Source organism: Diabrotica virgifera, chromosome 2 (assembly GCF_917563875.1).
Source record: "Diabrotica virgifera virgifera chromosome 2, PGI_DIABVI_V3a".
NCBI lineage: Eukaryota > Metazoa > Arthropoda > Insecta > Coleoptera > Chrysomelidae > Diabrotica > Diabrotica virgifera.
Genome location: NC_065444.1, coordinates 84,446,954 through 84,566,047, shown reverse-complemented (window position 1 = coordinate 84,566,047; position 119,094 = coordinate 84,446,954). Strand labels below are relative to the sequence as shown.

Below are 119,094 nucleotides of genomic sequence, written 5' to 3'. Positions count from 1 at the left end.
TAAAAAAGTTTATTTGAAGAAAGTGTATTTTTTGTTCTTCTTAATGGCGGTACAGGCTCGTTTTTATAATATTGTATTTAATTACAGAGTAATTTCCACATATTAATATATTTTTCAAATTGGGCTCTGTACCGCCATTCTTTATTATATTACGAATACATGTGCCAAATATTTTGAAAAAATATTCAAAATTACAGCCGCAATCTTGGAATGCGTTTTCGCTACCTGTTGATCGCTACTGTTTCCTCTTAAGAGAAAAACATTCCTAATATTAGGGAAAAGGTTAATAAATCCTGAATTTGCAAAGATACACTGATACACTCTGTTATAAACCACACATCATCTCAAAATACTGCATATTAGTGACATCCGACGATAATAAATAATGAAAACCTTTTTAAGAAGAATAAGCAAGATTATAAGAAACGTCCTTAAAATCTTCCACGATCTATCATTTTCTAATTACATACTTGGGACAACGTGTATACGTGTATAATAATCCGTAATCTGTGTTGCCTCGATAAAGGTATTATTTAAATGTGTTATTTGTTATTCCCAGACAAGAAAAGAGAAAGAGCGGTTGTTATTGTTATTTCTTTCTTGATTATGGGACTGTCGAACTCCAACTGTAGAAATTAGAACATGAACATTGTTTAGTTTATGTTTTTGCTGATTAAGTTCAAATAAGGTAGGATTGTTTGTATAAGGATAACTGAACTGATCGTGTTTTTGTATCAAAAAAATATCAATTTAGAACAATCTTAAAAGAAGTTTGGTTTTAGTAATTTAACTGTTGGCTAATTAAAGATGTCTCTTACTACAAACGTGCCTGAGTTAACAGAAAAAATAGGATTTATAGGAGGAGGAAAGATGGCCAAAGCAATTTGTGAAGGAATTGTCAATAAAGGTAATGACTTTAAATAAATTGTATATAAAACTTGTGTAATTTTAAAAACATAATAAATTATCACTTAAAATATTGAACTTCTATGTGTATAAAGATTCCAGTTATAAGATTATGATGTGTGCAAAGAAATGTATAGTAGGTGTTTACAATGATGTTCTGTCTTTCGATTTTTGGGTAGATCTAGCAATCTAGCCGGTAGCGTATTTGATACCTGTCCTACCGATTTAACGAAATGCCCCTTGGATCTACCGATTTATAAAAATATATATCAAAGTGCTCTTAGAAATAAGTAGTTTACTAAATAAATTCGATAAAGCAATTTATCTTTTATTTATATTACTCTATTAACATTAAAAAAAAATTCAGTAGTACCTATTGTTAATACGTTTGTATAATACATTTTAATTCCTTTAATACATAATACGTATCTACATAATATTATACTTTATTATACTTCCTAATTTTGTATTGTTTAAAAATGACTTTTGACAAGATAGGGAACTCCCCGGATCGTGGGTTCTCATTACGTATTCATTATTCATATTCATAACAACATCATCGCCATCATCGGGTAATCACAGGCCACTGCGCATGTGCGCATGTTGACGTCACAATGAGAATACCCGTGTTGAGCTGCCCCCCCCCCACTTGCAAAAATTAAAAAACAAATAGCCCTGATTTATGAGCTATTTATGAGCTCTCATATTCCGCAAACTAAAAATTTTGAGCTCGTTCCACTGAGCAGGAATTTAATACCCTAGTGGGGGGGGCTGAGTCAGCCCCCCCCACTACTTAAAAATAGGAATATTGAATCGGTTTTTGCGGCAGAATTACGAGCTATTTATGAGCTCTTGAAATTATATAGTTTCGATTTTTGAGCTCATCCCCTTCACCCCCAAACAACCCTTTAATTGATTTAACTTAAGAGAAAGATGCTGAGAAAACTTAAAATATATCGTATTGCGGATATAATTCATATAGCTTATATACTCTAAGAATAAACTATTAAATCAAGAGCATTTCGATTATTGAGCTACAACCCCTTCGCAAGAAAACCACCCTATCTTCCCGGCTTAAGAGAAAGTTGTACTTAAAATGCATTAAACTAATTATTTGGCGACTACTTATCATTTAATAATTTATAAGCTTCCAAATTACGCGCATTTAGATCAGTAGATTGCAATTTATTTTGTATAGTGCAGTCACTGAAGGTAAAAATCAACGATTACCTTCAATTTCGGTGAACCTTCATCGATTTTCACGAAAATTGGTCAGTAGTTAGAGGATACGTCAAGAAACAAAGGTGACATGGTACCACCTTGCGCCTTTACCCTAAGGGTGGATACCGCCCCTTCTCGGGGGTGAAAATTATTTTATAAAAAATAAATGCACAAATCAATAAAAGAACAAATTAAAAGCAAAATTTATTATATAAAGTTAATAAAATAAGTCAATACTTTTTAAGTTATTAAAGATCAAAGATTTTAATTATTTGTGAAAAAAATGCATGTTTTGAAAAGGTTTTTTGTAAATCACTGAAAAACTTTAAGTTTTTACAAAAAAGTTAATAGTAGTTTAACTCGTATAGCTTATATTCTAAGAATAAACTCTTAAATCACGCGTCTTTCGATTATAGAGCTACAACCCCTTCGCAAGAAAACGACCCCATATTCCCGGCTTAAGAGAGAGTTGTTCTTAAAATAATTTAAATTAATTATTTGGCGACTACATATCGTTTAATAATTTATGAACTTGCAAAATATACGCATCTCAATTATTGAATTGCCATTTTCTTTCTATAGTGCAGTCACTGAAGGTAAAAATCAACTAGTACCTTCGATTTCGGTAAATCTCCATTTATTTTCACGAATTGACAATAACAACTTGGGGTTTTAGCCTGGGGTATATGTCACCCCTTCTCGGGAGTGAAAATTACTTTATTAAAAATAACCCCACAAATCGAGAGAGGGACAAATTGTAAGCAAAATTTGTTATATAATGTGATTAAAATAAATCAATACTTTTTGAGTTATTAAAGATCAAATATTTTAATTTTTGGAAAGAAAATGCATGCTTTAGAGCGATATTTCATAAATGACTCAAAAACTGTAAGTTTTTACAAAAAAGTTTTCATTACTAAAATTGAAGCTAATAAAAAATATAATAAATTACTTACTTGAAAAACCCTTTAATGTTAATTTAAAGTAAGTTATTGGTAATTAAATGTATATTTTTTTCCGCGACTGTTAAAATCTAAGGGTTCAAGCTTAAATAACGGGAAAGAGATGCATTTTATAACACTTAGGTACTAAATACTTGTCAAAGTACTTAGAAATACCTATGAAAAATAAGATGCAGAAAAAGTTGATAGTATCAAAATCCGCTCACCAATTTTCGTGAAAATGAATGGAGATTTACCGAAATCGAAGGTACTAGTTGATTTTTACCTTCAGTGACTGCACTATAGAAAGAAAATGGCAATTCAATAATTGAGATGCGTATATTTTGCAAGCTCATAAATTATTAAACGATATGTAGTCGCCAAATAATTAATTTAAATTATTTTAAGAACAACTCTCTCTTAAGCCGGGAATATGGGGTCGTTTTCTTGCGAAGGGGTTGTAGCTCTATAATCGAAAGACGCGTGATTTAAGAGTTTATTCTTAGAATATAAGCTATACGAATTAAACTACTATTAACTTTTTTGTAAAAACTTAAAGTTTTTCAGTGATTTACAAAAAACCTTTTTAAAACACGCAATTTTTTCACAAATAATTAAAATCTTTGATCTTTAATAACTTAAAAAGTATTGACTTATTTTATTAACTTTATATAATAAATTTTGCTTTTAATTTGTTCTTTTATTGATTTGTGCATTTATTTTTTATAAAATAATTTTCACCCCCGAGAAGGGGCGGTATACACCCTCAGGGTAAAGGCGCAAGTTGGTACCATGTCCCCTTTGTTTCTTGACGTATCCTCTAACCACTGACCAATTTTCGTGAAAATTGATGAAGGTTCACCGAAATTGAAGGTAATCGTTGATTTTTACCTTCAGTGACTGCACTATACAAAATAAATTTCAATTTACTGATCTAAATGCGCGTAATTTGGAAGCTTATAAATTATTAAATGATATGTAGTTGCCGAATAATTAGTTTAACGCATTTTAAATACAACTTTCTCTTAAGCCGGGAAGATAGGGTGGTTTTCTGGCGAAGGGGTTGTAGGTCAATAATCGAAATGCTCTTGATTTAATAGTTTATTCTTAGAGTATATAAGCTATAGGAATTATATTCGCAATTCGATATATTTTAAGTTTTCTCAGCATCTTTCTCTTAAGTTAAATCAATTAAAGGGTTGTTTGGGGGTGAAGGGGATGAGCTCAAAAATCGAAGCTATATAATTTCAAGAGCTCATAAATAGCTCGTAATTCTGCCGCAAAAACCGATTCAATATTCCTATTTTTAAGTAGTGGGGGGGGGGCTGACTCAGCGGGTATTAAATTCCTGCTCAGTGGAACGAGCTCAAAATTTTTAGTTTGCGGAATATGAGAGCTCATAAATAGCTCATAAATCAGGGCTATTTGTTTTTTAATTTTTGCAAGTGGGGGGGCCAGCTCAACACGGGTAATGAGAATGGCCTCCTTTGAAATAAATCTGTTTATACAGGGTGTCCAGAAACTGTCCTAATAAACGAAGACCTGATATTCCTCAGATAATTTTAATAGGTCTGGATCCCGCGTTTGAAAAAAAAAGTTGATTAATAGCAAGCTGAAAATTTGTTAATATCTGAAGGATGTCTAGTCGGACAAACTTTGATTCACTGGAACAGGGGAAGTTTTAATTGTGGAACAGGTTAAAAATTTGAAACGGTCAGACCACGAAAACGGCACCTGTATTTTGTCCGACAGAACAGACCTAAACTCTCCGAACAGAGATAAACTCTCATGCAAAAATCAGCCTACTATTTATCACCAAATGGACGTTTTAATGAGTGGAACATGTAGAATATGTCAAATGACAGGAATTATGACAGGTGATAAATAGCAGTCTGGTTTTTGCATGAGAGTTTAATCTCTGTTGGGAGAGTTTAAGTCTGTTCTGTCGGACAAAATAGATGTGCCGTTTTCGTGGTCTGACCGTTCCAAATTTTTAACCTGTTCCACAATTAAAACTGCCCCTGTTACAGTGTTCCCATATATCAAAGTTTATCCCACTAGACACCCTTAAGCTATTAACACATTTTCAGTTTGCTATTAATCAACTTTTTTTTCATACGCGGGATCCAGACCTATAAGACAATTTAACTCAATTCACCTAATCCGAAAATGCTTTCCAATGGAGTTAACGCTCTTAGAAGACGGAGTCTTGTAATTATTTTTTTTAGTACCTTCAGAACGCTTCTATTTATAAGCTTCTATATTTTGTGTAGGGCAACGGTTATTTTATCATATAACTTTTTTAAGCATTTTTGACACTGGATTATTAAATTGTAAAGTATTCTAGCACTAAAAGGTACTCTAGATTTAAGTCGGGAGGATACACCGTTTTCTAGAAAAATCGATTTGAAAATTTTTCGTTTTTTGTATTTGCAAAAATATTTTAAAAAACTGTCTAGAGAATCGGAAACTGGTACGTTTATTTATCTTACAGAGATAAATCGATTTCTTCAATTTTGAATTTCTAGTACTGGTATATCATCTACCTAATATGAAAAATGCATGAGTCCAAAATATTCAATTTTAGACTTTTGATGGCATTATCCAAAAGCTATGTACGACTCTATTTTCTTCTAATATTAATAGTTGGCCACATTTTGTTACAATTGTAAAAATGAAATTTGCAAAGTCCATTCATATTAAAAACCATATGAAATCTGCACAACTCCTACAAACCCGCTCTTATTAGTGGCGAAACCGTTCGAACATCTTATTGCATTCTTCCGAGGAAATTGCAACACAATTGGTTTTATTTAAGATAATTAGAGTCGCTTGTTTGATTTTTCTCTTTTTACGAGCTGATTCTTTCAGGACCATATTTGAATCTTTCCACTTTTATCTGGGCTTCCATGTTGTTGTATATATTCTGAATAGCCTTTATGAGTGTATGATTGATTGAAGTTTCCTGGAGTACCTGCCATAGTTTCGAGATAGGTATGTTATCATATGCTTTTTCTAAATCTATTAATGTAAGATGTGTTGATCTATTCCGTGCTAGTTTCTTCTCTATAATTTGTGTCAAGCAGAACACGTTGTCTGTAAAAGATCTACCAGCTCTAAACCCACTCTGCTCCTCTTCCTCTTGGTTTTTGTATTCGTCTTCGAGCATATCTCTGATTATTCTTGCATAGATCCTACTTACCGTACTCATCACTGATCCTCGTTAGTTATTGCAGTCTAATTTGTTACCTTTTTTATATATCGATGTTATGAAAGCTGTTTTCCATTCTTCTGGGATGCTTTCTCCATTGACGTACTTTGTGAATATATATGCAAGAGATCTAAACAATTTCTGCGTTCCGTTTTTTATCAATTCTGCTGATATTCCGCCGGGGCCGGGGGATTTTCCATTTTTAAGCTGTTTTACTGTTTTTGTCACTACTGCTACATCAATTAGTACTTGTTCGCCTTCTATATTTATTACATTTTGAGCTTGATCTTTGTATTCTGTTCTTTCTTCGGTAAGTAGATTCTTATAATGACCTATCCATTTTTTGTTGGTATTAGCTGTATTGGGTTGTAGGATTTTTTATCGACTTTTACATTGTTAATGAATTTCCATGCTTCACTGCATTGTCTACCTCCGATATAAGTATCTATTTATAAGATATGAGAATCTATGTAATTTACTTAATTTAAAATACATTTTACTGCTGTTAGGAAACAGAAAAGAATGTTAATTTTACAAATAAATATTGCTTTAATCTTAAAAAACTGCCAAGATGCAAGTCGGCGAAATTTAAGCGAAAAACACAGCAGTAAAATATATTTTGAATTAAATAAATTGCATTCTTATTTTGTTTCCATTAATTTAATTTAAAAAAAATTGGACACCCTGTATAAATAATTATGTTAATATTTCTAATACTGAGTAAAGAATTGAATAACCTTTCAAATGAGCTGGCACACGACCCCTATTCTCATTTAAAAACTCATCGACTAGGTTTGATAGGTTTGATAGGTAGATATGCCAAAAAATCACAATTTAAAAATAAAAATGGACCTGCTTTATTTCCAAAACTGACCATTCACGAAAAAATTAATTTATTCTAACCCTTACGTGCTCACTGTATATTTACAATAATTATGATAACCTTAACGCCCAGTGTCCTATTTATAGATTGAATCACAATTCAAAAATGCAAAGATGTAAATTAATTTCATAAATATTTTCTTATTAATAACAAGACCATTGAGAACACTAGTCAACAAATAAACAAAAAAAGTTGCGACTGATGTTAAAATGGCTGTACCGGAGAGTTTAAAGCGTCCTGAATGCGAATTCAAACACCAAAATGTTCCACCACGTACACCACGTATATATTTTGAGTTATCTTCTTAAAGTGCCACGCATTTCTGCGTAGGCGTCCACCGTACATTTTCTGGTCAGGTGAAATGTTAGATTTAGAGTTATATTGCTGTTTATTATAAAAATTCTTATATACAACATATGTTACAGTTCAAGTTGATTCTCAGTTAGAGTTGACTCCAACTAGTTGGAGTCAACTCCAACTGAAACGAGCAGTAAAAGTTGATTTTAAAAATTTAAATCAACTTTTACTAGTTGGAGTTGACTCTTCCTGGATCGATTCAGTAAATGTTGATTATACGAGAATCTCACGTGCATTTTTGATGAGTGTGCGTTTCTTTGTTTTGACCGTTTCAACTACTTATTAGTATAGTCTGTAACGTCGCCCCCGTTAGGTAAATTATTCTGATTCTATTTTTTGCACAAACTTACTCAAAGAAATACATCCGTATAACAATCCTTATAACAAATACACAGGGTGTCACGCGGTACCACGGTCGAAAAATTGTTTAACTAATTTCATTAAAGTCAGTCAGTAAAGTGACTCTTTATTGAACGAGTCTGATATTACGGGCAGAGAGATATTATTCGCAAAATTGTATCGTCAATCATAAAAAACATTAAGGTGATACAGTAGCAATCAACAGGTAGTAAAAACGCGTTCCAAGATTGCGGCTGTAATTTTGAATATTTTTTCGAGATATTTGGCACACGTATTCGTAATATAATAAAGAATGGCGGTACAGAGCCCAATTTGAAAAATATATTAATATGTGGAAATTACCCTGTAATTAAATCAATATTAAAAAAACGAGCCTGTACCGCCATTAAGAAGAACAAAAAATACACTTTCTTCAAATAAACTTTTTTATCCGATGCCTTGATTCGGTGTCATTTTGGAACTACTAAAATTTTTTATTTCATTAGTAGTTCCAAAATGACACAAAATCTAGGCATCGAATAAAAAAGTTTATTTGAAGAAAGTGTATTTTTTTGTTCTTCTTAATGGCGGTTCAGGTTGGTTTTTTTAATATTGTATTTAATTACAGAGTAATTTCCACATATTAATATATTTTTCAAATTGGGCTCTGTACCGCAATTCTTTATTATATTACGAATACGTGTGCAAAATATCTCGAAAAAATATTCATAATTACAGCCGGAATCTTGGAACGCGTTTTCGCTACCTGTTGATCGCTACTGTTTCCTCGTAACACTTACTTACAACTTTGAGGAAATCTTTTTAAATTTAGACGAAATAAAAAATTCGTATGACAGTAATGACAGATGACTTTTGCATGATGGCCGGTATTGATGTTTAATCGATAGTTATCAATATTGTATACCTACCTAATTACTAAATCTGTAAAATTTTGATTTATTTTGTATGAATATAATTGCGAAACACTACAGAATTTTACTTTTTGGCATAAATTTTATTAATAATAAGATAAATTGTGTACAATATTTTTAATAATTAAAGTAAATAAATTTTAATTTCACTCAAAAAGATAATCGATTGCTGCCATTGACTACTTACATTCAATCTCGGTTAATTTGATTAATTATCGCGGCAGGTAAAGTAACATTCTTCTTTCAATACAACAAAGTGATTTTAGTGACGTTTGGCGATAAACAATGATTTTAAACAAATTCGCAAAAATACACACACCGGCAAAATTAGCTGAACACCTTAAAAATGGGACCTTTTTGATGTCTCGAGTTTCCTAGACCACTGATCCGATTTGAGTGATTCTTTTAGTATGTTATAGCCTTATTATTTAAGAATATCGTTGTAATAATATTGTTGCTAGACAGGTAAATATCATTTTATACCGGGTGTACAAATCAAGCTGTGTTTTTTTCTTAAAGTTTGGAACACCCTGTGGAATATTCTAGCACATGTAAAATATTAAAATTAATACTCGATTGTAGATTTAGGCTTTCTTAACATTTTTCTTGTTGACTCATTTACTTATGTGAGATAATAAAAAAGTTATGTGCGTTAACAACTATCCATGTTTTTCATCAATAAATCCTCATAGTAGGGGAGGAAAGTATACTAAATTTGCAGTTACTCGAGCTTTATGGGAACCTATTGGATTGTGAAGAGTATATGCTAAAATCAGAAAAAGGTTAAGTTAAATTTTCCATAATGTGGGGAACTTTTCATTTTTTAATTTAATTTTCCATTTGAAACAATCATTTTTCTCCGATTATAGCGCTATCTATCCATAATTAGAAAAAATGTGTCGAATAAAAGTTGCTTATTTTTACGTAAAGAATCCAAATCTGCAATAAAAATTGGAGGCTCCTATTTAGGATTTTAAATTAAATCCCCCTCCCCACCTCCGTGGAGGTTCGTGACACCCCACGGAGAGGGGAGGGGGGTAAATTAAAAATTTTAAATACGAACCCTCCGATATTTCGCGAAATGAACATCAGATCGTAAAACTGCAAAATACACCTATTCAATATTTTTCAAAAATCTACCGAATGGCACCAAACACGATCCCGACGGAGGTGGGCTGGGGGGTTACTTTAAAATCTTAAATAGGAGACATCTTTACAAACTGCAAATTTAGCATACTTTCCTCCCCTACTATGAGGATTTATTGATAAAAAACATGGCTAGTTATTAAAGCACATAACTTTTTTATCTTCCAACATAAGCAAATGAGTCAAAAAAGAGAATGTTAAGAAAGCCTAAGTCTACAATCGAGTTTTAATTTTAAAATATTATATATACTAGAATATTCCACAGGGTGTTCCGAACTTTAAGAAAAAAACACAGTATGATTGTAACACCTGGTATAAAATGACATGTACCTGTCTAGCAACAATATTATTACACCGATATTCTTAACTAATAAGGGTATAACTTACTAAAAGAATCACTCAAATCGGACAACAGGTTTAGGAAATTCGAGACATCAAACATGTTCCATTTTTAAGGTGTTCGGCTAATTTTGCCGGTGTGGTTGTCGAGTTATTAGCGACTTAAAATTTGAAAAACGCCAAAATAACCATTTTCAAGGTTTAATAACTCTTCTTCTTCTTCATGTACCATCTCCTCTAAGAAGGTTGGCAACCATCACGGCAATTCGCACTTTCGATACCGCTGCTCTAAAGAGATCAGCAGAAGTGCAATTAAACCAAGCTCTCAAATTGTTTAACCAGGAGATGCGTCTTCTTCCGCGACTCCTTCTACCCTGTATTCTTCCTTGCATTATTAATTGTAACAAGTTATAACGCTCGCCCCTTATAACATGTCCCAGATATTGTAGTTTTCTGACTTTAACTGTATTTAAAACCTCTTTATCTTTTTCCATTCTTCTCAACACCTCGATGTTCGTGACTCTATCCACCCAACTTATTCTTAATATTCTTCTGTAGGCCCATAACTCGAAGGCTTCTAATCTGTCCGAAACATCCTTCTTTAATATCCAAGCCTCCAACCCATAGAATAATACGGAGAACACGTAGCATCTCAGAAGTCTTATCTTTAAAGAAATTGTAATGTCCCTGCTACAGAGTACTTTTTTCAGTTTGTTGAAAGCATTTCTTGCCTGTCCTATTCTTGCTTTAATCTCTTCTGTGTACTCATTAGTTTCATTAATTATTGTACCCAAATATTTATATTTTTCAACCTTTTTAATTTGTTCTCCATGTATTGTTATGCTTTCTTGGCGCTGTTGAGCATTTGTGATTACCATAAATTGTGTCTTTTTTGTGTTTAGGGACAATCCGTTTTCTGGGCTGACTTCTACCACTCTGTCAACCATTTGTTGTAAATCTTCAAGACATTCGGCTAATAAAATAGTGTCGTCGGCAAACCGTATATTATTGATTGGTCGGCCATTTACTTTTATTCCCGTGGTTAGGTCTTCTAGTGCTTCCTGGATTATTTCCTCTGAATACAAATTGAACAAAGTAGGAGACAGGACACAGCCCTGTCTGACGCCCCTCTTAATCTGTATTTCATTTGAAAAGGCGTTGTTCTCTTTTACCACAGCGATCTGATTATAATAGATAGCACTAATGATCCTGATGTCCCTCATATCTAAGTTTTTCTTTTCAAGTAATTCGATAAGGCGGTTATGTCTGACCTTATCGAAGGCTTTGTTGTAATCCAAGAAACACATATATACTGGCTGATTAACATCCATGCACCTTTGCACAAGTACATTTACAGCGAACAGGGTAAATGAACCTCGTTCCCATTGTATTTCTAAATCCAAATTGCGTGTCGCTTATGTCCTGCTCAAGTTTGTTATGTATTCTCCGGTGTATAATTTTTAAAAATATTTTGAGTGTATGACTCATTAAACTTATTATCCGGTGGTCTTGGCTTTCTTTTGCGTTTGGTTTTTTTGGCAGTGTTATGAACGTTGACAGCAGCCAATCTCTGGGAATGATTCCTGTACTGTATATTGTATTAAATAAGTCGACCAATATTCCAATTTGCTGTTCTTCTATTAACCGTATTATGTCTACAGGTATTTGGTCAGGACCTGTTGCCTTGTTGTCCTTTGTTCGCTTTATCACCTCTAATACCTCATCTTCTGTTATGTCTAAGCCGTTGTCGAACTTTTCCTGCTCTAGTACTATCTCAGTCCGTTCGTCTTTATATAGCTCTTGAATATATTCCTGCCATCTTTTAAGCCTTTCACCGACGTCTATAATTATTTTGCCGTTTTTATCCAGCAGTATGTTTGATTTTTTCTTAATATTTGTGCCTGTTATTTCTCTAATTTTCTTATGAAGGTTTAAGTTATCATGTTTCTCTACCAACTGTTCAATCTCTGCGCATCTGTCACTATACCATCTTTCCTTTGCCTCTCTGATCTTTCTCCTTATTTCTGTGTGTATAATATTCTACATGTTTTTGTCTTTGGTTTTATAAGATCGCCTTGCTTCCATGAGATCTAGAATCTCCTCGGTCATCCATTCATTTTTATTCTTAATTAGTTTAGGTGTTAGTGTTTAGGTGTCTCACATGTGCGGATAAGAGCATCTTTTAACATGTGCCATTTCCTGTTCGCATCTTCAGTAGGAATAATTTCTATTTTGGTGAGCTCTTCTTTAATGTTTAGTGTGGCTTGCTCTTTTGTTGATGGATCTCTCAAACGAGATACTTGTATCGTCTCTACTTTAGTTTTAACCACAGGCTTCTTTAGATTAATTCTAAACCTTCCTACAACTGGGTTGTGATCTGATCTCACATCAGCTCCAGGGTATGATTTTACTAATTTTATGGAATTTCGGTATCGTTTGCAGATGAGAAGGTAGTCAATTTGGTTTCTGATGACGTTATGTTGGTTGTCTGCTGGTGATTTCCATGTATAGAGTCTCCTGGTCGGCAGATCATAATAAGTATTCGTGACAATAAAATCGGTCTCTTGGCAGAATTGAGCCAATCTTTCTCCTCTCTCGTTACGAGTGTCCAGTCCAAAGTTTCCAATAAAATCACCTTGACTTCCTCTACCGATTTTTGCATTTAGATCTCCCATTACTATTGTAACGTCTCTAGACTTGGTTACTTCTAAAGCTTGTTGTAATTCGTTATAAAACTGTTCGAGTTCTTCATCCGATTTATCTGCTGTGGGAGCATATACTTGAATTATATTGACTCTAGACTGGGCTGTTTTGAGTGTTACCATCATAACTCTATCCATTTTAATAACTCGGTTAAAGATAATTATTGTGAAAGTCAAACGAGCGGGCGTGGAGTAACGGCATAATCGCTGGCCTCATACGCCAGTGCATGTGGGTTCGAGCCCTGCTAAAGACAAACCATTTTCATTTCCAATAATGACACGAGCCGTCTCACCGTGCCTCGGAGAGCACGTTAAGCCGTCGGTCTCCCTGGGCTAGTGTACATCGACACTAGTTACTTGAAACAGGGTTAAAGATGTAATTGATGCCGGAACTGTCCGAAAGGCAAAAATGCCATACGATATTATATATTATGAAAGTCAGAAACTAAAAAAATCAAAGATTAATGCTACCTCTATAAGATCCTGAAGAAATTTTTGTCATTATTTCATTAATAAGATATTATTTTTAATTATCAACAATGAGCGCTAACCGTGTATTGAGGCGGCCGTCAATGTGAGTGCCAGTGAGATTCACCATTGGACGGCTGGAATGGTGCATCCCTTTAGCACTCACCATTGACGGCCGCCTAATACGCACTTATCGCTCATTGTTAATAATTAAAGAAAAAGCTCAGTAATAAAATAGTGACAAAAATTTCTGCTGGATCTTGTAGAGGGGGCTATAAACTTTGATTTGGTCATTTTCTGACTTTCATAATAATGGATTTTAACCGAGTTATTAAGCCTTGAAAATTCGCATTTTTCAAATTTTAAATCGCGTATAACTCGGCAACAATCAATTTTAGAGAAAAATCACAAAATACCTTTTTTCTACGAGCGTGCAAACATGTCTACTTTCGCGAACGCGTTTTAGTTTAGAAAGTTTTACTTTTCCGCACGCGTGTTACTTTTCCGCACGCGTTTTACTTTTCCGCACGCGTTTTACTTTTCCGCACGCGTGTTAATTTAGATATGTTAATATGGCCTTAAAGTAATTATAATATATACAATAAACTAATATTTAGATATTATTTACTAATTTATTTCAAATATATCTTATTGTGTTCATGTTTTAATGAAATTAACGCGAGAATTTGAAATAAAATAATTTTGACATAATATTCGAAAGTCAAATCAGTAGACAATAACAGTGGTTTTGAATCGTCGTCATGGAAACCAAGATCGTCGTCATGCTAACCAATTATGCTTAAAGTTTGGTTTTGACAACCTTGTCAAAGAATTAATTGGTGTATGTATTTTCATATTAATTAAATTAATTGATTAAGATTTGTTCATTTTTTAAAGACTCGTAGAAAAAATATTGTTCCTAACGCTTGCAGAAAGTCTCTTTTCCGCACTCGACTGCTTGCCGAACTCCCGCTTCTGCTTGCCGAACTCCCGCTTCGCGTCGTTCGGCAAACCGCAGACGCGTGCGGAAAAGTATGACTTTCTGCACTTGTTAGGAAAATAGCTACTTTTGCTCAGAATAACCCAAATGATCTAAAAAAAATTGAAAAAATTATTTTTGTGAATTTGTCTAAAAAAATTGTTTAAACAATTTATCGATCTACTGCCTGGCACCCAGTAGATTTGTTATAAGGACCTCTTTTTGAGTAAGTTTGTGCAAAAAATTCGAATCGGAGTAATTTACCTAACGGGGGCGACGATACAGCCTAGACTAATTTGAACATATTCAGTAACATTTAATTTCTAGAATCGGCTGTTTGTGTGAATCAGAATCAACTTTTACTAAATGGCATTGGGAAGAGTATACTTTTCCTAGTTGGAGTCTACTTTTACTAGTAAATGTTGAATATAAATCTTCATTTTATATTTATAATCAACTTTTACTGAAACCAGCCGTTAGAGTTGACTCCAACTAGTTGGAGTCAACTCCAACTGGATAATCAACTTGAACTGTAACATATACACATAAGTTCAGAACTAGAAACAAAAACTATAGTAAGTCTTTTGTAGACATCTTTGTGCATATCCCAATTTTGGCATAGTAAAAACGAGGATAGCTCCTGGTTACGGTTCCTAAATAAGTTGTACTGTATTCCAGAGAAATAATATTTTTCTCGTGACACATCCCCCTCCAGGCCGAAACCAAATTTTTTGAGTAGAATGGACATCTATATTAATAACCTATATGTTTCCTGTAGCCGATTTTGATGATATACATAAGTAGGTAGTTATAAACAAATGAAGATCAAAAAACGGTAAATTTTCGCTTTTTTATCTATTACTAAAAATAAAAGCATTTTAGACAAATTTAAGAGTAAGAAACTCATAAACCATATAAAAAACTTCAATAAGGCGTTCGTTGTATATGTCTATCCTTATTTATTGCTTAGAAAATTGCAAAATAAGTGATACATTTTAAGATTTTATAATTGTTCATAACTTATGTAAAAATTAAGTTAAAACCTTCTTATTACACGGAATGCTGAGACTTCTGGTGCTTAAATTATATTATAAATTTTAAAGCAATTGGTCAAATAGTTTAAAAGTTATTTAATTTGTTTATCCCAAATTAATTTATTTTGCAACACTATAAGTCAGATAATGATAAAGTTATAGTCATACTTTTGACAGTTTTAAAAGAAGAAAATTTATACTATTAACCTAATTTAAAAAAAAAATGACAAAAAATAATTGTAAATAGTGTGAAATTATTTTGCAAGAACATGTCGATTTTTTGTTTATAAACAATTAGAATAACTTTTAACTGTTACCCGTAGAACAATTATTTTTTCATATTGAGAAAGACTGAATTTTTATACACATTCAGAAAGAAAAACAATTGTCCTAAGACAATTAGGGACGAAGTTGGCCCCCTTTTTTTTAATTCATAGCAGCTTTGTTTATAACAATTATGAAATAAAATTAGCCGCATTTGAAAGAACATATTTCAAAGTTTTAATGTACCAAATATAAAAAAGATTTCCTTTCAAGGAAATCGTTCACAAAGCTTAAAAATGTGGCCCTTAAAATCAGCCGGCCTTGAATCTTGGGATAGCGATGATTAGAGGAAAGGAGCTGTTAACTGTATCTCTGGTTCTCGATTATTTATTTCGACGTTTCTTTTTTTAATTTGTATGTACTTTTTACGTACATTACGAATATGCATTATTTGAATAATAGTTCAGAGAAATAAGGAAAAAAATATCCTGTTGGTGACACAACCCCCTCCAGGCCGAAACCAAATTTTTTGAGTAGTATCTACATCTATATTAATAACCTATATGTTTCCTGCAGCCGGTTTTGATGATATACATAGTTATAAACAAATGAAGATCAAAAAACGGTAAATTTTCGCTTTTTTCGTCTATAACCAAAAAGTTAAGTATTTGAAACAAATTTGAGAGTGAGAAACTCATAAATCGTATAAAAAACTTCAATATGGCGTTCGCTGAATATGTCTATCCTTATTGGTTGCTTAGAAAATTGCAAAATAAATCATAAATTTTGAGTTTTTATAAATATTCATAACTTATGTAAAAATTAACTTAGAACGTTCTTATTATACGGAATGCTGAAACTTCTGGTACTTAAATCATACCCTAAATTTCAAAGAAATTGGTCAAATAGTTTAAAAGGTATTTAATTTGTTTATCCCAAATTAATTTTTTTGCAACGCTATAAGTCAGAAAATGATGAAGTTACACTAATACTTTATGAAAGAAGAAGATTTATACTATTAATGTAATTTAAAAAAAAATGACAAATAATTCTAAATACTGCAAAATTATTTTGCAAAAACATGTGAATTAAAAACAGGGGGGCTAACTTCGTCCCTAATTGTCCTAGGACAATTGTTTTTCTTTCTAAATGTGTATAAAAATTCAGTCTTTCCAAATATGAAAAAATAATTTTTCTACGGGTAACGGTTAAAAAGTTATTCTAATTGTTTATAAGTAAGCAAAATATCGACGTGTTTTTGCAAAATAATTTGACACTGTTTAAAATTACTTTTTGTCATTTTCTTTTTAATCAAGTCAATAGTATAAATTTTCTTCCATAAACTGTCAGAAGTCTTACTTCTGACAGTGTCATAAATGAAATGTAACATAAATGAAAAATGAAATGTAACAAAATTAGAGAGAGGACAAAAAGAACAAAATTATTTGCAGACATTTTCTACAATATTGTAATAATTGTATTTTACAACATTGAAAGTTATAATTTTAATCAGAAATGTATAACCATTTTCAATTTCGTTGCAAAACGAAAATACAGCCGCATCATATTCTAGTCCAATCACAGAGTGCAGCAAGCACCTCTACCTGTTTCGAAACTTATTAGTCTCTCATCAGGAGGCACATATGCTGCTCTCTCTGATCCAACCAAAACAAACCCCGGCGTGCAGTCACGGATTGCAACGAACGAAATGGCATAGATGCCCTAGCGGCAACTGCTATCAAAAGACTAAGTTTTCAATCTAATGGCATATAAAACAACATAATGTTGCTCAACATCCCACCAGACTGAAAATAATGGGAACCTTCTCTGGTTACACCTCCGAGGCTTCTACAATTTGCAAGCCATAACGGATGCTGAGACTAAGGAAGATGAGGGAATTTTACAATTTATAATTCACGTCCCATCTGCTCAGCGTGGTAAAGTTCCAACGAGAATGGTTCCCTTCATATTCCAATCAGAGTAAACATGTAAATCAAAAATAAATAACCATTTCCAATTTCGTTGCAAAACGAAAATACAGCCGCATCATATTCTAGTCCAATCAGAGAGTGCAGCAAGCACCTCTACCGGTTTCGAAACTTATTAGTCTCTCATCAGAAGGCACATATGCTGCTCTCTCTGATCCAACCAAAACAAACCCCGGCGTGCAGTCAAGGATTGCAACGAACGAAATGGCATAGATGCCCTAGCGGCAACTGCTATCAAAAGACTAAGTTTTCAAGGTGCGATGTAGAGTAACATTATGTTATTTTATATGCCACTAGATTGAAAACTTAGTCTTATAATTTTAAGATTGCAAAAAAAACAAAAATTAAGATATTTCATACATTTTGGTATGATAACAAGACTATTAAAATAAAATAAAAGGAGATTTATCTAGGATTACTTGTATTTTTATGAAGAACGTAACAATTATCAGTTACCTATTTATTATAAGTTATTGTAAATTCAAGTGCATATGATCCACTCCTATGATTGCCAACAAGTCATCCTAAAAATATCGTAAAAGAATTTCCAAAAATTGTTTACACAATTTACATAGTTAAATAAATAACCACTTTATTAACAAAAAACCTATCCGTAACGTACGCAAGTAGTACATACAGATTAAAAAAAGAAACTTCAAAATAGATAATAGAGAAAGATAGAGGATTTGGTTATCGAAGTCCATAAAATATTTATATCTGTATACTAACAGGTACTCGGTGCAACCAGCTTTTCAAGAGCAGGTAGTTTATTTTAATAAAATGTCTGGTATAAAGATATGTTGATCGGATCGGTACTAACTATTCTTAGCTGAATTTCCAACCCCAATCAATTACGTTTATCTCTTGTTTGGTGGTTCTGTAACTTCAGTTTTTCATTCACCTAATAGCATGGTTAGCAAAAAAAAAATAAAACCTAGTTCATTTGAGATTTTTTGATTTCCATAGACCAATACTATTTTTAAAAACAGTTGAATTTGATAATTTGTTTTTCATACTTTACATTATTACTAAGTTTAATGAAAAACTATGTATTATTATATTATTCATAAATATTTATGTTTTATGATTAAAATTACTTCAAATATTATTTAAAAAAATGTTTCATCAAATTTGATGGTGTATATAACAATGAATTTATTTAAATAATGCATATTAGTACTGTACGCAAAAAGTACATACAAATTAAAAAAAGAAACGTTGAAATCCATAGGCGAGAACCAGAGATACAGCTAACAGTTCCTTCCCCCTTCTCATCGATCACCCGAGTTTCAAGGCCGGCCGATTTTACGGGTCACATTTTGAAGCTTTGTGGACGATTTGTTTGAAAGTACATATAAATTTTTTATATTTGGTACATTAAAACTTTGAAGTCTGTTCTTTCAAATGTGACTGATTTGATTTCGTAATTATTATAAAGAAAGCTGCTGGGAATTAAAGAATAGGGGGGGGGCAACTTCGTCCCTAATTGGCCTAGGACAACTTTTTCTTTTTTTAAATTTGTATAAAAATTGAGTCTTTCTAAATATGAAAAAATAATTTTTCCACCTACTTCTACCGAAAGTATACTTTTCCGGACCTGATTGTAGGGAGCAAAATTGTACTTTTCCTCCCTAGGGAGGAAAAGTAAAAGTGACGTCATGGTATTTCATTCATCAAATATAGTTTATTGACGCCCTGTACAATATCTATTTTATATTACGTAAGTATCTATACATTTTAACGTTTATTTATAAAACACCCCGTATTTGCAGAATTGTAAAAAACAGTAAATTGTTATTTTGATTTAACAATGTTTACATTAATAATTTGACATATTTGACAGTTGACAGTTATATTGTAACTACTTGTTAGTTTTAATTCTAATAAATTTTGTTTGTTAGTTTCATAAATAAATTAAGTATAAATGAAAAAATGACTTGTTATTTAACGAAGGTGGAAAAACCATATGTATAACATGGGAGTAAAGTGCCTTTTCCTCCCTTGAATGATTAAAAAGTTATTAAAGTAATGGTTAAAAAGTTATTCTGATTGTTTACAAGCAAAAAAGCGACATGTTCTTGCAAAATAATTGTGCAATATTTACAATTATTTTTTGGCATTTTTTAAATTAAATTAATAGTATAAATCTTCTTCTTTCATAAACTATCCAAAGTATTACTGTAACTTTATTATTTTCTGACTTATAGTGTTGCAAGGAAAATAAATTTGGGATAAACAAATTTAATTAACTTTTAAACTCCTTATTTGACCAATTGCTTTGAAATTTAGGTTATAATTTTTTTTTTCTTTAAACAATATAAATACACCTAATCTACAAGATTAATCAGTATTTTTTCTTTAACCTAATTTCCCTAAAAATGTTTGTAAACTAGATATCACCTGGTTCATCCTATCCCCTTTTTACATGAAATGCCCAGTTATTTGTTGTGGCTACACAGCACAGCACTGACTCTGCTTTTCACTAATTGCTCACGTCTTTGTTGTGGCTACAATACAATGCAAAACACTAACTAAGCCCGGCACAACTTCACACATTACACGAGCTCGAACGGTTTAGTCCTCTTGAGCCTTCGCATCTGGGGTTCGTTGACAAGAAGCTGAAGTGCTTCATGGTTGGGATGCTTATGGAGCCTCTCTTCATGTCTCCTGGCGACTTTCTTAATTTCATTTGAAATAGATTCGATTTTACACAAATCGTCATTCCGAACATACCAAGGAGCACATACAATATTCCTTAATATTCGGTTCTGGAGCGTTTCTAAATTTCGGTAATTGCTTTTTTTGGTACAGTCCCATAATTGTAGGCAATAGATCCACACCGGTTTCAATATCTGTTGGTCAATTAGTACTTTGTTCTGGATGGAAAGTTGAGAGTACCTACCTATTAGAAAATACATATTTTTGTACTTTATCTTCAACTGTTCAGTTTTCTTTTTAACGTGCTCCTTCCATTTTAGTTTGACGTCGACATTTAAACCCAGGTATTTCGCTGTTTTTTATTAGGAACAACGTTGTTGTTTAGGATAATTAAAAGATTATTGATTTTCTTGTTAGTGAAGTTAATATGAACTGACTTATGTTCATTAAACTTTATACGCCATTTTTTGGACCAGCCTTCTATGCCATTAATTGCATTTTGTAAGTTAATCGTAGATTCCTCTATAGTTGCTCCTATTGTCAGGACTGCTGTATCATCAGCAAATGTGGCCAGTTGGATGTTTTCCCTCTCCGGAATGTCAGATGTGTACAAAAGGTATAGTATTGGTCCAAGAACGCTACCTTGCGGAACCCCTGCATTTATTTGCTTTAACTCAGAGTACTCGTTTTCCATTTTAACTCTAAATGTTCGCTGGTGTTGGTATGACTGCAATATTCCAACAAGTTGCATAGGAAATATTTTTTTAGCTTCATTAACAGACCGTCGTGCCACACTTTGTCAAATGCTTTTCCGATATCCAGGAATACTGCTGAACAAATTTTGTCCCCTTCCAATGCTTTCTCTATTTCAGTTACTATTCGATGGATCTGGTCAATTGTGGAGTGTTTATCACGAAATCCAAACTGGTGTGTTGAAATAATATTATTTTGTTCAATTATATGGTTCATTATTCGTAGTAGTAATTTTTCAAACACCTTTGAGATTATGGATAGTAAGGAGATTGGCCTGTATGATGTTAATTCATGGTTATCTTGTCCTACTTTGGGTATCATTATAACCTCTGCAGTTTTCCAAAGGATGGGAACATATCTAAGCCTAAAGGATGCATTTATTAGTGTAGTAAGCTTTACTATGGCTTTTCTAGGTAATTTTTTTAGTATCTCACCATTGATCAGGTCAAACCCAGGTGCTTTTTTTGTATTGATGTTCTTGATTAATTGTTGAACTTCTTTTGTAGTAGTCAGTTGTATGTTAACAGAATCAGTAGCTATTCGTTGATTGTCTACATGAGTTTCCCCAGGGTTTGGTTGAAATATGTTTTCTAAATAATTAGCGAACGCATCCACTTTCTCTTTGGGATTTCTTGCCCATGTTCTGTTTTCTTTTCGTAAAGGAAGTATATGCTGAACTGGCTTATTTGTCTTTTTGGCTGCCTTCCAGAGGGAGTAATCGGTGCATTCATCATCAGTTAGTTCTCTTAGGTACTTATTGATTGATTCGTTTTTAATTTTCGAGATTTCTCTTTGCAGCTGTTGTGTGAGCCTATTTAGCTTATTTTTATTTTCTGTAATTCGAGTTATTTGCCACACCTTCCGAACCTTTCTTCTTTCCTGTATCAAGTCTCTAATTTCTTTGGGGTAATTGTTTCCTACTGTTTTTCTTAGGATTATAGGTGTGTTGTTCCACGCTGCATGCTGGATGTTTATCATAAATAGCTCGGTTTCTTGTTCCAATTCTTCTATCGTTTGAATAAATCCACTGAACTCAATTTTCTCATTCATTTCTGATTGGAAGTTTACCCAGTCCGTCAACTTATTCGTCAACGCGGGTTTCATTTCAGTGGTAACAATTTGCTCACTAATTGTTAGTAGAATTGGAGAGTGGTCAGGTATAAGCTCCTCTACATCCTCTACTTTTATATAATTTGTTGCTACACCTCTGGGTATGAAAAAATCTAGAAGGTCCGGGATTCTGTTTGAAACAGAAAACAGAAAAAAATATTTATTTGAAAAATAATCATCGCTTTTCGCTTAAATTAAATGTTCAAACTTTCAAGAGGTTTGCATCACTTGGCCAGTAAGTGGGTTTACCAGTAGAGTGCCTTCTACAATTGTCTCCGGTCACAACATGCTGCAATTCTTTACCTTTAGGTGTTGAGAGTCTGGAGCCCCAACAGGTATTTTTTGCATTAAAGTCTGCGCCAATTATGTATTTTTCACTCAAGGTTAACAAGAAGTTAGCATAGTCTTCTCTTTTGAGGTTATGTCTAGGAGGGAAATATGCACCTGCAATGTTAAGTGTGTATTTCTTAGTTTTAACACTGATAGAGGCACATTGTATTACTTCAGTTTCAATTTTTTCACGTTCCCAGTGGAGAATACTATTTTTAACAGCGACAGCAGCTCCGCCTCTGGCTGAATTTTGTGGATGTATGGCATGATAGATTTGATAACCTTGCAGCTTAATAAATGATTGTCTAGTTAGATGTGTTTCTGCACTTAGGCATATGCCTATTTTTGTGTTTGTAGGGTTACTAATAACTCTTGCTGGTGTTGTAAGAGTCCATTTGTATTCCATTGGAGTATCCTAAGGTCCGGGGATTATAGTCTGATTATGATCTGCTTCTGATATTTTCAAGTCTGTCCAGGCTTTCAAGTACTTTTTTGTTAAATTCTTCTTATTTGCTCATTTTCTCCATTATTTTTTGCAGCATTTCAGTTACTGTGTATGTATTATTTTCTGTTTCTGGTTGTGCTACTTGAGCATAAGATACTCCAGCTCTTCTTAAAGTTCGGTGTCTATCTTCCATATTTTCTATATTTAATCTGCTCTCGGGAGCCTTGTTATTTATATTTCTTAGTGTTTGCAGAGCTTTTGCAGTGCTACATCCTCTATAATTAACTGGATGGTCATTGCCACAGTGAACACATTTTGGAGCTATATTTTTGGGTTTTTTACAGTTTTTGGTTAGATGTTTTCCAATGCATTTGACACATCTTGGTTCCCTTTTGTTTTGCAGTAATTCTGTGTGTGTGCCCATATTCCTGGCAGCGCTTGCATTGGGGCAGCAATTTTGGTTTTCTGAAAGCCTCTATTTGTACTCTCATATTTAATATTTCATTAATGGCATAGATTTTTTTATATCTTCATCTTTATCAAAGGATAAAGTAAAAAGCGGAAGGGGCGTTTAGCTTTCCCGGTTAGTATTTGATTTATTTCCAGTATATTGAAGCCTTTGTTCTTTAGGTCTTTTAAAATTTGTTCAACTTTGCATGACTGGTGTAAGTTTCTTGCAACTAACTTGACAGGTCTTGACTGTTTGTTTTCAAATGAAAACCATTCCATTTTTGTATTGTTTAAGACTTCAGTTAGACTCCTGTATGCATCTGAGTCAGTGACATTGATTTTCATATTCCCTCCAGCCAACATGGTTGCCTGGAATTGTATCTTGTTTTTATGTAGATAACTGATAATTCGTCATATTTTTGTACTTTGTTAATTATAATTGGTGGAGGTTTTATATTAACCGGTTGCAGTTTGTTACTTCTGGTATTCGTTACCCAAAATAATTAATTTGGGATAAACAAATTAAATAATTTTTAAACTATTTGACCAATTGCTTTGAAATTTAAAATATAATTTAAGCACCAGAAGTCTCAGTATTTCTTGTAATAAGAAGGTTCTAAGTTAATTTTTACATAAGTTATTAGTATGTATTTGTAAAAACTCAAAATGTATGACTTATTTAATTTTCTAATCAACCAATGAGGATAGACATATTCAGCGAACGCCATATTGAAGTTTTTCATACGATTTATGAGTTTTTTACTCCCAAATTTGTTTAAAATGCTTAACTTTGTGGTAATAGATGAAAAAAGCGAAAATTTAGCATTTTTTGATCTTCATTTGTTTATAACTATGTATATCATCAAAATAAGCTACAGGAAACATATACGTTATTACTATAGATGTCCGTACTACTCAAAAAATTTGGTTTCGGCCTGGAGGGGGTGGTGTCACTAACAGGATATTTTTTTCCTTATTTCTCTGAACTACTAGCTAGTAAATTCCATTTAAAAAAAATCATTATTGTAATCTAGAACCTAAGAGTTAAGCATGTCCTTTGGACAAGTGAAGGTCTCAAACTAAATCATGTAATTCGGCTTGTTGGATGCAATATGGTGCTTTTTCGTCGCTTTCGGGAAAATAAGAATCATTCTTTTCTGATACATCATTAGGTTTACTTTTATCGCCATACATTTTCAAATCTTTCTCCCAATTTGCCGAGGTCCTGAAACTGTTAAATCTTCTCCATGAAAAACCGGTTTCATTGTTGAGGTAATATCTGGATATTCAATTTTATGCTTGGTCTTCCTTGAAAACCCAGACACTTTTGTCATGCATGAGTAACAATCATTAAAATGGTTTGTTTAGGACTATATAAGTTTAAATAGGTAGGTTTACTGATTAACCCTTAAACGCCCAACCTTTTTTAGGTTCCATGTACGCCCAAGGGTGGGTAAAAAATGTCCACCTCGAAAATAGCTAATATAAATATATTGAGAGTTGTTGAAAATGGATTAAACTTAAGAATCTTATGCTTAATAAACACAGCATCTTCTAAAATATTAATATAAACAATTTACAAACCTTACAACAAAATTACAATGTACATCAAAATTAACATACCAGTAATTCAGATTTGTCGATTTTCTCCATATTCTTTCTTTCAGCCTCCTCATTGGCAGATAATTATGTAGATTATGTAATTATACATCGATAATTGTATGGATTATCTTCCTACCAACGAGAAATTATGTAGAAACCTTTAGTAACAAGTTTTGCCAAGGGTGTACCTACTTTTTATGCCCATCCATATTTAACTCAAGAAGCTGCTTTTATTTTCAAAAATATTGGTAGAACCAAATTAACATTCGATAATGGGCTGTCTTTTTAACAATAAATAATTTAAAAAAAAAAATTTAAACACGTAATAAATATGTTACAAGGGAATACGCATTAGATGGACATTTTTTATCCACCCTTGGGCGTTTAAGGGTTTACCTTTGGTTTATTCTTTATGTAAGTTAATATTCGTAGACATAAGATATCCCAGTGTTGCCAAAGTATGCACAATTTTTAGAAAAAACGTTAAGTTGATAAGATTACGTCCCGATTACAAATGACTGTTTTAAAAAAAATTTAGTAAAATACTCATAACTTAAAAATCATAACTCGCTGTTTTTGAAAAAATCTTAACTCAAAAATCTTACGTGTTAGGAACTTTTACGGTCATAGTGATATTAGAGAGCAAAAATTAACAAAAGACAGCATTTTGCATTCGAGTCACAAATTGGTTGTAAACTAGTATAGTGTAATAATTATGACTAACTAAAATTTTGAAATTAAAAAAAAAATAATTTGGCGATAATGGCGATTAAAGGTTTACCCAAAAATCTTTCATATGTACCAAAAATTTTGTTTGATAACTTTTTGATTCTTTTAGGACTAGTTTCATATCAGCAAGTGTATGTATCTAGTACCGTTCTTGAAAACTTATCTTGGTGGAAAGAAAAAGGTTGCTACGTATTTCAAGAAATTCGTTTTGTGACGCCGAATGTAGATGTAATTTTCATTTGTGTGAAACCAGAGTTTGAATTTGTTTTGAACCAAATATACAATATACCTGCTTGTCGTGAACTATTTGCACCGAAGTTATATCTTTCATTTATGGCTGGTATCTCTTTAAACTGGTTGGATAACAAGCTTAATACGTCAAAACGTGAGAGAATTGTTAGAATTATGACAAATACACCCATGACAGTGGGGGAAGGTTTGTATTTTAATTAACAAAGGTATATTATTTTTGAATAACAAAATAAAAGTAGTTATTAAATCCCTACTACCTTATTTTTTCATGCTCTAAACTGTTTTTTGGAACTCTGTCTAAAATAAATTTTTGAACAATTTCAATTCCCACATAACAATTTCATGTTCTTAGTAGATTCATAGAACATACTTTTCAGAAAAAGTATATGCTGAGAATATGCGTAATTACCATTGCGAATGTGCAGAGCAGATACTGAGTATACACTCAAACGTTCTATTTATATACTTAGAATGTACTACCGCACTTCTTTTCAGTATATACCAAAGAATATACTTTTGTAAGGGGAAAATTTGTTCCCTGGGTTCGAATTTACCAAAACTGTGAAAATCAAACAACATTTAAACTATTTATTCGAGAAATCGTAAAAGCGTTACAACGTGTACAAAAGTAGGTTAAGAATCATATATTCATATTTCAACTGTCTAAAGTCAACGGTCACTCTTCTCTCAGGCTGGCCTATGGTAGTCAGAGCTATGCAGCCCAATATGGTGATAGCCTTGTTCGTGCTGCATGTCCCGAGTATGCCCAGAGGGAGAACGCCTGCGCATTACGTTTTCGGAGGGCAATATTCGACCTTATTGAACGTCCAATTTTGTAATGCGCAGGCGTTCTCCCTCTGGGCATACTCGGGGCATGCAGCGCGAACACGGCTGATATTAGGTGGGTGTTACATCCTCCCCCTTTGCACCGCACTGGCGTCTCGCGTGTGGGGCAAGAGTGGTGATGGAATCTGAACAACAAGAACACGACTTCTTGGTTCGTATTCGTTGACGTCTGCTAGCAGCATCTGGAGACGGTAGGTCTGCTAGGTCAGCAGCTAAGCTAACAGATGGAGGTTCCTCTTCGGGACACTCATCGACGGTGATTTCCACAGGAGCGGGAGTAAGATCTACAGGAGCCATCTTTGGTAAACGACCTCTCTTACGGATCGCATGCACTGGTTGTGGTGTGGGGTCACTGACCTCCGAACGGTAAGGAGTCAGGGCTGACACGTGATATTTTCCAACAAAAGTCTCTAAGTTGTCAGCAGGTGAAACTTGGTAAGTAGTAGGAGAGATAACCTTCGTAATCACATAAGGCTCGTCGCGTCGGGGCGCGAACTTTGAAGTAACCGACTTGGCCGAATCACTAAGGGTGTGACTGTCTATTAGCACTTTATCTCCGACAACGAAAGTTGCACAGCGGCGATGAGAGTCTTTATAGATATTTCGCCTATCCTGGCATAGTTCATGTCTTTCGCGCGCGGCACTTAAAACGTCACTCATAGTGTGTAAGTAAGGCGTGATTTGAGTTACGAAATTTTCATTTGTTATTATTGCTCGAAAGTCTCTGTTAACATCGTCTGGAGTTCGCAGTTCTCTTCCGAACGTAAGATATGCGGGGGTAAAACTAGTCGAATCGCACATCGCGGTGTTCATCGCGAAACGCACACTAGGTAATTTGTCCGCCCACGACGTATGATCAGACTTCGTGAGAATAGCTAACTGAGTCTTAATGTCTCTGTTTTCCTTTCGACCGGGTTGGATTCCGGGTGATACACAGGTATCAGGTTTTGTTGAAAACCCAGGCAATGTGCTACCTGTTGCATAACCGCACTTACGAATTGGGTTCCGTTATCGCTAACAACTCGACAAGGAACTCCATAGCGTAAAATTACTTCATCAATTAAATGCTTTGCGCAGGCAAGAGCAGTGGCAGACTGTAAGGGAAACAGCTCTACCCAACGAGTGGCTGTGTCTTCTATGACAAAAATCCAGGTATAACCCTGAGGAGTGGGGAGCAAAGGCCCAAACAAATCAATGGAGAGGACTTCAAATCTTTGAGAGTATGCTGGGGTTTGAAGACAACCTGCGGGCTTAAGATTTGAGACTTTGTACCTTTGACATTCAATACAATTGCGTGTATGATCGGTGATGGTTCGTCTCATACCAACCCAAAAATAGCGTCGGGCTATTCGTTGGTAGGTCTTCTCAATACCATAATGTCCTGCCGTTTCCGAGTCATGGTATTCATGCAAGATGTGTGGTATCCGAGATTTGGCTACAACTAACTGAGGTTCGTCCTCATCGATTTCAGGAGCGTACCTATATAAAATTCCATTTACCATTAGAAAACCTCTTTCAGTCCATTTCTTAAAATCTACACTTGCTTCTGAGGGATTTTCTAAACTGTTTATGATCTTGGCAAGATCGGGTTCTTCTAATTGTTCAGCTCGTACTTCAGCTATGCTAAGTGTCGGAAAATCTATAGTGACATAGTTTCTGAGGCCATTAGTGAATCGTCACGAGATGGTCTCGATAATGTGTCAGCAATGACATTCTTCTTGCCTTTAATGTATTCGATCTTTAAATCAAATGGCATTAACTCTAGGGCCCATCTGGCCAATCTACCTGTAGGTGACTTCAAAGACATTAACTTCAAAGACATTAACCATTTTAATGCTTGATGGTCACTTTGTACTGTGCATGTAGCACCTTCTAGATAACCTCTAAATCGTTTGACAGCCCAAACAACTGCAAGAGCCTCACGCTCGGTGGTGCTGTAATTTTGTTCGGCGGGTGTCAGTAGTCTAGAAGCGTACTCGACAGGTCTCTCGTCTTCACTCTCCCCCTGTAGTAAACATGCCCCCAGAGCATAACAGCTCGAATCAGTTCGAAGGACATAGGGAAGGCTACTATCAGCCTGTCTTAGAATGGGAGCGGAACAGAGCAAGGATTTTAGGAGATCGAAAGCCTCAGTTTGCTCTTGTCCCCAATTCCATTTTGTTTTCTTTTTAGTCAGATTTGATAATGGTTTGGCAACATGGGAAAAGTTTTCAATGAAGCGGCGAAACCATGAGCAAGTTTGGAGAAATCTAAGAAGTTGGATCACATTGGTAGGAGGAGGCATCTGTAGTATGGCTGAAACTTTATCGTCATTTGGGCGAATACCTTGAGATGAAATTATGTGACCTAAGTAATGCACTTCTTGACATGCGAATGAGCATTTCTCACGATTTAAAAATAACTTGAAGAGCCTTAATCTATCGAATACTTGAAGTAAGTCTTTTAGATGGTCTTCAAAAGCAGAGGAAAGGATGATTATGTCATCCAGATAAGCATAAATATTTAGGTTCTGCAAGCCAGGACGGAACTTGTCTATGAGCCTTTGGAAAGTAGAGGGGCTATTACAGAGACCAAATGGCATTTTGGTATATCGGAAAGTGCCAAAAGGACAGACAAAAGCAGTTTTGTCACGATCAGAAGGGCGCACCGATACTTGATGGTAACCAGATTTTAGATCCAAGGTACTCATGAATTTGGTTTCTTTGGATGCATGTAAAATATCTTCGATTCGGGGAAGAGGGTACTTATCAGCTCGGGTCACAGCGTTTAAACGTCGATAATCTACTGTCAGTCTAACACCGCCGTTCTTTTTGGGCACCAAAACAACAGGGGCCGCGTATGGGGACTCGCATTCCTCTATTGTACCATCTTCTAATAGCTGGTCTAATTCATGACGTAGTTGTTCCTTTTTAATATCCGACATTCTGTATGGTGGAACAGCTATGGGATTATCATCTGTGAGGGTGATCGTATGTTCAGCAAATGGGGTAGATTCAAGACTTCGTTCGAATACATCCGCATTTTCTTTGAGGAACATATTAAGTGTATTCTTTTCGGAAGGAGAAAGAGAAATTCCTACATCATCTCTAATTTCTAAGTGAGCCATAGTAATAGTGTTAAGTGTACAAGTATCACCTTGAAGGGGGTCACATGAGAAAAGATAACGAGACTCTGATATATCACCATAATACCAAGAGTCACGTGGTATCAGGAGCGTCATTTGAAATTTTGATAGGGGGGGGCAAGCATTATATATACAATACATTTATATGCAAACATAATACAAAATTGATCTATTTTTTGTAAATTTCAGTAATTTTCAGGGCCAGGGGGGGGCAAACGCCCCCCCTGCCTCCTATCAAATGACGCCACTGCGTGGTATGTCTAAAATTATGTTTGCTTTCTTTAGAAAGTCGGCACCTAGCAATGTTCTACTTTGAATGTGTTCAGGTACAGAAATCAATGTGATCGCATGTGATCTATTTTGTAATAAAATGGAAACGTTAAATAAAAGAACATTAACTGAATTTGTTCGACCATCCGCAAGAGTTATTTGCATTGTTCTCGTGGTAAAAGGCGTTTTATCTTCCAAAAGAATGTCTCTTAGCATCGAACCTGCAATACTACCTTGAGCTCCAGAATCTAAATAACAATGACCATGGTGGCCTTCAACATTAATCTGAACTATAGGTTTGAATTGTGAAGGTTGAACATTCAAGACATGATTGTCATTGTCAATTTCAGCTAATAGAAACTCAGATGTGTTAGAAGAAGAAAAGGAGGTTGATTGAGCCTTTTTAGAACACTTAGGACAGTTGCTTACAACGTATCCTGGGGTTTTACATCGATAGCATGCAATAGAGTTCTGCGTCGACGCATTAGCAGACTGAGATTTTGTAAAATTTGAATTTTGTGACGTTTTTGGCAAGTTAGCTTTGTCGGAATCGGTTTCTTTTGCTTTTACCGCAGCTAATTTTCTACAATCGTCTTTTACGTGACCAATGTTTTTACAAAAAGCACAGCGTACTTTCTTAGTATCTTTAATTTGTTTAGACTCGGTGTCATAATCAAAAGTTTCTTCGAGTAACCGTGTTTGAGTTAGAAGTTCGTTAAAAGTTTTTACTTTGTCACGAGGGACTTTTTCACGAATTCTTTTATGAAGTAGACCGTAAACCATGTCTAGTTGCACAGGTTCTGTTAGCGTATTTTCAGGTAGTTGTGCTAGTATAGCGCGAGCTTTACAAATAAATATATCGCTAGCAGTACGTGTCTAGTTGCACAGGTTCTGTTAGCGTATTTTCAGGTAGTTGTGCTAGTATAGCGCGAGCTTTACAAATAAATATATCGCTAGCAGTACGTGAGTCTTGCTCATTCTCAAAAAGTTCTTTATACACGCGATATGCGGGCTTTTGTGGACCGAATGTAGTACGTAGAAGTTGCACGATTTCATCCCACGACTTAACCGTAGTTTTAACGCCTTGGTACCAGTTTGCAGCAAAACCGTCTAACAGCATTGGGATTCCTTTCAACGCATTTTCATCCGATACCTGCGAACAGTCTTTAAAGATAGTGACCGCGTCTAGAAAAGCATTTACGTCCGAATTTTTAGATCCATCGAATCGCGAACAACATTTTGATAAGTTGCCGGCTTGATGCACGGGCGGTGGTTGAGTAGTCACTGCCAATTTTCGCAATAATTCTTGGAATTGATCGTTTGTAAGTGTAACTGATGCCATCTCCGCTGTAGAATTGTCTTCTGTAGGGCTAGTAGCTGCTTTTGAGTACTTTGACCGAAGGGGATATGTATGCATAAAAGTGTACTTACAGTTTTTTGATTAACCTATACTTAATTCCGTCTTGACTGCAATATCCGGAAGACACACTGTTTCCACGATGTAAGATTGCACAAAAGACACGATTTGCACAAAAGACACGATCTTGACTGCAATATGTGGAAGACACGACGTTCCCACGACGTAATATTGCACAAGAGTCCTGCACGAATTGTCGAATTAGTCCTATTTTGAAGTCATTTCACACGTTAAGGTTCCACAGTGGGCGCCAATGTAAGGGGAATATTTGTTCCCTGGGTTCGAATTTACCAAAACTGTGAAAATCAAACAACATTTAAACTATTTATTCGAGAAATCGTAAAAGCGTTACAACGTGTACAAAAGTAGGTTAAGAATCATATATTCATATTTCAACGTTTCAACTGTCTAAAGTCAACGGTCACTCTTCTCTCAGGCTGGCCTCTGGTAGTCAGAGCTATGCAGCCCAATATGGTGATATTAGGTGGGTGTTACACTTTTTAGAATATTCCAAGGAAGTACTATAAACCTTCTATTTATATACTTAAAACGTACTACCGCACTTTTTTTAGTATATTGAATATAAAGAATATAAATATCTTTATTTTTAACAAAATAAAGATATTTATATTCTTTAATCCTAGTACTTTATTGTTCGTCTTCGTCCTTAACACTGCACAAATACGAATAATACCTGTTTTCGTTTTCACATTTTACCTTTGTTTCCATATCCTATCGCTAATCCCTATTCAGGTCAGGTAGGAAGTGGACAAAAGAATGAGACTGGCCTCAGTTTGTTCACCGAACAACATACGGTGTTGCCAACCGGAGGGAAATTTCCATTTTTGCGGGAATTTTCAACATAAGAGGTGATAAAAGGGAAAACGTTAACTCAAAAGGGAATTTTTGCTCCAGTCCAAATTGTAAAATACCTATTTTGAAAAAATCAAAATATTTGAAAATAATTAAACATATCTTTTCAGATTTTGTAAACAATGGGGAATTTTTTCATAAAAGTGTGAATTTTTAAGATAAGTTGAGGGAAAAGGCTTACTCGGCGGTTGGTAACACCAAAGCCTTTGGTTGTGGGTTTTGGCACGTTTTGATGTTGGAATGGCCCATATTGAATTGAATGTGCTATTAAGCCTATTCGCGCTGTGTACCCCGAACGTACCCAGAGGGAGAACGCCTGCGTATTACAAAATTGGACGTTCAATAAGGTTGATATTTCCATCCGAAAACGTAATGCGCAGGCGATCTCCCTCTGGGTAAGTTCAGGGCATGCTCCACGAATAAGTCTATTAGTGTACCTAAATTCCAAGGATGTAAAAATACTCATGGTAAACTCGAGATGGTACATTCATTTCAATTATGAAAACGAATTTTTAATAATAATAATAAACGTTAATACAATTAATGTTTAAACTTTTTTACCATACAATTAAAACAATTTTAAGAAATGAATTCGTCCAATACTACCTACATACATAAATTTTATTAATAATTCTAAAAATAACGAGGTTGATAATCTCTTAGGCTAATATTGTTCTTCCTATACATACAAATTATTTTTAAGATATTTTAAAATTACTTATAAGTATGTGATACGAATATGCTTTTACAGAACATTCGATAAAGGTATATTCTAAGAATAAACTTTTACGAATATTCCGAGATACTACGTACACGAATGTGCTCAGTATATTCGGTACGAGAATATTCTTTGAAGTATTTGCAAAGAACATGAAATTTAGAATTTTTTAAGGTACATGTTATGCTTGTACTACGCATATACTAAAAAGAATATACTCCGACGAATGTTGGTGGTACTTTATATTATATGCTTTGAACATAATGCGAACATCATAGTTATGTGGGTTGAGGGGGTTAGAGCTAAGGGGTGATAAAACAGGTTAGTTGAGGAAAATGAAGTAAAAGATACTTTTACGTAACAAATTCTTAGAGCGAATTAATCAGTTATGGACTTAGGGTCAATATGTGTTGGCGCTTCCACTCCCGACATAAAGAGATCTATTGTGGCTAAAATCTTATGGACTTAAAATGGATTAATTTTGTATATTTTAGTTATCCCGTTGTAAAAGCTTTTTTAAAGTTGGTAACTATTTTCGTTAAAAATATTTTAATTTTGAAAAAAATGTGCCTTTCTGCGCCAAAGTTTGCACTTGACTTTCTCTGCCACTTAAGTGCTTTGTGGATTTCTTAAAGTAAAATAAGCGTGTTATTTTTATAAGGGATTGCATTTCTTAAATACTATTATTTGACGTTTCGATTCCCACTCGGAAAATCGTCCTCAGTAAATTAAAAGAAAATTAGGTTTGAAAATTCTGGGAAATTCTCATAACCTATAGTGTGCTATAGTCATATTATAATACCTAGCTGCGCGCTGCCATCTAAAACTAAGTGACGATTGCGACAGAGAAAACTGAGGCTATTAGGTGGGAAGTTCGTTCTCACCGATGGGGTTTATCCAATGACGTTGGGTTTATCGACTACGTCATTTTGCCACCGTCGCCGATTTGATGAACTGCTCCGATTAGAAAGAGCAGCGTTGCCACATTTTATTCAGGAAATCTACTGCATGTTTAGCTAAAATCTACTAAATCAAAAACTAAAATATACTATAAAACTTTATTAACGTATTTGTATATAATTTGGAATTTTTTTATAATAAAAACAACAGCTAACTTAACTAGCAATTAATATGATATGAATATTTGTAAAAAAACTTATTTACTTTTTAACAGGGAAACAAAATGACCTACTTATTAGTCCTGTCGCCAGGGGGGGTACAACCGCCTTCTTAATTCAGATGGACTTACCCAAGTTTTTTTTATGTATTTTGGCCCGTAGAACACGATTTTTTTGGGTAACAGTTGATCCGGATGTCGATAAGATTGTTATAAACAAAGAAGTTGAGGAATTCCATAACAGCGTTTTCTCGCAAAACAAAACATTTTTTTGTATTTTTTGGGTCATTCTAACCCAAAAATGTTCCTACAAGTTTTTTCGTAGGATGCATAGTTTTCGAGATAAACGCGGTTGAACTTTCAAAAAATCGAAAAATTGCAATTTTTGAACCCGAATAACTTTTGATTAAAAAATAAAATAGCAATTCTGCTTACCGCCTTTAAAAGTTCGAGTCAAATTATATCTGTTTTGAATATTTGCATTGCTAAAAATTTATTTTTTGATTGTTAAAAAAAGCTATAAACACATAGTGTTTCTCGTGCCTAATACATGCGTTTTAATACATGCTACGTAGAAATAGCCCCGCTTGCACTTTTAACTCTTCTACCTACTCGTTCGATTTTAAATGAGAAATCATTAAAAACATCACTCAAGCACTAGGTGTTTATAGCTTTTTTTTAACAATAAAATAATAAATTTTTAGCAATACAAATAATTATAACCGATATAATTTGACTTGAACTTTCAAATGTGGTAAGCAGAATTGCTATTTTATTTTTTAATCAAAAGTTATTCGGGTTCAAAAATTGCAATTTTTCGATTTTTTGAAAGTTTAACCGCGTTTATCTCGAAAACTATGCATCCTACGAAAAAATTTGTAGGAACATTTTTTGGTTAGAATGGCCCAAAAAATACAAAAAAATGTTTTGTTTTGCGAGAAATCGCTGTTATGTGATTCCTCAACTTCTTGGTTTATAACAATCTTATCGACATCCGGATCAACTGTTACCCAAAAAATTCGTGTTCTACAGGTCAAAATACATAACAAAAACTTGAGTAAGTCCATCTGAATACAGGAGGCCGTTGTACCCCCCCTGGCGACAGGACTATTATTAAGTTTTATTAGTTTCATATTTAATATTTCTATACAATATTTTGTCATGTGTTGATCTTAACATCTGCATGTCTGGATCAAATTTGGTACAATTCCCAATAATTCTTTCGCATTTTACATTAGAAACAGGTAAACACAACATATGTTTAGATATTTTAGATTACATATATTTAGATATTTTAGTTTTCCATCGTTAGCTTGTAATAGGCTCACCGAATGCCTGAACTCTTCAATATCACCCGAAATACTACTTGCATTGCTGCTTGAAACAAGTAAGTTTGTTACACCAAAATCCAGTCTCATTTATCTGTATTCATTATCTACGTCCTGAATCTTATTTTCGGTAATGACATGAGGAAATTGTAACAAAATGTATGAAAATTAATTGAAAAATGGGGTAAATAGTATTAAAAAATAAATTTTATTTTAGTCATAGCAAAATGTTGAAATATACCAATAATCTACTAAAAAATATTACCCATTAGAATTTTTTTAAAAATAAAAAAGTCTACCAAAATAGTAGAAATCTACTAAATGTGGCAACGCTGAGAAAGAGACTTTTTTCCTAATACCTCAGTTTTCTCTGTCGCAATCGTCACTTAGTTTTAGATGGCAGCGCGCAATCTAGGATCTATTTATTAACCCATAGCCACCTTTACTTTACAAGCCATGAAGAGAAAAAGGCAACGTCGCAATTGATGACGTCGGTAGTCTGACTTTCGGACTACCGCTTTCGAAACTACGATTTTAAAGTACAAATTCTGGTAAAATTTATTAGTCCAGAAAGCCACTGCGCATCCGCTAGGAAAAATATTCTAATTCAGATTTTTTGCACAATCTTACTCAAAAAGGACTCCTTTTAACAAATTTGCATGTTGCCAGGACCAAAAGGTGGTCAAAAATTTTTTAAACGTTTTTTTTTTGTTTTTTTCCTAAAATTATTTTTTTTTGCATGGAAAAAAGTTTTTTTAGGTTTTTTGGATCATTCCAAACAGAAAAGGTCTTTAGTAACTTTTCTCTAAAAATGATAGTTTTTGACATATAAGCGATTAAAAATTGAAAAATTGCGAAATCGGCCATTTTTAACCCTCAAAAACTATGTGAAAAACTGAAAATTTGAATGTTGCCAAGCTAGGTAGATATTCTTTAAACATCGATTGATGAAATCCCGAAGAGTTTTTTGCAATACAATATTCAAAACTTCTATTTTTTTTTTAATTGCTAATCAAGCGTGCTCGACACTATTTTCCACCGACAGTATGGTGCAAATGAAAGGAATAAATTCGTTATTTCGTAAACCGGCGACTTTAAGGAAAAATCCCGAAACAGGTCGATTTTTATTTTTAAGTTATGATATTGTGGCATATATGGTATACTAGTGACGTCATCCGTCTGGGCGTGATGACGTAATCGATGATTTTTTTAAATGAGAATAGGGATCGTGTGGTAGCTCATTTGAAAGGTTCTTCAATTCTCTATTCAGTAATGTAAACATTTACATAATTATTTATACAGGGCGTCCTTCTACTTCTTTTTTTGTCAAATAATTTAAATTAATAAAAATTTTTTGGACACCCTGTATAAATAATTTTGTAAATGTTTATATTAGTGAATAGAGAATTGAAGAACCTTTCAAATGAGCTAGCACACGACCCCTATTTTCATTTAAAAAAATAATCGATTACGTCATCACGTCCAGATGGATAACGTCACTATTATATCATATATGCCACAACATCATAACTTAAAAATAAAAATCGACCTGTTTCGGGATTTTTCCTTAAAGTAGCCGGTTTACGAAATAACGAATTTATTCCTTTCATTTGCACCATACTGTCGGTGGAAAATTGTGTCGCGCACGCTTGATTAGCAATTAAAAAACAAAGAAGTTTTGAATATTGTATTGCAAAAAACTCTTAGGGATTTCATCAATCGATGTTTAAAGAATATCTACCTACCTTGGCAACATTCAAATTTTCAGGTTTTCACATAGTTTTTGAGGACTAAAAATGGCCGATTTCGCAATTTTTCAATTTTTATTCGCTTATATGTCAAAAACTATCATTTTTAGAGAAAAGTTACTAAAGACCTTTTCTGTTTGGAATGATCCAAAAAACCTAAAAAAACTTTTTTCCATGCAAAAAAAATAATTTTAGGGAAAAAACAAAAAAAAAACGTTTAAAAAATTTTTGACCACCTTTTGGTCCTGGCAACATGCAAATTTGTTAAAAGGAGTCCTTTTTGAGTAAGATTGTGCAAAAAATACGAATTAGAATATTTTCCCTAGCGGATGCGCAGTGGCTTTCTGGACTATATAGTATTTTTTGAGTCGAACAAGAAAATATTATTAATTAGAAGTTTGTACAAAATAATATTAAAAGTAATTCCTTGTAAGTAACGTTTATTATACAAAAAAAAACCAACAACAAGAATATAAACGGGATTCATTTTTTTCGAATCCTGAGAAAACTAATAAGTATTTTTCAAAAATTTAAACACAGAGTGAAAGATTACGTTAGGACTGAGGGCCCAAAGTCCCTGAAAACTTCTATGTTTATTTTAATAACTTACAGGGGTGAAAAACTAAGAAAATTTAGTGTGAGTTTTAGTTTCAAATATGTCATTAAAAAAAACTTTTTATTCATTCTAAGGGACTTTCAGCCCTCGGTAATAAAGTAATCTTTTATTCTGCGTTTAAATTTTTCAAAAATACTTATTAGTTTTGTAAATGTTGCATTTTGTTCCTTTCCCCTTAAAGTTTGTCGGACTTATTTAGAAACGCACTGAATTGATAAATAACAAATCTAGTTGTTAAATATAAACGAATTAATCAAAAAAACAGAATGTTAAGAAAACCGGAGTCTATAGTTGGGTTTTAATTTCAGTATTTTATAAACGCCCTGTACACCATAAAAATTTAACTGGTTAGCAACAATATTATTACAGGGGTATTGTTAAAGAATTAGGCTATAACATATTAAAAAATCACTTAAATCTGCCAACAGGTTTAGGAAATATGAGACATTCAAAATGACAAATTTTTTAAGTTGACGGATTTCTATATGCACGCAAGTTTATATAAAAATATATTATATTGAACTAAAATCATCTTAATAACATACCTTTTAATGTTCTTTATAATTTGGAGTACGAAATATTGTAAAATATTTCAGTTTCTCTGTAAATACAGTGAAAATTATTTAAAAACAAATGAGAACTGTCAGAATTAATCGGTCTACCAATAGATGATGCCAATTTTCAACTTCATGGCTTGTTAAGTAAAGGTGGCTATGCTTAACCACCTGATCTTTTTAGGTTATGTGTACTATCCTCCTCCCACATCACTGTATCCTTCAAATTCCAAATGAAATTTTGGACTCGATCTTTAAGGGTCCTAGCTATCTGTGGTTGAAAAAACATTGTTTGAAATTATGTTACTTTCACCAGGGTATCAAATTCTGACTGTTTTTGTGTGTTATTTTGCGTTAGTTTTGTTTGTGTAATATGTATCGTATATGTGATTGTTGCAAAAAATCAAATTAAAAATTAAAATTAAATTCCAATTACACTAAGCGCCAAAATTAACGCACCACCTTAAAAATGGGACATTTTTAATGTCTGATATTTCCTAAACCTGTTGTCCGATTTTAGTGATTTTTTAAATATTTTATAGCTTTATTCTTCAGGAATATCGATGTAATAATATTGTTGCTAAACAGATAAGTATCATTGTATACCGGGTGTAACAATGAGAGTGTGTTTTTTCCTCAAAGTTTGGAACACCCTGTGGAATATTCTAGCGTATATAAAATATTCAAATTAAAACTCAACTGGAACCTTAGGTTATCTTAACATTTAGCTTTTTGATTCATTCGCTTATGTTGGATAATAAGAAAGTTAGGTAATTTAACAACTAGCAACGTTTTTCATCAATACAGGGTGTTTCTAAATAAGTGCGACAAACTTTGAGGGGTAATTCTGCATGCAAAAATAATGACCGTTTACTTTATAAACATGTTTCCGCAAATGCTTCGTTTCCTAGATACGGGATGTTAAATTTTTTCTTACAAACTGACGATTTATTTATTGCTCTAAAACCGGTTGTGATATGCAAATGAAATTTAGTGGGTTTTAAGAGGTAGTTATTGCGCATTTTTTGACGTACAACTAAGAATTTTATATTCACCATTGGCGTGCATACGGGTCATATTACCCGGTCATATTACCCGTATGCACGCCAATGGTGAATATAAAATTCTTAATTGTATGCCAAAAAATGCCCAATGACTACCTCTTAAAACCTACCAAATTTCATTTGCATATCTCAACCGGTTTTAGAGCAATAAATAAATCGTCAGTTTGTACGAAAAAATTCAACATCCCGTATCTCGGAAACGAAGCATTTGCGGACATATGTTTATAAAGCAAACGGTCATTATTTTTCATGGAAAATTACCCCTTAAAGTTTGTCGCACTTATTTAGAAGCACCCTGTATTGATGAAAAACGTTGCTAGTTGTTAAGGTACCTAACTTTTTTATTATCCAACACAAGCGAATGAATCAAAAAGCAAAATGTTAAGATAACCTAAGGTTCCAGCTGAGTTTTAATTGCAATATTTTATATACGCTAGAATATTCCACAGGGTGTTCCAAACTTTGAGGAAAAAACGCACTATCATTGTTACACCCGGTATACAATGATACTTATCTGTTTAGCAACAATATTATTACATCGATATTTTTGAAGAATAAAGCTATAACATATTAAAAAATTACTAAAATCGGACAACAGGTTTAGGAAATATGAGACATTAAAAATGTCTCATTTTTAAGGTGGTGCGTTAATTTTGGCGCTTAGTGTATTAGGGGGTCAATGGGATTTCGGAAAAAATCAAACAAGCTTATATTTTTCTACACCTTTTTTTGTTAGTTTATAAATATGTATGTTAAAGTAAAAAATTATACTCACAGATTTCGACGCTAATTGTTTATTACCTAATTGTTTAAACAATAACGATTGTTTTGTATAAATAATGTTAATAATATCGGTGAATTCAACATTTTACTTTGATCAAAAATGTTTTTATTTTGTTTTTGATTATGTTGAATCCTAATATGATATTACAATTTGAAAAAAATTTGAGCTCTTATACAGTGTGTCTGCGTAACTAGAAACCATATGGGAATCTTTTTTATTATCAATTTTACGAAAAAAGGTTATACTTTATAAAATGCTCTTCATGATCTAACATCTAAAACTCAACCAACAGATATTAACTTTTATCAATTTTATACGAGGTATGTCAAAAATATGAATTTCGTTCCAAAAAAACCTTTATATATCAGAATGTCAAAAATTGTTGTTATGAAAAGTTGTTTAAAATTAAAAACTATGTTTATCTACTCTATCTAATAATATGAGTAAGTTTTTAGTTTGTGAAAACTGTCATTATAGAGAGCAGTGCGTAAAGGGTTTTTTAAAGTGTGCGTGAAGTAACAATGTATTTTAAATGGCGTTGTCCCAATCCTGAATTTGGCGTTGTCATGGTGATGACTTGTGCGCAATAATTACAACAAAAGTTTTGACAGTTTTATTGTTTGAAAGAAGTTTGAATTTTTAAATCTCAAAATTCTAAAAATTGTAGAATAGAAATGTACTCCAGTGACGAAGAGTTGCAGTTTTTTTATTTGTTTATCGTAGATAAAATATTGTATGAAACTGTGCGTGAAGTACTTTTCACGAAAAAAAATTATTGGTCCACCTAGTCTAAAATCCAAGGCGCAACCATCAGATATCAATTTTTTTCAATTCTATACTAGGTATGTCAAAAAATATGGATTTCGCTTAACCCGGGAACAGTTGCGCTCACTTCTGTCACGTCAGCAGTTGCGCGTTAGATTTTATCTAACAATACGAATATAAATTCGAATTTACAACAAATTTTTATTTTATAGTATTTTTGTTTACTTGTTATGTTAGAAAGATTATTTTTAATAATAATTATTAATGCTAATTGATTCTGACCAAAGCCATAAATTCCACAAAAAGAAGAAGAAGAAAAGGAAAAAAAAAATTTTTTCAATAAACCTACGCATTACTACACCCTTCCTCGAGGCACTTACGAGTGGAAAATTATGTTGCAAAATTGTTCATCGAGTTATTACGAAAAAGGGTAAAATGTTAGATTTTTCTCGGCGCGACTGTTCCCGGGTTAAGAGTTAAGTACTTTTATAGTTCACAGTATTTTCAATTAGAAGGAAGTAATTGAATATTAAAACATAGTTTGAATTCTAAACAGCTTTTCTTAATAGCAATTTTCTATAGTGTGAAATATAAAGGTACTTTAATACCATTTGATATCTGATGGTTGCACCTTAGATTCTATACAACGCAGAGCATTTTATGAAGAATAACTTCTTTTCGTAAAACCGATAATAAAAAAGTTATCAAATAGGTTCCAAGTTACGCAAAAATACTGTATAAGAGCGCAAAAAATGTTTTTTAACCTTTATTATTTTTAAGCTTGTTATTAAGTGTATTTTAGGTAAGTTTTACAGAAAAAAAAGTTTTGATAACTTTGTACAAAGATTTTTTATAACTTTTTTGGTTATTGTATTACATTTTTTGTCTTTCTTAATTGTCTTAAGAAAAAGTTATTTATTTCATCTCTAAAGTAAAATAATTTAGTGCATCTTAAAGATTACATCTTAGGCTTTAAAAAGACATCTATAAAATTGTAATATATCTGTTAAAACTTAGTAGTAGGGGAGCAAAGTATGCTAAATGTGCAGTCACTCGAGCGTTATGGGGACCTACTGGGTTGTGAAGAGTAGGTCCTAAAACCAAAAAAAGTTAAGTAAAGTTTTCCATTTTAGTGGGCGCTTGCCATTTTTTAATTTAATTTTCCATTTCCAATAATCGTTTTTTCCGATTATAACGCCTCTTTTCATAATTCGAAAAAATGTTTCGAATAAATGTTACTTATTTTTACGTAAGCAATCCAAATATGCAATAAAAATGGGACTAATGTTTAAGATTTTAAAGTAACCCCCCACCCCACCCCACGTCCTTGGGGGGTCGTGTTTGGTGCCATTCGATAGATTTTTCAAAATTATTGAATAAGTGTATTTTACAGTTTTTCGATCTGATGTTCATTTCGCGAAATATCGCGGGATTCGTATTTAAAATATTAAATTTACCCCCCACCCCTCTCCGTGAGAAGTCGTGTTTCATATCATTCGTTAGATTTTTAAAAAATATTGAGCACATATTTTTTAGTTTTTCGATCTGTCATTCATTTCGCGAAATATTCGCTTTTTTCTTGTGAAATTTTGGGACTCCACATTTCCTTACGCCCGACTCAAATCGTCAGATTTTTGAAATATACACTCTTTTGCATGTATGTACTTAACCCTGTGTTAAGAGCCAATATATGGTAGAGGTACATCTGCAGGGTACCAGGTTTCTCCACATATGCTAATCTGACGCGCTCGAGTAACTGCAAAAATCCCCGCTTGAGCTCCCCTACCATAGGTAATACCCTCTTAAATTAATAGTAATTCTGCAAAACTACGAAGTTTTCAAAAATTACATTTTTTAAGACGTCGACGTCGCGTCGTATCAGTCGAATTAAATTTTTGAGATTTTTTTAATGAAACGTCATTTAGTAAGATGTTTGAAAGGTAAGTTGTACAAATTTGAGAGTTTTATAGATAAAATTGTATTAGTTACACATTTTTAAATCATTTTTAAACAATATTCATGTAAGTCTCACTTTCCGCCCACACCGTACTTAACCCCATACATTTTATTTCTTTTCATTATAACTGTACAATAGCTTTATTGTTCTTTTTTCATTTCCAATTTGAAAAATTTAATTTGATTATTTAGTTAAAGAATTATATTAAAATAACTCTACCATGCGCTTCACCAAACCTTACTATACTATACAGAGGTGGGCAAATACATTCAAGCGCGGGCCAAAATGAAATTTTCAAAATGTCCGGCGGGCCGAAATACACCGTTTTTTCCTTGATTAAGATTTTTTTTGACATCAATACTATAAGTATCATTTTAAAGCATTTGGACTGTTAATAAGAGATAATGGTATTATACTTGGGTGTACCTACATGCGAACAATTTGTGCCCAGTAAAATATGTCATGTATTTTTTAAAGAAATATGATCCATTAATGGTCATTAAATAAATCATTTAATGAAAGATTTTATTTTGTGATTTGTTTATATCTTAGCGATACAAATTAATTTATATTGATACATATATAGATTAGGGCTTTCTTCCGTGCTGTAGGCCTTCCTTCCTCTAAGTCGAGGATGCCCATTCCTGTCTTCTGTTTCCTATTGAACCAGATTTTTGTGTCAGTGATAACTCTTGCTAGTTGTAGTTTACAGTTTGTTCCTTTTCTGAATTCAAATTGGCCCTTCTGTATGATTCTTCTTCTTTCCGTATGCTACATCAATCTTCTGTAGATGAACTCTAATATTTTTCCTATGGATAATGGCCTGTAGCTTTCTGGTTTTCTTCCGTCCTTCCTTGGTTTTAGTAGAGAAATAATCTTTGCGTGTTTCGAGTTGTTCGGAAAATAGGCATTTTCTAGACAAAATCTAGAAATGTAGTACAATTCTACTATCGTTGTCTTCGGTAGTTCCTTGAGTACTATGTTATGGATGCCTTCCATTCCTGGAGCTCTGGTTCCTTTAATCTTCTTTTGATTTTAGCAACTTCTGTTGGATTTAGGAAGTCTTCTTCCTCTACTAAAAATTGGTTTCTTCTTGTTATCCTGTCGTATTCGTTGTTGACTTCTTCGATGGTTTGTTGATCTGACATATTCTGATTTTGCCTATGTGTTTCTGCCATTCTTCTTGCACCCACTTTTCCTTGTGTTTTGAAGGGTATTCCTTCTTCGTTGATTATTTGGGGCATCTTTTGTTTTATTCTTTTCTTGGCTCTCAGCATTTTCCAAACATTTCCATGGTTTTCTTCTGATTTCCTGATTTTGTTGTGCCATTTGCCCTCGGTGAGGCTGCTGAGTCTTGAATTCGTCTCTACTTGTTCTTTGGAATTTTCTTCTGGTGCTGTTTTTTTCCTTAATTAGTTCTTTCAGTTCGTTCGGGATGATTAGTCCTAGGTTATTCTTCATTTCTGTCGGAGAGAAGTGCCCCTTACATGATCAATTCTATGTAGTCTGCCGACCCCCGCTTTGTGAAAGTATGTTGCATACTTTAAAGTAGGGTTACGGCTGTTAGAAATTACAGTACTGTCTATTATTTATAATATATTTCATTATGTATATGAACACTACGCACACTAATATTGTTGATTCAACAAAATCGCATAAAAGAGATTAAAAAAAGTTGCTTGTGGGATTTTTCAGCGGGCCAGATAAAATAAGCAAAGGGGCCGGATCCGGCACGCGGGCCGGCTTTTGCCCACCCCTGCACAGTGTGTCAATGTTTGTGAGAAGGGTGACTTTAGCGTTATAAATAAAAAATTATAGAAGCTGTAGGTTTAATTTTAAAAAATATTTATTTAGGGTTTTTTGTGTAAAATTTTCTGAATATATTTCAATGGTCAAGTCAGTTTTTTTCTAAGATTTATATTTTCGTAGGTATTTAAAAAAACAGCTACAATAATTTCGCAGTTCATTTGTTTAATAAAAAATGAAGCACCCACTTCTGGAGTAGAACTTTTTGATATGTTGTTTATTAAACATTTCTTATAGTCCAGAGAAATAAGATTTTTTCTCGTGACACATCCCCCTCCAGGCCGAAACCAAATTTTTTTAGTAGTATGGACATCTATATTATTAACCTATATATTTCCTGTAGCCGATTTTGATGATATACATAGTTATAAACAAATGAAGATCAAAAAACGCTAAATTTTCGCTTTTTTCGTCTATTACCAAAAAGTTAAGCACTTTAAACAAATTTGAGAGTAAGAAACTCATAAATCGTACAAAAAACTTCAATATGGCGTTCGCTGAATATGTCCATCCTTATTGGTTGCTTAGAAAATTGCAAAATAAATCATAAATTTTGAGTTTTTATAAATATTCATAACTTATGTAAAAACTTCACTTAAATTATATTTTAAATTTCAAAACAATTGGTCAAATAGTTTAAAAGTTATTTAATTTGTTTATCCCAAATTCATTTTTTTTGCAACACTATAAGTCAGAAAATTATGAGGTTAAAATAATACTTCGGACAGTTTATGAAAGAAGAACATTTATACTATTACTTTAATTAAAAATAAATGACAAAAAATAATTTTAAACAGTTGAAAATTATTTTGCAAAAACATGTCGATTTTTTGCTTACTTATAAACAATTAGAATAACTTTTTAACCGTTACCCGTAGAAAATTTATTTTTTCATCTTTGGACAGACTGAATTTTTATACACATTTAGAAAGAAAAACAACTGTCCTAGGACAATTAGGGACAAAGTTAGCCCCCCCCCCCATTTTTTTAATTCACATGTTTTTGCAAAATTATTTTGAAATATTTATAATTATTTTTTGTAATTTTTTTAATTAAATTAATACTGTAAATTTTCTTCTTTCATAAACTATCCAAAGTATTAGTGTAGCTTCATCATTTTCTGACTTACAGTGTTGCAAAAAAAATTAATTTGGTATAAACAAATTAAATAACTTTTAAACGATTTGACCAATTGCTTTGAAATTTAGGATACGAATTAAGCACCATAAGTCTCAGCATTCTGTGTAATAAGAAGGTTCTAAGTTAATTTTTACATAAGTTATGAATATTTATAAAAACTCAAAATTTATGATTTATTTTGCAATTTTCTAAGCAACCAATATGGATAGACATATTAAACGAACGCCATGTTGAAGTTTTTTATACGGTTTATGAATTTCTTACTCTCAAATTTGTGTAAATTGCCTATTTTTTTAGTAATAGACGAAAAAAGCGAAAATTTACCGTTTTTTGATCTTCATTTGTTTATAACTATGTATATCATCAAAATCGGCTGCAGGAAACATATAGGTTATTATTATAGATGTCCATACTACTCAAAAAATTTGGTTTCGGCCTGGAGGGGGTTGTGTCACCAACAGGATTTTTTTTTCCTTATTTCTCTGAACTATGAATGAAATTACAAAATGTTCTATCTTGTTTGATTTTTTCGTAAAAGTCGTGATTTATTTCTTAGCTTAGTCTCTTTTTAACTCGATACACTTGACCCAGCGATGCTTTAACTTCTTTAACCGGTCTGAAAAATACATTTTCTTGAGGTCTTTAAAGTAGACTTCCGTGGCGGAGATGAACTCCTCAATGACTTATATTTATGCTTAGCGAGTGACTTATTCAGGTTTGTAAACAAAACAAATCGTACAGGGTCCAATCTGGATAATAAGTTGGATGGGATAGCAGTTCGTAGATCAATTCGACCAATTTGGCCATGGCGATGGTGGAGGTGTGAGTCAGTATGTTGTCATGGTAGAAAATAACTTTTTTTCTTTAATTCGGCATCAAATCGGCCCAATAATACGGTATAGTAAAGCCCAGTGACCGTTTTGCTCTTCTCCTGGAAGTTGATATAGATCACACCTTGTGAATCCCAGAAAACTTTGGCTGTCACCTTTCCGGCAGGTAAGACAGTCTTCGCCATCTCCGAAACATGTTTTCGGGGTGACGACTACACTGTATCGACTGTTTCTTGGTCTCTGGTATGTATCAGTGAATTCATGTTTCGTGTCGTGAGCGGTTAACACTCCTTAATATTACGATTAAACAGCGTCAAACATTGCTCTGAAGTGATCTCATGGTTGTGTCCAAAATTTCATGCAGGATATGACCCACGTGATCTTTTGAGATGCCTAAATTTAGCGCAAAAACAAACGAACCACTCTGCAACGCTACTCTGTGGATCCACAACGTGGCTTAAACAGGCGATTTTGTAGCGCCAATGATTTTGTAATGGACCCACAGTGGCGAGGATCGGCGACAGTGGCTGGCCACTGTGGCGTGCATTACAAAATCATTGCGCTTAGTCGAATGGTTAATGGTTCGCTTAGTACCCTAAGTAGTAGCCGTTTTCGGGGTACCAGGTCGTGACTTGCGATCCGACATGCGACCATGTTGAAACTCGTTAAACCAATTTTTGAGGATCCAACAGCATCCAATCGTTTTTTAATTTCGCTCATGATTTCCATTCCAAAAACAAGAATTCAATCACCAACCGATATTGCTCTTTTTTCATTTTTCTAACATTCCCCGAAACTCACGCCTCCACATGGGGTCAACGACTCCTATTCGGATGAAGTTTTCACATTAAGGGCGAAGTCCCATGTATGCGATCTCCCATATCCGACATACGAAAATCGTCTCTTTTCGTAGTAGCGTAGCTAGTTTAGCAGCTGTCACATGGTCGCGATTATCGGATAAGAAAATGCGTATAAACTGTCAACTGTTCATGGTCAAATGTCAATTTTTTTTATTGTTTGACCTTTGTTATTTGTTTGGTTTGGTTAGTAATGGCAATATTGTTGTAATTTGTAATTGTTATTATGCTTGATACTATAAATATTATTTATTATATTATGTATTTATAGTATCATGTTATTATGGATAACGTTGAAGAAACAATGGAGGAGATACAAGAAACTATGGAAGAGCATCCATTTATCAACATCATTTAGCTCCATTTCCTGCAATAAATTATTAAAAGCCCTTGTGACTTTCTTTGTTTAAATATTTCACGAACCCAATATCTTCTTGGCCGCATTGTACGTTTTGGTTTGGTTTGGTTTGTTTTCACGAATTAAAAGAAGCAGACATAATAATATACTGTTTTATTAACTTTACGAACATAACTTCTTCGATTCAAATTCATGTTTCAATAAATTGAATGCACAGAAATAAAATGAGGTTACGTTACAATTACAAAACGTCCGTTTTATCGGAAAAAGTTAAAATAATTTCAACTTTATCCGATGTCGGAAGCGTAGTTAAAACTTTCGGATGAAATTCGGCGCGAAAATATTCTGATTCGATTCTGACCAATGAGAATACATTCGTATCAACGTATCGTCGGAAATCGGATACACGGACGTCGCCCTAAGTCGTCTAAGAGAATGTACCTATTTTTTTATTTAGCTCAAAAGAACAATTTTAAATTAAACTTAAATCGATAACTAAGGTCATTGGCATGGTGCGGTTAATTTCGGCAATTAGATTATAGTGTAGTGTGTGTTTTAAGTAAATGTCTTATATACTTAGTAAAGTCGACTTCATTGTCTTTACAAAGAGGCGCTAATTATATCCGAACGTCTGCGGTCTCTCCGGTGAGTACCGATCCCACAGGAGAATTTATTTCACGCTATAGAGCGTTTCACATTAAGAACGGAAATGTGCGTAGATATGGCTACGTATTTCTTGTGGACAATAGAAGCAAGCCGATGTCGCTTCTATCGTATTGAGAAGATAGTAGCAACACGTGCCTGATAGTTTTGGCAACACTGACCACTTAGGGCGCGCCCCAAATTAATGACAACTCTACCTTATCGATAATAGTCTACGAGAAGTGCAGGGTAAATTGAAGATGGAATTACAAAACAAAAATTTTGTACTCACTTTATAATGCTCAAAAAATTACGGGATTTGGATTTCAATGCATATTTTTCTATAATTCTTGTATCAAAGTAGAGCGTGAAGTTAGGCCTGTATAGATTTTGGAGGCGACCCATCTGCTTAAGCCAATCGTTCCGTTCTTAACGTAAAATAAAGGGGTCGCCTGCAGTTTTTCAACTGTCGTCAATACGCCTAACTTCACGCGTAACTTTGATACGAGAATTATAAAAAAAATATGCATTGAAATCCAGATTGCGTAAATTTTTGAGCATTATAAAGTGAGTACAAAGACATACATATTTTTTTTTGTAAGTACACCTTCAATTCCTTCAAAACCTTCAAAAACTGCAGCGTGCCCAAAATAAAGTACCTATAGTAGATTTCTCTTGCGATAGTGGCGCCATAGGGCGGAGAGGCTAAGTACTTATCGGACCACCTAAGTACATATGTATAACATTTAACTTAGACATGCCACAAGAAAACAGTTTCACGACATTAATAAGTATTTAAATAGATATTAAAACCAAAACTAATAAATTTTGGTATTATTCATCCGTTAACCCTCTCATGCATTGAGTCCACTCTAGTGGACAGTTTTTTTTAACTCCAGAAAATATATTTTTTCTATGGATGCTAGAATGTGCAACTTCTCTCACTACTTACATACATTCAAAACGAACAATTTATCACGCAGTGAGAAAAGTCGGCCATTGCAGTGAGAAATATTTTTTCTCACGGGTTCTCTTTTCTCCCACAGTTTTCCAGATATGATCACCGTTTCTATGGTAACATGCACAATACCCACACAATTAATATTGTCAACCAAAATGTGTTGAATCAAAACATACCAGGAATTACCTTTCAAAACTGTTCAAAAATAACTGTTAATTAGAATTTTAAATAAATGTATATAAATTTTAAGAATATTAAATACCTACATGTAAGTATGTATATGTATTTGATTTCAATTTATGCATATAATATACCTAAAGCACCTAAATTATTTAATTTTGAAGTTTGAACTCTTGAAAAAACCGCATCCATAGAAAAAGTACACTGTACAATTGTACAACACATGAGAAAATGACATATTTCTCACTTGTTGTGCAATATGCTATTAATTCTATGAAACTTGTGCAAAATGCATGAAATCCCTTTCAGTGGACTCTAATCAAGTAACTACTAGCGTCATCTACAATATTAATTTTGAAAGTCAACTTTTGTTTATGTTAGTATGTATAATGTGAATTGCCTGAAATAAGTGCCCGTAGTTTCTATGGAAAAGCAAAAAAAGGTAAGAAAATATTTTTCTTGTAGAATTATATATTTTACACAATTAGCCTTTGTTATAATTTCAAAATACTTAATTGAAAACTCAGTGAAAATATCATCTTGAAGTCATGTCCACTAGAGTGGACATCATGCAATATGTAACTTATAATTCCACTCTTGTGGTATGTTTTATGAGTATAATTTTTAGAGGGGTAGAAGGTTTCTTGTCCACATATTTTTTGTTATTTTCTTATCAAAGATTTATTATTTATTTAAGGATTTTCGAAAGCATTTTTTTATGTATTTACCTATAGTATTTTAGTGGAAATAAATAAATTTTATTTATTGACATAATATTATTTCTTCAATCGGAAATTTTATTCTATTTCAGAAAGTACTTTTTGCCGATGAAGACGACAATAGGGATGAAACACCTTTATGTTTACCAGAAAATGAAGAATTTATAAGTATTGACAATGATGACATTATTTATGATTTACTAGAAGGTTCAGATTTGGAATCTGATTACAATGACGAAGAGACGTATTAAAGGCTGTACTTTTGCTGTAACTTTGCCACAGTTTAGATAAACAGAAAATATTTATGTTCAAGGAAACAATTCCATGAATTATTTTTTACCACTGTTCACCGCAGACATAATGGATGATATCGTCTTTCAGAACAATTTATATGCTGGCCAAAACAATAAATTAAAGTTTGGTTTTACAAAATATGAGTTATACGACATCTGCAAAAGGTGACACGAGCCGCTTTATCCATCGTGCTTTGAACATTTCCATACCAGTAACTGACGCTTCCGCGATTCCGCAAATGCATAGTGACCACTAGAGTGGACGGACTATTTTTTAGGTTTTAAGAAAAAAAATTCATGTTTTTACACATGCTATACTATTTTCTAATGTTAATTTTTAATATTTCGCAATAAAATAATTTTACTAAGAAAAAAAATTTCCTTAAAATTATGCATGAGAGGGTTAATACACAAGAAGAAAGTCAATTCATAATCTATTCCAGATGAACATTTATGAGATATTTCGTTTATATATATATATATATATATATATATATATATATATATATATATATATATATATATATATAAAGCAGTTAGGTAATATTGACTGACACTATGTAAAATCTTGTTAATTTTGAGGTTGCAGTCATAAATTTCAGGGTATTAATATAATTTATAATTAATTATAATTTTATTAATTATAATTTTTTTATGCTTTTATGTACAATATTTTTTATCGTCTTAATTTCATTGTATTTACTAAAACTTTTTTAGCATATCTTGAAGAAGCAAATAAATTTCAGGGGGCAGGATAAGTAAAACTCTTAGTTATTATCAAGCTTTCGCAAAATTTATTTGCTTCTTCAAGATATGCTAAAAAAGTTTTAGTAAATACAATGAAATTAAGATGATAAAAAATATTGTACATAAAAAGCATAAAAAACTTACAACGTGAGGTTAATCCATTAAATTTTTGGCATACATAACAAAAAAATATATAAAATTCTTAATCTAATTCCTAATCTTCTACAATGCCTTAATTTTAGTTAATTTAAAAAGAGAAAAATAATTTGACAATTTAATTTGAAATTTAGTATGTCAGAAAGACATTTGTATATATTTTTTTGTTATGTATGCCAAAAATTTAATGGATTAACCTCACGTTGTAAGTTTTTTATGCTTTTTATGTACAATATTTTTTATCATCTTAATTTCATTGTATTTACTAAAACTTTTTTAGCATATCTTGAAGAAGCAAATAAATTTTGCGAAAGCTTGATAATAACTAAGAGTTTTACTTATCCTGCCCCCTGAAATTTATGACTGCAACCTCAAAATTAACAAGATTTTACATAGTGTCAGTCAATATTACCTAACTGCTTTATATATATATATATATATATATATATATATATATATATATATATATATATGTATATATATATATATCAATTTACAAATTATTGGGTTAACAGCTGAAATGGAAGACTCAGTGTACTATTTTCTACGATTCCAATATTTCGTTAACAGTCGTTAACATATATATAATATATATATATATATATATATATATATATATATATATATATATATATATATATATATATCGAGAAAAGGAGTACGACCGTTAATCCAATATAAATTAAGGATCACTCGAAGAGTGGTGGGTTTTTCGGTCAATAGGTGGAGAAATAAGACAAAGAAGGTGGCTACTTCATCTATTTATTCGAAGACGTTTCGCTCTCTGATCAAAGAGCATCATCAGTTCATCTAAAAAGAACAATATGAAAAACCAAACATCCATAGAGAAGTTAATATAACAGTGTTACATCAAAAAGACATGTAGCAGTCAAAGGTATAAAATGTAAAACTTTAAACTTTTACAATCATTTCAATAATGTTACCCAAAGTCAAAATCAAACTAAATTAATACGCTTTTGTTGGAAGGTTGATCTTGGTGATCTTACTAGTTCTCGGCGAATACAAGTTTTTTACATAATTTTTTTTATACATGTATGATAACCACATGCTTCTTTTGCTGTTCTAAGTCTTTGTTAAATTGTAAACTGTACTTAGTTTTATTGATTGTTTCTACACCTGACGATTCAGTGGTTCATTGTTTCAAGCTTTTTTTACATTTTATACCTTTGACTGCTACATGTCTTTTTGAGGTAACACTGTTATATTAACTTCTCTATGGATGTTTGGTTTTTCATATTGTTCTTTTTAGATGAACTGATAATGCTCTTTGATCAGAGAGCAAAACGTCTTCGAATAAATAGATGAAGTAGCCACCTTCTTTGTCTTATTTCTCCACCTATTGACCGAAAAACCCACCACTCTTCGAGTGATCCTTAATATATATATATATATATATATATATATATATATATATATATATATATATATATATATATATATTGATGTGATCTTGATTATTGATATGAGATAATATTCTTATATGTCACTTAATTTAATCAATGTATTAATACTAATCTAATTAATTAACCAGATCACATATCAATATGTTTTCAATCTCAGGGCGAATTATAAATTAATTACTTACTTTCGTGGATTCTAAATATTTCTTAATGGTTCCTAATCGGGATAGAAAAGAAAAGAGTAAAAAAATACACATATGGGTTACAATTATAATCAAAATATTTTTTATTTTATTTAAAAAGCAATCACTGCTTAATATTTGCTATTTCTTATTATTCTTAAACATAACATTTACAAATGGGAATCTTATTTCCTTTTGGTTTTCAATTGAAAGTTTTTATTAACATTTAACTATTAGGAGTTATTAGGAACAACTCTATTTAACTTTGATGAAGCTTTTCTGATATTATTGATTATGTTATTCAATTTTTTATGTGGAATTTAATACGAAAAACCCATACATTCATGTCCAAACAAATGAGACTGACCTTTTCCTGGTGAACTGAAAATGTCCTCACACAAGACCCGTTTCCTGCTATCCTTGGCTGCGATCAAACCTCGTCCTGGCTTCCAGTAATGTTCTCCTTTGAAAAACTAGCTCGAATAGCTCTCGTTCCTGCTTTTGTTGTGATGCTGTGTTCTACCTTTTTCGAAACTGCTATCAGCTACCGGGACACTCTTGGCTCAAGGAGGTTCTTTTACTCTCGACCTGGCCTACTTCTCGTTCCACGATAGATACTCCACACTCACGGAACTACCGGCTTTCTCACTCTCCGTACACTACCGTCTACTACTCCTTCACTTCTCGACAGCTCAAAACATTCTGATCTCACTTTCTCATCCATTCCCCTACTTTCTAAATATCCCTTCCAGATTCACAAATCAATCTTCCACCACCAACTCTCATTCGTAATATTCCTCAAAACCAATTTTTAATCTTTCTAAATATGCTTAATGGATTTCAAAAGAAAATATTTAATTCCCATTCTAAAATACTTTCTAACTATTTACAAATTTTAATGACCTATTCTCTCTTTCAAATGAGTCTTATTTAGCATAGGCTAATGATCGAAACCTTCCGCGAAAAATGATAATGAACTATCATCTATTTCACTGAGTTTTATTTAGCATAGGCTAATGATCGACCTTCCGAGAAGAACGATAATGGTACGCGTCATTCACTTTGTTTATCTAAGCACATTGTTCCGAGTTTCGTACGCTTATTCTAATCACTTCTTAAAATTAAATATAACAATTTGTTGTATACAGGTTGTTCTAAATTTATATGCCCGAGGTTAAGAAAATTAAAAATATTTTATATTAAAGTGAATTTTGTTTATAATTATCAAATTTTAATTTTTATATCAAATAGAAATATAACAATATATATATACATACAGGGTGTCTGCGTAACTTGGGACCATATGGGAAACTTCTTTAATATCAATTTTACGAAAAAAAAGTCATTCTTTATAAAGTGCTCTGCATAGTCTAAAACCTAGGATGCAATCATCAGATATCAAATTTTGTCAACAGTATACGAGGTATGTCAAAAAATATGAATTTCGCTCAAGAGCAAACCACTTTTATATTTCAAAATATCAAAAAATTTTATAATGAAAAGTTATTTGTAATTAAAAACCATATTCAAATATGCAATAACAGCCTTCTACTTGAAAAAAAAAATTCTGAAATTTTCCTAAATTACCGATTCCGAACATCATTTTTATTTATTAGACATGTAATAACTCTTTTATTAATAATTTTAGGAAAAAAAGTTATTCTTCATAAAAATCTGTGAATGGTCTAAACCTCAAGATGCAATTATCAGTTATCCAAGTTTGTTAATTTTATACGAGGTGTGTCACGAGGTTTGTGAATTTCTAAATTCTTTCTAAATTCATATTATTTGACACACCTCGTATAAAATTAACAAACTTGGATAACTGATGGTAGCATCTTGAGGTTTAGACCATGTACAGATTTTTATGAAGAATAACTTTTTTTCCTAAAATTATTAATAAAAGAGTTATTACATGTCTAATAAATAAAAATGATGTTCGGAATCGGTAATTTAGGAAAATTTCAGAAAAATTGTTTTTCAAGTAGAAGGCTGTTATTGCATATTTGAATATGGTTTTTAATTACAAATAACTTTTCATAATAAAATTTTTTGATATTTTGAAATATAAAGGTAGTTTGCTCTTGAGCGAAATTCATATTTTTTGACATACCTCGTATACTGTTGACAAAATTTGATATCTGATGATTGCATCTTAGGTTTTAGACTATGCAGAGCACTTTATAAAGAATGACTTTTTTTTCGTAAAATTGATATTAAAGAAGTTTCCCATATGGTCCCAAGTTACGCAGACACCCTGTATATATATATATATATATATATATATATATACAGGGTGTTATTGATATATATATATATATATATATATATATATATATATATATATATATATATATATATATAGGGTGTTATTGATATATATATATATATATATATATATATATATATATATATATATATATATATATATATATATATATATATATATATATATATATATATATATATATATATATATATATATATATATATATATATATATATATATGTCTTCATATCAAGGCGAGATCCGTTTGTATCATAAGCTATACAAGATGAGATCCGTTTTGCAAGGCGAGATCCGATTTTGGATCTCACCTTGTATTCACGTGTATATAGTGACATCTCGATGTAACAATGGTTAGGGTACAAGGAAATCGATTTTTGTCTGGACCTCATTTTGCACCCCTTTTGGTGAATTTTATATTGCAGTGGTTCCACTAAATCCGCTGTAGAGGGCAGCGCGCGCGATCCGTTGTGTATATGGTAAATATATATTTTGCAGACAACCCGAGATCCGGTAAATTTGGAAACATCGCAAATGAATTTCACGGTCAGCTCTCTCACTCGGCTTATGTCTATCTTGAATAAGAATGTTTACATTATTTAAGGGCTCTGTCCAGAAAGGCGATTGTCAAATATCTCGAGAACTAGACGGCATATCGAAAAAACTTTGGAATGCTTTTTGAATGGTTTTTCAAAATCTATATACTTATGCAATAGCAGGGTTCTTATTCTGCCTGCGAAAGCGGTGGGTGTAGCAACTTTGAATTTTCAACTGAAACACTTTATTTTTAATTAAATAGTTGAAATTTAGAATTAAAAATACACAACTTTTGTTTGAATCGATAATAGCTTCTTTAATCCAGTCGGAAGAGCTTCAAAATCGTCGTTTTGATGACATTTTTAGGGTTTAGGGGTACCTCAGGTAGTTAGCTTAAAACGTAAGAAATAAATTTGAATAGTTAATGTTTATTGATAAACAAAGCTCCAATTCTATTTTACTTCAACTCATTTTAAGGCTATTTCAATAAACTAATCGGTTCTTTTTTCAGTTTTTTGGTAAAACATTGTAACTTATAGACGAAAATTCTTAAAATCGGCTATTTTTCATTTAAATTGTCAATAAATAATTAAATTGAGAAAAAATTGGTCAGATTTACATAAATTTTGTTATTCCGTCCATATAGAAACTAAAACAATTGTTACGTAGTTACACTGAGTGTCATAAAAACCGTGTATTTTTACTCATTTCTTTGAGCTATTTCACGTAATATCGAGATATAAGTTGTATTTTTTACATAAGTTATATTAACGTTAAACTGACTTAATTGATAGTTTTATAAGCAACAATTAAGTATAGCGAAATTTATAAAACCTTGTTTAAATGGTTTTACATGCTCAATAATGCGGTTATCTTAAATTTTGTTTTGAATGTTTTTCTTCTTACTGGTAGACAAAAAATGGCAAAATGTGCATTTTTGACATCAAATTGTTGATAACCAACATAGTTACTACTCAAAATATTAAAAAAACTAACCGTCGGTATAACAGGTTGCCTGGACCTGGAAACCAGATGCAGAACAGTACCATAAATGTTTTAGACTTTTTAGCACTTTCTTTAAGCGAAATTTAAAATCATTTACCACCCATGTACACTCATTACGGAATCTGTTACAAGAATTTCAGCGATTTCAGCCATCTTCCTGATCAGTTCTTCTACCCCTCTTCTTTGTGTGTGCCCAAACCATCTGAGGCTTTGTGCTTTAATGAATTTTACTATATCTTCTCCTTTATTTATATTTATTATTTCATGGTTCATCAGCTTTCAATATTCCCCTGTTTCTGTCTTTACTGGGCCATGTATCCTTATAATTTTTCTCTTAATTATTTTTAACTTTTCTTCGTCTTTTTTCGTAAGGCACATTACTTCTGCTCCATAGGCTATCACTGATCTGATTGCTGCTGTGTATATTTTTGATTTTGTTTTTTTTGCTCAGGTTTTTGTCCTTGAGTAGTTGGTGATATTTCCAATATACTCTATTACCTGCTTTAATTCTGTCGTTTATCTCTATACTCCTTCCGTTTTTGCCGTCCACCATCACCCCCAGGTATTTGAAGCAATCTACTCTCTGGAATGTATTTTCACCTATCTTTATTTCTGCTATTCTGTTTACATTGTCTCGTGTGCTTATAAGATATTTTGTTTTATTCTGATTGATTATTATAGTCCTCTCGTCTTTGCTTCTCTTACCAGGGTTAAAAGTGCCTCTTCTAGTCTTTTTTTATCTCGTGCTACCAGTCCCAGTTCATCTGCATATCCTATGATCTGTGTTGAGCTTTGAATAATTGTCTTTTTCGGCCCTGTGTTCCTAATTACTCCTTCTAGAGCGATATTAAATAGTGTCGTTTGTCGTTGACAGACTGTCTCCTTGTCTTACTTCAAGTTCTATTTTGATGTCATTTGTATCGCCCTCATTTGTTTTAACTTTTGCTGTTGAGTCTTTTATTGTCATTCTAGTTAGTCTTATTAATTTTGCCGGTATCTCCATTTTTTTCATTTCTTTTAATAATTGTTGTCTGTATATGCTGTTGAAGGCCTGTTGGAAGTCGATGAATAGTATATGTAATTCTATGTCATGTTCATAGCTTTTTTCAATTGTTTGTGTCAGTACGTGTATTGCATCTATTGTTGATCTTCCTTTGATCTATTGTTATAAAACCCTGTTGATATGGTCCTATAATTTTTTCTGTGTATTGATTTAGTCGGTTTCTTATAATTGTGGTCAATATCTGATACGTTGTATTTAGTAGCATAATTGGTCTGTAGTTGCAGCACTTAGTTGGATCTTATTTCTTAAAGATTGGTGCGATGTGTCCGTTTTTCCATTCTATGGGCATGCTTTCGTCCTTCCAAATTGTAACCATTAACTTGTGCATTCGCTTCGTGAGCTCCTCTCCGCCGTTGATGATCAGTTCGTTGTTGATTTTATCTGGCCCTGGCGTTTTGTTTACTTTTAGTTGTTTTAATACCTCCATAAATTGCTAATAAGTAGGTGCGACTTCCTCTTCATCTCTGTTATCTCTTATATCCTCATCCTCTGAATATGCCTTATTGTCGTTTTTGTATAGGTCCGTGAAATGTTTTTCCCAATCTTTTTTGTTTATTTTTGTGACAGATTTTTTGGTACTGTGTTGTTGTTTTATCTATTCGAACAATTTCTTGTTGTCTTTATTATTCGTTTCTAAGTCTTGCATTTGTTCAGAGATCCATGTGTTCTTCTTTCTTCTATAGAGTTTCAATGCTTCTTGTTTTTCTTTTCTATATTGGTCCAGTCGTTCCTGTTCGGCACTTTGTAGCCATTTGTTTCTTGCGAGGTGCTTCAGTTGACTTTTTTGGTGACATTCCTCATCAAACCATTCTTTCGATTCTTTGTTTTTTTGGAATCCTATTATTTGTTCTGCTGTCTCTATTATGCTGTTCTTTATGTTTTTCCATTCTCCTTCTATTTCTATGTGCTCGTACTGACCCAATTTCTGTGCCAGTTGTTCTGTATATTGTTGCTTTGTTTCTTGCGTTTTCAGATTGGCTATATTCCATTTCCTCCTTTTTCCTTCCTTATGATTATTTGCTTTGATTATTTTCATCTTAAGTTTTGCTATCAACAATATGTGGTCAGTGCCTCCATTTGCCCCTCTATATGACCTTACGTCTTGTACTATTTGTGTCCACTTTTTCGAAATTAGAGTATGATTTATTTGGTTTCCATCCATTCTTCCTGGTATCATCCATGTTATTTTGTTTTCTTTTTTATGTTTATGCCCAGTACTAACTATATATGTATTTGTTGCTGCTGCTAGGTTGCAGATTTCTCCTCCATTATCATTCGTAGTTTCATGAATGGTTTCTTTGCCAGCTACATTACGATTATAGTCCTCCTTTCCGATCTTTGCATTGAAATCACCCAATATTATTAATATGTCATTCCTCGGAATATTTTCACAGGTTTCTTCCAGGATGTCTTAGAATTCTGTTTTATCTTCTTGGTTTGCTTCTTCGGTGGGTGCATAGCAATTGACTATCGAAATGTGGGCTTGTTTATTTTCTTATGTAAGATATCCTTTCATTAACTGCTTTGAATTGTATCAGTTTTTCCCTCATTTTTTTGTTCACCATAAATGCCGTACCATTCGTTCCCTGTTTGTTTTCTCCCGAATAATACATGCTAAAGTTTCTCTTCTCAATTTTTCCTTCTTTCTTCCATCGTATTTCCTGTACGGCTAGGATTTCTAGTTGGTATTTTTTCATTTCAAGAGCTATTTCTTGCATCTTACCTGCTGCCAGCATGGTTCTAATATTCCAAGAGCCCATTCTAATGGGTTTTGTTCTTTTCTTCTTATTGAGATTCTTTCTTTATTTTGTGTGCGTTATTTTGTTTTCGTTAACCGTTTGCATTTCCGACTCTTTTTTTGCCATGTCAATATCATATTTCAGCCGCTGTTCTTCGTTTATTAGTTTTTTGAATTTTCTATCAGCTGTTCTCTCTCTTCGTCCCATATCTAGATTTTGCCATTCACTATTAATTTCTTGTAGCCGATTTTCATTTGCTTACCTTTGCTTCTTTCGTCCTTTGCTAGTTTAGTTATTTCCTTTTGTATTTCTTTTTCTTTCGATGTCCAATCGTTGTTTATATAGATACGATCTTTATGCTGTTTTAGTTTACGTTTCTTGTTTAGGATTTCCATTTTATCCGTGAGGGCTTCTGTTTCTATTGCGCATACTGTTTCTCCTATTTTTTTTGCACTTCTTAGTTTTATTTGTATTTGCAACTCTTGGGCTCTGAAATTTTCCATTTCTTCTTTTAATTTCTTATAATCATTTGTTTCTACTTTCAACCCAGTCACGATCAAGCTTTTCTTTTTGCTAAATTTCTCCAGTTGCTCCATTCATTCATGTAGCTGTTTTACTTCTTTTTTTAGTTTTTGTTTCTCTGCTTTTACACCCATTAACTCTTTATTGGTTTGTTGTTATTCTTTCCTTATTTGTTTTATTTCCTGAAGCATTTCATCGTTTTTATTCATTAGCTCTTTCATTATTGTAATCATAACATTTTCCATGTCTTCCTTGTTTTCGTTGCCTGCTTTGCTTGGTGACCGTTTTTTAATTTTACTTCTATTAAAACAATCATCCAAGTTTTCTCTTTTGCGTTTCGTTTCATCATCGGTTTCACTTCCTGTGACATTTTTTCCATTTTCTAGGAGTTCAGCGCTAAATACCTGGAATACCGATATTAGATTATCAACAATACTTAAAAAATGAAAGTTACCAATTCACCGGTAGTTAATGCGTTATTTAAAAATTACCTGCGCACCAGAGTTGCCAGTTGGTCTGTAATTAGGATGGGGATTAAAATAGATACGAATTCACCGGGACCCGGAAATATGCACACCCTGATATTCTAGTTACGTAAGCTCGTCCGATTGGCGCATGACGTTAACAACAGAGTAAAGCATAGTCCCGTCTATGCGTTCGTAATACGAACGCGAATGAAATTTGAGAATAGTACAAATGAATGAATTATGACTAAAAGAAACTAAGTGATTTTTATAGTTTAGAGGAAAATTATTAAACTATTTACTTTTATTTAAATTGATTTTCAGTTATTTGTAAAGTTCCCAGTTTCTTGATTATATTGGTATCCGGAAAATAAAAATATTCATATAATCGATATCTACTAAAATTATTATATTTCGTTAGTTGGCAAAAATTGATTAGTGGCCTACACATTAGTAAATATAATTTTTACCAAGGGGAAGAAAAGCCCCAAAATAAAACCATAAATTTAATGGATTGATAAAAAAACAAAATTTTTTACTTTTTCAATAATGTATTTCATCAGATTTAAGTAAGAGGCTTGGAAAAGACAAAAATAAGTTTTACAGTTTTCATGCCATGCACTTTATTTAAATTTTGTGCATGTGAAATAGACGTACATACAGCAACTATGTAGCAGTTTTCATAATTTTTCTTTTACGCAATGTCAGGTTGTTAAGAGACTTGTTTAATTCTTTAATTCGGAAGTACATCCGAGACCTAAAAAATAACTTGTTCGCTTTGTTAGAACAGTCTACAGTTACACTTTTGGACATAAGGTTTTCTAAATAATTTTTAGTTACCAAAATGGAATCACCATTCATGTGGAAGGAAAAATTGTCTCCAGTTACTTAATATATGACAAGAGAGTGTCTGATGGTTTACATAAACCACACTTACTCAAATGATCAACCCACGTGTACATTGAAACATCTTCGGATTGAATACTGGAGTCCTTCAATTTATGGCAGATATAACCAGCCAAATTCTCCAAACCATCATACTCGAGGTCACTAATGTTTTTTCATTCTAACTCTCATTGAAAACTTGAAAATCCACAACTGTTTCGTTGTTAGAATCCAGCCTTTGGATCAATTGTCCAGAAATTGGTAAATCTGGGATGTCGTCTGTTTAAACGTTCGAAAATTCGTTCCGTTGTCTCTCCTACCCGTATATAACTTTTATAAAATAAAATAAAGCTTTTTGTTAACACTTTAAAAAAATTTTAATGGGTTTTCCCCGAAAAGAGCTTCATTTTTTGGTGCTATGTATCACGTTAAAATATTTGATTTGGAATTTGAAGGATAAGATCGTCTTTTTATGAGCTACAAATTTACTTTTACTGGTTCTATAGACTAAGAATATACCATTTTTTCGTTTTTTTTTATATGCTACATTTTTTCCAAGAATATTTTTTCGATATAATACTTACTTTTTGAGTATTTGCGAAAAACCGCCGAAAAACGTGTTTTTTTTTTTGTTGAAAAGTAAATATTTTTAGTCGCAAGTGACTCTAGTAGCTACTGCTAAATTAACCTAGTACCTAAGTTAAAAAAACTCTATAGAATAAAAGTTGCTTAAACTTAGTCAGATCTGTTTCCGGACTTATTTTAAACGTATATTTTTTCACCCTCCAAGTAAAAGCAATCAACGACACAAATTCAACTTTGAAGTGGGGGATGGGTAGAATCTAAATCCAAATTTTCATGCAATTAGGAGTTGACCCTGAAAATTATGTGTGTTTCTTTTTATCTTTTAAATCATTTTACTTAAAATCATTTTTTAACTATCAAATAATAATTACATATTGAGTTATTTTATTTTTTAAACTTTAATAATATTTATAAAAAATTTTACTTTCTTGTAATGTATTTTTAAAACAAGCAATCATTTAAATAATTATTTTGTAACAATTTGTATTATTTAAGAATATAATAATTACATTTTGGTTTCGTAGTAAGTGTTTTTTAAGAATATTAATGTATAGTTTTAAAATATTGTATTGCAAATAATTATCATTATTAAATGGTTATTATTTGTCAGTCAAGTATTCTTTTTCTTTTTTCACACCCTTATGTATGTAATAAAACTAAGGGACTTTCTGAAAGGTCAATCGTAGACTTTAAAGACACAAAAGAAGCGATACTTAAAAGTTACGCCCATTATATATCTTTATATCGTGGGAAATATACAATACAACACGAGCTCCAACCGCTCGACTAATACTCTTTAGAGCTGGCATCAGTGTGTGATCTCGCGTTGAACGGTAAATATCTAAAATTTCGTATATAAGTCCTCCCCTTTACTTTTCAGCGACGGATCTCGTTTCGCTGTAAATTTATCAGAAAAATTTAATTACAAAAATCTTTTCCCCTCTAAGTGTGCCATGATTAATATGTTAATTATAAAGATACTTATGAACAATATACTCCAATAATTAATTTACTATTGGTGGATCTCGGGTTGTCCTCGATTTAGTCGGATCTCGCCTTGATATGAAGACGTATATATATATATATATATATATATATATATATATATATATATATATATATATATATATATATATATATATATATATATATATATTAAAAACATAAGATGTAGATCTTTGAAACACACTCAGTGAACCAAAGATCCAAGGTTATTGAATTAATTTTTTTATTTTATTTTATTATATATATATATATATATATATATCAATCAAATGAAATAGAGAATGTGGAGAAATCCCCTTACGAATAATTCACACATCCACCATTTTGGGTTGGAAAAAATTTTTGAATAGAATTAAAATTCCAAACACTAGTTCTTAGAAATGTGTTTCGCCCTCTTCAACCTCTGTGGGCTCATCGGTAAGGATGAGAGGTTGAATATCCTTAGACACATTCCACTCAAAAACAACACTCGAGACCAAGACATAGCAGAAGCGTAGATCTACGCCAAATCTGAAAATGACAGTCTCAAGTTTTAATTCCCTAATTACTTGAAGTAAAATATATGTTTAAAACAAAAGATGAGAAGTTATTGGTTTAACGACCACTCGTACGATATCAATCAAATGAAATAGAGAATGTGGAGAAATCCCCTTACGAATAATTCACACATCCACCATTACTTTTACTTCAAGTAATTAGGGAATTAAAACTTGAGACTGTCATTTTCAGATTTGGCGTAGATCTACGCTTCTGCTATGTCTTGGTCTCGAGTGTTGTTTTTGAGTGGAATGTGTCTAAGGATATTCAACCTCTCATCCTTACCGATGAGCCCAGAGAGGTTGAAGAGGGCGAAACACATTTCTAAGAACTAGTGTTTGGAATTTTAATTCTATTCAAAAATTTTTTCCAACCCAAAATGGTGGATGGGTGAATTATTCTTAAGGGGATTTCTCCACATTCTCTATTTCATTTGATTGATATCGTACGAGTGGTCGTTAAACCAATAACTTCTCATCTTTTGTTTTATATATATATATATATATATATATATATATATATATATATATATATATATATATATATATATATATATATATATATATATATATATATATATATATGATATATATATAATATATATATATATAATATATATAATATATATAATACATATATATATATGATATATATATATATATATATATATATATATATATATATATATAAAACTAGGGTTAATAAAAGAAAAAAGGGAGATTTGTGTAATTTTGCTATGTAAAATCAGCTGTACTTTATATTATTATATATAAAGATTATTTTGTTTTTTAATGGTTGTGTTATCAAACAAAATTCACTTTTAGGTTGTTCTTTATTTAGTGGAAAAGGCGCCACCAAAGATGATATGAAACTTGTCAATAAACTCCTGTCTGCTACAGGAACTTGTAAACAAGTACCAGAGTATATCTTAAATGCTGCTGAAGCTTTAATTGCCAGTGGACCAGCCTTTATATACATGGCCATAGAAGCTTTGGCTGATGGAGCTGTAAAAATGGGAGTTCCTATGGATCTAGCTACTGAATTAGCAGCTCAGATGACTTTGGGGGCTGCAAAAATTGCACGGGATTCCGGGAAGCACACAGGACAACTTAAAGGTGAGGTGTGTTTTCCAGGAGGGACGACTATACAAGGAGTACATGCTTTAGAAAGGGGAGGTATGAGGTAAGCACAAACTCAATACAAGACGCTGTTTAAAATTACTAGGTAATCTATTCTATTTTATTCCATTTTCATTCTTTTGTTTTAGGGCAGCTTTTATAGATGCTGTAGAATGTGCTTCTAAACGAGCTGATCAATTAAGGAGATAATAAAGTCATTCTTTTAAAGTACTAGCACACTTTAGAAGACCAAAAATAATCATTTTTTTCAAGAATTTTTTTCTCAGAAGATTTATTAAAAATGAGCATAAAACTTTTTACATATTAATATCTAACTCTTAGAGATTACAAAAAATAGATCTTTTTTCCATTATACACCTACACTAATATTGTAGAGGGCGTAAAAGTTGAGGCCTCGAAAAATGATGGCGGACAGTTAATCTCAGGATTGGGATATCTGAAACAAAAAAATCGTACGGCATTTGAAAAAAGGTTTCTTACGTTACAATTTACCACAATTTGACCAAAAAATAAATATTTTTTAACCATTAAAAACTGAAGAAAAACGGGTGATTACCACTAACGGTGGTAAATTGTCACGTAAGAAACCTTCCTTTTTCAAATGCCGTACGATATTTTTGTTTCAGAGATCCCAATCCTGAGATTAACTGTCCGCCATCGGAACTATTTTTTTTTTCGAGGCCTTGACTTTGGCGCCCTCTACTTCTACAATATTAGTGTGTGTGCATAAATGAAAAAAGATATGTTTTTTGTATTTTCTAAGAATTAGATATTATTATGTAAAAAGTTTTATGTTCATTTTTAATAAAGGTTCTGAGAAAAAAAATCTTGATAAAATGCCTATTTTTGGTCTTCTATCTAAAGTGTACTAGTACCTTAAAACAGCCATAGTAATTTTAAGTAATTTAGTTCTTCAAACTAATCATGACACTCAAGTATTTTGAGACTTTGTTCACTGCACTTTTTACTATACCAATATACTCTTGGGAATTGGTGATGATAAAGAGGACATTGTATAGTTGATTTTTACGTAGCTACCTACATATTTTTTCATGGTCAACATAAAAAGCAATTAACATTAATAAAAGTTATGTTCTAGTACCTGCACTTTTAATTTTTTTAGTAGTACCTAATATTCCTGTCCACATATACTTATACAATACATAGTACATTTTCTCACAGTTTTTGTTGTAAATTTTAAAGAACCGCTTGGATTGACATGAAATTTGGCATACGCATACGCCCGGCCCTAGGAATTTTGCCGCCCTGGTCAAGATAGGCGACCGCGCCGCCCCCAACCCCCTTTGATTGACCCATGACTCACCACCTTCCTTCAGCGATCGACAACTTAAATCAGGACTGTATTTTTATTGATGTGTGCTTTTTACTAAATTATTTAATACGCCATTTCCCACTGTATTTGAACGATACACGCTTAAAAATACATATATTTGCAATATTTTCATGAAATTTTACTACATTACTATTATTATATTAAAACATGCTTTAATATCCAAAAACTCACTATGCATATCCATAATTACACACTTACTTTTCTAAGTAAGTACTACTCTTTTTATCTTGGCACGAGAAAGTGTTTTAAATCTTTAATAATTCTCAAACATCCAGGGACTCCGCTATTTCGTGTTCAATAGAGATTGTCGCTAGTGCACTCAAACGTTCCTGGGGACATAGTTGATCTTAAGTAATTTTTTATTAATTTTAGCTTTGAAAGGCTTCCCTCTCTAGAGGCCATTGTCACTGGTAGGGTTACAAAACTCCTCAAAGCAACACTAACGTTGGGTGCGAAATCAAAATCATACTCTCTAATCATTTTCAATGTCTCTAGAGGTGTACTCTTGGGCTTCACAATCGTGGAAAATACTTTGAGTGCATCTTTTAGATCAGCATAATTTAGATCTTTTGACTCGTCAAAAGTTAAAGCATCACATAGCTTAAAACATTTATCTGATAAATCACTAGTAGTCATATGCTTAGTTTGGTTTATGTCGTACAAAAACTCAAAAATTTCTCCATAGCTCTTATAATTTGCTGAAATCTATCACAAATAGAAGTCAACATATATATCGCGTCTCTGGATCTAGGTCCATTCTTTCATTTTCAGCCTCATAGCCGAATTGTCTTTTCACTTTCCTCTTGATGTTAGTGTGCCTCTGATTTTTGGGTTTTCAATTTCTAACTTTGATGGAACTCTGTCAAATAGTCCTAGAATTTTAAATCACTTCTGAGAGACTTTAAATGGATTTCTGTTTTTTCTAATAAACTGACAGCTTGATACACTCAAATTAATATCAATACTCTGCAGTGATTTGCTGACTACGTTGATGTGAAGTAAAATGTCATGCCATACCTATTACCACAGAGCAATGAAAAGTAAAATCATGTATGTAATTTTCCAAACAGCTTGCCTCATGAGCAACCATTTTATCGTTGGTTTTATTGACAGTGATTTCTACAAGAGCATAGATTTCTTCAAGGTAGATTTCTTCAAGGTAGATTTCTTCAATTTGGTATCTGATCGGAGTAATTTAATCAATTCTATCCATCTACATCCCATCTACATAGTTTCGGACAAAGGTTTTAATGTTATGCTAGAAAGATGATTTTTTAGTATAGCCTAACGATGAATAGATGGTGAAAAAAAGTTGTAAATTTTTGTGACTAAGTAAAAGAAAGAAACTGCAAACTGTGAGACTATACCAGCACCGTTCTCGACTTAGTTGAGTCAATGGCTAGAACATTGGACAAAAAGTTCTTCCCTTTCATGTTTGCCCCATTATCATACCCTTGTCCTCTCATATCGTCCAAAGGTATTCTCAGTTTGAGTTCATTAAGTGTTTGCAAAATAACTTACAGTAGGAAAAATGAAAGAATACCCATGAACGAACATATAAAACACGCTGTATTTTCCTGTCACCGGAGGAGGTGTCCTCGAAATAAAAATTGACCTATGTTTGAATATTTGCATATTTCTTAATGTGTCTTTAGGTCGGTACCATTTTTGGTGCCTTATCTTGTATAATAATAATACAAGACAAATGTTTTTAGTCTCTAAATTCTACTAAATAAATACATTGTTAATATGTACTTTATATGCTTGTTTTATTTATAGTTATTCTCATAGGCATTTTTCAGTGCGTCACAAATGATAAAAAAAGGTAAGTCCGTGACAATACCAATGGATAATACACATTTATTCTAACATGACATTTTAGTTAAATCTGACAGTTGTCAGATTTCATTTGCAATTTGTCATAAAAACAAATCAATTGTGTTTATTACATTTATAAAATGGTATTTTCTTTGATTTGTATAATCTTATAAATTGTACAGATTATATTCGTAGATATATTATATAATTCGTAAATATTTTTTTTTCGATTATAGCGCCATCTATCGACAACTAGAATAAATGTTATAAATGTCTGTAATCATGGACGTGCCTTTTTTCTGTCACTTACAACTTAATGCGTTAGAAAGAAATCGAAAAACTGTGACGCACTGAAAGATGCCTATGAGAAAGAGTTTATCATACTTTATATTAGGAGAATAATTACATGATTCATAAGTTAATTAAGGTCGAATTATTTAAGTGAACCAAGGACGTCTCTTTCACGTGAAAACTATACTAAATTTAAATTTAAGATACAGTAGAAATAAACAAACCAAGACACGTTAAATGCTACTAGGAGCACTCCCGAATCATAATTTACAATGTATATACATTGTAAATTCCAAATCATGATTTCCAAAGTTTATACATTGTAAATTATGATTCGGGAGTGCCCCTAGTAGCATTTAACGTGTCTTGGTTTGTTTATTTCTACTGCATCTTGAATTTAAATTTAGTATAATATATGTTCCCTAAAAGATACGTTAATCAACACGTGTTTGCAACGTGAATTTCCCGAAACATTTTATTGCTATTTACGGTAAGTAACACGTTTATTGAAGACGAGTTAATCACGTAATTTAAAGACGTATTTTCAATGTGACATTCTAACCAAATTTTCACGTGAAATTCACGTAAGCAATATACGTATATTGGTGACAATTATTGTATTTAAAATTCACGTCGGTCTGTTTGCTGGGTTTTGAGTTATTTGCGAAAAACCGTCTAAAAACGTAATTATTTTTTTGAAAATGAACATATTATTCACTTGCAAATAACTCGAAAAGCATTGAGTTGGTAAAATACTCTTTAGAACAAAAGTTGCTTAAAATTAGTCAGTTTATCCATTTCCGAACTTATTTTGGATGTAGGCATGATACTATAAATAACAAGATAGTATCTTCCCGTAGCGCAAATACGTCCGAGTTCGTGCATCGCATGACGTAACTGGAGACCGGAATTTGAATTCCTGCTGTTAGCTTATAGTCTAGGTTGTATCGTCGCCCCCGTTAAGTAACATTCGGATTCGATTTTGTTGCACAAACTCACTTAAAAAGAGATCCTTATTACAAATTCACAGAGTGCCGGGAAGTGCCGCGGTCGGAAAATTGTTTGAATAATTTTTTTAAACAAATTCAAAAAATCAATTTTTGCACTTCGTATATTTTTTTAATTCTTTGGATTATTTTCTTTCTTTTGATTTTATGAGACAAAAAGGTCTCTTGTAATTTTTCTCTAAAATTGACTGTTGTTGAGTTATACTTGATTTAAAATTTGAAAAACGCGAAAATGGCCATTTTCAAGGCTTAATAACTCGGCAAAAAATTATTATTATGAAAGTCAAAAAGTGACTGGATCAAAATTGAAAGCCCCCCTACAGGATTCTGAATGTCATTCTTGTGTCATTATTTTATTAGTGAACTATTATTTTTAATTGTTAACCATGAGCGCTAAGTGAGTCGGCCGTCAATGTGAGTGCAAGTGAGATGCACCATTAGACGGCCGGAATGGTGCATCTCTTTCGCACTCACTATTGACGGCCGCCTATATGCAGTGAGGTCATTGTTAATAATTAAAAATAACAGCTTAGTAATAAAATAATGACAAAAGTTTCTTCAGGATCTTGTAGGGTGGACTTTAAACTTTGATTTGGTCACTTTCTAACTTTCATAGTAGAAATTTTTAACTAAGTTATTAAGCCTTGAAAATGGCGATTTTCGCGTTTTTCAAATATTAAATCGCGTATAACTCGACAAAAATAAATTTGAGAGAAAAATCACTAGAGACCTTTTTGCTTATAATGATCCAAAAAATCTAAGAAAATTGAACGAATCAAAAAAAATAAATTTTTCGAATTTGTTTAAAAAAATTGTTTAAACAATTTTCTCCGTACCGCGGTACTTCCCGGACCCTGCAGATTTGTTATAAGGAACTCTTTTTTAGTAAGTTTGTGCAAAAAAATCGAATCGGAATAATTTACCTAACGGGGGCGACCATACAGCCTGGACTATACAACCGCGAGCAATTCAAACTAATCGGAAATCATTCCGTCATTACGAACCATTACGCACTCACTGGCGGATCCAGGGAGGTGAGGGGGGGTCATAACCCCCCCATAATTGTATACCCACGTATCCTAAGGTTGCTAAGACTAAGTCACCTTGCATCAGAGATAGGTAATTAAATCACCCTCAAGAACAAAATTTCTGGATCCGCCACTGTAAACGAACTTGGGTCTTCAGTTACGTCACGACTCCCTTCTCTTCGAGATGCGCAATATATTATCTTGTTATTTATAGTATCATGGATGTAGGTATATTTTTTCTTAAACATTTAGTGGTTTTGCAATACTTTACAGTTAGCGAACGTACTAATACACCATACCGGGTGTCCCAATAAGAATGGCTCTCGGCCATATCTCAGGAACGGTTTATAGTAGAGCTTTGAAATAAAAAATTTTATACCAAAAGTTGCCTCAGGAAAAGCCTGGAAATTATTTTCATAATTGTGGGTCCACCGCTAGAGGGCGTAATTGAATATCAAAAATAAAAAAATCTAAATTTTACAAAATGTTCCTAATGAAGGGGCACTGGAAATCCGATTATTGTATTCTTCATCAAATTCTGCGCATATTTGATTTAACAAGTTTAACTCTACCTTTGCAAATAAGAGGTGGGGGTGAGTGGGAACCTTGTTATGAAAAAATGTCTGTAAGTCCGGTTTTGCTAAATCAAATTTTGAAAACTGGGTCTTGTTGAAGACAGATCTTTTTCTTCAATGTAAGCGTGATAATTTTGAACCATCCTAATAAGTAATAAGCCAGCTGGGAGGCGTTATTTAATTTTTTTTAGAAATCTAGTTTTCTTTGGAAAATATTAAATACAAGTATGCATTTTTAATCATACTTTATAAAATTAGATTAAATTATCAATAGAATAGCGAAAACCGCATGTCGATACCTTTTGTATATCTCAAGATATCTCGAGAAACGTGTAAATTTTATACATAACTGTTACTATCACCGGTAAACTAAGTTAATGAAAAGTAGTGTGCTGTGGAAAAAAACAAAATAACATTTTCCAGATGTCAACGTATAAAAATATAATTAATTAAAACAACAATATAAAGAGAAACAATACTATTAAAATTAAATATAACACAGAACAAAAAGAACTACTTAGTGACGACCTAAATATTCAAATTGTTGCCCATCATACACTACTCTAGAATACATTATCCAGAGAATACTAAATGCCATTCAAAGCATATCGAGAGGAGAAATTGAGACTGCTGTTCAATCTACTCTTGAAAGAGTAAATGTTTGCAACGAAAATGATGGGCAAAAATTTGAACGTTTATGTCATCACTAAATAGTTGTTTTTATTTCTTTGTAATAGGGCTTTTCAACGCTTCTCATTTGTTTCGAGCCTCTGTCATATGCCGTATAATCCGTGTATAATATTAATATACGAGATATGAACGAGGCTCGAAACAAATGAGAAGCGTTGAAAAGACCTAATATACGTTGACAGCTGGAAAATGTTTCTTTGTTGTCTCAATAGCACACTACTTTTAATGAATTATTTCGTTTACCGGTGACAGTAACAGTTATGTTTTTAAATTTACACGTTTTGTAAGATATCTCGAGATAGAAAAAAGGTATTAACATGCGGTTTTCGCTATTCTGTTGCTAATTTTGTCTAATTTTGTAATATGGTATTAAAAATGCATGTTTGTATTTAATATTTTCCAAGGAACACTAGATTTCTGAAAAAAATTAAATAACGCCTTCTAGCTGGCATATTACTCAGTAAGTTGGTTCGAAATCATAACTTTTACATTGACGAAAAAGATCTGTCTTCAACAAGACCAAGTTTGCAAAATTTGATTAAGCAGAACCGGACTCACAGCCAGTTTTTCATAACAAGGTTCCCACTCACCCCCACCTCTTATTTCCAAAGGTAGACCTAAACTTGTCAAATCAAATATACGTAAAATTTTATGAAGAATACGACGATCGGAGTTCCAGTGCCCTTTCATTAGGAAAATTTTGTAAAATTTAGATTTTTTTATTTTTGATATTCAGTTACGCCCTCTAGCGGTGGTCCCACAATTATGAAAATAATTTCCAGGCTTTTCCTGAGGCAACTTTTGTTATAAAATTTTTTATTTCAAAGCTCTACTATAAACGGTTCCTGAGATATGGCCGAGAGCCATTCTTATTGGGACACCCGGTACATATTCAGATAATTTTTTGTGACAAAGCCTGTTATATATTTTACTATTAATAACTATAATATATTAATAATTAATAGAGGAGATAACTAGTCCTGTGGCCAGGGGGTACAACGGCCTCCTTTATTCAGATGGACTTACCCAAGTTTTTTATGTATTTTGACCCGTAGAACACGAATTTTTTTGGGTAACAGTTGATCCGGATGTCGCATAAGATTGTTATAAACAAAGATCTTTGAGGAATTACATAACAGCGATTTTTCACAAAACAAAACATTTTTTTGTATTGTAACGAAAGAAAACTCTTGATCGGCGCCCGTAATAGTAAACAACAAGAGAATGACGTAATCTAATCTTCGCGGCGAGAATCCCGAGAATTCTGGAAGGTAAATCACGTGGGCGTGCTGACAGACAAATGGATCGACTGGTATAGAGATGGGAGATATCGAGATGGGCGCGGATATTTCTGGAATGTTCCATTATAACTTTATCGCATATATAAATACGGCAGATTTGTAAATAGGTTTAGGGTATAATATAAATTCGTCTGTACAGTTATATAAATAAAGTCGTATATAAATACGAACCGCTAGTTTTATTGTAATTATAAGTAATTACAGTAGTCACGTTATAGTATTTTTTTGGATCATTCTAAGCAAAAAATTGTTCTTCAAGTGTTTTCGTAGGATGCATAATTTTCGGACTTTAAAAAAATCGAAAAATTGCAATTTTTGAACCCGAATAACTTTTGATTAAAAAATAAAATAGCAATTCTGATTTTACCGCATTTCAAATTCCAAGTCAAATTATACCGATTTTTATTATTTGCATTGCTAAAAATTAATTTTTTTTATTGTTAAACAAAGCTATAAACAGATAGTGTTTCACGTGCCCAGTGCATGCGTGCTACGTAGAAATCGCCTGCTCGTTCGATTTTAAATAAGAAATCCATTGAAAACATCACTCAAACACTATCTGTTTATAGCTTCGTTTAACAATAAAAAAATAATTTTTTGCACGATTGATCATTTTTGACTGTTTACCGTGACAGATTTTACGTCAGTAGGTGACATTTACTAGCAACTCGACGGTAAGTAATCCAACTCGACGGTAAGTACTCCAACTCGACGGTAAGCAAAGGCGGCTGCACAATTGCCCGGGAACGGGAACGAGAACGGAAACGGGAACGGGAAAAAAGTTAACCTCTATGTAAATTAATGTTGTAGATGCACAATAACCGAGAACGAGAATCTGTCCGGTAACGGGAACGGGAAAGTTGACCATGTTTTAACTTTCTCGTTCCCGTTGTATTCCAGAACCAATCAGAAGGCAGTATTAAAAATACTGTCAAATGCCCAATAAAAATTTGTTATTATAAGTATGTGTTTTAGTGACAATTTTTATACATTTTGCATTAAAATAAATGAAGAACGATTGATTTCTTTATTGGAAAAATGTCCTCATCCGTATGATTGATGTAGATCATAGTACGTACTTATAGTAATTAGATACAATAATAATATAAATATTTGAATGATATGCTTTTTATCTTTATGCTGACAAACCTTTGCGATTGCACACATATTGTGTAAATTAGTTCCAAGATTATAAAAAACGAAAATATTATAAAAGCTCGTCATCAAATAAATCCATATTTTTAGAGTTAACAGACATGTTCTTTTAATAAAATTAGAAAAAGATCGTTCCACAAAATTTATTTTGAGAAGACAAATAATTAATAGCACAAGTGACAGTGACACAAAACAGCTGTTTACCATTTAATTGTGAATCTGCTGATGCTTTCAGTTTCCGTTCTCGTTTCCGTTTCCGTTCTCGTTCCCGTTCCCGGTCAATTGTGCAGCCGCCTTAATTCACTTACCGTCGAGTTAAAAAAATCTCTTAATTTTAATTTATTTGCAGAATTTCTAAATATGGAATTTTATCGTCTGGTTTATTAACGACTGTAAAAGTACGCTGGATGTTCGTTTTTGTATTGGGTACTTTTACAATCATTAAACCATCGGTTTGTTGGATGTCACTCATAGTAATATTATATAATTCTTCTCTTCTACAGGCACCAGATATTCCCAATATAATTGCGACCTACAAATTATGAAAAAATCTTCATTAGAGTATTTCTTTTACCTAAACTAGCTTATATTACCTTGTGAACTAGAAATTCTTCATCCGGTGCTTCCATCAGAAATTTTTCAAATTGCTCCCGTGTAAAAATGCTCGCTTTCTTAGGCCTATAGCCAACATTTTTTCTCTTCAAATACGCGATCAAAGTTGAAAACTTGGAAATATCAATGCCATCATAAAGAAAAACGGTGGATTTAATCATTGAATATTCTGCCCAGAGGCTTCCAGGAGCTGTCAACTGCATATGTCTTTGAACGAAATATGCCAATAGAGTCTTTTCTTCGATTCTTAAATTCTTGCCTTCGCACCATTTTTTAAAACTTTGGTAGGTATTTTGATAACGGATTTTGAATTTTTCGGGAATAATTGCGGAACACTCTTCTTCCCAAGCCCGTTCAATTTCTTCAAATTCACTTTCGCTCATATTTTAATTTATAATAATCAAAATTGTACTTAAAATTATTGACAACTAAATAAAAACTCAATTCTCCATTGTTGTTATGCACCCTAGTTACTACCTAACAACCAAAGTATCTATCTTGATAAAATGAATGAAACTAGTCAATATGACGAAAATGTTTAATTTTATAATTTATAATGGTATCAATCGTGCAAAAAACGTTATAAGCATGTCGAACGTTAAGGGTAACCGATCTCAGACAATAATTGGAGACGTCGCCCCGCTCGTCCTCCAAACAATTGTCTTCGATCGGTATAAAACCCTTACCGTTCTCCATACTTAATGTACTATTTAGCAATGCAAATAATCAAAACCGATAGAATGCGACTTGAACTTTCAAATGCGTTAAGCAAAATTGCTATTTTATTTTTTAATCAAAAGTTATTCGGGTTCAAATTGTTCGGGTTCCGATTTTTTGAAAGTTCAACCGCGTTCAGTGCCGGATTTACCACTAGGCCGACTAGGCCGCAAGCAAAAGGGGGCCGCAGCGTTTTGTAAAAAAAAACTTTTTTGGTAAAAAAAATGTGTAAAAAGCCGTGTCCGAATATGGACACGGCTTTGCGCATTCTACTATGCATGATGACATCTAATGCATCTGGAGAAAGATCATTCAGCGTGTTGAAAAGAATCAAAAATTGACGAAGATTCTAGATTGTCTAGTTTGGTTAGTTTTGTTTCAAATGCTAAGCTTTTTCAAGCCTTAGACTTTAACGATTTGATCAAAGATTTTGCAGCCAAAAAAGGTAGAAAAGTGAGTGTTTAGAGTTTAGATATGAGATTTATTATGAGTATGGAGTGGAGTGAGTGTCAATGTTAATCACTAATCCAACTTTATCCAAATTAAGAACATTACATTGACGTTTTTCAGTATAAGAGAATAATGTGACAATTTAACGATCTAAAAGTTTATTTGTGGTATTCTTAATATTTTTATTTTTTAGTACCTTAGCGTTGGCCTATTACTAGTTCATATATTATTAGTTCATATTATTTTGCTTGTCCTTTTACTTATAATGTCTTTTCAACTCGGCTTTTTTGGTCTTTTGTTGTACCTGTATCTACTTTTCCCACGGATGAAATAAATGATATTTAATTTTAACAATTAAGGGCATAGGCGCAAAATGTCGCCTGTCAAAATGTTCAATGTAATTTAAATGTATTAACTGTTTTCGAATTATGAGAAAATTAATAAGTATTTTTGAAAAATTTAAACGCAGAATGAAAGATTACGTTATTACCGAAGGCCAAAAGTCCCTGAAATTTTCTATAATGGTTATTTTAATTTACATAGGTGATAAAAAGAGAACATTTAGTGTGACTTTTAATTTCAAATATATCATTCAAAAGAAACTTTTGTAACAATCTTTCATTTTTTCATTCTTTCAATCTGTCAGTCTGCGTTTAAATATTTCAAAAATACTTACTATGTTTTAATATAGTTTTATAATTTTTACATACCTAGTTTCAATATAGTTTATAATTTTTACATAGTTTTCTCAAGATTCGAAAAAATTAATACATTTAAAACACATTGAACATTTTGACAGGCGACATTTTGCGCCTATGTCCTTAACTGCAATACTAATTTATAATATAATAATTTTAGCAATATTAATAATTTTATAAATAACTGCCGTTTGCTAACTTTTTGAATGATATATTTTCTATAAATATAGAAATTGTTGTTAGAGCTGAGTTGGGGTTTTAGCCAAAGTAAACTAAGATTATTTAATTAGTGAATACAACATTTCAACATTTCTATTCATTTATGTTATGCTTTGTATGTTGTACCAATTTTAAAAAGCAAAATTAAAATAAACGTTATGTATAAATATTATGTGCTTTATGCTTTAATTACATAATCGTGAAGTTATCGGGGGCCGCTCAGGGTAATTTGGCCTAGGGCCGCAAGTACCCTATATCCGGCACTGACCGCGTTTATCTCGAAAACTATGCATCCTAAGAAAAAACTGGTAAGAATATTTTTTACTTAGAATGACCCAAAAAAGTGTTTTGTTTTGCGAAAAATCGCTGTTGTATAATTCCTCAAGTTCTTTGTTTATAACAATCTTATCGACATCCGGATCAACTGTTACCCAAAAAATTCGTGTTCTACGGGTCAAAATACATAAAAAAAATTGGGTACGTTCATCTGAATAAAGGAGGCCGTTGTACCCCCAGAACCGGCCCGAGGGCCGTGCAAGCCGTGCGCCCGAACAGGGCGCCAAGGGGTTGGGGCGAATTTTCCTAAAGAAAGTGAACTGCGGCTGAGAAAAAATAAGAAAATGTTTTCTTATGAATCAAGTCATCAAACAGTTCTTGATCCTGAGATCGTGTTCAAAACTAGATTCTTGTACGCGGTCTTGGAACAGTGTATCTCGTCTCTGGGGACAGGTTTAAGCAGCTTTAAAACTATCACCCAATAACTCTTTGGGTTTCTACATTTAAAGTCCATCAGTTTGTCCAGAGAAAATCTAGAAAAGTTAACTTTGTTCAACTTAGCCTATAACATAAAAACACAATGTCATGTCTTATTGCCTTACAAGGCCTATCACTTTATGTCCAAAGCTCAACATTGTTAATTTCAAGTTTAATTCATTTTCAAGTTCAATTCTTATTAATTTAAAACTATTTTTTCATTATTACGTTTGATAAATAACCATAGTCATTAAATTTGTATAACCATTCTCCAAACTGTATTCAGGACTCAGGTAAATAAAATCTAATTGTATAACTTTTCAAGGCCGGCTCTGTGTACCCTCTGGCGACAGGACTAAACAACATATTTAAAAAATATGAGGTAGCTGTAAGCTGCGCATTTTAAAATTAGTTACAAATTATATACAACGGATCTTTCATAACACTGTACTGCATCAAAGGTATGTTTTTTTAACCTCGTAAGTGAGCAGAAGCAAAATTGTAGATGCCCAAATAATTCTGCACTGGCGGACATATACCTTACGTCAAGAGCATCAACTTTCAACTTCTATGTCAGCGCGCAAACAATGATGAGCCCGCTAATAACCGGCAAAAATAACGCAAAAGTTGGAAAACATAGGTAGATACAACCCCTTCTTAGGGGTGGAAAAACATACGTTCAGAATAAGTCCGGAAGTGGATAAGTGGACTAAATCTAAGCAACTTTTGTTCTATATCCCTAATAACACAAAACATTCCATGAATGTTCCTAGAATGTACACACAGGACATTGAAAACATTCCTGGAATGTCCCCAAATGCACACGAATGTCCCTGGAAAGTCCCAGGAAAGTGCTGTGTCAGCATTTTAAATATTCTTAGAATGTTCTGTTGGAACATTCCATGAATGTCTACGAATGTTCTTTGGACATTCACAGTCTATTTTTTAGACTGAATGTCTTGTTGGAACATTCCATGAATGTTCTTTGGACATTCACAGTATATTTTTAGACTGAATGTCTTGTTAGAACATTCCATGAATGTCTACGAACGTTCTTTGAACATTCACAGTATATTTTTTAGACATTCACTGAAATATATCGTCAGTAATGTGACAATACCTCCTATGTTTTTTCATGAGGTTTGCAGGAGACGAAAAACATTTTTTAAGGTCACTTTCTGTTTTCGTACGTATTCTGACTTTTTTGTAGTAAATAGATAGTTGAATTTACTGCAAAACAAGTCAAAAAATATATGAAAACAGGAGGTGGCCGAAACAAGTTTTTAGTCTATCTTACAAATCTCTTGAAAAAAACAGATAGGAGGTATTGTCATATCACTGACGATATGTGGCCATACCAAATAATACATCCTTGATAAATATAAACATTTTTATTGCAAAAAATCTTTACATACATTTTTTAATGTAATTTACTGACATTCCTAAATATTATAAAAAAATGTGTCACATTTGCTTTGTAAACCTTTCTTTTGCTTTTCGTAGCCACATATTCCGTTTCCTTTCTGGTTTTTTGTAGACCACTTCTCTCAGCTGATTCTAAAAGAAAATAAAATAAAAGGTAATTTTTCTATCCTTTACAATTAACAATCAGAAGAAATATTATTTACAGGTAATAATACGCATAAATAATAATAATAAAAAAATAAATATTAAATAATATTTAAATAAATAATATTTAATAAATAAAATAATAATAATGAACATTTTGTATTTTGACAACGACATCCGACGTGGAAGTAGAAACCTTAATAAAATTATTTTTTCAAGTAAATTGTGGCTTATTTCCTCATTAGAATAGTTAATTACAAAAAAGCCACAAAGAAATAGATTTTTCACAAACAAATAAGTATTTAGTATTCATTATATTTATTGTTTTTATTATTTACTTTAATGACCTACTGGTACATTATTTGACAAATAATGACATTTCGAAGTCTGTTAAGTATGATATAACGCCCTTGGGCATTAAATTTAAGTAACGACTTAGATACTGTCAAGTTGACAAATATCAACCTAAGTAAAACTATGGTTACCACAATTATGTTACTACTGTTACTGGTAAATGTACTTATTTAAAAACTAATCAATTCAAAATTCATTCAAATTTTTCGCATATAAAGAATAATTTAGTCAGACATTAAACGTTGAAGGCACCACAGGTATTATAATAATAACGCTTTCGGTCAACGTATATCCCTCAGGCCCTTGTTAAAAACACCATTGACCTCAAGCGTTATTATCCTTATAATACCCTTGGTACCTTAATAACTGTAACATAAGATTATACCTTAATTCTTGTTTTCTATTTCTGATGTTTTTATTTATTTACATTGAATATTAATCTGTTTTGTTGTATAATCTACTTCGCAATAATTATGTGATATATTTGACTTAAAATGAATTCAAACATTTTTTGCAGTTGGGCAACAATGTCAACTTAGATCTCCGATGTAGATAATGAATTACAACAGTATCTATATTGTACAGACTGTATTATTAATTAGGTTATTTATTTATTTATTTATTGAAATATACATCCACCAGGTATAAACCCATAAAGGTGTACATAAGAAAACTACATACATTGACTGAACACTTGATGACAAAATATAAAATAAAATAAAGAATAACCAAAAATGTTTCTGTTGTTAATACACATACACAATAATAAACAAAGACCTTAATAAAGAAAAATAACATGGCTTCAATTCGATAAGCTATTGCGTATTTCGCGTTTAAAGATGTTAAAACCAAGAAAAAAAATGCATATACCTGTGTGACATAAGCTATTGGAACAGCACAGTCTCTTAAACGAACAGATGAAAGTGAAGTTCTGTCAATATCTTTTTCTAAAAAGTGTTTTGAACATACTCCTCTATTAACAAATCTGATCTATACTTCATGTCTTCTTCGCAGGATCTTCTGGAAAGCTAAAAATACAAAATATATGCATTACTAAGCATTATTAACAAATTTTAGTTTTAAATAAAAAATATGATTAATGGACTCACAAAATATTATAAAACAGCTTAGAAATTGTTTATTAGTATAGTCGGTTCCCCAAACTCTGACACAACTGGCTAGTGATTTTAGTAGGTAATTTTTTTTGTTTTTGGCCAATTTTGCCAAAATTACAGTAATTATTAACTATTTAGTTATTATTTTTTTTTGCCAATTTTACCAAATTGGCAAAATTATTTACTAAAATCACTAGCCAGTTGTGTCTGAGACTCAGTAGTACTGAGACTGAGTTTAGCAAATCGACTATAATATTCTGTGTATTCATTAGTTGGTACTGCATATTATAGTGTGTGGTCTACCATCCTATTTATAAAGGCATACATTAGCAAAAACGCAAAAAGAATTACTTTAGTTTTACAAATCCTATTGTTATTATCTCTATTTACTATTTTAGTTAGGAATAAGCGAAGTTTGTGGCTTATTCACAATTATTATTAAAATAATAAATGGATATGACCAATAATTATTAACTTATAAAATAAAATAATAATTCTTCTGATTTATGCCTTTTATTCACTTTGTTATATTATCTAGGTTACTTAAAAGATTTTTTATGAATAGTATTATTAGGGTATTAATAGTATTAATTTATTTTCTGAAATACAGGGCATGCCTTCGTTTACATATTTGCATACTAACCTTTTAATAGGGCTTTTCATTCACAGTCATTTGTTTGGAGCTTCTGTCATAATTGAAACGTTATTCCTGCAGATTTTTTTATCTACATTATTTGTTTCTGCTACTCCAACTGCGTTAAAAACAGGACACCATTTTATTCACTATGTTAATAATACTATTTACTATTAATAATACACAAATAACAACGATCCACCCACCCACGGCAAAGCAAGGTGGCCAAGACGAAGATGCCAAGATGGCCGAAGCGAGGTCGTTGGTTGGTCGTTTTTAGTCACGTGATGCCCTCTCAAGCGCCATGCACAAAAATATATGCACGGCGAATTTGAAAATGAACGCAAAAGAAATAAATATAAATGCCTCTCTTGGGTTTTGCATAAGTTATAAGTATTTTTTTTTATTAACAAAATCGCATTCCAAATTGAATATTCGCGAACAATAATTTTTATTACATTTGTATGTTTATAATATTGTATTAATTGAACTTGGGAAACTCTTTAAATTTGACATATTATTGCACTGTAGGCCTAAAGTGTCACTTAGTTTGTCTGGTATGTTATAAGTAATGTTGTATCTGTTACACGTATGTATTATTTCGCAACTTAAAATATAGGAACATTGGTAGTATGTTCACAGAATGTCTTATGGTAACATTCCAGGAATAATTTAAACAGATGTTCACCGAATGTTCCCTAAATGTCCAGGACATTCAAATATTGATAGAACTTTGGTAGTACATTCCTGGAATGTTGTGTGTTGTTAGGGATCTAGTGTTTTTTATTAACTTTTAGAGTTATTTGCAAGAGAATATATTCATTTTTCAACAAAAAAAAAACACCATAAAAAACTACGTTTTTAGACGGTTTTTTTACCCAAAAAGTAATTATTTTATCGAAAAAAATTTTCTTGGCAAAGATATAGTTTATAAAAAAAAAATGAAAAAAATGGTGTATGTATGAAGTTCGTAGACCCGATAGAAGGAAAGTTGTAGCTAATGAAACTAGTGAAAGCTAGGTTCTTATTCAGCAAATGCCAAATTGACTATTTCAACGTGCAATAACCAAAGAATAAAGCACTTTTCGGGGAAAACTTGTCATAATTTTTTAAAGTGTTTAAGAAAAGCTTTTGATTTTAAAATAACAAAATATCTGGCTAATAATTGGCTCGGCCAAGGCCATCAAATTCACAAAAAAGAAAAGCTGTATTTTTGTTTATTTTTCAAATTTAAAGAAAAATATTCTAAACCAATTTTCTTCAAAAATAAGCTCTTTGAACCGACGAAACCTACAGATCATATAAACAATACATAAGTAATGGTAGGGGAGCCCAAGCATTTTTGCAGTAACTCGAGCGCGTCAGATTATGACATGGTGAGAAACCTTGTACCCTGTTAATGTACCCCTACCATATATTGGATCTTGATAGAGGGCAGTTCGTTAAGGGGGGTCCGAAAAAAATATATCCTTAGAAAAACTCGAAATCGTCAGATTAAGATAAGGTAAGTTAAGTAGGACATGCAGAACAGTGTATATTTCATAAATCTGACGGTTTGAGCGGGGCGTAAGGAAATGGGTGAGTCACAAAGTTTCACCAGAAAAAAGCGAATATTTCGAGTCAGATCTAAAAACTAAAAAATACGTGTTCAATATTGTTTAAAAATCGAACGATACCAAACACGACCCCCACGGAGGCGTAGGCGTAACCAGGGGTGGTTTTGGGGGTTATAACCCCCCTTTTGGACGTACCTACTTTGAGCTCTATACGCGTAACACCATTTATTCCATACCCACAGAGACCTTCAAGTAGATGTAACCCCCCCCCTTAGGAGCATCCTGGTTACACCTGCACGGAGGTAGGGTCTGGGGTGACTTTAAATAGGAGCCCCCATTTTTTATTGCAGAGTTTGGATTCCTTAAGTAAAAATAAGTAATTTTTATTCGATACTTTTTTTCGAATTATGGATAGATGGCGCTATAATCGGAAAAGATATTGTTGGAAATGGAAAATTAAATTAAAAATGGAAAGTCCTCACTTAAATGGAAAACTTTACGTAACTTTTTTGGTTTTAGGATATAATCTTCACAACAAACACAACCCATTAGGTCTCCATAACGCTCGAGTAACTGCAAATTTAGCATACTTTCCTCCTCCTCTACTATAAAGTAACTTGTGAAGTGATAATGATTAATTTCATAACTAAATATTAAGTAAGAGCAATTAAACCTTTTTTCTACTTTTAAGGGCAAAAAAGCAAGTTCATTATCGGAACCGATTTCAAAATTATTCTGCACGTTACATATTATATTTAAACGTTATTTGGTTGAAAAAACTCATTTTTGGTGGTTAAAAAATATTTTAATTTGTCTGGACTAAATTACGATATTGTTGATATCCGAGCAGAAGAATATAAAATAGCAATATTCTAAGCTCTTCACACAATGTTTCCAAAAAGAAGGGGCCAACTTTTTTTTGAGCGTAACTCGCTTAGTTTTTATGCTAGCAACATCCGACGATACTTAATAAAAAAAGACCTTTTTAGGAAGAAGAAGCAAGATTAAAGAAACGTCCTTAAAAATCATACACCATAATATAACATTTTTTATATTTTGAGACAACGTGTATAACAATTCGTAATCTGTGTTGCTCGATAAAGGTGTTAATTCTGTCATCTTTTCCGATTGTGGTTATGTTATGTTATTTATCTTAGAATATAAAATAAAACTAAAATAAAATAAATTATGTTATGTTATTTATGTGATGTGTATCTTTTGGTATGTAGGATAACTTATCATGTTTTTGTATAATTATAATTAAAATAAAATAACAATTTGGAGCAATCTTAAAAGAAGTTTAGTTTTGATGGTACTGTTGGCTAATTAGAGTTGTTTTCTACTGCAAACATGCCTGAGTTAACAGAAAAAATAGGATTTATAGGTGGAGGAAATATGGCCAAAGCAATTTGTGAAGGAATTGCCACAAAAGGTAATTATTTTGAATAAATTGTAGTATAAGACGAGTGAAATTACAAAATATATTATCACTTAAAATATTGAACTTTACTGTAAACATTCCAATTTTAATCTGGTCCCCCATAAAACGTTAACTAATATCAGTAATCATTACAAGGTGATAGAGTTTAAAGCATAAGTAATCTATTTGCTTGATTTTGTCAGAACAGTGCTGGTGAAGGAACCTAATAACTACATTGGAAAAATCAAGCAAATATAGAATGCTTTCAGTTTAGTACGGGATCGGAATATAGGTCGACCTGCAGCCATCTCCTTTCCGGATGAAGCATTATTTTTATTAAATTTCAGACATAGACAAATATTTCTAGCATGGGTTGCCTATCAAAATTGTGTCATAGCTATCCTTTTAAGAGGGGGCCGTAGGGGTTGAAATCAATATTTCAAGCACATTTTTTTAAAGTATGGTAGAATTATTTTATTTTTAAATTAAATAGGCATATTTAGTACAATTCATAGATTTTTGAAGGAAAAATATTGAAAAATAAGCCAACGGTGGCAAATTTTTAAAGACACCTCAAAAAACAATGAATTTTGCTGTGGACATCAGAACTCATCATTGGATCATGGTAAACAATACAGTAGAACCCCGCAAATCCGAACAAATTGGGGGGACAGCCTGTTCGGATTCCGAAAAGTTTGGATTATCCGAAAATTAGCCTTTCTAATAATTCAAAGCTAGCGTTGTTTGATTTAGAGTCACAAAACGTTCTCGCAAGAGTGTGGACACAATATTTTTGGACTCAAGTCGACTGCAAGAGAACCGAAGTAAGTTTATATTTAACCTTTATAAGCACTACATATAAAGTACGTAGGTATAAATTTTTAATAAATTTTCAATGTAAAATTCCTATTAATGCTACATCGTTCAATTTAGTGGTTTTAATCTGTATAATAAACATGTTTTTAGTATTTGTCTTAATTTTTTACATTTTTTTTGCTTTCTGTTGGTTCGGATTTGCCGAATGTTCAGATTTGCAGGGTTCTACTGTAGATTAAAAAAGATTTTATAAGCCTATGAGTTTCTCAAGGTAACGCTGTTGAGTTTTTTTAGTTTTATCAAATTTTGACTTTTTGATATCACTCAGAAGTCAAAACAAACTTTTTTCGCAAAAAAGGGTGAAAATTATCATAGTTATTATTGTTAAACAGAAGATAAAAATAAAACAAAAATGATCTCGACAGCATTATCTCAAGGAATGTCTAAAGAAAATATGTAGGTACCCACAAAATTTTAGGTGGGTTGGTCAAGTAGTTTTTGAGTTGCAATGTCTACAGTCTTTGAAAAAAGCAGTTTTGAGAAAAACGCGTTTACAGTATGGTCAACTTTTATTTTCAATTTCTTTTTTGTCTGTGAAATCATAAAGTGATGCACACCAGAATTAGTTTTTGAATCACGGAGTAATTTACAAAAGAAAATAAGAACAGCTGTTGACTGTTTCTCACTATGCTCAAGCACACAGGCACGAGCTTGCTGCAAAGCGAGTCGAAGGTAAGTAGATAGTGTTGAATATCCCTACCTTCAACTCGCCTTGCAACGGTCAACAGCTGTTCTCATTTTCGTTTTTAAATTCCTCCGCGATTCAAAAAGATATCCGGCGTGCATCATTTTATGATTTGACAGACAAAAAAGAAACTGAAAATAAAAGTTGACAATACTTCAAATGCTATTTCCTCAAAACTGCTTTTTTCAAAGGCTGTAGATATTGTAACTCAAAAACTGCTTGACCGACCCACCTGGAATTTTGTATATATTTTCTTTAGACATTGCTTGAGGTAATGCTGTCAAAATATTTTTTGTTTTATGCTTGCTTATTTTTTGTTTAACAATAATAAATATGTTGATTTTTACCCATTTTTGGTAAAAATCGCTGATATAAATTAATTAACCTAGATGTAATGCCAAAAGTGTCAAAGTTTCATAAATGTCATTAGTGTCAAAATTTCATAACAGTGGAGTAAACTTGCTTGAGGTTGGACCAATTAAAAACAAGCATTACTGCGCTGTAAATTTGAATTACTCCTTCTGGTTTAAAAACAGACCATAGCATCTCTAAATTGAGCCGCTTGTCCATAGAAACCACAATGAGTTACACAAGGATAAGCGATGTGATAATAAGCGATGATACACTATGTCTTTATGATACTAGTAATATTAGAGCATTGTTGCGTTTCAAAATGATTGTTCATATTATTTAAACTTTTAGTCTTTGTTAGTACATTTCAGTCTAATTTTCATTTTTAAACATAATTCTTAGAACCAGCTAACTGTTGCTCACAAGATCAAACACTTCAATAAAATAATTTTACAAAATATGTCCACTAGGATAATAGCCATTCCCATTTACAATACATGCCGATATGTTTCACTTATTGTTTTAATTTAGGTAACTTGTTTTCAAATCAATCATTACGTTTGTGCAAAGATCTGTTGGAACAACTGTAGTTTAAATATGCCTTCTACCTTTATTGGTTAAGTAGCCGTTTATGGTGGACCTGAAGGTGATCTGAAATTGTGGAGCCCAAAAATGGTCGCCAGGGTATATTAAAACCAATTGTGACTAAACATTTGTTTCTTTAACTATTGAAAATGGACTCACATTGCAAACAATAAACAATTTTCAAATTGACTTGCAACTTACTTTACGAATAGGGAACTTGCACATTTTTGTTTAATTACATAATAATGTTCAGTTTCGTTTAAAAATAAGATTTCCAAAATTTCACCCCTCAAAAACTCATAACTTAGTTAGAAGTACAAATTTAAAATCTTCTGTGTATTATTATCATTTCAAACGATCGAAAAAAAAACATGCAAACACTTGAAATCTCATATAATATTTTGTAATGACATTTCTCTTGTCTCATATAAAAGTATATATCATTTTGTTTATATTGGAGTGTGATACAGTTTTTGAAGAGATGGCATTGAATTGTTTGTGTATGTGTTTACTATGGAAAATATAAGTAATTACTGTAAGTGTTGTTTACTACTATAAGTGTTGTTAAAGTACAACCATTAAAACCCCCAATAAAATATTTATAAGATTACCAGTCGATAAGTAACGGCATTTAATAGTGGTTACATGCATCTTGAAAGGACATCAAAGGAATTTTAGTTCATTTTTAATGTCTTCATGTATTTTAAGATAATCTTAATGCAAGTATTTAATACCTATCTGTTTTCTGCTTAATAGTTTTTTTAATAAATAAGTGTTTTTTGAGCAAAAAGTAGAACTTTTGGTACAATTTGGTAGATGTACATTTTACAGATTGAATGATGTTAACCTATACAACATTTTTCTAGAGCTGTATTTTTATAAAATTAAAATAAACTACTCGTAATAATAAAGGTTTGTGTTCATAATGGGTAAGTTATCAGACTGTCCTTTATAAAAGCCCTCTTTGGTCATTTAAAAAAAAGAATGTGTGTACTTTGTACGCATGTAAGAAGTTATACTTCTATATTATGATTTCAACAAAATCAATATATCTACTTTAAACAGTTTTTTTGTATTGTATTTAAATATTAAATTAATTTTAGAAAGAACTAAAAGAATTCCAAAAAAAATATGCATTGTCCGGGATTCGAACGTGGGACCTTCCAATCTCTAGGCGAATGCTCTATCGACGAGCTACAGAGGTTACCCTTACATACTATTATTTCTCGGTCATAATTACAATCGCGGTGACACATAGATAATGGGAGCGTTCAAGTATTACGTAACGTAGTTTGGGGGGAGGGGGGTCTTGTAAAACGTTACGGCGCGTTACATGGGGAAGGGGGTTCGAACAGCGCGTTACGTAACATTCTTTTTTAACTTAAATGAAAAAAAAACTAGGGAATTTCTTTTATGTTTTACATAGACCCCTGAATTGTATTATGTTGTACCCTCACGCTCCGCTCATGTTCCGACAACAGGATAATAGTACCTATTCAAGTGAAAAAATCTTAAAATTTGTAATACAGATGAAGCACAGTAACATGTGTTTGTAATAATTAAAGATGGACCTCTCTCCACAACAAAAGATTTAAAGGTACAGATGTTATTTAGAGGCTGTAGAGGGAACTACATGTTCATAAATCATGTATGTTTTCTGAAATCGTTTTCTGCAGTAGGTATTCATTAATGTTTTAAATACGCAAATTTTCAAATTATTTAAAAATGTCTTTAAATAAAAAGCATTAAATACAAAACCGACTATATTGATACTTAGTTTAGAAAATTGATAGATATTTAAAAAAAATATTACCCTTATTTAAAGTGTGATTCCTGAATTATTAATTTCAAAGTTTTATGTAATTAATATCTTGACGAAAATTATACATAATTTCAAAACTTCACCTTGCATTATTCATAATAAATAGACCCTACATAATACACATTTTTGAGATGAGGTTGTTAAGCAGCTTCTAAAAACAAAAATATACAGAGTGTTTAATTACAATTAAAGATAATGGACTATGCTAGACTTGAGTGAATCACCCTGTATATCTAAATTTATGTTTAAATAGTTCATAGTTGAATTTAAAAGTTGACGTATCCTAGCGTTTTTATAATTTTCTAAAATAATGACACATGGCAACAATTTTATTCTATAAGTGGTTTCCATACATTATAATTTTAAATGATCATAAAGTATTATTCATAAAGACCATGAAATCAGATTTTTAAGCAGCTTTTAAAAATATAAAAATATACAGGGTGTTCAAAATTAAGCTTATGCACTACGGTAGGCTTGCATGAATTACCCTGTACATTTAAATTTATGTTTAAATAGCACACATTTTTATATATGAAAATCTACGGGTCTCAGCGTTTTTTAAAATTGATTAAAACAAGGACAGAAATAATTTTATTCCATAAGTGCCTTCTTATATATACAGGGTGTTGCACATGCCTAAAGACAAAGGTATTTGATCAGTGCGTCCTCCCAGTCTTGACGTACGGATCAGAAACACTTACCTTACCTTAAGCCTCGGCTACCAAACTAAGAGTAACGCAGAGAACGGTTAATGTTAGGAATAACTCTGCGAGACAAAAAGTGGAGATGGGCAGGACACATAGCCATAATGACAGATGGGCGATGGACAAAAAGGTTATTGGAATGGAGGCCAAGAGAAGACAAGCGAAGCGTCGGTCACTTGGGTGTTATGTAACGTTTAGGTAGGGGGAGGGGGGTACATAAAAACGTTACGGTGCGTTACATGGGGGGAGGGGGTCAAAAATCTTCAAAAATTGCGTTACGTAATACTTGAACACTCCCTAATTGAATAAACATTTTCAATAATATTATTACCGTACTCCCAAAGACACAAAAATTATAATAAATATATTTACTAAAAACACTAATATATTCTTTTCACGCACACCTTAGTTGCGCTACATAATTTAAAAGATTTAGCGACTAACACCATACTGTCGTTGTGCGCATGCGCCGGGAATGTTAAAATTTAACTTCAAAAGTATAACTTCAAAAATTGTCTTAGAAAAGACGCTAAAATATTATGAAATATATAGTTCACAACAATTATCTAAAGATTTATTAAAAGGAGATATACCATAAAATAACTACAAGTAAACAAATATCAAACGTAATGAATTAATGGCGCACACCATGAACATTTTTAACTTTATGATGTCACTACCAATGAGGGCACATTTTTCTTTGATATATATTTTAAATTATGTTTGGTTCTGATTTATAGCATTTTTTTCCAATTTAAAATTTTATGCAAGTTCCCTATTAAAGGTTGGCCCAGAAATTTTTTAGACCAGGAAGGATCTGTTTTTAGGTGGATGTGAGAGGTGGCATTCGGATTTTTGCGGATAAAGTTAGGTGATAACTTCGTTAATAATAATTGATTTATGCTCCTTCTCAAAAATGCCCGGAACATTAATAAAAACAAGCTGAAAATGCGAGCATTATCATAACGAAAACTTTGTTTATTTACTTATTTTAATTATTCATAATATGGAAAATTGCTATTATAAAAAGTAGTTTAGAATTAATAATTATGTTTTAATGTGCAATTATATCATTCTAATTTAAATGTTATGAACTATAAAGATAGTTTACTTTTGATCGAAATTCATATTTCTTATATACCTCGTATAAAATTAATAAAATTTTACATATGATGGTTGCATCATAAATCTTAGAACATGAAGAGGTTTTTATGAAGAATAAATTTTCTTCGTCAAATTAAAAATAAAAGAGTTATAAATGAAAATGTTGGCATCCATAATTTGAGAAAAATCTTCAAATATTTTTTTCCATTAGAAGGATGTAATTGCACATATCAGACCATAATTTTTTATACCAAACAATATTATTTCATGTACTGTCGGTTCGCTAAACTCAGACACAACTGGTTAGTGATTTTAGTCAATAATTTTGCCAATTTGGCAAAAAAAAATAATTACTAATTAGTTAATAACTACTAAATACAGTAGAACCCCGATTATCCGTGCTCCTCGGGAACGGATGTTGGCACGGATAATCCGAACATTTATTTCCTATTATAATACATATGTATGTACGTATATCCATACATATATCGCCGCCGCCTACGAAAAGTATAACTCCGAAAAATGCCGTTAAGAATAGAACTTTCAATGAACGCCGCGAAAAATATTATTTTCTATTATATTGTTGTGAAAATTATAATCCCTAATAAAGTGTTAACGAAAAAATTTATTTTTTGAGGAGCATCAGCAAAAAACATCATTCCTGTTTGTGTGTCCACGAAAATTATAATTACTAAAAAGTTCTCAGAAATAATTGTTTTCGTCGGCAGAAACGGAAAGGGAAATAATTGTTTTCGTCGGCATCTATTATGAACTAAATCTTTTCGTTATAAATATTTTGGGAGTTATAATCTTCGCGGGATATTGGCAACACGGCAGTCAAAACGAAAACAAATATTGTATTTACCGTCTGCAATAAACTCAATTTTTGAGAGTTGTAACGGGAAATAAGGTATTAAAAGTATCCAGTGAACAATATAAGACATTAAGTTAAGGTTAGTGATAATTAAAAACATTAAAATCGGTGAAATAACATCAAAATAGAACCAAGGACATACAAAAAGTAAGATCGCTAAAATTGTAAAGCCTGTTTAACAACAAAACGTAGACACGAAACTCTGGCCGATGAAATTGCGACGTTGCCTTTGTGAGTAGATTTTCCAGGTAACCACAGAAAATAACAACCGATAATAAATATACAAAATAAATACGGTAAACGCTGTCTTCTCCGCACTTTTGAGGTGGAAGACAGTGTTTGGCGCCGGAAAATGGAAAGGTATCTGGAAACTTTAGACAGTGATGACACACAGTCAGAAGGAGGGTCAAAAAGGAAGGACAGATATATGGATAACGAGGAAGATGATATTTTTAGAAAGAGCAAAAAGTTCTCGAGAACACCAACAAAAAATCAAGAGAAAAGAAATGAAGAAACAAAAATTGATCAATTATTAATAATGATGAGCCACCTCACCGATGACATTAAGGAAATAAAAAGAAATCAAAAAGAAAGCAAGGAAGCAATAGAAAAGCTCAATATAGAAAACAGAGCGCTGAGAAAAGAAAATGCGGAACTAAAACAAGAGAATATAGAAATCAAGGAGGAACTCAGAGAAATAACAAACCACATGGAAGTTATGGAAAAACACCGACGAATAAATAACGTAGTCATGAACGGTCTAAGGATAGACACATATGAACAAGCAGGGTTAAAAGAAACAACTAACAATTTCATCAAACAACACTTAGGAGTAGAGGTTAAAATAAGGAATGCTCACAAGCTAGGAGAAAAAACATGCCTCATTGAATTAGAAAACCAGGAAGAAAAAAGAAAAATAATGGAAAAAAAGTATAAGTTAAAAGAAATAAGAGGGCTGAAGGTATATATTAACGAAGATGCAACCATAAGAGAACGAGAAATACAGAAAACAATTAGAAACATTGCTCAGGAAGAAAGAAACAAAGGAAATGAAGTCAAGATTGGAGTAAAAAAAATATGGGTAAACAACAACGAATGGAAGTGGAACGACAAAGAAGGAAAAATGATCAAAACAACATCAAAAAACTAGCAGACAATTGTACCATGGGAATAACGATGACGACACAAGTACAGAAAAAGGATAACGATAATTCAAAAAAAGGACAAAAGAGAAAAAAAATGAAAACCGGACAAAAACACAAGAGAACATGTCGAAAAGAACACTTACTTTTAGGAACATGGAATGTAAGAGGCACATATAGAGAAGGTAAACTTAAACATCTAGCGAGAGAAATCGAAAAGTTCCAATTTGACATAGTAGCCTTGCAGGAGACGAAACAGCTGGGAAATGATATATTAGAAATAGAAGATACAGTGTTTTTTAATAGCGGCGGAAAGAATAGAACACTAGGCACAGGTTTTATGCTACGAAAAGAACTAAAGGAAGCAATAGTAGAATTCAAACCAATATCAGATCGAATATGTAGTATCAGGATCAAGGGAAAATACCAAAAAATCACTCTCATAAATATTCACGCACCATCTGAAGAAAAAGATAATGATGTCAAAGAATCTTTTTACAGTGAACTAAATAGAACAATCGAAAGTATACCCAGATACGACATGAAAATTAGGCGACGCAAGTGCCAAAATAGGGAAGAAAGAAGTATTTAGACCGACAATAGGAAAACATAGTAAACACAATGAAACTAATGAAAACGGACAGTTCCTCATAGATTTTGCAAGAGAAAAAAATATGATCATAATGAGCACATATTTCGAAAGAAAACAAATACACAAGGAAACATGGATATCGCCAGATAGAAAGACCAAAAACCAAATAGATCACGTGCTGATCGAAAAAGAAGAGCAGCAATGTATAAAGAAGATTAGAACATACAGAGGACCAGATGCCGACTCCGACCATTACATGGTGGGTATCAAAATGAAGCAACTGATACCTGAAAACAAAAACAAAATAAAAGAAAAGAAATGTATAAATAAACCAATTCGGTTTGCAACAAAAAAAGAGCAAGAAACATACAGAGAAACAATGGAAAGGGAACTAAAAAAGATACAAATAGAAGAACAAACGGAGAACAACTGGGAAATCATAAAGCAAGTAATGAACAAAGCAGCAAAAGAATGTAATAAACAAGAGATTAAAAAGAGGAAGGAGTGGTTCGACATAGAGTGCCAAAAAGAAATAGAACTAAGACAATCATTAAGGATGGAAATGATCAAGAAAGAAACAACAGAGACGCATGATAGATATATAGAACAAAGACAAAAAGTAAAGAGGTTGTTGAGAGAAAAGAAGAGAAAACACTTAGATAATAAGCTAAAAGAAATAGAAGAGAACTACAGAAATAAAGAAATAAAAAACCCATATTCGTTAAAAACAAAGCTGTAGATAATATAAGCGGCGAAGCAGAAATAGTAGAGAGATGGAAGGAGTATTTTGACGAATTACTAAATGGCAAGAATAAGCCAAACCAAAATGAATCCATAGAAGAAGAGACAGAAAATGAACAGTTAGAAGACATAGAAGATAATCCACCGAGCAAAGAACAAATCGAGGAAATAATTAGAAATCTTAAAAACAACAAATGCCCTGGAAGCGATAACATAACAGCAGAGATGATGAAATATGGTGGAAAATTGCTGAATGATTGGATACACAAAATCATAAAAGATATATGGTTAAAAGAACGAATACCAGAGGACTGGAAGGAAGCAATTATCTGTCCAATACATAAAAAAGGCGACAAAACAGAATGCAGTAATTACAGAGGAATAGCTTTACTAAATACCGTATACAAAATCCTAGGAAAATCAATAAAAGACAAACTTGAAAAAGAAGCTGAAAATATAATAGGCGAATATCAGTGCGGATTTAGAAGAGGGAGAAGCACAACGGACCAAGTATTCGTAATCAGAGAATTACAAGCAGAAAGCTATGAACACAACCTACCAACGATAGCACTATTCATCGACTTCCAACAAGCATACGATAGAATAAAGAGGAAGAAATTAAAAGAGGCGCTTGAGGAATTGGGAGTTAGCAGAAAGCTACGTAACATGATACACCTCACTCTGAAGAATACAGAAAACAGAGTCAAAATAAACAATCAATCATCAGAAAAATTTATAGTAAACGAATGATTAAGACAGGGCGATCCTCTGTCATCTTTACTCTTCAACTTATGCCTAGAAAAAATAATGCGAGAAGCAAAAATCAATAGAGAAGGACTCATATATCAAAGAAGACACCAAGTTTTGGCGTTTGCGGATGATGTGGTGTTACTGGCAAGAGGAAAAAAAGAGCTACAGGAGATGGTACAGAGAATAGTAAAAGCAGCGAAGAAAATGGGACTATATATATAAATTCAACTAAAACAAAATGTATGGAGTGGACAGATGGTCAGTTTAGGAATGGTCAAAATTTTAAAGTAGAAGTAGAAGAAGGAACATCATACGAATTCGAAATGGTAGAAAGATTTACATACCTAGGGGCAATAATATCACGTAAACCTATCATTAAAGAAGAAATACAAGCTAGAATAATGGCAGGCAATAGAAGTGTACATGCGCTTAATGTAATGTTGAAAAGCAAGTTTCTATCAAGAAGGGCAAAAGTACAGCTATACAAAACAACTATACAGCCAATAGTAACATACTGCAGTGAGACATGGACAATGACAAAAAATGAACAAAATTTACTGGAGATCTGGGAAAGGAAAATACTAAGGAAGATATATGGAGGAAAAATAAGGGACGGTTTATGGATAAGAAGATCAAATGATGAGTTAAAGCAATTATACAACCAACCTAATATAATAGGAGTGATAAAGGCTCAGAGACTTAGATGGCGAGGTCACATTGAAAGGATGCCAAACACGAGGACTCCAAAAAAGGTACTAAACTACACTATAACTTCAAGAAAGAGAAGAGGAAGGCCGAAAAATAGATGGAAGCAAGACGTCGAAAAAGATTTGGAAAGAATGGGGCTAGAGGGCCAAAAAAGAAAAATGAGTGACAGGAAGGAATGGAGGAAAATCACATATCAAGCCAGAGAAGAGCTCAGCACATAAAGAAACGTGAAAATGAAGAAAGAAAAAAAACAAACTTTTCAAGCCATGGGCCTCTAAGGCCTTTAGTGCTATTGTATATATATATATATATATATATACATATATATATATATATATATATATATATATATATATATATATATATATATATATATATAATCTTCGCGGACACGCATATACAAAAAAAATTGTATCGCCAACACTTATCAAAGAGTTATTATTTTCACTGGAAATGTATTAGGAATCACATTAATCATAGGCAGTGGCGATATACCTACCATAAAAAGACAACAGAACAAATAAATCTTTCATTATGAGTCTCCCTCTCCGCGTATTGGGACCGTGCAAGTTCGGAAAAGCGACACCTGGTTTCTTCGCTCTGAACTTTTATTCGCACTTTTAATTATATTGGCCAATCATATGGTCCTGGTTACTGGATAATTGTCAAGGCCATAGTCCAAAAAAAATAATAAGAAGAAAAAATAATATTTAGGTTATGTTATTAAATCGTCAACAGTTGTATGTAGTAAATAAAATTAGTTATTAAAATGCAGTACTGCAAGCAAAATACAATTAATTTAATTTACCTTTATATAATAATTGCATATCATATCAATATTGTGAAGCAATATATAATTTTTCTTCTTAAATGACAATAGGTATGAAATGTACGTCAATTTGACAATTTCAATTGACAATATGAATTATTTAAGAAAGTTGCAATATTTCTCCGCTATTGGCGCACGATCGTTTCGCGTATCCCTTCCGAGTACTTGCACACCGCGAATAGAGTTTCCGTCGAGTGATTAATAGTGACGCTATTTTGGTAAAACCTCAAAAATGCAATTTAAGTAATACAAAATCATAGCACGGATAATCCGCAGCCCGGATAATCTGCACACGGATAATCGGGGTTCTACTGTAATTAGTAATTTTGTCAATTTTGGCAAAATTCGAAAAAACAAAAAAAATGCGTACTAAAATTACTAGCCAGTTGTGTCGAGTTTAGCGAGCCGACTATATTTTAATTTCATAGCAAACGGAACAGTCCATTTATCATAAAGGGGAGGCCGTATACCCGTTTAAACCTTTTTAAAGCTGTTAATAAATAATTATTGCTTTTAAAATATACTCAAATTGTATTTTTGAACATCTTATTTATTTTATATAATAATTAAATTCACTATCAAATGTCATTGGTGTTTTATTAATACTTAATTTAAAATTTAGTTTGACATTCACGAAGTGTCAAACTCAAATGTAAATAACCTATGCTTTGCTTAACAAATTGAGATTAAAAAACTAGCCTACTTAATATCAACGATTTCAGCTGGACGTGTAGTGTGTCGGCAGAAAATAAAACGATTGTGACTTCACATTTTAGATTTTGAAGTCGATTCTCTCGAAGACAGTTAGAAATATCGAAATGCCGTTTTCAGATTTGGATTCAGAAGGAAAAACTACATAAGAATCCATCGAAAAATCTGATCTGAGTATTGCAGGAGCGGCAACGCAATAACACACACACTTTTACAAATTTATAAACGAAATGATTTCGTTGAAAATAAAATATTTAAAGATTTCGTTTTTTTTTCTACTTTCTTTGCTTATAACTTTAAAACTATTCATTTTGGAACAAAGTCGTATAGGAATAAAACAAAGATAATTAAATTTTTTATCAGATACGATTGGTTAAAAATGTCTTAATTTAACACCCTTGCTGCAAAATAGCAATAAATATAAAATAAGGGGGCAAAACAAGCCTGTCCTTATTCAATGTTTTTCCATCACTTAGGTTACACTTGGAACCTTCCTAATTCGCTTAGAAAATGTTTGTAATGTGCTAAAACCGTCCACCAAATTTCATTAAAATTGACTTACTAGATTTTGCATAATAATTTTGCAATCTAAACTTTTTTTAAAAAATTAAAAATTTTTAAAATCTCGCACAGCAAAAACTAAAACATACAAAGATTTGTCAATTTTTTACTTATAAAGGCGCACCTATCTAATGCACTTTACAGAATTGAAATCGGATTATTTAAGCAGCCTCAGCAATGTTTTAAAGTTATAAACAATTTTTTGGCTTATAAACATATTAGTGCTGTGTCCAGGAGGGGGTGCTACGGGCTCCTTTTTTTTTTCGCAAAATAAAACATTTTTTTGTATTTCTTGGGTAATTCTAAGCAAAAAATGTTCTTATAAGTTTTTTCGTAGGATGCATAGTTTTCGAGATAAACGCGGTGGAACTTTCAAAGAATCGAAAAATTGCAATTTTTTGAGCGAGAATAACTTTTGATTAAAAAATAAAATAGCAATTCTGCTGACAGCATTTGAAAGTTTAAGTCAAATTATACCGGTTTTAATTATTTGCATTGCTAAAAATTATTTTTTTTATTATTAAATAAAGCTATTTGTTTATAAGCCAAAAAATTGTTTATAATTTTAAAACATTGCTGGGGCCCCTTAAATAATCTGATTTTAATTCTGTAAAGTGTATTAGATAGATAAAGCACCTCTTTATATGTAAAATAATTACACTTTTATAAAAAAGAACTTTTTTATAATAAAACCTTTTTATTATTTATAGGAAAGAATATAAAATAATTTAACGATAAAATGCCTAAAATTCCAAAAATTACACTCTAATTAAAAATAGTTATTTATGAAACAGTTCGTGAAGTATGCGATTTTTAGAATCGCGTAAGTAGAGTTTAGATTATAAATCGCGTAAGTTCGCAAAAAGTACTTCACGCACAATTTCATACAATATTTTATCTACGATAAACAAATAAAAAAGCTGTAACTCTTCGTCACTGGAATTCATTTCTATTCTACAATTTTTAGAACTTTGACATTTAAAAATTCTAACTACTTTCAAACCACAAAACTGTCAAAACTGTTGTTGTAATTCATTGCTCATATTGTCATCACCATGAAAACGCGAAAGTTAAGGATTGTCTCCATGACAACGCGAAAGTTAAAAACAGTGCGAAAAAGTAAATCCCATTTAAAATACATTGTTACTTCACGCACACTTTAAATCCTTCACGCACTGCTATCTATAATGACACTTTTTACAAACTAAAAACTTATACATAATATGACATAGAGTAGAAAAAGTACTTTTTATAATATCACGGTTTTGTTATTGTACATGTACATAATATGTAGGACACAACATATTTGGAAAGAATAATTAACTTATAAAATATGAATTTTTAGTAGGTGTATTAACTGTTATTTATAATTATGATTCCAAAAATTACACTAGTATTAAATAGTATTTTTTAAAATACCACTGTTGTTTAAAATGGTATATATAATTTTAAGTATATAAAGTTTTAATTATTTTTTCTACGACCGTTTAATAACATGCTCATTATTCGCTATTTTTTCATAGATAATAACACCCATTACTGTACCCGTGAGTAATAATTTATTACTCACGGGTCATTACTCACGGGCTGAAGTTAGATTCAAATGGCGCATGCCACTTTTAAAATTCATCCTATATAAACTGCAAATAAAATTACTTAAACTTGTTTATTTAATACAATAATTATTGTAATTGATACCAATAATTAACTTCGAAAATTTTTTAAAAGAATTTTAACTGTAACAATGTCAGTATATTTTTTACGTTTAGGTATATCTTTACTAAAAATTTTGACGTTCATCATTTAATTTAGTGACAGTGACATTAGCGAATTTTGTTTATGTTAATTGGAATTTATAACTAATATTTTGTTTGTTTTTCAAGTTATATTGTGTTAAATATGGTATAACATATTATGTATAGTTATATTATTATATTATAAATGTAAATATACATTATAACTATATATATGAATTACGTCCACCAACAACAGTCATTTCCTATTTATTAGATTCACTGACAGTAGGTACAAATTTAAGCTTATAATTTTTCGGAAACGAATAGAACATATATTGACTATTTCTAGTTGTATTTTTAAAATAAATAAGAATTTAGTAATAGTAGGCAACCAATTATTCAGCCACGTACTAGGGGTAAATAGCATTTAGGTATTTTTGTAAATTATTATAATTTAAATCTCGAGTAGTTGACAATTAAATTTTTTACTAATTAAAATAAAAAAAGGTCGTAGAAAAAGTATAGTATTCTACTCGCATCTAATGGTTATTACTCACTCTGATGAATTACGACACTCGCCTACGGCTCGTGTCGCAAACTTCATCATCGTGAGTAATAGCCATCATTACATGCTCGTTGAATAATATACTATATTAAAACAATTAAAAAAAGATACGCAACAGCCGGGTTCCAACTGGTGACCTCTCGATCTGCAGTCTAATGCTACTGAGGCATCATCAATTTGTAGATATAGATTTATTAACGTACTTTAAAATATAATTACATTAGTCACATTTTTAAAATAGTTTGAAATTAAAAAAAATCGATTTATCCATACAGTGTGATTGGTCAGTAAAGCTTTGTAGATCCGTTATAAGATAAGTAATAGATAGTAATAAAAGTTAATAACAAAAATTGTAGCCAACTTTGATAACAGATTGATAATCAGTAATCGTAAATTGTAAGTTTTAGACAATTATTCAGTCATGGCTTACTTAAAATTTGAAAAGATTTAGACCCGTAATTATTAATAATTTTGCGCTGAAAAATGAAACTATCTCTAAAACTAATAAATTTACACATAGGGAATGTTATACAAAAATTATAGTATGGTAATGGTACTTTTCGCTAATGATATAAAATACAGGGTGTTCTATTTAAAATTACTGAGAAAATAATGTACTTGCGTTTTGACTCACCCTGTATTCAATATAAAGAAAATTAGCAAAACAAACATTTACGAAAATTTTGACAATAAATAAAAAATTATGACGTCAATAAACCATTGACCTTGTGCTTGCTTTTATTTATACACGTAGTTAAACTTGTTACGATTTTCATATAAAATTGGTTATAACTTTATAAATACCCCGTATAACATACCAAACCTTTATATTTTTGTAATCGAAAAGTTACGAAGATATCGAATATATAATAAAATATAGGGTGTTCCATTTAAAAAAAACATAAATTTGGTCTGCCACTATGTTATCGAACACCCTGTAACATTCTAACTAATTTTGTCATGTGAAGCTCAAAGTTCGCTACAATTTTTGTTATTAAGTTTTATCGCTATACATTACAACGGATCTACGGAGCTTCACCACACTAATAATTAATCACCCTGTATAATAGCAGTTAAATATTGCATTGTTAGCTAGTTCTAAGCTATCCTGAAAATTTCAGGTGTCTAGACAGCCTAGAACTATTTTTAAAATGGATTACAAAATTTGCGGAGTCCGTGACACCAACCAAGTCAAGTATATAAAAAGGTTTTAAAAATTAGCCAACTTCTAAATGGTCTACTTTTTGTTCAGAAAGATTTTAAAAAATTTGAACTTTTTTGAAAACATTTACATTGCAAATTTATTATGCAAAATCTATTAGGTCGATTTTAATGAAATTTGGTAGACCATTTAAGTAAGTTATAAGAATTTTCTAAGCGAATTACTAAGGTTCTAAGTGCCACCAAAGTGGTTAAGAAACATTGAATAACAATAGGCGTATTTTGTCCCCTTATTTTGTATTTACTGCTATATTGCAGAAAAGGTAATACCTTAAGACATTTTTGACCAGTCGTATATCATACAAAATTCAATTATCTTTATTTTGTTTCTCTACGACTTTGTTCCAAAACGAACCGTTTTAAAGTTATAAGCAAAGAAAGCAGAAAAAAATCGATGTTTTTCGAAATTTTTAAATATTTTAATTTTTTTATTAATGTTCCGGGCATATTTGAGAAGGAGCATAAGTCAATTATTATTACTGAAGGTGTCACCTAACTTTATCTGCAAAAATCCGAATGCTACCTCTCACATCCAAAAGTACACGTTTTTTACAGATTAGTCCTGGTCTATTTCAAATATGTACATCAAAAATTCGTTTGAAAATTTTTTTAATTCTTTTAGGACTAGTTTCTTATCAGCAAGTCTATGTGTCTGGTCCCCGCCTTGAAAACTTATCTTGGTGGAGAGAAAAAGGTTGCCAAGTATTCCAAGATAATAGTAGGATGGTGAAGGAAGCAGATGTGGTATTCATTTGTGTAAAACCACATATGTTTGAAATTGCTGTAGACCAGATATACAATGAATTTTATAATAGTGATAGCTCAGTGGTATCAAAGTTGTTTCTCTCAGTTATGGCTGGTATCTCTTTAAAACAGTTGGAATCACCGCTTAATGGGAGCTTTCTACAGGGGAGAATTGTTAGAATTATGCCAAATACACCCATGACAGTGGGGGAAGGTTTGTATTCTTATTAATAAAGGTATTATTTGTATATTATAATAAGTAAAACAGAAGTGAATGGAGAAATATTGTTTATCAGGTCGTTCAGAGTAGTTAAGAAATTTGTATGTACTTAAGTTTGAGTTTTGTTTAAAATAATAATTGTAGTTAGTTAATCCTATGATTTATCATCATCATCATCAACCCGTACTCGTCCTCTGCTTGACATAGGTCTCCCTCAGCTCTTTCCATCTTTCTCTGTTTTGTGCGGCTTGCATCCAGTTGCCGACAATACACTTCAAATCGTCAGCCCATCTGGTTGGTGGTCGTCCTCTGCTCCGTAGTTCTTCTTCTCGTGGCCTCCACTCGACAATACGTTTTGTCCATCGGTTGTCTGACAATCTGGCGACGTGTCCTACTTGAGCGACGCGATTCTTTCGACGGCGTCCGTTGTTTTTGTTCTACGACGTATTTTTTCGTTTGGGATTCGGTCCCTCAGGGAGACACCCAACATCTGGCTCTCCATAGCCCTCTGAGTTATGCGAATCTTGTTCACTACCTTTTTTGTAAGTGTTAATGTTTCAGCCCCATAAGTGAGTACAGGCAACACACACTGGTCAAAGATTTTCCTTTTCAGGCACATGGGTAAGTCCGATTTAAATACATAGCTCAGTTTACTAAACGCTGCCCAGGCTAATCCTATGCGACGTGGGAGCTCACACGTCTGGTATCTCTTCCCAACCGAATTTAATGTCCCAAGTACTTATAAGATGCAATCTGCTCAATATCCATTCCATCAATAACAATATTACGATTTAGCACCAGATTATTCATTATTTGGGTCTTGCTGATATTAATCTTTAGTCCGGCCTCTAAGGAAGCGTGATATAACTTGTTCAACATTATTATTGCATCATCCATACGATCGGCTATAAGAACGATGTCATCTGCGAATCTCAAATGACTGAGCTTCTCTCCATTTATATTGATACCATATTCGTTCAGATCTGCCTTCTTAAAAGTGTGTTCTAAAAGGGTTGTGACCAGCTTTGGTGGGATGGTGTCTCCTTGCCGTACTGAATTTATTAGTTCGTTGATCAGAGAGTCTTACGTTAGCCGTTGCATTGTGGTAGATATATTTTATCATGTTTGTGTAGCGATGGTCTATTCGGCATTCTGTCAATGCTTCCAACATTTTCTGCTGGTTTATGGTATCGAAAGCTTTCTCGTAGCCCACGAATCTCAGTGCCAATGGTTTGTTGTATTCCGCCGACTTCTCTATCAAGTTTTTTATTACCAGTAAGTGGTCGTTACTGCCATATCCGGATCTAAACCCAGCTTGTTCTCTAGGCTGATAGAAGTCTAACTTAGCCTCCAGTCTTTTTTTGATAATTTTTGTGAAAAGTTTATATATGTGTGATAGCAGATTGATATGACGGTAGTTTTTTAGATCTGTTATGTCACCTTTCTTGTGCAATGTGCAATAAAACAATGACTGCATTGATCCATTGAGAAGGGGTTTTCCCTTGGTAAATGCATTCGGTGAAAACAAAACCTGGATAATTTTATTTTCACCTTGTTTGATTGCCTCGATCACTACTCCGTCATCGCCAGGGGATTTATTATTTTTCATTTCTGAAAGTGTCTTTTTAAGTTCGTATGGTGTTACTTCTGGCATTAACATCCTATGATTGTTTTATAAAATTGACAAACTTGTATAGACGCGTCAATGTGGATGAATGACCCCCGTTGTTCAACGAAGTTGAACGAAAGTAGAAATTGTCTCAACTCCTTTTAACATTGATTTTGTTGAACGCTTTTATTGAATTGCAAAATACATGGTTCATTTTCCAAATACATGGTTGAATCATCCACATTGTTCAACTGAATTGAATGGTGTATTTCCCACTTTAACCACCATTCCACTTGACATAAGAGGTCTATTGTGGCTAAAATCTAATGGACTTATGTTGGAATAACTTTGTACATTTTTGTTATCTAATCGTAAAAGCTTTTTTAAAGTTGGTACCTATTTTCATTAAAAATATTTTAAATGTTGAACAAATATTTTCTCTTTTGCCCATCTGTGTTAAAATGTGTACTTCTTTTTCTTTGCCACTAAAGTATGTACTTTGCGAATTTCTCAAGTAAAATAAAAAAAAATTAAGTCGAACACTTTTATTCTTTTGGAATGGAATATCCACTTCCAATTCTTGGGGGTCTCTTTCATGTTGTTCTTTATTACTAGTCTGGGCTGATTATCGGAGAAAAGGCCATTTTTGGGAAAAGTTATTTACCAGCAATTTTATTGCTGGAATCGAATTATAAGATCCTATATATTAATAATATAGGTATGCAAAGTCCTCAGATAGTGTGCTACTTTTTTTATAAACAAAATGGCGCCCGAAAATCGTATTTTTTTCAATTATTGCTCTATAACTCCGAAGATTTTAATTTTACAACAAAAAATCTCAAATAAAAATTCACCGTGATTAAATTCTGCATAGAGACGTGTTTTTCCCCATCTGCTCCGATGAAAATTTTCCTCGGAAAATGCGGGTTTTCCCAACAAAATCTTTAATTTTCAAATAAACTTTTAGATAAGTAATTATCTACCAATATTTAAATAATTTGGTGACTTAAAAGCCTTCTTAGTTTAGATTATAGTTCCAGAAGATGATGCAAATTAAACGAATATTTTAGCAACAATTCAATTGTTAATTAATAATTTACGGTCGCAATAATAACCAAAATAATTATGATACACTGATCAAACTTTGAAATCTTATAAACATGAGATGCCTTTTTAACATTTTGTCGACAAAATAGATTTTTTATATTTTTTTGCATAATCTTTAAATGTTAAAAAAAAATAGTTATAAACAAATTAACGTTTCTCAGAAAGTTTTTATTATATTGTAATTTTAAAAAATAGCTAAAATGCGCATTTCAAATATCTTGAAAATGAATGCTTTAAAACTTTTTTGCAACCATTTACAAAAAAGTTATGAAACAGCAAAATAAATGTACGATTACTACGGTGTTTATATATTTTTTTAATTCTTTCAAAGCGTAGAAGTGAGTATAATGTACAAGCTAATTATTTACAAAAAAATATCGATTATCAATTGAATGATTATATTTTAATTAAAGATTATAAATATATTTTTTTGTAATTTACACGCGCGAAAGTAGAATAATACAGCACTGTAACTGAAATTTTCACTCGGAGCGACGACCGGCCGCGCGAGACGTACACTTTTATAAATAATATATGCTGCGTGTCAGTCGCTTCGAGTGAACATTTTAGCTCCGACTCTGTATCAGGCCTACTTTTGCGCTAAAAATTACAAAAAAAAGTATTTTTAATCTTTGATTAAAATATAACCATTGCACTAATTTTTGGCATTCTTTGTGAGTAATTAGATTGTACCATAGACTCACTTTTAAGCTTTGAAACAATTAAAACAAAATATAAATAACGGAGATTTCGTATATTTACTTTGCTGTTTCATAACTTTTTTGCAAATGGTTGGAAAAATTTTTTAAAGCATTCATTTTCAAGACCTATGAAATACGCATTTTAAGTATTTTGTAAAATTAGAATATAATAAACAATTTCTGAGAAATGTTAATTTTTTTATAACAATTTTTTTTATAAACATTTAAAGATTATGCAAAAAATGAAAAATTTATATTTTGTCGACAAAATATTAAATAGGCATCACACCTTTATAATCTTTCTAAGTTTGATCAATGTCTCATGATTATTTTGGTTGTTATTGCGACTGTAAATTTTTAATTAACAATTGAATTGTTGCTAAAATATTCGTTTCATTTTCACCGGCTTCTGAATTTATAATCTATACCAAGAAAGTTTTTATTTCACCAAGCTATATAATTATCGATAAATAATTATTGGCCCAAAAAATTTATTTGAAAATTCGAGATTTTGTTGGGAAAACCCACATTTTTCGAGGAAAATTTTCGTCGGAGCAAATCGGAAAAAACATGATTCTATGTAGAATTAAATTGGGGTGAATTTTTATTTGAGTGTTTTTGGTGTAAAGTTAAAATTTTCGGAGTTATAGAGCAATAATTGAAAAAAATACGATTTGTCGGCGCCATTTTGTTTATAAAAAAAGTAGCACACTATCTGCGGACTTTGCATACCTATATTAATAATATATAGGATCTTATAATTCGATTCCAGTAATAAAATTGCTGGTAAATAACCTTTCTTTGTACTTTACTAATTAGACCAGCGTATTATAACTATTTCTTTTTCAAAATTTAAAGATTACGCAAAAAAAAAGAAAAATTTATATTTTGCCGATAAAATATTAAATAAGCATCTCATCTTTATAATCTTTAAAAGTTTGATCAATGTATCATGATTATTTTGGTTATTATTGCGATCGTAAATTGTTTATTAACAATTGAATTGTTGCTAAAATATTCGTTTAATTTTCACCGGCTTCTGGAATTACAATCTATACCAAGAAAGCTTTGATGTCACCAAGTTATTTAATTATTGATTAATAATTACTTACCTAAAACTTTATTTGAAAATTAGAGTTTTTGTTAGGAAAACCCGCATTTTCCGAGGAAAATTTTCGTCGGAGCAAATCGTGAAAAACTTATCTCTATGCAGAATTTAATTGCGGTGAATTTTTGTTTGGGTGTTTTTGTTGTAAAGTTAAAATCTTCGGAGTTATAGAGAAATAATTGAAAAAAATATGATTTGTCGGCGCCATTTTGTTTATAAAAAAAGTAGCACACTATCTGCGGACTTTGCATAACTATATTATTAATATATAGGATCTTATAATTCGATTCCAGCAATAAAATTGCTGGTAAATAACTTTTCCATGAATTTTGCTAATTAGCCCAGAGTATACATGTTTGTAATAAAGAACAGAAATCCACATATAGTTTTGCTATTTAAAATCTCTCAGATATTTAAAATCATCTGTTTTTTATATATTTAACAATTATTTTGTTTCTGTATAGCTGTGTTAACAAACAAAATTCACTTTTAGGTTGTTCCTTATTTAGTCCAGGTTCTCTCGCCACCGAAAATGATGTGAAACTAGTCGATAAACTTCTGTCTGCTACAGGAACTTGTAAACAAGTACCAGAGAATCTCTTAAATGCTGCTGGAGCATTAACTGCTAGTGGACCGGCTTTTATATACATGGCTATAGAAGCTTTGGCTGATGGAGCTGTAAAAATGGGCGTTCCTAGGGATCTAGCTACTGGATTAGCAGCTCAGATGACTTTGGGGGCTGCAAAAATGGCACGGGATGCTGGGAAGCACACAGGACAACTAAAAGATGAGGTGTGTTCCCCGGGAGGGACGACTATACAAGGAGTGCATGCTTTAGAAAAGGGAGGAATGAGGTAAGCACAAGCTCAATACAGAACACTGTTTAACCCTCACAAGCCTAAAAATCACAAGAGCGGGCGCGTGGCTATGCCGCAAGCAGAAAAACGTTTAAATTAATCAAATTCTCCTATTTCGAATTTAGTCTAGATTTTTTTTTGCTGATCCTTTGGATCCAGGACAAACTTTTATTATACACTCATGGACAAAAATATTGCATATTTTGAAATTATCGTGTGAACTGAAAGTTTTTGTGCTACCCCCAGTGTCACAGAAATAGGAATTCTTTTCCGAATGCGATGTTTAAAAGTTAAAGTATCATATAAATGGTATAATCGGATTTAAATTTGATATGGGCTATATGGTGGCGAAATATAAAATGTGTTAAACATGTTTATCCCAGTGGCAGCTTTTGGGGGTAGGCAGGATAGGCCGGGCCTACCCAATAATTTTAAGAGCTTTAAAATTGAAACAGATAAATATTTAAAAATTATGTTAAAGCATGTAAATAACTTTTAAATGTACTAAATCACTAAATACATCAGCGTCCGTTAAGACAACCTTGTTATATATTATCACAGAAAGCATCGAATTGTATTCAGGCATTTTAAATACCATTAATAGGCCCGCTCGGAGCTGGCCGACCCCGCTCACATAAGATCTCCGTACAAAAAGCGTTTGAAGTTAAGCAGCTTGCCGGAGAATGATTTTTATATTGCCATGTTATGCATGGTGTATAGGCCCGTCAAGCCTCGTTGCCACTTGTAACATAATTATCGAATTGTAACTGACAAATTTGTACAAACCAAAAAGAAAAGAATAAACCTGCTCTATAAATAATAAAATATGTAAACTATTTGTACCTATATTTTAGTTCATAATTTTATTTAGTTTTAAAAATATAATCAAATGTAAATCTGTTACAGTTACCTTCTAAGTATTTTCATACCTACATAAAAATAAATTTTTATTTGCATATTATGTATTATGCATAGCTATTTGTAATTTGCTGGCGTGGCCTACCCAAAATTTTACCCTACCAGCCGCCACTGGTTTATCCCGGTACTGATTCGTTAAATTGATTAACATAATTTCAATTATAACTGTAATAACAGTTATTTAGTTTCCACGTTAACAAAAATAAACAGAATAATTCTATTTTGACGTTACGAATTGTCTGTTACGAATTTTTATAGTTACGAACAGTCGCCGTTACGAAGTGTCACTGTTACGAACTGTCGCCGTTACCACTTGTCCGGTTACGAATTGTCGCTTTACGAGATGTCTGGTCACGCGCTACGGCAATGCCGACAATTTAACACCTATTACTTGAGCGTCGTACTGACAACTATCATCGCCGGTCCGGAATAAGAATGACGTAACTGCAAAAAGTCAAATTTCTCAGGAGAGCGAAAAACTATTTTTAAATGTAAAATTTAATAAAATAATTTTATCATTTTTAACTATTTATAATGGGAAATAAGCCACAATATTATTAAAAAATGATTTTTATTAACGTTTTCGAAAATACAAAATACTACTAACATAAACAAAAATGTTGTTGCTTAGTAAAAAAATTCTTCTAATAATTTATTTAATTTGACTCATTTATATCGGCAATTCAGATACATATGATACATTTGAAAGTAGAAGGCTTTAAAATTATATTGCCAATATTTATGAGTTGCGTTCCTGGGACGACTTTACTGAAAGATAGTTCATTCGATTACATGAAATCAACCCCAACTCAAGAATATCCGTCACAAAAAAATCATAGCATGTGATCTGTCTTTAAAAAGACAACCACATGCAACGGTGACATTAAAATTCTCGCGTTAGAGATCTCATAGTAAATCACGAGGGAAAACCAGGAAAAACCTCGTGATACTATCCCGACATCGTAAATATTTGGTGTTACATTTAATTTACTCTCAAAATTAATACCAAACTCTGACTTTACTATAATTTTGTTTAAATTATAAATAATATCAATAATACATGGATATATAAGTAATACTAAAATATAAAATATGTACTAACTCGACTATTGACTTACTAATTGTGGTATTTTCTTTCTATTGACTTCCTCTTTCAGTGTCAATAGTAAATAGAAAGAAAATGCCTCAATTAGTAAGTCAATATACCTCGTCCAATTTACTTACCGTTGCACGTCATCCGCGCCATAGCCTGTGACACGATACCAACACGAAATATTTAGGCGGTGGGTGTGTTCTTTTTTAGAATCAAAATGATTCTAAGGGGGAACACACCTACCGCCTAGATATTTCGTGTTGGTATCGTGTCACAGGCAATGGCGCGGATAACGTGCAACGGTAAGTAAATTGGACGAGGTATAGTCGAGTTAGTACATAGTTTATATTTTAGTATTACTTATATATCCATGTATTACTGATATTATTTATAATTTAAACAAAATTATAGTAAAGTCAGAGTTTGGTATTAATTTTGAGAATAAATTAAATGTAAGACCAAATATTTACGATGTCGGGATAGTATCACGAGGTTTTTCCTGGTTTTCCCTCGTGATTTACTATACGCTCTGAGCTTCGCTGGTGTCGCTCCTAGCGGTTAATAATTCAACTTTCACCGGTGATTTTTAAATTTATTATTTAATTGTTATCGCTTAATATTTACAACGCTAAAAAGTAATTAAATTGTAATAGATTTTTTTAAGATTTTGTTAATCATTTTGACGTTATATTGATGAAATATTAATTTCTTACTTCGGATACTTTCACAATTATCATGTAGATGGCGCCAAGATTAATTTATAATTACATATTACAAAACATTAAAAAACGCAAATTCAGTATTTAAAACGTAAGTATATTTAAGGTAAAAATATAAACCACAGCTTTGATCAACTAATATTTTTTATAATTAATGTTTTTAATTTTAATTTAAAATTAATCACTTTGACATTTATGTCAAATTTCCGGTAAACGTTTACATACTTGTCACTACTGGCGCTCACGAATTTATAAATATCCCCTCTACGTACGAGCTCACAGCGTATAAGATCTCTAACGCGAGAATTTTAATGTCACCGTTGCATGTGGTTGTCTTTTTAAAGACAGATCACATGCTATGATTTTTTTGTGACGGATATTCTTGAGTTGGGGTTGATTTCATGTAATCGAATGAACTATCTTTCAGTAAAGTCGTCCCAGGAACGCAACTCATAAATATTGGCAATATCATTTTAAAGTCTTCTACTTTAAAATGTATCATATGTATCTGAATTGCCGATATAAATGAGTCAAATTAAATAAATCATTAGAAGAATTTTTTTTACTAAGCAACAACATTTTTGTTTATGTTCGTAGTACTTTGTATTTTGACAACGGCATCCGATTTGGGCGTCGAAACGTTAATAAAAATCATTTTTTAATAATATTGTGGCTTATTTCCCATTACAAATAGTTAAAATTGTAAAAATGCCACAAGAAAATAGCTTCAGAACAACATAATTTTATCCTGGTAAAAGGTATATTAGTTTAAAAAGCCCCTATAGGGCTACAAACATAGAAACAAAACGTTTTCGCTCTGTAACAAGAGCATCATCAGTGTTACAAGAACATGGTGAGCCACCCAAAAATACAAAGGTTGAAACCTTTTAAAAATAGACTAAAAGTCTCATATAAATATAAACATCGTAAAATCCAAAGGATTGATAAAATTCCTATGGATGTGGCTTTAGGGCAACATATGACTCAAACACGTAATAAGTGGGTTAATTAATTAGGTCATTATGTTATAAGACAGGCAACTCACCTGTCACCTCTTATAACAACAGGCAACCTAGTTGTATAAGATAATGACCTAATTCATTAACCCACTTACCACGTGTGGGAGTCCACAATTTTATCCATCATTTGTATTTTACGATGTTTATATAGGGTGAGGCAGATAACTGGCCTATTAGAAATATCTCGAGAACTAAAGGCAACAGAATCATGAAAATTGGAATAAAGGGGTTTTGAAGGATGATCTATTAAATGAAAATATTTTCATCTCTTTGCAACTTCCGGTTATACCGGAAGTTGCTTATAACTTCGTTTTTTTTTAATGGGACACCCTGTATATTTTTACATTTTTGGATTCTCTTCGATGTCTTCTTTCTTAAAATATGAGGTCTTGTAATATTATACAGGGTATTTTAAAAGATAATTACGTTTTTTCATTAATTTCGTAGCAAAATTAACACCCTATAGAATTGTAGTAGTTTGACATCTAAAACTTTACTTACGTTCAAATGATTTCTAAGATACTTTACTATTGTTAAGAATCATTAGTATAGCTAAATTTTTAATTTTAGTATACAGGGTTGGTCAAAACTCGGAATGAGTATTTCCTGAGTTTTCTTAAATGGAACACCCTGTATTTTTGTATTGTAGTGAAATGATATTTTATAGTACTTTTTTATTTATTAAGCATTCCCTATACCTAACTGCTTTAATTTGTGAGTTATTGGTGATTCAAGCTAAACATTAATTGCAACAAAAAATACGTAAAATTTTATTAGGTTGGCCGTAAAAATACTCAATCCCAAATGATTTTTTAGAAATAAATACATATTAATCCAGGCTGGTCCTTAAAATTACTAATAATGGTGTAGCTATCAAAATACCTACGTAGTTAAGATTGTTGGTGCGATTAACAATTAAGCACAAATTAAAGCAGTTAGGTATAGGGAATGATTAAGAAATAAAAAAGTACCATAAAATATCATTTCATTACAATACTAAAATACAGGGTGTTCCATTTAAGAAAACTCAGAAAATACTCATTCCGAGCTTCGACCAACCATGTATACTAAAATTAAAAATTTAGCTATACTGATGATTCTTAACAATAGTAGAGTATATTAAAAATCATTTGAACGAAAAGTAGAGTTTTAGATGTCAAACTACTACAATTCTACAGGGTGTTAATTTTGCTACGAAATTAATAAAAAAAACGTAATTATCTTTTAAAATACCCTGTATAATATTATAAAACCTCATATTTTAAGAAAGAAGAGAATCCAAAAATGTAAAAATATACAGGGTGTCCCATTAAAAAAAACGAAGTTATAAAAAGAGATGAAAATATTTTCATTTAATAGATCATCCTTCAAAACCCCTTTATTCCAATTTTCATGATTCTGTTGCCTTTAGTTCTCGAGATATTTCTAATAGGCCCTTTATTTGCCTCACCCTGTATTTATATGAAACTTTAAGTCTATTTTTAAAAGGTTTCAACCTTTATATTTTTGGGTGTGTCACCATGTTCTTGTAATACTGATGATGCTCTTGTTACAGAGCGAAAACGTTTTGTTTCTATGTCTGTAGCCCTATAGGGGCTATCGAGGCGTATGTGTGTCATAAGTTACCTAATATAGTCATTTGAGAATAGCGAGATGGATAAGTGGAAGTAACTCATAATATTGTACGAAATCTTGAAATTAGTAAAAAAGGCGGTATAAAGGACGGATAGCGCGCCCGCCGGAGGGTTAAAGTTAAAACTTCTATTTCATTTTCATTCTTTTGTTTTAGGGCAGCTTTTATAGATGCTATAGAATGTGCGTCTAAACGAGCCGAACAATTGGGGGAAAAATAAATGCATTATTTTAGAACAGCCATAGTAAAGATAAGAGGAAGTTTATTAGCTTAAACTAATCATGAGAGTCGAGTCTGTTCAGAACTTGGTTCATCAGTGCATTTTTTTACTAATCCAATATACTCTTGGGAAGATACAGAAGGAAATGTTAGTTCACTCTATTCCATCATCTTATATGTACCTACAACTCTGTATATTTCGGTATGAAAATTTGGTGATGGTGAAGTGAAGAGGACATCGTATAGTTGATTTTTGCATAGCAATATATTTTTTTCATGTTAAACTTAAAAAGCAATTTAAATTAATAAAAGTTATATGCTAGTACCTGCATTTTTATTTTTTAGTATTAATACATCTTTATACATAATACATCTAATACATAAATCATTTTTAGTCTTCTAACATTACTGCATCACAGATATGTTTTTTTAATGAAACACCCTGTATTTTAAGTCAAAAAAGCCGGAAACTCAAAATTCGGATTATTATCCTCTGCGCTTTTTAAGATGTAAATATAAAGCAGAACAGAGTGATGAATTAATCGACAAGGGAATCTATAATTGCATTCACGACTTCTCGTTCACCGAAATAATAATCTTTAGCGAACTAGTTCCTTTGTACCCACAAACCCTAATAAAAATAAACTAAAAACAAAATATTGAGATTTGGTTTCAGAGGGCGCCGTCCAATTCACCTAAAACCTTGAACTTGTCAAACGTCACGCGCATGTCCTATACGCTCCAACTCGTATACAGTCACTTCATCGAGAGCCCCAACTCATATACTTGACATTTCACATACTCAGGTGAAATTATTCGTTTTTAAGCTTAATTCCTTAATCGGACTAGACCACTTATAAATTTGCAGAATTGGCTATTATTGACAGATGACAGCCTAGCTTGGAAAACAAATAAATTTTTATTTTTAGTGTTTATTTATACATAATATTCATTCTACAATATAATATATACAGTGCGTCCATAAAGTAACGCATAAATTCATTATTTCGTAAACCGGCGACTTTAAAGAAAACTCCCAAAACAGGTCGATTTTTATTTTTAATTTCTCATTTTTTGCCATATATATCATAGTAGTGACGTCATCCATCTGGGCCTGATGACCTAATCGATGATTTTTTTAAATGAGAATAGGGGTCATGTGATAGCTCATTTGAAATGGTATTCAATTCTCTATTCACTAATGTAAACATTAATATAATTATTTATACAGGGTGGTCAAAAAAATATTTTTTAATTAAAATAATCGAGACAAAAAGAAGAATGTATGTAATTTATTTAATTCAAAATGCGTTTTGCTACTGTCAGTAAACAGAAAAAAATTATTTGACAAATAAACATTGATTTTCGCTTGAACGAAATGTTCAAACTGGCAAGAGGCAGGTGGGTGGCAGCTTTAACATTGAATTTAAGCAAAAAACAATATTTATTTGGCAAATAAATTTTTTTCCTGTTTTCTGACAACATTAAAACGTGTTTTGAATTAGATAAATTACATACATTCTTCTTTTTGTTTCAATTATTTTAATTAAAAAAATGTGTTTTTGAACACCTTGTATAAATACTTATGTTAATCATAAAATCCTTTATAAAAGGTATATTTATTAAAATCCCTATACAGGGCTACATCAAAGACAGAACTAGTTTTCAATCGGTTGACCGATCATCATCAGTGCAATCTTAGAATCTACATGCAAGCCACCAAAGTAAAAATAACAGGGTAAAAACCCTTTACAATTGATCCGTCATCGGAACATATGACTAAGATGTGAATTATAACATGGATGATTAAGATATCCAATGTTTTTCGCCCGAAGTATCAATGAGCTCTATCTGACAAGTTCACATCATGACTGTATGGAAGCAAGTCATGATGTGAACTTGTCAGATAGAGCTCATTGATACCTCGGGCGAAAAACATTGGATATCTTAATCATCCATGTTATAATTCACATCTTAGTCATATGTTCCGATGACGGATCAATTGTAAAGGGTTTTTACCCTGTTATTTTTACTTTGGTGGCTTGCATGTAGATTCTAAGATTGCACTGATGATGATCGGTCAACCGATTGAAAACTAGTTCTGTCTTTGATGTAGCCCTGTATAGGGATTTTAATAAATATACCTTTTATAAAGGATTTTATGTTTTTGTAATGGTATACAGCCAACTACAGGAAATTTTTCCTCGTGGACTTATGTTAATGTTTATATTAGGGAATAGAGAATTGAATACCCGTTCAAATGAGCTATCACATGACCCCTATTCTCATTTAAAAAAATCAACTATTACGTCATCAAGCCCAGATGGACGACGTCACTAGTATGATGTATATGCCAAAAAATCGGAAATTAAAAATAAAAATCGACCTATTTCGATATTTTTCTTTAAAGTCGCCGGTTTACGAAATAATGAATTTATGCGTTACTTTATGGACGCACTGTAGAACCAGAACAGTCTACACGTTTATACTAAAGAAACATGTAAAAAATTGATGATATTTGACTCTGATTTACTTAATGGGCATTAGGGGGGAAATATTAGCCAATATGAAGAATAAAAGCTGTGATTGTGATAGGTCATAACTTCCCAGTGACTGAAGAAATATTAAATTCCATGGAGTTTTTTAGTGTCTACTGATAGGATTAATAGGATAGCATCAAATGGATGACGAATAATACGGGACATCGCTGAAGCTACTAATAGACAGGTTACACATTAAAAGTGGTATCTTGAAAAAAGTTAAATCTAACAGCAAGTACCTACTTTTGGACAAATCGTCTCATATGCAAAGGAAACAGGTCTCCACATAGTTTGTTAAAAAGCCTTGTTGTAGGTGAGTTAAAATATGTGTATTACAGTACTTAGTAAATGAGAAACAAGAATAAAAATCCTAGAAGTTGTTCTGATAATTCGACCCCTGCAATGAATACCCTTGGTAACCAGCATTTATGATATTCTTCAGAAAAAAAGATAGCAATTTCTTTGATTTTTTTAATTTCATGTAACATTTTTTCAGTGTAAGAAGTAATTATACAAATGTTAAACTCTTTCAGAATAAGAGGATAGGTTTTTGCATTATGGCAGTTACAGCTTTTGATATAAATATAAAGTGCATAGAATAATCTTGTAAGGGCACTTACGATGATCTTATCTGACACATATGTAGTACCTACCTGCACAAAATTATCAGAACTTAGTAGCGAATAAAGTTGTAACAACAGTTACGTGGCGAATAAAATTGTAACAACTGCAGTTACTGTGTTGTTCTACAAATAAGTCAAATATTTTTTACATTTATGGTATTACACCATTCGGATTTTTTCTTATAAATGCAGTTATAACTGTTATAAATTGAGTTAGGAGATGGAATGACCATCAACGATTATAATTCAACTAAACTACAGGACAACAGGAAACTTTTATACTTGGATTATAATCCTTGATGGTCATTTAGTTAGCTCACCTAACTCAATTTAAAACAATAACCACACTGATAATATTGGCAGATAGAGCATAAAAAGTTGTACCAGAAGAACACTGTAAATAAAAATCGCCAAAAATGTTAGTTACAACGTCACTCTATGCAGGGGTCGAATTATTATTCTGCTTCTGTTTTTCAATGAGATTTTGATAATTGTTGTACATAAACCTCAAAAGATTTTTTTTCTTTGCAGGTGAATACAATGTTGATTAGGTATATAAAAACCATTCATTGGGCAGAATCTATAGAAAATATGCATAGGCCCATGGAGCACCTAAGACAAAATTATAGTCTTAATTTATGGCTAACAGATTCGAGACTCCTTGGTAGTCCTGATGGAATTATTGAAGAAGAATTATGTTGTGTTAGCGATTATGATGAATTTTGTAGCTTATGATCTTTATGTAAGTAAAAAAGTACGGACTGCTACATGTTATATATAGAAAATACTAAGGAATCACTGAATTACGATATAAAATCTGTTTAGAATGTGGTTAATTGTAAGAGAAATAATTTTAATATTCCATGTTATATGAAGTTTAACACTTTATTTGCGGATGGTTTTCATGTGAGCCACATAGTGCCACCATCAATGTGCATTGGATATATATGAACTTCTAAGACGAAAATAATTTCAGTTGAGAGTATAAGTCTTAATTCATTTTATCCACACTCAATGTTAATGATTCTGTTTTTAGTGAGCCACAATCAATTGTTGATGCTTTTGCGAATTTCTTCAGCAGTGTCCATAATGCTTCTTTTTCCTGTCCAGACCAGAGCAGTCATAGTCCCAATATCACTCACAGTGATAGTGATATTCACACTTAACTATTAAAATTTGTGACATTATATCATGTTTACAGTGTCTTAATGCCAATAAAGGTCCTGATACATATAGAATATCTAATTTGTTTAGATTTCTGATGTACTGTTCTTTTAAATTGTGTAAGCCATATTCTTATTCTGGTATGATCAATTTATTGAATCTAGATTATCTTCTTGTCAGAAGAGTTAACTTTGACTTCATATTTATTTTTAAGCTTGTAAATGAGATAATCCAATCTTCTGAAATGCTTCAGCTAATTTGTTATATTTCTTTCCGTTCACTGTGCCACAATTCACTTTTCTCTGTTCCTTATCGCAGAACTAATTATGGTTCTAATACAGGTATGATATGGTCTGACCACTATGCATGCAAATCAGTTACCTCATAATTGTTTAGGTTATGTATCAATTGCCTTAGGAATTTATTTATTGTATTTGAATCAGTCATTGCGAAAACAATCTTAGTCCATATTTTGGGTAAAATGACGATGCTTTTTGACGCCATGAAATTTACATTTAAACATATAAATATTTAAACTTTTTTTGCCTTTTAGAAAGATTCATTCATAACCCATAATACTTATATAAAATATAGTATTATCTAGGAATATCCAACTAATGAAAAGATTTTTACGTTTCCTGAAAAATTTACACATTGTAACATGTATTGTTTTCGCAATGACCGAATCATTTATGTATTTCTAATTTTATAAATATATTGTATATATTTTAATGCTGAATTCTTATATAATTTTGACAGTGATTTTGTCTCATTTGTTAGTAATAAATACCTACATATCAATTAATTACCTAATGTATTAATGTAATATGTAATAAAAGTTCCTTTGAAAATTTATTTTTATTCCCAAAATACATTCTTAATAGAAGTAAGTCTACTAGACGTATTGCTTGGATGTCCAATGAAGGTCCAATTATATTGTGGACATCCTCTCAGGAAGCTCGGGAGACGTTTATTAGCGCGACATTTTGGACCAAACTATGCCGTCTGATGAAGGTCCAAATGACACCCAGTAAACGTCCCCTCAGGACGTTAGGTGTATGTTTGGCAGCACCACATTTGGATCAAAATATAAAGTTGTTCATACTAAAATGGACGTTGGAGGGACATATGTGAAGGACTTTCACTGGACGTCCGTGTGTTATTAGGGAAATATTTTGAATGTGTATAAAATGCCCTAATTGTTTATTAAAATAATTTTGTTTTTCGAAATAAGATCTTCCTTTACTTGCACAAAAATAATATGTTTACTTATCTTAAATAATCGTTAATTAAATGAGTCACTAGTTTATTAAGTATTATCTATGCTTTAATCCAGCCTTTAACTAAATGCAATACATAACTGCCGAGCCCTATAAAGTTTAAGTGATATTTCTGCAATTAATTTTATATAAATTGAATAGAATAGAAAAAAGCTTTATTCTCAGGATTCACAAGTTTATACAAAAATAAAAATATCAGTAGGGAGAATGGTGTAAAATACAATTTATAAGGGTTTCTGAAACAACCTACACTTAACATAAAAATAACAGTCTCCTTGCAGGTCAGCTTGAAGGTATTATTCCACTTTGTATGGTTCTAGGTATATGAGTAACTGTTGAACAGACTTTCTATATTCTGTAGTTTTCTCAGATGTTGTTAGTCTA

General features: G+C 32.1%; 2 protein-coding genes and 1 long non-coding RNA gene across 3 annotated transcripts; 2 read left to right on the top strand and 1 right to left on the bottom strand.

The window, feature by feature from the left end:
* The first annotated feature begins 603 nt into the window (after window positions 1–603).
* On the top strand, window positions 604–66,381 carry LOC114341629 (uncharacterized). Its single transcript, XM_050643833.1, has 4 exons — window positions 604–907; window positions 25,897–26,223; window positions 64,966–65,323; window positions 65,409–66,381. The coding sequence occupies exons 1-4, from the start codon at window positions 808–810 to the stop codon at window positions 65,467–65,469; spliced, it is 846 nt and encodes a 281-aa protein (XP_050499790.1). The 5' UTR covers window positions 604–807; the 3' UTR covers window positions 65,470–66,381.
* Window positions 66,382–79,154: 12,773 nt separating this feature from the next.
* Window positions 79,155–82,391, bottom strand: LOC126880128 (uncharacterized). Its single transcript, XR_007696429.1, has 3 exons — window positions 81,630–82,391; window positions 80,742–80,899; window positions 79,155–79,505 (listed from the first exon to the last, which is right to left on the bottom strand). It is a non-coding gene; the product is annotated as an uncharacterized LOC126880128 (long non-coding RNA).
* Window positions 82,392–84,079: 1,688 nt separating this feature from the next.
* LOC114341626 (uncharacterized) lies at window positions 84,080–113,426 on the top strand. The gene is made up of 4 exons (XM_050643834.1): window positions 84,080–84,608; window positions 101,779–102,114; window positions 107,139–107,499; window positions 113,041–113,426. Exons 1-4 carry the CDS (start codon window positions 84,527–84,529, stop codon window positions 113,102–113,104), a joined length of 843 nt encoding a protein of 280 aa, XP_050499791.1. The 5' UTR covers window positions 84,080–84,526; the 3' UTR covers window positions 113,105–113,426.
* The last annotated feature ends 5,668 nt before the right edge of the window (window positions 113,427–119,094 follow it).

Excerpts from the sequence above, each read along its gene's own strand:
- LOC114341629 (XM_050643833.1), top strand. The coding sequence starts at position 808 with ATGTCTCTTACTACAAACGTGCCTGAGTTAACAGAAAAAATAGGATTT. Across the intron at positions 908-25,896 it reads TGAAGGAATTGTCAATAAAG|GACTAGTTTCATATCAGCAA; the intron begins GTAATGACTTTA and ends TGATTCTTTTAG. Across the intron at positions 26,224-64,965 it reads ACCCATGACAGTGGGGGAAG|GTTGTTCTTTATTTAGTGGA; the intron begins GTTTGTATTTTA and ends ATTCACTTTTAG.
- LOC114341626 (XM_050643834.1), top strand. The coding sequence starts at position 84,527 with ATGCCTGAGTTAACAGAAAAAATAGGATTTATAGGTGGAGGAAATATG. Across the intron at positions 102,115-107,138 it reads ACCCATGACAGTGGGGGAAG|GTTGTTCCTTATTTAGTCCA; the intron begins GTTTGTATTCTT and ends ATTCACTTTTAG. Across the intron at positions 107,500-113,040 it reads TTAGAAAAGGGAGGAATGAG|GGCAGCTTTTATAGATGCTA; the intron begins GTAAGCACAAGC and ends CTTTTGTTTTAG.